Source organism: Podarcis erhardii, assembly GCF_964252035.2.
Source record: "Podarcis erhardii genome assembly, chromosome: 17".
Taxonomy (NCBI): domain Eukaryota; kingdom Metazoa; phylum Chordata; class Lepidosauria; order Squamata; family Lacertidae; genus Podarcis; species Podarcis erhardii.
The window spans coordinates 1,062,032-1,168,253 of NC_138515.1; the positions used below are offsets into that span (position 1 = coordinate 1,062,032).

At 47.3% G+C, this 106,222-nt stretch overlaps 4 protein-coding genes and 2 long non-coding RNA genes across 9 annotated transcripts; 3 read left to right on the top strand and 3 right to left on the bottom strand.

The window, feature by feature from the left end:
• The first annotated feature begins 660 nt into the window (after positions 1–660).
• On the top strand, positions 661–27,542 carry USP11 (ubiquitin specific peptidase 11). Its single transcript, XM_081844585.1, has 21 exons — positions 661–1,166; positions 5,863–5,972; positions 6,398–6,528; positions 8,605–8,722; positions 9,263–9,408; positions 10,346–10,407; positions 11,617–11,716; positions 12,598–12,771; positions 12,861–13,019; positions 14,025–14,249; positions 14,747–14,830; positions 15,006–15,100; positions 16,657–16,863; positions 18,694–18,791; positions 18,890–19,243; positions 20,094–20,164; positions 20,396–20,508; positions 21,314–21,463; positions 22,810–22,925; positions 25,020–25,108; positions 25,988–27,542. Exons 1-21 carry the CDS (start codon positions 676–678, stop codon positions 26,165–26,167), a joined length of 3,273 nt encoding a protein of 1,090 aa, XP_081700711.1. The 5' UTR covers positions 661–675; the 3' UTR covers positions 26,168–27,542.
• Positions 15,692–16,650, bottom strand: LOC309332030. The gene is made up of 2 exons (XR_014152044.1): positions 16,271–16,650; positions 15,692–16,236 (listed from the first exon to the last, which is right to left on the bottom strand). It is a non-coding gene; the product is annotated as an uncharacterized lncRNA (long non-coding RNA).
• Positions 27,543–28,598: 1,056 nt separating the features above from the next.
• LOC309332017 (ER membrane protein complex subunit 3-like) lies at positions 28,599–54,736 on the bottom strand. Of its 4 annotated transcripts, none has more exons than XM_081844666.1 (8): positions 54,440–54,732; positions 34,947–35,004; positions 33,861–33,954; positions 32,569–32,673; positions 30,817–30,898; positions 30,592–30,671; positions 30,044–30,129; positions 28,599–29,116 (listed from the first exon to the last, which is right to left on the bottom strand). In XM_081844666.1, the coding sequence occupies exons 1-8, from the start codon at positions 54,595–54,597 to the stop codon at positions 29,006–29,008; spliced, it is 774 nt and encodes a 257-aa protein (XP_081700792.1). In that variant the 5' UTR covers positions 54,598–54,732; the 3' UTR covers positions 28,599–29,005. The 4 variants fall into 4 exon arrangements, with proteins under 4 accessions (XP_081700792.1, XP_081700793.1, XP_081700795.1 ...); XM_081844667.1 differs by lacking the exon at positions 54,440–54,732 and adding an exon at positions 54,094–54,421 and having other exon boundaries at positions 34,947–35,000; XM_081844669.1 differs by lacking the exon at positions 54,440–54,732 and adding an exon at positions 54,094–54,421.
• A 445-nt stretch (positions 54,737–55,181) lies between these two features.
• On the top strand, positions 55,182–61,351 carry UXT (ubiquitously expressed prefoldin like chaperone). The gene is made up of 7 exons (XM_081844677.1): positions 55,182–55,211; positions 55,248–55,349; positions 55,469–55,550; positions 55,727–55,794; positions 59,669–59,776; positions 60,352–60,415; positions 60,978–61,351. The coding sequence occupies exons 2-7, from the start codon at positions 55,270–55,272 to the stop codon at positions 61,041–61,043; spliced, it is 468 nt and encodes a 155-aa protein (XP_081700803.1). The 5' UTR covers positions 55,182–55,211; positions 55,248–55,269; the 3' UTR covers positions 61,044–61,351.
• Positions 61,352–64,043: 2,692 nt separating this feature from the next.
• Positions 64,044–84,476, top strand: ELK1 (ETS transcription factor ELK1). Its single transcript, XM_081844636.1, has 6 exons — positions 64,044–64,439; positions 69,123–69,331; positions 70,987–71,415; positions 73,910–74,320; positions 75,500–75,601; positions 83,602–84,476. The coding sequence occupies exons 1-6, from the start codon at positions 64,394–64,396 to the stop codon at positions 83,698–83,700; spliced, it is 1,296 nt and encodes a 431-aa protein (XP_081700762.1). The 5' UTR covers positions 64,044–64,393; the 3' UTR covers positions 83,701–84,476.
• A 7,146-nt stretch (positions 84,477–91,622) lies between these two features.
• Positions 91,623–103,672, bottom strand: LOC309332026. The gene is made up of 4 exons (XR_014152037.1): positions 103,081–103,672; positions 96,122–102,708; positions 92,075–96,022; positions 91,623–92,029 (listed from the first exon to the last, which is right to left on the bottom strand). It is a non-coding gene; the product is annotated as an uncharacterized lncRNA (long non-coding RNA).
• Between the last annotated feature and the right edge of the window lie 2,550 nt (positions 103,673–106,222).

Below are 106,222 nucleotides of genomic sequence, written 5' to 3' on the forward strand. Positions count from 1 at the left end.
AGTAATTGAGCAAACTGGCACGCTGATTTTCTATGAATTTTATAGATTTTAGTCCCTTTTGACAATTGGAAATAAATTGATATATTGTAGCGAAGAAGAAGGTGAAGAAGACATGCCCCCCCCCTTCCGTAACAAGTTCAAGCTATGGTTTTCCCAGTAGTGATGTATGGAAGTGAGAGCTGGACCATAAAGAAGGCTGATCACCAAAGAATTGATGCTTTTGAATTATGGTGCTGGAGGAGACTCTTGAGAGTCCCATGGACTGCAAGAAGATCAAATCTCTCCATTCTGAAGGAAATCAGCCCTGAGTGCTCACTGGAAGGACAGATCCTGAAGCTGAGGCTCCAATACTTTGGCCACCTCATGAGAAGAGAAGACTCCCTGGAAAAGACCTTGATGTTGAGAAAGATGGAGGGCACAAGGAGAAGGGGACGACAGAGGACGAGATGGTTGGATAGTGTTCTCGAAGCTACCAGCATGAGTTTGACCAAACTGCGGGAGGCAGTGGAAGACAGGAGGGCCTGGCGTGCTCTGGTCCAGGGGGTCACGAAGAGGCGGACACGACTAAACGACTAAACAGATGAGGACCTAAGGTTTGGAAAGGGGAAAAAAAATCACACATGCCACTCTCAAGATGGCGTCTCTGTCCGCCCCGCACATTTACCAGCACCAAAGATGGTTGACTTCAGACGGGCTAGCGCAGGGAACATGCCCTCAACAAACATGGCAGCAAAAGCTTCCGCTCTGAGACACGGGCCTGGTTTTGCGGAAGAGAATGCATCGCGTCCCCTTTACTTTCTCTCTGACGGCACCCGGCATACGGAGAAAAAGAGGCCGCGTCCCTTTTCGGCTAGAGACGGGGCAGCCAAGAGGCCGGGCCCGAGTCCCCGCCCGCTCGTCCCGGACGCCGCCCTCAAGATGGCGCCGGCCCGCCTCCCCTTCCCCGCCACACCTCTCGGGGCCGGCGGAAGCGGGGGGGCGGGGCGGCGGGAGCCGGGCGCCTCCTCGACGGGCTTCCGGGCGGGAGGCGCGATGGCTGCGGAGCGGGGGCTGCCGGCGGCGGCGGCGGCGGCGCTGCCGGGGCTGGAGGCCCAGAGGCGGCAGGTGGAGGGCGAGGGGCCCGAGCAGCCCGGGAGGGAGCGCCCGCTGCGCGCCGGAGAGAAGTGGTGAGCGGGGCGGGGCGGAGGCTCCTCGCGAGGAGACCCCTCCGGGAACCGGCGCCGAGTCCCCTCCCTCGGACGGGGGTCGCGAGCTCCTTCCTCGGAATCCCCCCGCCGGCTCCTCGGGGCGGGACGGGGCGTCGCGGAGCATTTCCTCTCCCTGGAAGCCCGCGGGATTTACTCCCTTCAGAGGCGCTGCTTCGGCTCCCTGAGCCTCCGATGGAAGCAAAAGCCTCAAGTTCTTCGGGAGCACATTTCTCATACTGCTGACATGTTCACTTCCGGAATGAAAATGCTATTCCCCTTTTTCCTTTTGGGACGCAATGGCTGCTCTGAATCAACTTGGCATCTTCTTGCGTTTGGTTGTTTAATTCATTTTCTTCTGTTCCTTCCTGTGTCTTGGGTAGACACTCCAACTACATCAGTGGATTTCGTGAATGCGACCCACTCTTCCTACATGTTTTTTTTCTCTTAAAAAAAAAGAATTCGTGGTTCTAAACTCTTTGCCAAAATATGTGTGCTTTGCTGTAGCATTCAAATATTTCTAAACAACTATGTGATTGAAAACCAGTCACCTCCCTCCCCCCCTTTGTTTTTTCTTGTGTAGCAGGATTATTGAGGTGACCTTGGTGATCCCCACCCCAAGAAAAGACTTCTGTGTCTGTGTCAGAAAGAATTTCAATAGGTACTTAGCATGGAGTTACTGTTGGAGAGAGCTGCTCCTGCCCCCCCCCCCCAGCACTGAGTTGTTGTTTTTAAGGGCTACCTTAGTTTTGGAGGTGGGTGATCCCCCATAGACGTGCTGTGGGCTTGGTTCCAAAGCTTTCTTACATCCCCTCCGCCCTCTTAGTGGCTTCATCCAAGTGCAGTGAAGTTTCGGTTTCTCAGCTGCCCCACCTACAAGGCCAGCCTCATTTGGTAGCAGCCCCTGTCTCTCTTGCATGAGTGCTTGGCGGTCTTCTGTATCCTTGTGTGGCTTTATCTTCTGTGGAATGAGTTTTAGTTTCACTCTCCATAAACTGGCAAACTTCCTGTTTTTGTCACTGAACCTAGACTCCCTGTGTCAGCTGCACCTACTTTTCTCCTAGATAGGGTTTAGATAAATCTTACCTCTCCAACCTGTTTTGTGCCAACTAACATGCAGTTGTGTCTTGGGGAAGACAATTGGGGAACCACAGCCCCAGTAGTGAAACAAACCACCTCCGTTGTCACAGAGCAGAAAGGCAGAGCTTCCTCATTTCATTGCAGGGGGTTGTAGAGGATCTTCAGGTCCCTTCAAACTCTACAGTTCCATGAGGTGCGTAGTCCGATCTCACGCTCCTTTACTTGGAAGCCAGTCATCCCACTGAGTTCAAAAGAGCTTGTTTCCTAGTAAATGTGTGCATAGGATTGCAGCGTAAATGAGATAAGTTTGGTAATAAGTGTGGGATAAGTAAGTCGGTTCACATTGCATACCAGCTTCAAGCTTCTGGTCCATTGGTTTTTGACCAGTGTGCTGTGGCACCCTGGGGTGACATGAGGAACATTCAGAGGAGCCCGGGGGGGGGGGCATCCTTTCTTTAACTTGCAGCCCATATCTTCCTGCATTATTTTTCTCTCTGAGGAACATTCGGGGGAGTCGACACCTTTAACTTGCAGCCCATTATCTTCCTGAAATAAAACAATGGCAAAAAAGTGGGGAAACATTTTTGCCTGACTGTTGATCTTCTTAAAATCTCCCCCTCCCTACACACAAACAAGAATCCTCCTCAGCTTCAGTAACGATAACAGTTCCTTAGTTTTACACGTTTGCTTGGGTTCTCATTGACACTTGTATTCCCCCTTGCACATGTTTAAAAGTGGCTCCAAAAGGGGGCAGGGCAGAACGGGGAAGTCCCCACTTAATGCACGTTCTGTAATGGAACCCCAGGGTAAGTGGCTTCCACAGGGGAGCTGCAGAAAGAATGTGGTTGGTCGAGGGAGCTGTGGACCCCACAAGGTTGAAAACCACTGTTCTAGTCCTTGTTTTTAAAGCTCTCTACGCCTCTCCTGTGCCCTTCATTCTGCACAGGCTCCCCTGCTGTTTCTCCCCTCTGCTCCTGCTCACACAATGGGCTGAGACAAGAAAGCTGCTGCAGTTACTGCTTCCACAGATCCAGTTTGGCCCCCCATTTAATTTCCTCCCCATGACTCACTAGTGGGAGGAGCCAGCCTTGCATGGCAGTGAATGAGTGTCATGATCAATATGTAGCTCCCTGGGAAGCTGGTGCAGACTCTCACGCAGGAAGGGTGGGGGTTGAATTGCTTTCAACAAGCTGTTCTGCCCTTTCCTTCCTAAGATTTGTCCCACTGAGGGATTCCCCAGCCACTGGTTTCCCCAGCCTGAGAAGAACTTAGAACTTTTCCCTAGCATTAAAAATGTTTCCCAGCCAATTAATGGTCTTCATTGATCCTGAGTTAGAACTAGTCTGGGCCTGAAATTGTGAGCAAAGGAAAGAGAGACCATATATTAGACTTGGCAGGCTTTTTAGCTACATAGAACTCTTTGCTGGGCTGATGTCTGTCTAACTAAAAGGCATGCTTTCATTTCATGTGTTGCTTCTCCTTGCGGGTCAAAGCCTTGAGGAATTTCAAGGATGCTGGCTTTATCAGATGGTGTCGCTCCCAGGTTCTCAGTGGGACTGTGCCATTGGATGCTGAGCCAGCGTAACACCTGCAAGCTGTGATCCTTGCCTTTGGATTCCCCCTCCTCAGCCCTTCCCATTCCTCCTGGCCCCATAGAGCTTGCCTGGATGGAGGAACCACCCAGGGCTGAGCTCAGTCGGTGAGAGTGTGCCATTGGATGTAGGGAAGAGGAGAGGGGGGTCTTCCCCTTACCCCACCTGCTTTCCTTAATGTCCAGAGACCCCTGCACAGTCACAAAAGGACGGAAGCTGAGCATTCTGTACTTGAGCTTGCATTAATGTCCAAGGCAATATTACGAGGAAGGGGTCCAAACCTTGATGCTGCTGCTAGAACAAAGTTTCCTCCGTGAAAAGGGTGGAAACTTCGAGGTGGTCTGCTTACGACGCACCAAATATGTATTTAAGATGGTGCCGACCCCTTTTATGGCCCTGTGGTTTGTGTTGAGCCGCCAGAGATGTGACTGGAAGATCAGGCGGAGGCTCCGCTGCCGTCAGGTTGCTCCTTGCCATCGTGCGACTGGTGTTAAGGTGACAGCCTGTTTCCTTCTCTGGACTTCTTAATATAGTGCCCCAGGGCAATAGGAGAGGGAACTGTTTTTCAGGATGGGACACATATTTCATGGTCTGAGCTGACCCTATGGTGGTATAAAGGGGTAATATAAAATCAACCACCTTGGGGGTGGAATGCAGGTTTTTCTGCCCATGGAAATCCAGGCTGTTGACTAAGAAGGAAGGAGATTATGGGCAGGGATCTTGGTTTACTGCCAAGCAGAAAATTAAAACTGACTTTCGTAGACAATCCACATCTGCAAGTTGAATGCAAGAATAAATTATGCAAATAATTGAGGCTACGTGATTTAATCCATTTAATAGAAAGACTCTTACTTCGAACGTCCCAAGTATTTCTTATATATTGCACAATACTCTGCGTGTCTAAGGAGGAAGTCCTGCTGAGTTCAGTGGGGCTTATTCCCAGGTAGGTGAGTGTTGGATTACAGTCTAATTCTTACACAGTGAGCCTGCAAAATGGGATGAGGAAATGTGTGCCCTCTGGGTCTTGGCTGGGTTAAAATTCCAGTTTTTGCAGGGCATTGGCTATGCTGGTCAGGGTGATGGCAGCTGATGTCTGGAGGGACCGCCGTTCCCCTGCCCCTGGTGTGAGGAATGGTCATTTCTATCCAGTAGTTGCAAATTGTAGCATTGGGGTTGAGACTGAATGGCAGGGGCTTGCCTGGTAAATTCTTGGCTAACTTGATATTTGAACCAGGAGCAACTGGAAGGGGTTCTTGTATTCTGTGGGGCTGCAAGTGAGGGCCTTTCCTTCTAATGATGTGGCAATTCACAATTTAATAAGCAAAAGTTACCTTGTGTATTCTTTCGCATTGCAACAAAGCACATAGATTGAAGTGTGGGTAATATGTGTGTATATATATATATATATATATATATATATATATATATATATATATTTAAGTTAAGCCATAGTTTGGTTCAAGGTGTTTACTTAACTAAATATTTTTAGATGATGGGCCTAGAAATAACTTTCTTAGGCACACCTGTTTGCTTTCAGTCGAAGCTGTGACTGTGTTGCCCATCTTTACTGCCATAGTCTAGGGAAGTGGAGGAGAGGAGGACTTTGGATATTAACAGACCTGGGCGAGCTGGTACTGGGTCTGTGACAGGAAGCTGCAAAGAGCGGTTGCAGCTGAAGGGAGCCATGACCTGCCTCCTTATCTGAGCCTTTGGATGGTGTGATCGTTACCTTTTTAAAGCTTATCTCTGTGGTCAAGAGGACTAGAAATTTGCTATTTCAATCAAAATAGTGGGAATTCTCAGTTGTCTGGACTGATAAGCTGCAAGCAGATGTATGCAGTATTTGGCACAGTTGCAAGGCCTTGGATTGAGACCTTAGCTTTCCTTGTGGAGGAGGCATCCTTCCTGACCCTGTTTGGGCTGGAGGATGGAGGGAGACTTGCCTGCTTATGTTTATGCACACGGGTGTGGTTCTGGATTTGAACTTGCTGTTTCTTTGCCCACAGGTATTTGCTGGAGAATCATTGGTACAAACAGTGGAGAGCATACGTGGAATCTGGAGATCAAAACTCCATCTCTTTCCCTGGACGGATCAACAATGCTGAGCTCTTTGAAGGTACAGCTTCCTCTGTCCTATTATTTTATTTTGAGATTCTTTCCTTCTTCCCTTGACATACATTCCCAGGGCAGCACGGCTAGATGAAAACCAGCACTATGTCATTTTTACCCCCATCCTCCAAGGAGCCCAGAATGTCATTCATTTTATCCAGACAACAACCCTGTGGGGTAGAGGGGCTAAGATGTAGCAACAGATCCAAAGATGCCCAGTCAGCTGTTCATCTGGCTTTCCATCCCAGAGCTGGCTCCTTGATGCAGTTGCTGTATCATGGAAGGGGAAATGTCTTGGAAGTTGAGAAATAGCTTTCCTGTCTTACAGCAGGGAGTTCTGCTGATGAAGGTCCTGTGCCAGCCTTTCTCCTTCTCCACAGACAGACGGCCCTGTTGGATTTCAAGCCCTTTTCCTTCCTTCCATCCTCCCAGATACAGAGTCGTACCGGTTGAAGGATAGACTGGTGGAGCATGAGGAATACGTTCTGGTGCCAGAGGAGGTCTGGAACAAGCTGGTGACCTGGTATGGCCTTGAGCATGACCAGCCAGCCATTGAACGCAAGGTGAGAAGTTTGTAGCTTAGAGAACATGGACTGTTGAGGAATCTGTGCTCCTGATATTGGGATTCACAGCTGCCATCACATCCCTGAGCAATTGGTTGTGTGTTGGATTCCTACAACGTCTGGGTGGCCACAGGTTGTCCCCTCCCCCCCCCGAGCTTCAGCACTGGCATATTCTGCTGTGACAAACGGAGAGGAGGAGAGATGGAACTTTTGAGAATGAGGTAGAGAATTGGGAGGAGGAGAGGCTCCCCCCCCCGCGCCCCATTCAAACCTGATGTGCATATTGTGTGTGAGAGAGGTTATCTATCTAGAAGCCAGTTTCCTCCATACTGGCTGGGACTTCCCTTGGTTCTCAGTGGAGAGAGGGCTGCCCAAGAGCCTTGGTGGTTCAGCAACTGGCAGAGTCCCCACGCCAAAGGTATCCTTGAGGTCAGCCTTTATTTTCACCTGTGCAGCCAAGTGCTTTCCATTCACTCTTATGCAGAAAAGTCCCTGGAGACCCTCTTTGAGGTTAATGGACCCTCAGCCCTTGGAAACTGATGTCTGGCCCCCTCTGTCTGGCATCTCCACCCTTAGCTGAGGTTGCTCCCAATGCAGAAGCTCTCATTCTTTGCCTGCTTTGCAGCCATTGTAATGGCCAGCACTTGCCAGGATGTAAGAACAGGCCATTTAGCTTAGGTTATAGACAGTGCTCTTTTTCTGGGGGGATGCAGGAGTATGCATACCCCTAAACATTTTGTGAATCCAAGTTTGGCCTCATTGAGGGGCAGTATTTCAATATGAGTAGGAAAATGAGAAAACCCCTGAACATTTATTTAGAGGGGGGGGGGAGCACTGGTTATAGAGTACAGTGGTACCTCAGGTTAAGAACTGAATTTGTTCTGGAGGTCCGTTCTTAACCTGAGGTTCCACTTTAGCTAATGGGGTCTCCCGCTGCCGCTGCACGATTTCTGTTCTCATCCTGAAGCAAAGTTCTTAACCCGAGATAATATTTCTGGATTAGCGGAGTCTGTAACCTGAAGCATCTGTAACCTGAGGCGTCTGTAACCCGAGGTACCACTGTACCAAGAGTGTGACAGGAATGTGAGGAGAGGCTGCAGGACTTCCTGTGTGAAACTCCTCTCCTCATGTCAGTGACAGCAGCTGTCTTGTGTGGAAGAAGAAGAATTTTAACTGGAAGTGTGCTTTATCATTGATCCCCAGCGCAGTGCCTGCAGGTGCACATGGGCCTGCAGAGGCTTGCCCCGGCACCCGGAAGGTCCCATGCCCTCCCCTTGCTGGAACTAGACCCAGAGGGAGCCTTTGGCCAGCTGGTGGCTTTTTGCAAGCCTAACTCTGGCCCAGGGGCAAGGGTGTTTCCCGCACGCAGTGCTCATGTCACTTCTGGTGCTTTGCAGGTGCCCCAATGGGCGCCAAAAGGTTGGCAACCCCTGGGCAGCATAGGTTCCTTCGGCGTCCTTCATAAACGTTCTCTCAGAAATTTTTACCATGTCCCTGCAATCTAGGCCAGCGGCCCTGTTTCTCAGGGGGCGCTGAAAAGATTGGCGGGCCTGTTGAGGTCATGGCTGGAGAGAGACTAACTGGACACAGCCCCCTCTGGAGCCATTCCTGCTCTCTGGTGGAGTCCAGTACCCTAGCAAGTGCTCTGCTTGTTCCCTTTTGGTGCACAGTGGGCGCTCTCTCTCTCTCTCTCTCCGGACCTTAGCTCCCCTTGCTTTAAAGGCTGCAGTCCTGTGCTTACCTCAGCTCAGATTGCGGGGCAGTATCACCTCTGAGCAAAAAGGCACATGGAGTTGGGCTGTGAAGTTTTATTGAGCTTTTAGCAGAAACTCCCTGCACAGTTTCAGTCTTTTGCCCCACAGCCATGAGAACTAGAAACTCACTGTGGAGACACGTGCTTTTCCTGTCGTAGAGTCCAACAGAACAACGTATTCCACGTTGCTCAGAAATACTGATGTTCCTCAAGGATCCCTTGGTGTTGGCAGAGAAGAAATGCATTGCTTCAGGTTCCCCCCACCCCCGTTAATGGTACACGGTCTCTTACTGACGGATGCAGTTCTGATTCTTCCTTCTCAGGTGGTGGATCTTTCCAGCATGCAGAAAGTGGAGGTTTACCTGGTGGAACTTTACCTTTGCCAGCACAGTGACATGGACAACCCAGTCACTGCCCAGTTTAGCCGAATGGACGTTATCGGTAAGGACCCAGATGGTGGAGACAAGACTGGCTGTGAGGAGAAGGAATAAGGCCCAGGATTCTCACAGAGGGACCATTTCTCCTTTGGTCACGTACAGTGCTTTTCCCCCTAAAAAAATGTTTAGGGGTATACTCATTTTCACTCAAGAAAATCCATTTTGTGGTTCAAATTGGGAAAAATTAATACATTAAATTGGACAAAAGTACCAAGAGCATGCATTACCTCATTCCACAGCTGACAGCTCACAGTAACGTCCACATTGCCATGAGGTGCTAGATTCCAACTCCTGCTTCACACATTAAACGCTCGCTTCCCTCTGAAACTCAGGAAACACCATGACAGGAAATGAGGCTGCCATCGGGGTGGCAACAGAACTGATGATTCACCGTGCTAGAGAAGAAACTAAAAAATTTAATTTTTAGTTTCTTCTCCTGTTAGATTCACAAAATGTTTAGGGGTATGTACCTCCAGAAAAAAAGCACTGGTCATATATCTATTTTAAACATAAATAAATAAAACAACCTCTTTCCCTCACCTAGAAACGGTGCTGAAGGAAGCACGACGCCAGTTTTCCGTTCCAGCAGAGGCTGAGACAAGATTGTGGGTGAAAAACTCAGATGGCTCATGTGAGCGGCTACGGAACTTGCAGATGACGGTGTTGGATGCCTGCCTCAGTTCAGGGCAGGTAACGCTCCTATCGCCAGGGTCTGGGGCTACTTTGCGGGCAGAAGATCTCAGGATCCATCCCTGGCGTGTCCATTCAAAGCAGGTGTGAGGAAACTCTGCCCAGATGTTGCTGAACCAGAACTGCCACCAGCCACTGCCAGGAGGGCCAAGAGGGATGGGCATTGCAGTTCAGCAAGATCTGGAGGGCCAACGGTTTTCCACACCTGAGTCCAAGGGTTTGAGTTGGCCTTGGAGAGCTACGGCCAGTTGGCCTAGTCTGCTCTGAGCTCACTGGTCCGCTTGGGCTAGAGGGAAAAGTAGCCTGGTGGGATAGGAAGGATGGGTTCATGTCCTCTTGGGGTCCCCAGTGTGGAGCCTCTGTGTGAGGCTTTGACACCATAATGAGGAGCATTTGTCTTTAAGCTCACCCTTCCAGAATCTCTAGCCAGTTCCCCTCCTGCACAAGCCACAGGCTAGCCTGACCTGGACTTGGATCCTGGGTTGTCTGCTAATAAAGAACAGAGAAGAGTCCATCGCATAAGCTTGATTTAAAACCAGCCCATACCCTCTTGCTGTTCCTGCCATTAAAAACCCAACAACACAAAACTGGGAGGAGTGATGGAGGGAGGTGAGGCTGAGGGGGCAAAAAAAGAAGAATCAGTTGCACCTCTCCCTCACTGCCCCATTTCCTTTTTTTAAAAACAAAGTGTGCTGGAGTTAGTTAAACAGTTTTAAAGTGTATACGAGTGTGTTGAGATGCTTTGCCACCAGTTGGCCTTTTCCAGGCCCATCTGTTTTGGACTGAAGGAATGGCAGCTTCTATTATGAGCCCCTCGGAGACGCTTGTCCAGATACATGGCAGTTAATCCAGCCCTTCCTTCCTTCCTTCCTTCCTTCCTTCCTTCCTTCCTTTGTCCCTTCTCCCCTCCCCCTGCTGGCACCTGCACTCCTGCCAGGTGGTGGTAATGGAGACCAGGAGTAAGGACGGCACTTGGCCCAGCTCTAGACCACATATCATGTGAGTACCTGCATGTGGTGTTTGCACAGCTCCAAAGTGGGGCACCTGGCTTTCCTCAGCGCTTTCAGAGTCTGCCTCCCTGCCTGAGAGGCTGCTGCGTCTCAGGAGCAGATTGAGCCTGAACTGTGGGAGGCTGCAGGTGCTGCTGTTCTCTGGCAGGTAGTCGGGTGTCATGGATGTCGAGGAATGGTGGGAGGAACCAGCTGAAGAGCCCCCAAGGGAAGAAGGCTCATAGCCCAGAGATTTGTGGTGGGACGACAATGCGTGGTCAGAGGAAGAAGACTGGGAAGAGGAGGTGGTGGAAGCTGAAGGGGTAACAGGTCTTAGTGAACAGGGAGAGTCTGTGGCAGAGAGCAGTCCAGACTCGGAGGCAGAGCAGAGTCCAGCTGGTGAAGAATCCAGGGGGTCTCAAAATTTCTTTGTGTACACAACTACAGCAGCGCCCTTGGTGTCTGCACAGAAATGGAAAGGGGGCACGACACCAACAAAGGAAGAATGGCAGATGAAATTGGCAGAATATATAGAAATAAGAGATCAGGATGAAAGAATTTTTAAGGAAGATTGGAAAAGATATTTGGAAAAATATATAAACATATTAAAATGTTAACAGCATTAGAATAAATTCAGCAGTAAGAAATATATTGATACAAAATTGGAAAAATGAGAATGGGGGTGGCGGCGGCGGAATAGAATATGTAGTAGAAAAGAAAATGAACTACAGATGGGGGTGGGAGGGAAATCAGCGATAAATGTATGTTTTGTATTTGGACTTAAAGTTATCTGTTTAAAGTTGTAAAAAAATGAAAATGATAAAAAAGTAATAAAAAGGAACCTGGGGGGGGTCTCCTCCTCCTGGTGCAGCCCCTCCCCCTGGTGTCCCAGAACCAGAAGAGGCATGAAGAGGGTGGAGGAGAGGTTGGCTTCACGCCGGCACAGTTTCCAATTGCTTGGGGGAAATCCTGGAGAGGAGGGGGCTTAGGCAGCTGTGAGAGGTGGGGACCTTTTGTCTCAGTATTGGCTTCATGCAGGCAAAACCTACTGGAGATGCGCTGCTGTGCTCCTTAGGCCTGACACTCCTGTGCCAAATGTGTTTTTGCAATTAAAGAGTTAACTGCAACTTGTGCTGTGGGATTCACTGCGGTCTGGCTCCTGACCCTGGGCCTCATCCTCCCGCTGCCCTTCTTCACAGTCTCCCTCTTCCCCCCCCAGGAAGAACTCCCTTGAGGACGAGGAACTCTATCAGGGCCAGCCTGGCGTCTGCGGTCTCACCAACCTAGGCAACACCTGCTTCATGAACTCTGCTTTGCAGGTATGAGGCGCAGGCTGTGGCAGGTGCAGAGCTGAGAGCCAGGACAGTGTAGCTGGTTAAGTGGGTGGACTAGGGCCAGGGAGACCCGGGTTCAAATTCCCCACTCGACCGTGGCACTCGCCAGGTGGTCTTGGACCAGTCATTGTCTCTTTAACGCCTAACCCACCTCACTCCGGTTGCTGTGGGAATAAAAATGGAGGCTGGTGGGGAGAAGAGCAGCAGACTCTGCCTTGAGCTCCTTGTAGGACATGAGCACAGTAAATAAAAATGGAGGCTGGGGGGGGGGCTGTTGCTTTTAGGCTGAGCCCCTTGGCCAAAAGGAGGGTTTTGCTTGAGCTCTCTAGCAGGGTGCACTGTTGCAGTTCTCTGTCTGCCCACTAGTGGGGAGTAAAATAGCAAAACTTGCTGTCTGCTGGAAAGACTTGAAGCAGTTCTCCAGTTATTATTGCTATTACCATTTATTAAATTTGTCTACTGCCCTACACTGGGAGATCTCGGGTTAGGTGTTGGTGGGTCAATGGGTGGGAACTAGATCCTCCTAAGGCAGAGAAGCCAAGTGGTCGTCTTCTTTCTGCAGGCCCCCCCCCCAACTGGTGAGCCGCTTAATATTGTGTCCTTACCACGTGCTCTCTGAGCTGCTTGAGGAGCCGCCAGGAAGCAAAGGGGCAAAGAACTGCCAGGATAAATATCCTGGCTTGGGGGAATGAGTCTTCTGTGCAGGTCTCAGTGCATACTTGGAAGTTTATTTTCGCTCTCTTGTACCTAAAGACTTTCTTGGAATACACAAGCAGCTGAGGTTCTTAGGATATGCAAGACCTGTTCCATTCTGGAATTGCTGAGCTCCTCCTTCTATGGACTATGGTCCTCTTTCTCTCTCTCAGTGTCTCAGCAATGTGCCCCCTCTTACTGAGTATTTCCTCAACAACCGCTACCTGGACGAGCTGAACTTCAACAACCCCCTGGGCATGAAGGGTGAGATTGCAGAGGCCTACGCTGACCTCATCAAGCAGCAGTGGTCCGGCCACCACCGCTCCATCGTGCCTCGCATGTTCAAGGTGAGCTTCCTTTTCCTCACCATTGCGCTTTCTCTTGCCATCTTCCTTGGGGCTCAAGGCCACCCTCTTGGTGTTCCTCTTCCCTGCAGACCAAAGTAGGCCATTTTGCCTCCCAGTTCCTTGGCTACCAGCAGCACGACTCCCAGGAGCTGCTCTCCTTTCTGCTTGATGGGCTGCATGAGGACCTCAACCGGGTCAAGAAGAAAGAGTACATAGAGCTGAAGGATGCAGCAGGGAGGCCAGACGAGGTGAGCAGGGTGTACAGGCCCCGGCAGCGTTGGGGATTTCAACTCTGGGGCCCAGCCACTTTTGCGTTGTTTTTTTAAATGAATGCGGCACATTGGGAGTAAACCTGGGCAAACTCGCAACCTTCTCAGTTGTGATTTCCATGCTCTTTGTGTGTTGCTTCCATAGGAAGTTCAGTTATGTGCTGAGTCTTTGGTAGTCTTGATCCTCAGTGTAGCCTCACGGAGCAGGTCACTAGCTCCCTGTAACATGCAGTGGAAAACAGAGGTGCTGACTCGGCCAAAGCTTTTTCACTGGCGAATGATGGAATTTGGAGGCTGTTTGAGGCAGTGCCCTGAGCAGGGATGGGGAGCCTGTGGTCCTTGAGATTTCTGGTGGACAGCAATTCCTGAGCCATTGATCACACGGACAGTGGCTGATGGGACTTGGGGGTCTGACAGTAACTGGGAGGCCGCAGGTCCCCTACTGCTGCCATAGAAGGTGGGATGCAGGAAATACTCTGTCACTGTATGTTCAATTCAGTTCATAATCTTAATGAATTTCTGGAGCCTTCTACCACTGTACAATATCTCAGGTGACGGCACATCCCACCTTCGCCTCCACAGCCGGCAAAGAGGAGCTTAGCTTTGCTCTTGGGCTTCCAAGCCTACCGAGAGGAGTGAGGCAAGAGGGAAGCTGGAGGAGAGCTCTGTCCTTGAGGGGGTTTGCAGGAGGTTTCTGTGCTTTGCAGGCAGCTCAGTGCAGTTTCTAAGGCAGCCTTCCTCCCTCTGGATGCTTGGCCTGCAATCCCATCCGCCCTGACCAGCACAGAGCTGTAGCCCCAAACCCCTGGAGGGCAGCAGTAGGACAAAGGTCTCGACTGCCAGCCTTGCGTCCTAGAAACTGATTTATCAGCTAGGCTTGTGTCTGGGTTTTGGGTGTATGTATTTTGGAACCCCTTGGCAGTGACGTGCCCCTTGCTAGAGGGAAGCCCTGTCCTTCCTTCAGCTCTTCCTTCTCCCTCCCAGGAAGTAGCGGAGGAAGCGTGGCGGAACCACAAGCGCCGCAACCACTCCATCATTGTCGACATCTTCCACGGGCTCTTCAAGTCGACGCTGGTGTGCCCCGAATGTGGCAAGGTTTCGGTGACCTTTGATCCCTTCTGCTACCTCAGTGCTCCCCTGCCCATCAGCAAGGACCGGGTGATGGAGGTTTTCTTTGTGTCCATGGACCCCAACAAGAAACCCGAACAGGTAAGCAACTAGTCAGGGAAGGTGCCTGGCAAGACGAGCAGGGCTTCTGCATGAAACAGGATTGAGTCGCTGGGATTTGCAGTAAGGACCAGAAAGCCAATGCCTTGCTTGCCTGCCTGGAGTCTGGTTCAGTCCCCAGCACCTTCAGGTGGGGCTTCAAATGTCTCCTGTTTGCAACCCTGGAGAGCTGCTGGCAGTGCTGAGCTAGAGGGAACCAATGGTGTGATTTGGTACCCAGCAGTTTCCTGTATATACTCTTCCTGCCTGGGGACAATGAACAAGGGTGCACCACAGAGGCGGGGCAGGGCTTGCTCATATCTGGCAGTGAGCTGAAGGGAGCCTTGGGAGAGCCATGGGAGGTGGGCCCCAAGGAGACAGCGTGGGCTGGAGACAGGTCACCTCACGGCAACTTGTCTTGGGTTTGGGCTTCTGGCTTTGTTCCAGGCAGACTCTCAACACTAAGTTGAACTTCCTCTTTTCCTTTCTTTTCTTTACAGCACAGACTGATTGTCCCAAAGGCCGGGAAAGTGCTAGATCTCTGCCTCACCCTCTCCAAGCATACAGAGGTGCCTGCTGAGCGGGTGAGTTTGGGGGCAGAGAGAAAAACATCTGATTTTTTAAATCAGTAATTTTAGTGCATATGTTAAGTAAACTGTTTAGAGATTTTGATTGAATCTGGTTAAATAAATAATCAATAAAGAGTTCCCTTAGTTCCTTCTTCACTCTCTGGTGACTCGGTGTGTCTCTCTTTCTCAGATGATGGTGGCTGACGTGTTCAGCCACCGCTTCTACAAGATCTACCAGATGGAAGAATCCCTCAGCTGCATCCTGGACCGGGACGACATCTTCATGTGAGTGTGCAAGCAGGGGGGCTGCAGCGGAGGAGGGTTGGAGTAGATCCATTGGAGAAGGAAGATGCCTAGGTCTGCAAGAAGGTGTATCTAAAGAAGTGTGCATGCACACAAAAGCTTACACCCAGAACAAACTTAGTTGGTCTCTGTCAGGGAACTGACGTCAGAGCGAGAGGCGGAGGCAGGGCTCCAGAGCGATGCCGGAGAGGGGACCAGCAGGGGGGAAGGAATTCAGCGTAACACCAATAGAGAAGAGAGGGAGATGGAGGAATTGGTGACAGGGCTCCAAGACCCTTTACCCGAGACTAGCGGAGAGAGCGCTGGCACGCCCCTGCCTTCCCCTTACTTGCGCAGACGCGTTCCGCGCAGGGAACATAGGAGGAGACTTGGCGTCAAACAGCTTTTATGCTGGAAGAGGTTCAAGAAACGCCCACTGACGGATTCTGCAAGTGACTAACAGGTCACGGAGGGCGAGCTCTGACCCTAAGCATGGTTGAGCAGGCAATCTAACTAAACCGAAGGCAATTTACGCACAAGTAACCCCCTCACAACCATTACAGTCTCTGAGGTGCTACTGGACAATTTTATTTATTTATTTATTTATTTTGACTGTGTCAGACCAACACGGCTACCTACCTGAATCTGCAAGAATGGGTTTGTCTTGGCTGCACCTGAAGACCAGCAGGGAGGAGCTCTCTTTGAGGAGGGGGCATCTTTGCAGTACCTCTGTGGAACCTGATGTTGGCCAGAGTTGGAGAAATGGGCTCATGTGTACAAAGAGCGCCGTATGGAAGGCATCTAGGAGTTAGTGAGATAATTGAAACTGGCCCTAGAAATAGCATATCTGGGCAGGGACAGAAGTGGCTCTTTGTAGCATACAGCCAGCTACAGAATGCTGCATTGCCCTTGGGGTCCTTTCCAACGCTGCAATTCTGTTATTCTTTCTGCCTGCTGCTGAAATGTATCTGGAGGCCTGGCGGGGCCTGCCCTCTGGATATTTATTAGATTTCTTACCCACCCTTTACTGTAATGCCCCAAGGTGTGTTAGAACAATGAAATATACCACTGTAAAATGAAACAAAGAACAGTTACGAACATAAAACAAGAAAAGTGTAGAAAGAAAAATGGTTCCATATCTATATATACACACACACACACACACACACACACACACACACAATGCCAAAACAATTCTGTTTATAGAACTGGTTAAAAATAGCTCCAATGCAGACTCAGCCTGGAAGAAAGATCTCCACTTCAATAACAATAACACCACACCCATTTACACCGCACCCATCTGGCTGGGTCTCCCCAGCCACTTTGGGCGGCTTACAGCATATCTAAAACACTTGTTGAAAGAGGGAGGTCTTGTGGGTGCCAAAAAGACAACGGAGGCGGCACCTGTCTAATATGTCAAGGGTGGGGGCAGGCGCCACCACACTCAAAGCCTTACTCCAACTTCCTGGTAATATGCATGTCTCTTCTTTCGGGGGAGGGCAAGGGGGGCATTGCTTGTTTCCCGCCCCCTCTGGATCTTTGTCTCCTTCTCCCTCCAGATACGAGGTATCTGTGTCCACACTGGAGGATCCGTCCACGGCAGATGCAGTGGTGCTCCCCGTGTACCTCCGCGAGCGCACCCAGGGCCGCGACTACAGCAACACCTACTATGGGGTGGTTCTCTTTGGTCACCCGCTCCTGGTGTCTGTGCCCCGGGACCAGCTCTCCTGGGACTCACTCTATCAGCTCTTGCTGCACCGGCTCTCGTGAGTTCCTGGCAGCAGCCTTGGCCCTCCAATTCCTCCCAGACCAAGTGCCCTTCCTGCTTTTGCCTGCCTTGCTTTGAGGGGACAGAAGTGCCTTGCCTAGGGCCTGCCTTGTAGGATGTGCCTGCAGCCCAAAGGCAGTGGGGAGACTTAGAGTTTTGCCCTAGGTTATTTTTCCTTTGTTTTCCTTTTTGCATCAGGTAGGCCAGTAGTCTTCAACTTTTGTCTAGACCTGAGACCCACATATGTATTTGGGGACCTTGGGAATGTTTGTGTTGTGTTTTGTATGGTGCTGGTGCAGCTCACCTGTGGTCAGGCTGCTGTCCACTCCTGGATCCCAACTTTCAAGTTGAAGGCCAGAAGGTGAGATCCAGGTGGTTCAGTGTCCATCTCTTGATTTTACTCCATATTGGAGGGCCAGCAGCTTGTGTGTCTGAACAGTCTCGTATTTTATAAACCTTGAAGGGGACATGGAACCCTTGGTTCTGGTGGCCTCATTCATGCTTGATGGTAGGCCTCAAAATGATGTTTCTGCGCATGGGTCAACCAGCCCTGGGTGACTTTCACAGACAAGATCACACAGTGAGCATTCAAAGCTGAGGATGCATTTGAACCTCAATCCCCCATTGTCCCCTGCAAGTAAATGGCTCCTTCTATCCCACAGGTTTGTGGGATGGGAATCTCCTTTCCTTACTCCAAGCTGCTTTCCCCTTGGGGCTGTACAGTTTCCTAGGAATTCCTTGCTGGGGTCTGCTCCCTTTCTGGTACTTTTCCATATCTGAAGCATATCTGCCTTCCCCTATGCTGTGCTTCCTCCTACCTCACCCCTTTTTTTCTGTACGTCCCTCAAGATCGACATCTTTGGCAGGGCACTTCCTGAACGGCTTCAGCCGCACTTTGTGGTTTGCAGCACAGAATTCAGTAGAAACAAAGGAACATGGGGAACGGCCTTACCCTCAGCTGGACCACTGGTCTGTCTTGCTTGGTATTGTCAGCACTGGCTGGCAGCAGCTCTCCAGGGGTTCAGGCAGGGCTCTTCTCAGCCCTCCCTGGAGATGCCAGGGGTTGGATCTGGGGACGCTCCTGCATGCCCCTAAAAACTGCTTTGGGTTCAGCAATCCAGGTTCTCTTCTTGTGTGCGAGAAGATATAAAAGTCTAGCTGGGTTGTTGGTTCCAGTTTGAGTTTGAACTCCCCATTCAGGCCCTTCCAAAGCAGGGAGGCCACTCCCTCTAGGTCTGCTGCTTGCAGGGAGAGAAATCTTCACAGGGAGCTGTGTTTGCAGTTATGGCAGATGGAAGAACTGCCCTGGGGCTGGCAGGTGTGTTGTATTGGACTTGCCTGCCATCTCCCTGCAGCAGCCTTGGGCTTGCTGCTGCACTTGGCAGTGCAGGGCACCATAGTTGCACCCTGTTGGTCTCCAGATGCTCAGAGGGATATTCCTATTACCAAAAAGCGAGAAGCGTTCAGTGCATGATCTGGGGCACTTTGCCTCCGAGGGGGAGGGGGGAGATGTGGCCCATTCATGCTCAAACGCTCTGCTCTCTATTAAACCTGGTAAACCTTGGTTCATGCCTGAAGCAAAAACCTTACGGAATCTTCTTTTAACATTATTTTTCTGCAAAGTAGCTTTGCCCCTGCTCTCCCTCCAGCCCTCTGCCTCTCCCAGTTGACAAGCATGTCTCTTGCTTTCTTCACTCGAATCTTCATCCAGCAGTGCCCTTCATTACACAGTGCTGCCACAGGGGGGAGCTGTGGAGCTTGCCCATGACAGTGGTTCCCCTAGTGGCCAAGGGTGTGACTTGCTTCCTCCCCCCCCCCCTTTTGGCAGCCGCTACGTGACACGACCAGACTCTGAGGAAGAGGAGGATCCGAGTGAGGAGGATGAGGAGGACCTCTACAACAAGAGGCCCAATGGGCTGAGTGAAGGTGAGGGGTTGGTGTGAGGGCAGAGTGTTGATGGGGTGGGGCTGGCCAGGTTTTTAATTTGGCCGCTGCCTGTCCTTTCCTCTCCAAATGCACAACAGGGGAGGACGAGGAGGAGGAAGAGACGACGGCAGAAGGCTCCACGAGCCAGGAGCCCAGCTCGGAGGCGGAGGAAAACCCCTCGGACGCCTCTGTGGGGGAGGAAGGGGCTGGCGTGGAGGGGAGGCCCAGCCCCAGCCCCAGCCCCAGCCCCAGCCCCAGCCCTGCTCCTCAGCAGCCCCCTCAGTCCCCCCAGACACCCTCTTCCAGCCCCAGCCCCCCGACGGCCAACCAGGCCAAACGCAAATGCTGCCAGAAGCGCCGCAAGCTGCTCTTCACCCTCCAGGCCGTCAATTCCAACGGGACCAGCGACCGGACGGCTGCCCAGGACGAGGGCAGCACCGTCTCCTTCAACTGTGAGTCTTCCCTCTGGCTCCTGGTCCATGCAAGCTCCCAATATTGGGGGGTGGGAGAGTCTCTGGGATTCCCTTGTGGTTGTTGCAGCAACAGGTGGGGGTGGGGAGGCCCTCCTCGGAGCCTTTCTCCCAGCCTGGCTGCACACGTGTCCGTGGGCTATTCCAGCCCCCTTCTCTGAAATTCTCAGGTTCACCTTTTTTGTTTAATGGCCTCCAGCTCAGATATGCAAACACTCATCTACTGGAATGTTGATTAAGGCTTGTGTCCCGGGTCAGTCCTAACCAGAATGAACACAATTCGCTTAGGTCCACTAATTTTGGTGGTCCTGTCAGTTGCTGAAATGTGCAGGGGGGGGGGAGTGCTGCTGCTGCCCTCAGGTCCTGCCTGGGGTCTCCCCCTGTGAGAACAGGATGCCAGACCAGGGGGGGCCTTGGCCTGATCTCTCAGGGCTCTGGTGCTCTTAAGGATACACCTTCTGGTCAGTGAGTGTCAAGGCTCTGTGTAGGGTCTTAATGGCTGCATTGCTGGAGTAATTGCAGCCACCAGTGACATGTGCCCTGCAAAAGATTACCTGGAAGGGAAGGTGGCCCTTTGGCTAGAAACCCTTTTCTGCTCCAGTGGCAAAATTCCTCATTGTTTGGCCCCTTTCCTTCTGACGCACTGCCCTCTGGATACTTCTGTGGGGGGTGGGACTGTAGTGGGTGTGGCAGTGGTGACTGGAGAGCAGCAGGATTAGTCCTGTTCAGGGTCCTTCTAGCCTGGTGTTTCATGAATGACTTCCCCCTGCACTGCCTTGAGAGATGCTCTGGGTTCCTGCCACTTTAACCACAGTTTCTCCCCTTGGCACAGCCCAACCGTACATTGCCATGGACTGGGACTCCAACATGAGGAAACGCTACTACAATGAGGCGGAGGCGGAGGTGAGGGCGAGGCATTTTCCTGCCCCCAGTCGTCCTCCTTTCTCTTTCCCTTGCCCTCCTCCAGCTCAGCCACAGGGACCTGGCAGACCTCCGGTGGGTTCTGGACTCCCAGTTCCTGCCAGCCTGGTTCTCATGGTCAGGGGCAACAGGCAAAAAACTAGAGGGTGATGGGCACCCCCTCCCCACTTCCGCTCACCTCTCCCCCCCCCCCCACTGTGTGTGCACTGCCAGGGCTACATCAAGCACGACTGCATGGACTTCACGCCAAGGAAGAATCCAGTGAGGCTGCAGGAGTGCCTCGAACTCTTCACCACCGTGGAGACCCTGGAGGAGGAGAATCCCTGGTGAGAGCCCTGGTGGGTTGGGTGGGGCTCTTGCTTCCAGAGGCAGAAAGGAAGGGAAGGAGCTACCGGTGGAGCAGAGTCGAATCCTGGAGGCAGCTGGCTCTGACCTTCCAGTCGTGGGTTGGCAAAGCTGCAGCGCCTCAGATTCTCTTATGGCTCAAACTGTTCAGGCCTGGTATTGCTTGCTGTGCAGATGGCCCCATTCGACTCTGGCCTGGTAGTGGCAGCCAAGGGGCCTTACAGCTGGAACCTTCTTGCCTAGCCTGACTGGAGAGCCTTCGGGGGATCTTGAGAAGGAGGGAGTCTCCCCCCATGCAATGTGACCCCGTGCACTTTTGTTATGTAAGAGGAGAAGACAACCCCCCACCCCTCCGCACACACAGGATGTGCATAGGTTTCATCATGGGCAACATGCCTTCATGTGCAGCGGGCATCAATGGCAGAGTCATCTGGTCCATCACAGCTGATGACACCAGACTTCCAGACTTCTCACTTCAAAGAGATGATGAACCATGGAGCTGGTGGGTAAATATGCCAGTCTCTTTGCAGATCCTCCTGATGACCCTCTTTTTCACCTAGTGTTTGGCTAGGCATTTTTCAGTTTTCAGAATTGGTGTGTGTTGCAGGATTTTGGGTGCCCTGACCAAATCATTTTCATGTTTGTTCTCCTACCCCCAACCCAGATACCCGTCTCAGGATTCCTCCTTTGTATCTTAAGATGGGTTGCCTGCTAGTCCTCATGCAAACACCTGTGGCTTTTCTGCTGTTCTGAGTGCTGTGCTCACCCCCAGCTCCTCTCGTGCAGGTACTGCCCCACCTGCAAGAAGCACCAGTTGGCCACCAAGAAGCTGGACTTGTGGTCGCTGCCAGAGATCCTGATCATCCACCTCAAGCGCTTTTCCTACACCAAGTTCTCCAGGGAGAAGCTCGACACCCTGGTGGAGTTCCCTGTCCAGTAAGCCACTTGGTCCAAATCATTAGACAATTTGTAGGGATGAGAAGAGACACGGGGGCAGCTTATTTTGGGTGGCTCATGCCTCTGAAATCATTCCACTGGGGAGAAATCTTTCAGAGGAAACAGGCATGCTTGTTAAATTTTCAGGATTCCACGGGCCAAAGAGTTACCTCCTCCTTTCGAACCCAGTATCAACAAAGGTTTTTCAGAAGGCATGTTGACTTCCCACTGGAGCTGGCTTATGCAGCTTGCAGGGAGCACTTCCCCAGTTCTGAAGATACCTGATAAAATGGAGCACATTTGCTTTTTTGAAAAATGACTTTAATGCAGGACTGGGGAACTTGTGGCCCTCCGGGCACTGTGGGCTCTCAACACCCATCAGCCCAAGCAGGGTGGCCCAAAGGTGGAGATGATGAGAGTCAAGAGTCCAGCATGGGTTCCCCCCATGTCTGACTTCAGGGCACCCAGAGGGCACTCTAGAATTGTGTGGTGCTTGGGAGCCTGAGCCAGCCTGGCATTTGTTTCTTTGTGGCATTTATAGATCACTTGATCACTAGCATGTCTAAGCATTCCTCCTACACCAACCCAACTGGTAGAAGACATTTGTTTTTACTAGCGTGCTCGGAGGTTAGTCGTCTGCATTTTCCTGCTTTACGGAAAGCAAAGGGTTTCTCTCCCACCACAACCTGCTGGGAAACAGAGGTTAGAAGTCACTTGTTGGCATCCGTCTGTCTCAAGAGACAATGGAATGGGCAGTCAAACCACTGTGTTAGCAACACCAAAGTGACCTCTCTGGGGCACACGCCTGGGCAGCCAGTGTGGAAGTTCTGGGTTGCCCAGAGACAAGACCTGCCCCCTTTTGGCCTCCAAAGGAAGCAGAACAATACATTTGTCCCTAGCTTGCCTGCAGGAGTTGCCGGAAGAAGGCGTTCAAGGTGCCATTTGGCCATCTGCAGGACTCCACTCAAAAAATTTGTGGGGTTTACTCCTTAGCCTTTTCTTCTCCCTCTTAGCAGTCTAGTAAAAACAACTGAAAGCTAGCAACTTTCTGTGGGCTGATTCACAAGACTGTCCTCAGCTGTCGGCAGGAAGTAACGGGCCTTACGGGGGGGGGGGGAGAATTTCTGAGCGGGTGTTTGTGTTTCAAGGTGTTCTTGAAAACACTTCAGGAAAGTGCAGCCTTAAACCCCAGAAGTTAGCATGATGCTTAGGAGTATGCTTAGGAATAGGGTGGCTGTGACTTTTGATGCCAGTGCTGGTTCTGCCCCAAAACTATGTGAGGGTGTTGCTGAGGGGATCCCCCTCTGGCCCTAGAAAACAGCAGCATTATCATCTCTGTCCTGTAGGGATCTCGATTTCTCAGAGTTCGTCATCAAGCCACAGAAAGACACTGACCCCACACTGTACAAATATGACCTCATCGCCGTGTCGAACCACTACGGGGGTCTCCGAGATGGGCACTGTATGTATTATTTTGGGGCTGTGTATGTATTCCTTTTGTGTTGAAGGGAATGAATGCAAGGTGGGGAAGAGACACTTGGAGTTGAAATGAAATGGTTAACAGCAAAATTAGAGCCTGCTTTGTTGGGCAGCCGAAGACTTAGGACTTATCCTTCCTACAAAGTGAAAATGCACAATAGGTAAATCTGAGATCTAATGGGTGGCTTTCCAGTAATTCTGTCCGCGCAAGCATTTCAGCTTGCCAGATGGAATGATCCCTTCCCTCCTCCCCGTGTGCTGTTCTGGCGAGTTCTCTCAATTTCCACATACCCCCAGAGCCAATTTCAGGGGGAGCTCAGAGAGGGGAGAGGGAAGGAAAGCCCCATTGTGGAAGTCCCTGGGCAGCACTTCTGCTGACCGGGGCTTATTAGGTGAATCCCACCCCATGTAGTACCATACTTTTGCATGTATAAGACGACCCCTATTTCTTTTGAACCTCAAACTAAGAAATTAAGAATTAGCTCAGCTTTTGGGGGGCAATTGCCCTCAAAGCTGTTGAGATAATTTTGACTGCAACCCCCATTCTCCTGGCGGTGGCACTGAAGGGACATTGTGCTTCACTGCTGGAGAACCTGAAGTCTCCCTAGGCAGCCGTTGGCACTCGGTTTCTTTCTCCAGGGCACACACGCCAAGCAAAGGAGAAGAGCGGGCCCCAGACGCACTTGCCTTTCAGTGCTCCAGTTGCTGTCCGTAACTTAGCGTGGTTTGCAGCGCAGCCCATGACCCGGCACATATGTGTGTGCATGTGAGAAAGAGCGGCATGTGTGGAAGCATTCTCTGGCGGCTGCAGGAAGATCAAGGAAATACCATATTTTTCCATGTATAAGATGACCCCCAATTTTTGACTAACAAAATTTAGCAAAAAACATCATCTTAAACACAGAAAAATACGGTAAACTGAATTTAAATCTGTATTGTTATTATCACCATCTTGTAATACTTACATGATACCCTCTAGTTACAAAGAACCCCTCCCGGGGTTGGGGGGTTCACATCAAACAGTAGAATAATAAAACTCAGCATTAAAAACTGTACAAACCAACAGAGCAGAGAACATTTGCGGAGTCAGTAGAAGCAACTAAATGAAACCAGCATTGGTGACATGCTGTACAGATACAACAGAGTAGATGCTTTAATTAAATGAGACATGGGGTGAAACTCCTTGAGGAAGGGGGTAACCTCAGCTTGTTGTGACATCCGCAGTTTGTGTCAGTTCAATTAGTCTTAGCCATAGTTAGTGAAAACCAGCCAACTTCAAACCATGGTTTATGAAGCCAGTTTGTTTTCTGTAACCATAGTTATGATTAAGTTCAGTTTAGGACATCACACTGAACTCTGGCTAATTAGGACAGAAACTGAAGTGTCTTGCAGCTCCCCTGCCAAAAACACGAGCCCACGGCCTGCTGTGACCTATCAGGATGCTAAACCATTCTTTAGCACTGCAGGTGAATGTGGCCTGTGTGTCTGTGCGAGAGCTATTTCTTTTTGGGGGGAACAAAACAGTAAGGAACAGAAATGACCATGAGAACAGTCTAGAAATGAACAATTCATTGTTGCAGAATTTCACATGGGGAGTAAACAGCTGCTATTAGAAAAGGCTAAGTGCAAACAAATGTTGGCTATTGGTAGATGAAAGAGGGGCGGGTAGGAAGTGGTGTTCCTGAGGGGAGGGGAAAAGCTCAGTGCGGAATGAAAATCCCTTCTCCAGCTGTTAAGACCTCACCAGCCCTTTTGTAGTTTCAGAGATCTTAGTGGACACTAGTTCAGCTTAGAACTTGCTCGGTTCCGCTTTAAATGCAAACTGAGGCCCTGCTGATGGATGCCTCAGCTAGCAGCAGAGGAGCAGTGCAGGTGGCCCACCCCGCAGATTCCCTCCCCAGAGGACTGGCCCGATTCTTTTCTCTTCAAATGGGAGGAAGGTTCCACAAATGGAGGACCCAAGTGCTTAGGTAGTGGCTGACAGGTGATGTGATTGTGAAGCACCTGAAGGGGCACAGTGGGTGTCAGAAGGCAAAGCAGCACTTTGGTGAGTCTGACTGGTCTTTGTGCCCTCTAGACACGACCTTTGCTCGGAACAAAGACAGCGGAACGTGGTTCTACTTTGATGACAGCAGTGTCTCTGCAGTTTCCAAAGTCCAGATTGAGGTGAGTCAGGCAGGACAGCCCTGGATGGGCTCAGCTTCTTGGCACTTGCTGGCAGGTGTCTTGGATGGCAATGCCATCCCACCCTCTTGGCTGGCAGGCTGGCAAAATCTCCCTCTCGATGGCCTGTGCATCTCTTTACAAAAACACCTCCATCGCATCTCAGCAAGGCATGTCTCTAAGCAGACTGGGCTTTTCATTTGCAAGGAAGAAGCAGAACTTGGTTGTCCTCCAGTCTCTTTTCTCAAGCAGACTGATACTAATCCCTCTTTCCTGCTTTAGAAGCCCCCTGGTGTTATCCTGAACAAGTTGAGGGGTGCAGTGGGGGCAGGAAGGAGGTCTTGGCACTGCGGTCTGTCTGCTTCATTGGTCTTTCCATGGACTAAGAATGGAGGGTCAGGAACTTGAATCTCTCACGTTGGCACTCTGCCCTGCCTCCAGTGAGATCAGGGTAGCAGTTATGCAGCCCTCAAGCAATGGATCTCGAGATCTGACTGCTCTCCTTCCCCCCTCCAACCCAACAATATCCTCACAACTCTGAGAATGACTTGCTCTATCAGCTTCATGGCCTGGAGATGTGGGGCAAGGAGAACTCAAACACAAACCCCCCTTCTTGGTTATGTGATCTACTCTACCCCATTGGTTCTTTGTGAACTGAGTTTCCTGTAGTGCAAGTTGCTTTGATCCTCTTTGAAAAAGCGGCACAGGACATTTTAACTCAACGGTGTGGACCTTTGCATGTTTCCTGACTCTCCCTCGCCCCATCCTATGCCACTTGAACTCCCCCTGTGACCCCCCCTTCCCCTGATCTGCATTTCAGGCTCCTAAGCATCTCTTTTGCCCTCACCTGTTGCCTCTTACGCTTCTTTTCTCCCCCAACAGTCCAAAGCTGCCTATGTGCTCTTCTACCAGCGCCAGGACAAAATCCGGCACCCTGTCCTCCTTGCTGCGCCCACGAGTGCCGCAGGTTCCAGAGACCAGGACGGCGGCGGCGGCAGTGGGGCCTGCTGCGAGCCCCACCCCAGAGAGCAAGCCAGTAGGGACTTTATGGATGTGGACTGACCTTGACCCCCACCCTCCCTCCTCCATCTGCAGCCGGGGAGGGCAGCTGCATGCCCTGCCTCTTCCCTTCCTCAGACTGAAGCTAGCAGTGGATTCTCCAAGGGCAGCAGCTCTTTACTCAGGCTATGGAATAGGGGGGAGGGGGAATGGAGCCCCTCTGCTGTGCCCCAAAGCGCAGGGCCCTTTGCTTTGCACATAGTTCCCCTGCTCTGAAGGGGGTGTTTTGGTGTGTGTGTGTGTGTGTGTGTGTGTGTGTGTGTGTGTGTGTCTGTCTGTGTGTGTCTGTCTGTCTCCTGCCCCCTTGACAGGGCCACTGTCTTGCACCAGCATTTTTATAAGATGCGAAGGGGGAGGGGGGAAGTGTCCCTCTTCTCCATCTCACATGGCGGAGGGGATGTGTGCATCGTTTGTGTGATCCCTTGTGGGTGCTGCCCCCTCCCCTTTTACTCTCTAGCATCAGGGGGAGTTGCCCTTATTCTGCTGCTCCTGGTTTTAGGGCCTCTGCTCTAGACAGTCCTGTAGGACTTTGCAAAGGTATTCAAACCCCGCTGTGGTTCTGCAGCTGGTTGGGACACTTCCCCCACCCCAAAAAACCCCTCCCATTGGTCACTGGCTGGATAAACAGACCCTTGTTTTCTCCCCCCTCACCTCCCAAGTGCCTCCTCTTTCCCTCAACGAGAGCAATAATTCCAGCCATTGCCCCACCGCCGTCTTCCTCTCACAGCCAACGGCTCCCCTTGACCTGCATTTCATGGACCTCCTTCTCTGACAGCCGGCTGCTTCTAAAGCCCCTCTCTAGCTACAGGGGTGGTGGTCGAGCTGCTGGGCTGAGGTGCCACTTCAGAGTCTAGCAGCAAAGCCTGTGGCAAGGCCACGGAGGGGTTGGGGGCCTGCACCGTGTCACAGCTGCTGCTGCTGCTGCTGCCACCACACACCCCCCCCGGCAGAGGAGGAGTGTCTCCAACACCCACCGCCACCAGCACTGAATGCCCCCTTCCTTCTCTGCCCTGGCACATGGTGCCTGGGGTGGTGCGCCTGCCATGGGCCCACAGAAGTGCATGGAAGTTCTCTCCCCTCTGCCAAGTGTCTCTGCCAAGTGTCTCTGGTGCCACTGCTGCTGCTTCCAGGCTCAGGGATTGCACTGGCTTGTAAATAGGTTTCTGTGTGCAATGTTTGGGGAGAGCAGGGACAGGACACCCGCGGAGGCAGGGTTGGCCTGCAGAAGCACATCGGGTATTTTCTTAAGGAGTTTGGGAAGTATATTCCTTCACTTGACTCTGGGGGCTTCTTTCTTTTCTTTTGAAGGTGTTTTTTTTCCAGAAGAAAATATTTTTGGCATGTTGCAAAACTTGTACATAAAGTAACTTCTTTCAAATGGCATGTGGCCTCCTTTTGCCCCCATTTCCCTCTTGAGTGCTCCATTCCTCTCTTTGGATCCAGGACTCTTCCACGAACAAGGCAAGCCAACTGGATGCCCCCCAACACCCCCATGGCCTTATAGGACTTTGTAATCCCAGCAACATCTGGAGGGCACCGTGTTGGTGACTTCTACGCTGCTTCAGATTGTGATGCAGTCGTGGTAGTGCTTTGACTCACTTCCAGCCTCTTCAGGCACTGGCATCTCCAGCCTCAAGCTGCCACTGCATGTCCCATCATAGTTATACCCACGTGTGGGAGCAGAGAGAATTCATGGTGCCACTCGTGGGGACTTCTCTTGCAAATGTTCCTGGCCATTGTAGCAAGCCAGAAGAGAGCGGTAGACGTGCACTTCCTTCTGCTGCTTTTGCCCTCTGCTCTGCAGAGGGATGGGTAAGGAAAACCAATGTCTGGTAGCGAGATGCCACACCAGTGAATTCAAATCTGGTCAGCAGCAGCAGGGAGGTGCACGCTTCCCTGGTAGCCTTCAAGCTGTTCCATGCTCTTTGGTGCTGGATAGCTTAGAAGAAGACCTCTGGGGAGGAAGACAGTTGGCAAGCTTCAATGATACATTTACCCCTAAGTAGAGGAGGATCGTGTTCTCCAAACTATCGGTATCTGCCAGCCAGGACAGAGGCAACCACAACATGACTCTTCCAACTTCTGGACAGCAACCTCCAATGTGGTGGCCAGCTTGCGCTGTGGAGGCCATGATTCTCTTTCGGAAGGAGGAAAGAACTCGACTGGATGGGCAGAGTACACCCCGCATTGCAGGATGGGATTCAACTTGGGTGCTTGGAGAGGCTGGAGGTGGAGGCCTTTGACAGTGCTAAGTAGCCTGTTCAACTTGGCAGAAGCATTACTGGAGTTCTCAGTTAATACATTGTGTGCCCCCCTGCTCAAAACTGGTGCCTTATATTTCAAGTTACACTGGCCCTGAGCTTCCACTCAGTCCTCCCTTTGTCTGGCCTGCCCCTGGTGGCTGGAGACTGCAAATAAGGAGAGTAAAGCAGGGTTTGTTGCAGCTACCTTGCTTTTAATAGCCAAACTTGTACACACACTTGGGACTGGCATCCCATAAAGCTGTCTGCCACACTGGGCTTCTCTCTCTGCAAGCAGAACAAGAAAAGGAGCTTTTTGACATTAACTTGCTGGCTCCAGCTACACCTGCAAGACTTCAGGCACCCAGAGCCAATTCCACAGAGGCTATTTGCCCACTCCTCTGACTGAAGGGGGGTGGGTCATGATACAGACTTCAAGCTCTCTTCTGCAATCTTCCTGCCTCTAAGATGAAAAGCCGTTCCACACTGATTATGCAGGGAGGGTCAGCCTCTTCCACCTCCCAAGGAGGTGAAAGGGTCTCTTGCGCACACACATTTGTCCCATAGGACAGAAGTAGTCTGCAGCAGTCACAGGATGGGATCAATCGGGCCCAGGCAGCCCTGCCAGCTTGAGGTCCTGTGACATCAACTGCTCTTCCACATCCTGCAGAGCCCAGTGGTGAGAAACCAACTCCAAAGCTTCCCACTCGGCCTGGATGGAGAAAAAAAGTCTGTCAGCCTTGAGCAGCGTATCGCTGCAGAAACTCACACATACAAGCTCTGCATCAAGCTGCAATTGAAGGGTGGGATCCAGCAGCACCAAGACCATTGTTCCGTCAGTGTAAGGACTTCTGGTTGTGCAACGGAATGTTCTCCCATGTGCCACTTAAATCTGGTCCATATGGTTCCTCCAGCCCTCTGGGATACTTTTGGGGGGGAGGGGGAGAGAGAAGGAAGTCCCATTGCACAAACAGAAATTATTGTGCTGAACAGGATGTGTGTGGCTGTGTGTGCAAACACCAGTGCCATCAGAGATGTTTGCTAGGTGACAGCCCTGGCAAGCACAAAGCTCTAAGCTTCAAAATGAGCAGCGCTGACTGTTCCCGAGATGTTTGTATGGCCCTTAACTTCCAAAGGGTTCCCATGCTCACTCACAATAGTTTTACAATGATCCCATAGGAAAGGTCAGCACTGTCTCCTTGTTGGGGGTGGGGGGAGGATAGCTGAGAGGGTTCTCCTAAGACCACCCAAGGAGGCCATGGCAATGATTTAAGGTAGGAGGGGAAACTGGCTCACATCATCTCTGACCAACTGCCGTGCTGTCTGGGGCCCGATGGGAGTTGCAAGTTCAACCATATGTTGAGCCCCCCTCCTGTCATTTCTTTAAAAAGATATTGTCTAGCGCACATATTGGGCCACAGCACAAGCTCTTGGGATATGCGGGGCTGCCTACGCCCACAAGTCTCACTGTGGCACAGCAGAGACCCTGCACATGCACAGCAGCTGGAGTGGCACAGCTGTCGCCCTGCAGATAAGATGCCATCCAGCCAATTAGTCTTGCATTAAATGGACTGCATCTAATCTTATCAGCTACGTGGTCTCACCTAAGTGAAGCCATTGAAACAAACTAGGGCAGTACCTTGAAAGCCTTGTTGGGATCAGGTGGGGTGGGGACAGCTGGGCTGAGGAACTGGTCCTGCAGGAGCAGCTGGTTCTGCTCTGCAGCTGTGGAGAGAACATCAGGGAAGCTTGTGAGGGAGGCATGTAAACATTGCAAGTTGACAACAAGGCAAAAGATAACTGTCAGCTACTAACAGTCTGGCTGCCTTTGATTAGGTGTAAACTCTCAGCAGAAATGGGTTTTTTTTTACACTTGTTCCTCTGCATTGACCTATAGAGCAATAGTGGAGTTGCAAAGAGTAGTCCAAGTGCAGGAGTGAGGGGCTGTACAGAGCAAGTTCCAACATGTGACCGCTACAACCCTGAGAGGTTGGGCGTTGCCCCCCATGGTTTCAAACTGGTTCCCCAAAGTATCAGACCACTTCATGCAGCCGTCAAAGTAGTCTCTAGTTCATGAAAGCTCGTGCCGCAATAAGCACTCAAACATCCACCCTCCACGTTGCAATCTGAAGAGGTCCATCCCACGTAAGACACCAACCCCACCTTTAAGCCCAAGCTGCCTCTCACCAGTCTCCTCTCCCAGGATGAGGCTGTACACTCGGCGGAGGCCAAAAACGTTGAGGAAGTACCAGGAGGCCGAACTCACCCTGGGAAGTGAAAACATCTCTCAGTGACTCTCTCAGGGAGCCTTCCTGGCCCCCAGTCCCCCAGGGTGGGAAGCCAGGCCAGAGGCCATCCCCACCCCAAACCCATGGAAGGGCTGGCTGGGCCTGGGGGCAGGCAGGTGCTTACCAAGAGGGGTCCAAGGAAGGCAGGCTAATTCCACGCTGCAGCATGGGCTTGAACCGCAGGGTCAGGGGGAAGGGAACCTTGGCTGGGAGGGAAGGAGGGAGGGAGAGGTGTTAGAGCTGGACCCGCCTACCCCAAGCTCTAGGGCTGCTGCCCCGCCACCCTCCTCCTCAGTGATGTACAACTCCCAGCTGTCTTGTGCATAGTGCCACCCTCCGGATCAGCTCAGATCCCAAGCTAAAGCCCCCGCTTGCAAGCAAAGAAGCAACTTAAGGGGCCTACAATCCCTTCTTACCAAATCTTCTCATGCAGGTCACAGAATCCCAGTAAATTACTGGGCTGGGTGGGTGGCAGGGAGGGAAAGAAGTTGAGAGGGGTGATCACTTTCCTAAGAGTTTGGGGCAGAGGGCAGATTTGGATGGGGGCCTTCCTGATTCATAACTACACCTAATTTAGCTAGAGGCAACCTGCCCTCAGCCCAAGCTCTCTGGTCTGGAATAAAAGGACGACTAGGGGTGGTGGTCTGCTTTACAGGCAAGCTGAGCCAAAGGCTATGAAACACACTGGAAGAGTGCATCTTTGTGGCACAGGCAAACTCCGGCCCTCCAGATGTTTGGGACTACAGTTCCCATCATCCCTGACCACTGGTCCTGTTAGCTAGGGATGGTGGGAATTGTAGTTCCAAACATCTGGAGGGCCGGAGGTTGCCAATGCCTGCCTTAAATGATCTCTTTAAATATTGTTATTTTAAAATATTTCTATACTGCTCTTCCTAGCAAAACAAAAACAAAACAGCAGCAGATTTAGAAACAAAATACAGTGGTACCTAGGTTTACAAACTTAATCCATTCCGGAAGTCCGTTCTTAAACTGAAACTGTTCTTAAAACAAGGTGCACTTTCCCTAATGAGGCCTCCCTCCGCCGGTGCCCTTCCACCGTTCAGATTCCATTCTTACACCAAGGTAAAGTTCTCAAACCAAGACACTATTTCCGGTTTTGCGGAGTTTGTAAACCAAATCATTGTTAAACTGGACTGTTCTTAAACTGAGGTACCACTGTAATCAAATAGCACATACAGCAATACTAAAATTGTCCACCAGGGGGAGGGGCCCCCTGTTGCCCTGCAGGAGCTATTGGGCTCCCTGTTAGAATTCCTGCTCCAAGATTGCAGTCATGGGATTTTTGTCTATCACATGATGGTGTATGTTTTGACTGCACAGAGTGGGAAGTGACGGAGACAGGATGTTTGTGTTACTGTGTTCCGTGAAGTGGGACTATTGTCCTTTGTTCTTTTTCTCTTTGCTGTCTGATGCTAGAGAGAGAGGGAGCCATGTTGTAGTGCTCTGTGTGTGTTTATATGTAAATAAAGTAGATTAGCCAAAGTGCTGAGTTGCAAGCTGTGAAGACTCTGCAGATCCCTAAGTGTGCCAGTGTCTGTTGGCATCAGTCGCTGTGATGTTCGGGCTGAAGAAAGCTTTTGAAGCTCCCAAACGACTGACCAGGAGGGAGGGAACATGCCAGTTGGGCATGTGTCTCTGCCAGGGTCCTACTCGAGTGTAGGATGAGCTCCTGACACTCCCAACTCCCATCAATCCTAGCCAGCGTGGCCAGCTGTGAGGGATGATGGGAACTGTAGTCCAGCAACCAGCTAGAGGGCCACCGTTTCCCTTCATCCTCTGCTGCACAAGGAATGGGTCTCCACGAGGGCACCGCCCTGCAGCTTTCAGGCCTGTGTTAAATCCCTGCATCACTCACTGGCCACAAAGCCAGAGAAGGCCCAATTGATCCAGCCTCCAACTAGGATCATGGGCAGGACATGGACCAAGTTGGCCTTCATCATCTCCATAACCAGGCTGGGATCTGCAAGAGAGAGAGAGGGAGAGAGGTGTGTGTCAAACAGGGATTCCACAAGGACACATGGAAACCACAGAAGAAAGTGCCAGGAACAAAATTTGGTTTTATGTGAATATCAGCATCTTACAAAAACAAAAACAAAAGCAAGTTCTAGCTCCTTGGGGTTTGTGGGCGTGTGGGGACGTATGATAGCTGCAGAAATCTCAAACACAAGCAGGGGTCTACTCAAACAAAATGTCCAAAATAAGGGAAGGGTGCTTAAATAGCATAATTTATATACAGACCACAGAATCCAACTGCTCGTTTTCTTGCAGATTTTGCACCATGTTGGTCCAGAATAAACTTGAGCACAGAGCGCTCACAGCCCTGCCTTAAAAAACTGGTTTGTTTGTTGGTTTGATATCCCGAGGCAGCCAATGTCTGTTAAATTGAGCTGGTGACTCTGGAGGGCAAATCAGGTTCTGTCCAGAGGCACTAGTCCCAGGACACACAGAACCAGGCCCCCTCATGGTTGGCAGCTCATCTCCCCCCCTTATTCCGCTGCTGCCACCAAAGCCTCACCTGCCAATTGTAGGGTCCAGGGTGGTTTATAATGGAGAACAAAGTGCTTGGTTCCTGAGCCATTTAGGGCTTTTTATGCTAGTACTAACACCTTGAATTGGGTCCAGTGCAGGAGCATCTTCAGAACCAGTGCCACATGGTGCCCCCACTTACCAACCTAGCAGCCGCATTCTGCACTAGCTGCAGCCTCTGGGCCGCCTTCGAGGGCTGTTTCACACATAGGCTGTGATGGTAGTCCAGATGGGCAGTCAGCTGAGGTGAGGCTATCATGGCCCATGAGAGGCTGTAGCTGGCAGGTTGCCCAAAGCTGGGCTGAAGGCACATAGTCACAGAAGCCACCCGAGACTCCTGTGGCAAGTTGGAATCCCAGAGTATTCCCACAGTACAAAGCTGCTCCTTCAAGGGGAGTCCCACCACTCCAAGAAGAAGGCGGGACACAGAAGGAACCCACTCACAGGACCTCCACCTTATCAGCTTCAGCTTATTGGGCCCCATCAAGTCTATCACTGCTTCCAGGCAGCAGTCCCACGGTTGGACAGCAGCACTGATTGAGCAAGCGGGATGGGGGGGGGGGTGAGACAGCAGAACCCTTCCACTGCCCCTTGTACTCCCATGCCCGTTCCCATGGTTACCTGTCAGCAGGTTTCTGGGCTGCACTTTACGCTTCGTTTGGCGGAAGAAGCCACTTTCAGGGTTATTGAAGTGATGCTTACGCATGAGGAAGCCCTGGGGAAAGAGGAAGGGCCTCAGAAATCCAGATGAGCTGAAGGTGTTTTCAACAAGGAAGATTATCATTGCATTTGAGATGGTTGAAGGGCTTCATATGCATTATTTTTGACCGCCTTACATCTTCAACCAGGGAAAAGGAACCCGTGGCCTCCAATGCTGGACTAACTCCTCTCATCCCTGACTGCTAGGACCCAAGGGAGCTGGGAGGGCAGTGGCGGCAGCATCTACAGGTTCCCCAATAGGACCTTAGGATGGCCTCATGTCACATACTAAATTCATGGAAGAGGAAAGATTTGAACCAGGGCATCCAGTTTCTTATGTTAATGCTATCCATATGTGCTCGGAAGTTAAATAAATAAGTTAAATCTTCAGTGGGGCTTCCTTCCAGGTAAAAGCACACAGGTGCGAAGTCTTGGTCACCTGCCTTTTTGAGGGTGCCATTCCCGGCTTTGGAGCAGGATGGATGAAGGCAGGAGACGTTCAAAGGCCTGCCCTTCAATATATTTACATTGCGAAGATGTATTTAAAAAACCCCATTTGTTATAGTTATGGTCTCAAGCAGTGATACAGGCATTCTTGAGAAATAGCCACATGGCAGGGATGCTCCCAACCCCTCCCCAAAGAAGCTCCCTTGTGCTCTTCCCCTCCTTTTCAAGAATGACAAGACAGAATTACAAAGGAAATTCAGAGAGGGGGATAAAGTTTCACTTCTGCTATTCAAACCCTCATATCAGTTCTTTTTAGGCCAGCAGCCTAAGTAAAACAAAAACCCCTCTGACTTGCATCAATCAAGTGGTTCCAGTATTAATCCAGAACCACTGTGGAGAATAGATCACATTTGGGCCACAAGCCAAAGGAGGTTGTGTGTGGACCATGAAATTTCCTAGCTTTATGTCTGTACCCTAGCTGAGGCCTGTCCCTCGAGGCCTCTCACTGTGCAAGGAGGCAAGTGGCTTTTCAGAAGCGGCTGCACCCCCACTCTCCCTTACCTGATGAGTTAGGAAGCGTCCATTTTCTCTCAGGAGGCGACTACGAGCCAGAATCTGCCTGACAGACAAAGAACACTCAACTTAGCTGTAGGCCCAACAGAATTTGCAAACAAAAGTAATGGGATCAGATCATTAAACCAAATGCGGCAGTAAAAGACTGGCCCGCTCACATCTACTCATGCACTCCACATGACTACATACAAACAGCTGCTTGCAGCAATATGTTCAGGGGTGCGAACAAAGCAGTTGTGCAATTCTGGAATTCCACACTTAAGAACACAGTATGATTTGGACACATTTCACAGGACCTGTCATCTATGCATCTGATTTCAATATTGTGAACCACTTTGAGAAATTGTATTCATTTATTGCATTCCTATCCCACCTGTTCTCCAAGGAGCTCCATGGTTCCGTTCCCCTCATTTAATCCCTACAACAACCCTGTGAGGTAGGTCAGGCTGAGAGGCAGGGACTGGCCCAAGGTCACCCAGGGAGCTTCATGGCTGAGCGAGGATTTGAGGCCTGGTCTCCCAGGTTCTAGTCCGACACTCGAACCACTGCATCACACCAGCTCTCCTTATGGTTAAAGTTAAATACTGCAAGGAAGGACTTCCGGAGGCGGCGCCATCGGCAATGGCGGACTCCTTCAGAGTAAGAAGGGGAAGCTCCGCAGAAATCGGGTCTGCTCGCTACAGCGAAGCGGGGACCCTTTCAAAAACCGCAGGCGGGTGAAGCCTGCGACCGTGGGACTCGGCGGGCACCTTTGCGCTCCCCCCATTTTGTGAAAGGGCTCGGAAAAAAGCCCCGGAACAGGACGGGGTGTGTGACGCGGTGCTGAGAGGCAATCGCTACTTCTGCGGAGTGAAGCTGCACAGCTGATGCTGGAGAGCGCTTACCTTTCTTCCTTTGAAAATTCGGCTTTAAACTACAACCCATGAGTAAGAACTTGATAAAAACGGGGAGATCAAAGGATGTGTTTCCTTTGTTCAACACAAGAACTTGAATTTGGCTCTGAAGCTGGAAGACGCAAAAGGGAAGTCCGTCTTCCGATTTTGTAGATAAGATCAAAGCAAAGACTTTGGAAGCTAAGATCCGTGAAAAGCGGAGATACAAGGGCTTAATTCCAACATCTGCTGAAAGAACCCCCCTTAAAGGTGGGGGGGGGGGAGAAGAAATTTGTCATTTAAAGGAAAAAAGGGAGGAATTTAAGACCACTGCTCAATCCCTGCTAGCGGACTGCCAGAAACAGTAAGGAAAGCCCTGCACCGTTTATTGCTACATTACATGGTTACTCTGCTTTTGAACTGAAAACTTGGAGAGACTCTCTCTGTAACTGTTGCCTTTGACTGAAAGATACTATTGCATATAGAAGCAATCCATTTTAAAGTGAACATTGTTGCCAAGCTCCCCTAGAGGAGGACTGTGTTATAACTGGGGTTTTTCCACTGCAGCTGGCTAAGAAACTTTTCTCATAAAAAAAATCTGACTGTGAGAGTGACCTTGAGGGAGATAAAGTAATGGATCAACTTCAACCTCAGGATAAACCTCCAAGAGTAAAAACTAGACAGCAGCAGCGAAGACAATCAATTGTAGCCCCTCCAGTTACAGAAAAGGAAGAAACTGGGCAATCTGGGGCAAAAGGTGGGGGCTCTGATGAGACACTTAATGCATCATTAGACAAAATTTTTGGAGCTTTGGAAAAATTGTCAGCTAAGATTGATTTAAATACCACAACTATCAGCTCAAATACACAGGCCATTGACAGGTTGCTGCAGGAATCTAAATTGACAAGAAGGATTGCAGAGGAAGCTAAAGAAAAGGCACAGGAAGTAGAGGGAAAGATTCAGCCAATTAATAGACAACTAGAAGAGCACAAGACGCAATGGTCCTTATTTGAACTTAGAGATAAACAGGCCAACCTAAGAATTAGAGCGGTCCCAGAATTGGAAGAAGATAACTTGAGTGAATTTTTGACACAGGAATTTGAAGAATTCTGGGGCCTGGACCAAGACAAGGATTTTAAGATAGTGACGGCCTTTAGATTTGGCAAAGGCGGTAAAGGAAAAAAGAACAAAGTAAGAGATTGTTTGATTACACTTAGATCTAAGGAAGAGAGAGACAAAATTCTGAGTTTGCACTACAAGAAATCACTGGAGATAGAGGACTCCAGGATTGAGATTTATAGAGATATTCCGAAACACCTTTTGGACCTTAGGGCCAAATACGCAGATTTGGTGTACTTGCTAAGAAGAAACAGTATCATTTTCAGGTGGGAGTTCCCCCAGGGTTTGTCTTTTACTTACAAAGGGCAAAAGGTGAGAATCCAATCAGAGGAGGATAAAGAGAGATTTCTGAAAGACCACGAGGAACATTTACGAAAAGAGTCAGAGGAAGGAGAACCGAAGATACCAAAGCCTGGGCCTTTGGACACAGCAAAGTTACCACCGGGTTTGGATAACTTAGAGAAAGTGAGACCACCAACAGACCAAGAACAGTTACTGGGCGCAGTTGGAGGAACAGAATAATTATACAATGTCTCTGCAGGTACTAAGTTGGAACATTAGAGGGCTGAACTCCCCTGATAAGAGGAAGAAAATTTTTCATTTGTTAAAAAAGGAGAAATTGGACTTGATTTGTTTGCAAGAAACCCACGTGATCAGAACACATAGAAAAGTTTTAATTAACAAAAGATTAGGTCAAGAATTTATTTCATCTGACAAAGTTAAAAAGAGAGGAGTCGTGATTTATGCAAAAGAAAGTCTGTTACCTAAATTTGTTTTTAAAGATGACCAAGGAAGATTTGTGGCAATTGAGATACAATTTCAAGGAGAGAAGTTTTTGATTGTAGGGATTTATGCACCAAATGAGGGGAAGTCAGAATTTTTTAAGAAACTGCATGAGACACTGTTGGACTTTATGGATTACAACATCATTATGCTCGGAGATATGAATGGAGTGGTTTCGACAAATATGGATAAATCAGAAAGACAAGTGATAACTAAAGATGGAAGACTACCGAAAACTTTTTTCGAATTGACAGACAATATGGACTTGATTGACACTTGGAGAACTAAGAACCCTCTAGGTAGAGAGGGAACTTTCTTTTCTGAAGCCCAAAAGACATGGACAAGAATTGACCAAATCTGGATTACTAGAGGACTGGCACCCAAGATTCGAAGGGTGGAAATCTGCCCAAAAACTTGCTCCGACCACAACCCTGTGAAAATGGAAATGAAAGTAACATCGGCTGGCTCCTTTAGATGGAGGATGAATGACACCTTATTTAGAGATCAGGAAATTATTAAGAAGGCCCAAAAAATTATGAGAGACTATTTTGAGATAAATTTGAAGACTTCTGTGGAAAAAAGAGTAATTTGGGACGCTAGCAAAGCCGTAATGAGAGGATTCTTGATCCAGCAAAATGCAATAAAAAAGAGAACTCAAGAGGAGAAAAAAGAAAAGATTCTGGGGAAAATAAGAGAAGGAGAGAGGAAAAATAGATCCAAACCGAAGTCACAAGAGATCTTAAGAGAAATCAAGTTACATCAAGTACAATATATGAAAATGATAAACCAAGAGATAGAATGGAAAATTAAACAGATGAGACAAAAGACCTTTGATTCAGCGAACAAATGCGGGAAGCTGCTAGCGTGGCAGTTGAAGAAGAGACAAAAATTAAACACTGTTACTAATCTTGAAGTTGATGGAAAGAGCATACAGAATGCACAGGAGATAAGAGATTATTTTCAGAGATATTTTAAACAACTTTATACACAAGGGCCTCAGAATGAGACTGAAATTGACCAATTTTTGAAAGTCAATGGACTGCAAAAAAATCTCTCAAGAAAATAAATTGCTTTTGAATTACAAAATAACAGAACAAGAGGTTGAAGGTGCCATTCAGAACATGCAACTGGGCAAGTCACCAGGACCTGATGGACTAACCTCCAAATATTATAGAACTTTGAAAGACTATTTAATTCAACCACTAAGGGAGGTTTGTAATGAAATTATGGAGGGGATAAAAGCGCCAGAGTCGTGGCAAGAAGCATATATCACACTTATACCAAAAAATGAGACTGAGAAGACACAACTTAAGAACTACTGTCCCATATCCCTTTTAAATGTGGATTACAAAATTTTTGCAGATATTTTGGCCAAGAGATTGAAAAAAGTATTAGCTGAAATGATACATAAAGATCAGGCTGGCTTTCTCCCTGGTAGACACCTATCTGACAACATGAGGAATATAATTAATATTCTAGAAAAGTTACAAGTGAATATCAATACAGAAGCAGTTTTGATATTTGTAGATGCGGAGAAAGCCTTCGACAACATCTCTTGGAGTTTTATGAAGAAAAATCTTCAGGGGATGGGGGTAGGACAAAACTTTGAAAATGGTATAGGTGCGATTTATTCTGAGCAAAAGGCTAAACTGATAGTTAATAATCTGGTGACAGAGGAGTTTAGGATTGAGAAAGGGACACGACAAGGCTGCCCAATTTCCCCATTACTTTTTATCTCAGTCCTGGAAGTTTTGCTTAACATGATAAGAAGGGACCGCTTGATACAGGGTATTCAGGTCGGAGTTAAACATTACAAACTTAAAGCCTTTGCAGATGACCTCGGTTTGACATTACAGGAGCCAATAGCTAGTACTAAGAGAGCATTAGAACTAATCCAGGACTTTGGTCAAGTGGCAGGATTTAAGTTAAACAAGACAAAAACTAAGGTTTTGGAAAAAAAATCTGAACTCGATCGAAAGAGAAAGGTTTCAGAAGGAGACAGATTTAACATTGGTAAAGAAGGTAAAATACCTGGGGGTGAATATTACTTCTAAGAATGTTAATTTATTTAAAGACAATTATGAAAAATGCTGGTCAGAAGTGAAAAAAGATTTGGAAATTTGGACAAACTTGAAGCTTTCCTTGCTAGGCCGAATTGCTGTTATTAAGATGAATGTACTGCCGAGAATGCTGTTTTTGTTTCAATCGTTGCAAATTATTGACAAGATGGATTGTTTAAAGAGGTGGCAAAGATATCTCCAGATTTGTCTGGCAGGGCAAAAAGCCCAGAATAAAATTTAAGATACTTACGGATACTAAAGATAGAGGGGGATTTGCCCTGTCAGACTTGAGACTTTATTATGAATCAGCAGCTTTTTGCTGGTTGAAGGAATGGCTACTTCTTGAAAACACAGACATCTTAGATCTTGAAGGTTATGATAATGCATTTGGATGGCATGCATATTTGTGGTATGGCAAGGTTAAAGTACATAAGGCTTTCAAAAACCATATTGTCAGGAAAGCATTGTTCAACGTATGGTCGAGATATAAAGATTTTTTGGAAAGTAAAACCCCAAGGTGGCTCTCACCTATGGAAGCGAAAGCTTTGAAAAAACTTAATATGGAGACTAAATGGCCAAAGTATTGGGAAATTTTGGAAGAGGAAAGTGATAAATTGAAATTGCAGAGTTATGAGAAGCTCAAAGACAAGGTGCGAGACTGGCTACATTATTTTCAAATAAGAGAGGTTTACAACCAAGATAAAAAAGTGGGTTTCCAGGTGGAAAAATCAAAGTTAGAGACAGAATTGTTAGAACCCAATGCTAAGATATTGTCAAGAATGTATAATTTGCTGTTGAAATGGAATACTGAGGAAGAAACCCTGAACAAAAGGGCAAAACACACATATACAAAAATAATAATTTTTTAAAATTGTCCAAACTTAGACCAACTACCATAAGTTTGTTCTGGTATAAGCAAAAGTCACCAGACCCTTATATATAGTGGGAGGTAAATGTGTATGGTAAACCTGTTGACGACTGTTAACGACTGCAATTAGTCCTACAGGAAAAAGCAAGGAATAGTATGCAGATGACCAAAAATAGCTTTAGCATGTGCAATGAGACAAGAATCCAATATCTCTATTCAGACCAGGGCTCCCCATAGTTTTCAGTTTGGTTTCAAGTCTATTTCTGAAATTCTTTTGGAATAAGACAGCTGCTTTGAGATCTCATATTGAATGTCCTACTGGTTTCTCTGTCTTGTGATTCCTGATGTCAGATTTATGTCCATTTATCCTTTGGCGTAGGGTTTGGCCTGTCTGTCCAATATAGAGAGCTGAAGGGCACTGCTGGCATTTGATGGCATACACAATGTTAGAAGATGAGCAATTAAATAGGGCTGAGATGGTATGTTTGATGTTCTTGGGGCCAGTAATGGTGTTGTCCGAGTGTATGTGGCAGCAAAGTTGGCATCTGGGTTTACTGCAGTCTCTGGTACCAGTGTCCATGTTAAGTCTGGTTGTTGTATTATTGTGGGTGAGGAGTTGTTTAAGATTGGGTGGCTGTCTGTAGGCGATGAAAGGTCTTCCTCCCAGAGCTTGAGAAAGTGAACTGTCGTTGTTTAGGAGAGGTTGTAAATATCTGATGATGTGCTGAACTGTTTTAACTTGGGAGCTGTATGTGATGACTAGAGGTGTTCTGTTATTTTTTTGGTCTGTCTTGCAGCAAGTTCTCTCTGGGTATCAGTCTGGCTTTGTTGATCTGTTGTTTAACTTCATGGGACAGATATTTTAGTTCCAAAAAGGTTTGCTGTAGATCTCTTAGGTAAGAATCCCTGTCTGTAGAGTTGGAACAGATGCGGCTGTAATGTGTTGCTGTTGTTGTTCAGTCGTTTAGTTGTGTCCAACTCTTCGTGACCCGATGGACCAGAGCACGCCAGGCACTCCTGTCTTCCACTGCCTTCCTTCTCCCTCCTACAGCTGTAATGTAGAGCCTGGCTATATATATTTTTATACTGTTTCATTTCAAGTGGAGTCGCTGGTTCCCACGCCTCAGGATATGCGAGGAGGAAGGAAAAACACATATTGGGGAGATTACAGGTAAGTCATAGAATCATAGAGTTGGAAGAGACCACAGGGGGTTGGACTCGATGGCCCTTCTGGTCTCTTCCAACTCTATGATTCTATGATTCTATGATTCTATGACAAGGGCCATGGAGTCCAACCCCCTGCCAAGCAGGAAACACCATCAGAGCACTCCTGACATATGGTTGTCAAGCCTCTGCTTAAAGACCTCCAAAGAAGGAGACTCCACCACACTCCTTGGCAGCAAATTCCACTGTCAAACAGCTCTTACTGTCAGGAAGTTCTTCCTAATGTTTAGGTGGAATCTTTTTTCTTGTAATGGAACCATTGCTCCGTGTCCGCTTCTCTGGAGCAGCAGAAAACAACCTTTCTCCCTCCTCTATGTGACATCCTTTTATATATTTGAACATGGCTATCATATCACCCCTTAACCTCCTCTTCTCCAGGCTAAACATGCCCAGCTCCCTTAGCCGTTCCTCATAAGGCATCGTTTCCAGGCCTTTGACCATTTTGGTTGCCCTCCTCTGGACACGTTCCAGTTTGTCAGTGTCCTTCTTGAACTGTGGTGCCCAGAACTGGACACAGTACTCCAGGTGAGGTCTGACCAGAGCAGAATACAGTGGCACTATTACTTCCCTTGATCTAGATGCTATACTCCTATTGATGCAGCCCAGAATTGCATTGGCTTTTTTAGCTGCCGCGTCACACTGTTGGCTCATGTCAAGTTTGTGGTCAACCAAGACTCCTAGATCCTTTTCACATGTACTGCTCTCAAGCCAGGTGTCACCCATCATGTATTTGTGCCTCTCATTTTTTTTTGCCCAAGTGCAATACTTTACATTTCTCCCTGTTAAAATTCATCTTGTTTTGGCCCAGTTCTCTAATCTGTCAAGGTCGTTTTGAAGTGTGATCCTGTCCTCTGGGGTGTTAGCCATCCCTCCCAGTTTGGTGTCATCTGCAAATTTGATCAGGATGCCCTTGAGTCCATCATCCAAGTCGTTGATAAAGATGTTGAATAAGACCGGGCCCAAGACAGAACCCTGTGGCACCCCACTAGTCACTCTTCTCCAGGATGAAGAGGAACCATTGATGAGCACCCTTTGGGTTCGGTCAGTCAGCCAGTTACAAATCCACTGAGTGGTAGCATAGTCAAGACCACATTTTACCAGCTTCTTTACAAGAATATCATGGGGCACCTTGTCAAATGCCTTGCTGAAATCAAGGTAGGCTACATCCAATGCGTTCCCTTCATCTACCAGGCTTGTAATTCTGTCAAAAAACAAGATCAGGTTCGTCTGACATGACTTATTTTTCAGAAATCCATGCTGACTATTGGTGATCACAGCATTCCTTTCTAGGTGCTCACAGACTGTGTGCTTAATGATCTGCTCCAGAATCTTCCCTGGTATTGATGTCAGACTGACTGGGCGGTAATTATTTGGGTCCTCTCTTTTTCCCTTTTTGAAAATAGGGACAACATTTGCCCTCCTCCAGTCTGCCGGGACTTCACCTGTTCTCCAGGAATTCTCAAAGATGACTGCCAGTGGTTCTGAGATCACATCTGCCAGTTCTTTTAATACTCTTGGATGCAGTTCATCTGGCCCTGGAGACTTGAATACATCTAAACTAGCCAAGTATTCTTGTACTATCTCCTTAGTTATTATGGGCTGTGTTTCCTCTGCTGAATCATTTGCACCAAATTCTTCAGGTCGGGCATTGTTTTCTTTATCGGAGAAGACTGAGGCAAAGAAGGCATTGAGGAGTTCAGCCCTTTCTGTGTCCCCTGTTTGCATTTCACCATCTTTTCCTCTGAGTGACCCCACTGTTTCTTTCTTCTTCCTTTTGCTACGAACATACCCATAAAAGCCTTTTTTGTTGCTTTTAACCTCTCTAGCAAGCCTGAGTTCATTCTGTGCTTTAGCTTTTCTGACTTTGTGTCTACACGTACTGGCTATTTGTTTGAATTCCTCTTTGGTAGTTTCCCCCCTTTTCCATTTTTTGTACACATCCTTTTTTAATCTTAACTCAGTTAAAAGTTCTTTAGATAGCCACCCTGGCTTCTTTAGGCACCTTCCATGTTTCCGTCTCATTGGTATTGCCTGAAGTTGTGCTTTTACTATCTCCCTCTTAACAAACTCCCAGCCATCATGAACTCCCTTTCCTTTTAGTATTACTGCCCATGGGATCTCACCCAGCACTTCCCTAAGTTTTATGAAGTCGGCTTTCTTAAAGTCAAGAAATTGAGTCCTAGTATGCTTGGCTGCTCCTTTCCGCTGTATAGTAAACTTCAGAAGAGCATGATCACTCGCACCTAATGATCCTTCCACTTCTACCCCACTAACCAGGTCATCAACATTGGTTAGGACCAGATCTAAAATGGCTGTTCCTTTTGTTGCTTCTCCCACTTTCTGGACAATGAAGTTGTCTGCAAGGCCAGTGAGGAATCTGTTTGACCTTATGCTCTTGGCTGAGTTTGACATCCAACAAATATCCGGGTAATTGAAGTCCCCCATTACTACTATCTCCCTTCCTTTTGCATGCTTGGCCATCTGTTCCAGGAAGGCATCATCTATGTCCTCCGTTTGGCTTGGGGATCTATAGTAAACTCCCATAATGAGGTCACTTGTTATTCTTCTCTCCCTTAATTTTGACCCAAATGCTCTCACTTTGGCTTTGAGGTTCTAAATCTTGGATCTCTTCACAGGTATACACATCCCTGACATATAACGCCACTCCTTCTCCTTTCTTGTCTGGTCTGTTTCTCTGAAATAGATTGTATCCCTCCATTATTACATTCCAATCGTGGGACTTATCCTATGCCTATTATGTCATATCTAGTTTGCTGTACCAAGAGCTCAAGCTCATCTTGTTTATTTCCCATGCTTTGCGCATTAGTGTACAGACATTAAAGTCCATTAATCATTCCCCCGTGTCTCTTATTTAAGGATTTTTTCCTCCCACCACTAGGTCTGTGTGCTGTTTGCTCCATTTGGTCTATGACATTTGGATGATCATCTTCATCAATTGATAGACTCCTACCTTCAGGAGCACTGTCTCCCTCCCCCACATTAGTCAGTTTAAAGCCCTCCTGATGAGGTTTCTGAGATTTTTGGCAAAAACATTCTTTTTTTTTTTAAAATAATTTTTTTATTGATTTTCATAAAACAAAAAACACACAAATAAACAAACAGTACATGACTTCCCCATGCCTCCCCTTCACTGCACCCCTGTTTCAAAAATTTTTTTTAGCAATTCTTCATTCCTTTTCAAAATTTGATTTCCCTCCAAATTTTCTTAACTTAAATATTTACAGCTATAGTTCTCTGTTTCTTAACCCTTAACATTTTATCAGTCCGAAACTTTACAACAGTTCTTAAGATATAATTTAAATTTTTTCCAGTCCTCTTCCACTGTCTCCCTCCTCTGATCACGGATTCTGCCGGTCATCTCTGCCAGTCCCATAAATTCAGTCACCTTCGTCTGCCATTCTTCCAGAGTAGGTAATTCTTGCATCTTCCAATACTTTGCCAGGAGAATTCTTGCTGCTGTAGTTGCGTACATAAAAAAGGTCTTATCTTTCTTTGGTACCAGTTGGCCGACCATGCCCAAGAGAAAAGCCTCCGGTTTCTTTGCAAATGTCCATTTAAGGACTTTCTTAATTTCGTTATAGATCATTTCCCAGTAGGCTTTAACCTTTGGGCAGGTCCACCAAAGATGATAAAAAGTTCCTTCGCAATTGTTACATTTCCAGCATTTATTACTGGGCAAATGATATATCTTTGCAAGCTTGACTGGAGTCATGTACCATCTATAGATCATTTTCATTATGTTTTCTTTCAAGGCACTACATGCCGTAAATTTAAGGCCTGTGGTCCATAACTGTTCCCAGTCAGCAAACATAATATCATGACCAATATCTTGTGCCCATTTAATCATAGCTGATTTAACTGTTTCATCCTGTGTATTCCATTTCAGCAACAAGTTATACATTTTAGACAAGTTCTTAGTATTGGTCTCTAGCAATTCTGTTTCCAATTTTGACCTCTCTTTCTGAAAACCTAGTTTCTTGTCCTGCTTAAAAGTCTCATTTATCTGATAATAATGTAACCAATCTCGAACTTTGGATTTTAATTTCTCAAAGCTCTGTAATTTAACTTCTTCACCGTCATATTCTATAATTTCACTGTATTTTGGCCAATTCGAGTCCATGTTAAGTTTTTTTACCGCTCTAGCTTCCATTGGTGACAACCATCTGGGTGTTTTATTTTCCAACAAATCCTTATATCGATTCCAAACATTATATAAAGCTTTCCTGACAATATGATTTTTAAAGCCTTTGTAGATCTTAACCTTGTCATACCATAAGTATGCATGCCAGCCAAAATTGTTATCATACCCTTCCAAGTCTAAAATATCTGTGTCTTCAAGAAGTAGCCATTGCTTCAACCAGCAAAAAGCTGCTGCTTCATAATAGAGTCTTAAGTCCGGCAGCGCAAAACCCCCCCTATCTTTTGCATCAGTTAAAATCTTAAATTTTATTCTGGGTTTTTTGCCCTGCCAGACAAATTTGGATATATCTTTCTGCCACTTCTTGAAACAATCCATCTTGTCTATAATTTGCAATGTCTGAAACAAAAACAACAATCTCGGCAATACATTCATCTTAATAACAGCAATTCGGCCTAACAAGGATAATCTCAGTCTAGACCATATGTCAAAATCTTTCTTCACTTCCAACCAACATTTCTCATAATTGTCTTTAAACAAATTCATATTTTTAGATGTTAGATTCACCCCTAGATATTTCACCTTTTTTGTTATCTCCAAGCCAGTTTCTCTTTGAAAACTATCTTTTTCCCCCATCGTTAGATTTTTTTCCAGTACCTTTGTCTTTTGTTTGTTTAATTTAAAACCAGCCACCTGACCAAATATTTCAATTAATTCTAAAACTCTTTTTGTGCTGACTTCTGGTTGTTGTAAAGTCAAAACTAGGTCATCTGCAAATGCTCTTAACTTATATTGTTTAGCTCCGAGGTGTATTCCTTCAACCAGCTGGTCCCTTCTAATCATATTCAACAACACCTCCAGGACCGATATAAACAATAGAGGGGATATTGGGCAACCCTGTCGTGTCCCTTTTTCTATTGGAATTTCATCCATGACTACACCATTCACAATTAATTTAGCTTTTTGCTCTGAATATATTGCACCTATACCGTTTTCAAAGTTTTGGCCTACCCCCATCCCATGGAGATTCCTCTTCATAAAACTCCAAGAGATATTGTCAAAGGCTTTCTCCGCGTCTACGAAAATTAAGACTGCTTTTCTATTTATATCAGTCTCCAGTAGTTCCAAAATATCTATAATATTCCTTACATTATCTGACATATGTTTCCCTGGGAGAAAGCCTGTTTGATCTTTATGAATCTCCTCTAACAACACTTTTTTAAATCTTTTTGCTAAAATGTCTGCAAAAATTTTATAATCCACATTTAAGAGTGATATAGGGCGGTAGTTCTTGACTTGATGTTTCTCAGTTTCTGTCTTCGGTATAAGTGAGATGAATGCTTCTTTCCACGATTCGGGAGCCTTTTTCCCCTCCAAAATTTGGTTACACACTTCTTTCAATGGTTGTATTAACCATTCCTTCATTGCTTTGTAATATCTCGCCGTCAGTCCATCTGGTCCTGGTGATTTTCCTAATTGCATATTCTGGATGGCACCCTCAATTTCCTGATTCGTAATTTTTTCATTTAAACTCCTCTTATTTTTTTCCGAGATCTTTGATAGTCCATATTTTTTAATAAATTCTTCTATCTCTTGTTCATCTTTCGGCCCTTGTGCATATAATTTCTTAAAGAAACTTTGAAAACAATTACTAATTTCATTTGGTTTATTTATAAATTTTCCCTCTACTTCAAGGGACGTCACAGTGTTCAGCTTTTGTCTCTTTTTCAATTGCCATGACAGCAATTTCCCACATTTGTCAGCTGATTCAAAAGTTTTTTGCCTCATTTGTTTTATTTTCCATTCTATTTCTTGATTCATCAGTTCCATGTATTGGGTCTGGTAGTATTTTATTTCTCTTAAAATCTCCTGAGATTTTGGTTTTGACCTCAGTTTCTTCTCTCCTTCTTTCATCTGATTCCAAATTTTTTCTTTCTTCTCATTCTGTTGTTTCCTTTTTATCGAATTTTGTTGAATTAGAAAACCACGCATGACAGCCTTACTTGCGTCCCATATTATTCTTCTTTCCAGGTCTGTTCCTAAATTTATTTCAAAGTAATCTTTCAGAGTCTTTTGGGCCTTTTTTACAATTGCTTCATCTCTAAAAAGGGTGTCATTCATTCTCCATCTAAAAGTTCCAGCTGTTGTCAATTTCATTTCCATCTTTACTGCATTATGATCAGAGCAAGTTTTTGGGCAGATTTCTGTATTTTTAACCCTTGGTGCCAGATTACTAGAAATCCATATTTGGTCAATCCTGGTCCATGTCATTTTTGCTTCAGAGAAGAAGGTCCCCTCTCTTTCCAGAGGGTTCCTTGTTCTCCAAATGTCAATCAAGTCCATTGTGTCAGTCAGTTCAAAAAAAGTCTTTGGAAGTCTCCCATCCTTAGAGATTACTTGTCTTTGAGCTTTATCCATGTTTGTGGAGACAACTCCATTCATATCGCCCATCATTATAATTTTATAGTCCATAAAATCGGTTAATGTCTCATGCAGCTTCTTGAAAAACTCAGCCTTCCCCTCATTAGGTGCATAAATACCTACAATCAAAATTTTTTCTCCTTGCATTTGAATTTCCACTGCCAGAAATCTTCCTTGTTCATCCTTAAAAATCATTTTTGGTTCCCATTTTTCCTTAACATAGATCACCACTCCTCTTTTCTTAACTTTATCTGAGGAAATAAATTCCAGTCCTAATCTTTTATTTGTCAAAAGTTTTCTATGTATTCTGGCAATATGAGTTTCTTGCAAGCATATTATGTCTAATTGCTCTTTCTTTAATATATGAAACACTTGAGTCCTTTTTCGGGGATGGTTAAGACCATTGCAGTTCCAACTCAGAAGTTGCAGAGACATATTTGTTACTGGGTGTCTTTTCCACCAACCGCTCCAAGTTCTTGTTCCTGATCAGTCGGTGCTGGAGTCAGTCCAAATGATAGATTTGCAATATCCGGTATTTCCCTCTCACTCACGGTTCCTTTCTGAAAGTCCTCAAAATTTCTCTCCAGAAAATGTTCCTTATCTTGGATTGTTTTTATTTTAATTTTCTTCCCTTTAAAGTTAAAGGACAACCCTTGTGGGAACTCCCATCTGAATGGAGTGTTGTTTTGTTTCAGCAAATCCACTAAGTCTTTAAATTGAGTCCTCACCTCCAAAAAATATTTAGGGATATCTTTGTAAATCTGTATTTGAGAATTCTTAATAATCAGTGCCTTCTGGAAATGTAGGTTCAGTATTTTATCTCTTTCTTCCTTGGATCTTAAAGTGATTAAACAATCCCTTGGTTTCTTGCCTTGCTTCCTGCCAATCCGGAAGGTTGTAGTTATTACAAATTCATCTTCTTCTCCTTCTAATTCATCAGTCCAAAATTCTTGAAATTTGTCTGTGAGAAATTCCCCAAGGTTGCCCTCTTCCTCCTCTGGTACCAGTCTCAATTTCAGATTCTTGCCTTTCCTCTCCAGTTCCATAAGAGCTAAGGTTGCATCATGTTCATGTACCTTCTTTACAATAGGTACAAATTTTCCCTTGACTTCCTCGGCAGTAATTTTAGCAGTCTCAGCTATTTTCCTTGTTTCCGTACTTTCTTGTATTAAACGATTTATAGACTCTGTGTTAGACGATATTGTCGTTGTGTTCAGGTCCAATCTTGTTGTTAATTCTGTCAATTTCTTAGAATTCTCTGTGGATTGCTTAGTGAGTAGTTCTAAAGATTGATTTATTTTGAGCAGTGCCTGTGTCATAGAATCCATTGATGCTGTTGTTACTTTTTCTTGTCCAGCTGCTCCTCCTGATATAGAGCTTCTTTTCTGAGCCTGCTTTTGAGCTTGCTTTGTTTTACTTCTTGTTGATATTTCATCCAGTGGCGTGCTCATAACTCAAGGTCGTTCCCACAGGAAAGTTACAAGTGGAAAATCCCAGTTCTTGCCTCAGTATTGCAGTCTCTCTTTTAATCCTCTAGAGGGGGAAATTGTATCCAAGCAGGAATAACAAAGAAACAGGGAAGCAAGTAGCCATACAATGTCCCAAAGGAAATAAAATCCAACCCAAAGTCCTACTTTGTTGCCATTTAAAAATCTGGGTCTGCCAAGTAAAGTCCCGTTATTATGTTTTAAATATAGTCTTACTTTGTATCCGTAGTCCTCTCTTTTTGACAGTTCGTTTCTAGGCGCTCACCGCTCAGGCAGCCTGATCAAAGGTATCGGCAGCGGAGAGTTTCCCGTTCACAGCTTACTTCTTCTAGCGGGTTAAATTGAGCCAATTTTTCCTTCCCCCCTACTCCCGCTCCGTGGGGGGAAGGTCTTTTCAATGTCGGGGTTTAGCAAAGTTCAAATAAAACGTTCCCTTTAAATACAGCTAGCTCTTTTCATTGCTGCGTTAATCGTGCAGTTCCGGGAGGCTGACTTCCTTAATTTTGCCTTTCCCGTTTTCAGCCGAATCTTCTTAAAAATAGTCCTTTTCAAATATTTTGTAATTCCTACTCACAGGTTTTGTTGCCAATCGGTAATTTTCAGGAAGGAATCGGCGCTCTCCGTCAATGGCGACGCGGCTTCGCTCCACAAGCTGGGTTACGATCCTCAGCACCGCACTCACACCCGATGCCGCTCCGGAGCCTTTAAAAAGGCTCCTTCGTAATACCGGGGGGTGCAAAGGTGCCCACCGAATCTCCTTGTTCACAGGCTTCAGCGCCTGTGATTTTAGGGGTCCCCCGCTCGCCGTAGCGGGTCAGACCCGAACTTGTGGAGCAGTCCTGCCTCGGAGCTCAAGGCAAAGACCGCCATTAAGACGCTGGCGCCGACCGTTGTGCGGTGCAGCCCATTGCTTGCCAGAAGTCCATCTTCAAGAAACTGCAGTCCGTGATCTAAGAATCCAAACCGTTCCTGTTTACACCATTTGCGAAGCCAGCTGTTCACTTCCACTATTTTTCCCTCTCTCCCTGGGCCACGTCGTTCAACTGGGAGGACAGATGAGATGACAATTTGTGCATTTAATTGCTTCAATTTCCTGCCCAGAGCCTCGTAGTCTCTTTTGATCTTCTGGAGGCTATTGCTTGCAGTGTCATTGGTTCCCACATGAACCAAGAGGAAGGGGTATTTGTCAGTGGGTTTTATGATTCCTTGCAGTCGTTCAGTTACATCTTGGATCTTAGCCCCGGGGAGACAGCACACTTCCCGAGACATCTTGTCAGGCCCACAGATCACTGCTTCTGTTCCCCTCAGTAGGGAATCCCCTATCACCACTACACGCCTCCTCTTAGGTTTGGTTGGGGTTCTTCCGTGAGCTGTCCGTTCCAAGGTTGCCTGCACATTCCCTGAGGACTGACTTTGCTGCTCGTCTTCATATACTTGATCGACTGTAATGAGGGAGAGATCCTCAAATGGAGTCTGCTCTTCGTCTTCCATGCTAGGGGAGAGGACCTCAAAGCGATTGTGTATTTCTAAACAATCAGAGCGAACCCTGGGCCTCCTACTTCTTTGAGCCATGTTTCTCCATATATCTGGCTCCTGTGTTGGTGAACTAGCCTCCTTCTCAGGGGAGTCCCCTGTCTCCTCCTTGGTGGAGACGGTGTGCTCTGTTGCTTCCAAGAAGAGCTCCAGCTCTCTAATTCTTTGGAGCGTAGCTACACGTTCCTCCAGTTGCTGGACTTTGTCTTTTAAGAGGGCAATCAACATGCAATTGCTGCAGGTAAAGCTGCCTGCAACCTTTGGCAAGATGGCAAACATTGCACAGGAACCGCAGGCGACTGCAGCTGTTCCCTCCCCCTCCATCTTGAGAACGTGTCGTTGGGGGTGGCTACAGCGGTCCTCCATCATAAAAAGCGTGAAGACAGGACAAATAACTCCCCCCCAAAAAAACCTAGGTCTCCCCCAACAAACGTTTGAGACCAGCTCCCCTAAATCTAAAAGATGGATCAAACTGCCGCTGCCCTGCAAGCTCTGATAAGCTCCTCCCACAGCTAATCACCTGCCTCAACAGAAACCCTGCCCCCTCTGACCTTTGCACAGGGAGAGCAGCTAATCAGCCACAAAGAAACACACACACAAGAAAACCCTTTTTGTTCCTTCTTCAGCTGCTGCCCTGCAAGTGTTTGTTAGACAAAAGCAGCTTGCTAGAATGTTGACGTTTTCGTGATAGTACAAAAGCATGAGCACATATGTAGATGGCTGAGTGTTTGAGAGTCCCATACTGCCCACCCTGGTGCTAAGGATCACTCTTTTGTTTATGATTGCAGGGACGGTGATGCTGGGGGTAATGCTTGGTGGGCAAAAGGATTCTGACGTTATCGATAAAGATCGGGGGTTCCCAGATCCTGCCGTTAACAATTGACAGCTATTGTACAAGGGGAAAGGAAGGATTTGTGAATGAGCTATTGACATTTCTGAATGGTGTATCTGCTTTTTATGAATGACCCATTCAATAAAGAGTGTTTTAGTTTATGGATTCATGTAGTTCTTTGTAGACCCAGGAGGTGGTGCTGAGGACCTGTCAAAGTCGTCGAGGCGGTTAGACAGAGCGTGTTCATTTGACAATCCTAGGTACCAACATTATTATTTTACTTAAGTTACGTTTTATCATTCAAGGATTAGGTCCAGTTGCAGACGACTCTGGGGTTGCGGCGCTCATCTCACTTTACTAGCCGAGGGAGCTGGCGTTTGTCTGCAGACAGTTTTTCCAGGTCATGTGGCCAGCATGACTAAGCCGCTTCTGGCAAACCAGAGCAGTGCATGGAAACGCAGTTTACCTATTTATCTACTTGCACTTGACGTGCTTTTGAACTGCTAGGTGGGCAGGAGCAGGGACCGAGCAACGGGAGCTCACCCCATCGCAGGGATTTGAACTGACGACCTGCCGATCGGCAAGCCCTAGGCTCTGTGGTTTAGACCACAGCGCCACCCACATCCCTTAAGGATATAGTAGTAGTAGCATATAGTTACATGGAGTGGAGACATGCACAAATGAGAGATATAGTATTAATTTCCCTTTCCCTGTTCCATTCTACATCATCTGCTTCTCCTTGGGGGTTAGTGGCCAGCAGGTATTTGCAGCAGTCCTGGAACACCTCCACAACAAAGCCTGTCTAGCGGCCTCTTTCCTCTTCGTCAGAAAACCTAAGGCCCATGGGCCACAAGGGGGTCATTTAACTGGCCCACAAGCCGCCCCGAACCAAGCCACCTGCTTGGCGAGTCCCCGTGCTGCGCTAAATCGGCGCAGCGCGGTGCAAAGACTTACGTCCACGGTGCCAGAAATCACGTCACGCAGATGCTGGAAATTGCGGGTGCACGCACTCACACGTGCACGCAATTCGGCCCGCAGAGGTATCTCCGATGAAGTGAACCGGACCAGACTAGGTAAACTTTGCCAACCCCTGGGTTAAAGCATCCCTGCTCCAGAATGCTTTTGGAGGGAGGCAGGGTTTCAATATTTTAAGCAGCTGTGCTTTTTCATTATTTGGCACCTTGTTCTCACAACCTTCTGGAAGCCTGCGAGCTGGACATGAACACACAGTACTCTGTCCACCTGTGATCGGGGTGGAGGAAGCGGTGGGGCGGTGGGGGCGAACTGTCCTGGGTGTCTTCGCTGAGGGAGGGGACATTTGGCAGTTGTTGGTGGGCAGTGTGCCCAATGTCCACCATTGGTGGCTCACTCCGCCCCAGGCTGCAAGGCGCGTGTGCAACTCCATGCACCTGAGTGGCTATCCCGTGCCCAGGAGGGCACCCGCCACACCACGCCCCCCCCTTGGGAGTGTGCCTGCCCTTGTGGCTACGATACATGGACAGCCCAGCAGCACAACGGGTCAGGGTGTCTGGGTGTTAACTGGAAGGGGCGGTTGTGGGCAGGATTCCTGCACTGCAGGGGGCTGGACTAGATGACCCTTGATGTCCCTTCCAGCTCTACAATTCTATGATTCTATTATTGGAGGAAGATGGCATATGGAAGGTTGTCATTTATTATGGTGGTTTGTCCTTTTTTATTCCAAGTGTGCATATTTTTCTGGATTGTCAGCAAGGTGCTGTTACACTTGATTGTAGCAGAAACACTATTTTAAACTTACCAATACATAAAGAAAGCAAACATGCAGGCTGCAAAGTGTCACAGGACTCTTGGTCATGTGTAGCTTAAGGTTACCAGACGTCCCGATCCCGGGCACAGTCCCCGGACTTACAAATCAGTCCATCTATTTAGTTGAAAAGTGTCCAGATTCGTTGAAAGAAATCTGGTGACCTTAGTGTAGCTCAGACTTCTGTGAAACTTAAAAGCGAAGACGTGCGCGCGCGCCCAGAAACCCCCATCCCGGGAAACAGGAAGACGTCCCTTTCGCGTCCTCTTCCCTGACTCCACCTTCAGGGGCCTGGCATGTGGGCGTGGCCTCCCGCAGCCCCGCCCCCACATCCGCTCACGTGTCCTGCCGTTGCTCGAGCCAGCCCAGCGCGCGCTCGCCGCGCAGCAGGCCCGCTATGCGCAGGCGCAGAACCCCTATGGCGAGCGCGATCCAAGCCACGGGCAGCAGAACCCAGAAGCGGATGGAGCCGTCCAGACGCAGCTCCGGAGCCGCCATGGCGCCTGAGAGAAGAGGCTCCTGGGGCCGGAAACGCACAAATAGGGCGCCGGAAGTGGCGCCATTGACTCAACGCCGACTTCCGGTCGCCTTTCTCTCGCGCCCGCCACGGTTTCCAGCTTTGTGGCGAGATGGAGATGTGTCTCTATGTAGACGCTCCGGAGAAAGCGGGTCGGAGGTTGACCCTGCGGAAACGACGTCATTTCCTGCACCGTATTTGCGGGCTCAGAACACAGTTTTGTTTACCAAAAGAAACGTCTCTTGAATTACGTAGACGGGCGAGCAGTTTCTAACGAGAGGAATCCTTTTTTGGGCCTAAAAGAGGCACGTTTTCTTTCAGTTACAAGATTCCCCCTCTGAAGGGAACCCGGATGTAGCAGCCGGAAGTTGCCTTCCGCACCTGCGCAGTCTGCGCCCCGCCTGCGAGCGCGCGAGCGCCATAGAGTCTGCCGAGCAGAGCGCCCCCGCGCCTGGCCCTCCCTCGGGTCCCGGCCATGAGCTGAGAGACGCGCCGGGCGAGGGGCGGGCGGGGCTGGGGGGCGGAGCGCCCCGCGTCTCCTGGTCTCCGCGGGAGGAAGGCGGGCGGAGTTGCCGCGCTTGGCGGTGGCGCCGATCTCCCCCCCCCCCCCTTGCAGGCTGTGGCGTCGAAGCTCCCGCGGGCAGCTGGCCGGGATGCCGGGCGAGCGGCAGGGGCAGGAGAAGGTGCTTCAGTACGAGGCCTTCGTCAGCGAGGTTCTGCAGAGGGATCTCCGGTGAGTGTCTCCTTCCCGGGCGCCTCTCACGCCACCTCCGGCTGTGAGATAGAGCCCCTCGGTTTCTTTGCTCCGCTTTCTGCTCGTGCTTCCAGACCGTTGTTGGTGTTTCTCCCCAGGAAGGTTCTGGAGCAGCGGGATCAGGTCTATGAAAAGATGGCTCAGTACCTGCAGCTCAAGAATATTATTGAGCGGTTGCAGGTAATTAAAAACTTCTTTAAGTTGTTTACAGCACTTTACAGAGAAAGATCTGCAGCAGTGTTCTGCGGGGGTTTAGATGTAGGAGACAGCAGGGTATTGCGTGTTACTTACTATAACAGCTGTTTTACTCCAGAGAGCAGAGATCGATCTGTAAACGTTTCTTCCTTTTCTCCCAGGAGACAGGAAACCAGGAGCTGACAACTCAAGTGGATCTAGGCTGCAATTTCTATGTCAATGCAGAAGTGTGAGTAGCACAAAGACAGAGCTCATCTGTATGCATTTTCACATGTATTCTTGCCCCATGACTTCCTGTCTGCTCCAGTGACAGGAGAGACCTGTCTTTGATATAAAAAGTAAGGATTATGCCTAGGGCTGGGTGATATATAAATATATTGTCCAAAACTGGTTTGAAATCCATACTGTGATAACTGTTTCATAACTTTTGACCTGGCAATATATCGTGAATCATGGTGTGTCCGCTATGCAAAAATCACAGGGGTGTGTGTGTGTGTGTGAAGCCAGCCAGTGCTTCTCTTGATTTCTGCAGCCCCTGTTAACTCTTAACGGCTCAGCTCTCCCCTGCCTCCTGCATTGGGCGGTGAATCACAAGAACAGGCGCCGGCAAAAATCACAATGTGGGAAAAACCTGAAGTCAGGCAGTTCCTCTACATAACTCCATCCTTGTTTCAGTTACAGATAGGTAGCCGTGTTGGTCTGCCATGGTCAAAACAAAATAAAAAAAATTCCTTCCAGTAGCACCTTAAAGACCAACTGAGTTAGTTCTAGGTATGAGCTTTCGTGTGCATGCACACTTCTTCAGATACACTGAAACAGCGGTGACTTCTGTTTCAGTGTATCTGAAGAAGTGTGCATGCACACGAAAGCTCATACCTAGAACTAACTCAGTTGGTCTTTAAGGTGCTACTGGAAGGAATTTTTTTTATTTTGTTTTATCCTTGTTTCAGATATCATGATATATTGCTGATATATCATGATGCTGAAAACCAGATACTGCCTGGCCCTATTTATGGCAGGGATGGGGAGCCATAAATAGGGATTTTCCAGGCCTCTTTGTTTATTGCATTTGTATACCACCCTTCATCCGTCGCTCTCAGAACAGTTCACAACATAAAAACACAATATACATAATAAAAACATGAACAAAACAAACCAATAATTCCGCTTCCCCCATCCCCTCCCACAACGTATTTAAATGGGTATTGGATGTTAAATCAGCCAAGGCCTGGTTGAAGAGGAATGTTTTCACCTGGCTCCTAAAGGTGCATAATGAAGATATCAGCTGAACCTCCCTGGGGAGAGCATTCCACAAATGGGGAGCCACTGCAGAGGAGGCCCTGTTCTCATGTTGTCACCCCCTGGACCTCACGTGGAGGAGGAAAACAAAGAAGGGCCTCCGAAGATGATCTCAGGGTCCATCTGTCCTAAGGATTCTCCCCAGACCACACCCATCACCTGACTTTCACACTGTCCTTAAGTGGTTTTGCCATGTGAAATATTTATTTCAGTTGTGCAACTACAGTATAAACTACTATACAAAAAGAAGAATTGCATCTAATGTTTTGCCTATGGAATCACCCACGGTTGGCATGTGCCCCACAAGGGAATGTACCATATTTTTTGCTCCATAAGGTGCACCCGAACATAAGACGCACCTAGTTGTAGAGGAGGAGAACAAGGGAAAAAAAATTCTCTCCTTCTCTGCTCAGCGCCTCTCCAGCAAAGCGGGAGGAGAAATGGAAAGGGCTCTGTTTCTCCTGCCGCTTCGCTGAACGGGCGCTGCGCAGCTTTCCCTCTCGGTGCAGCACCCCTTCAGCGAAGCGGCAGGAGAAGCAGAGCCCCTTCCACTTCTCCCCCCGCTTCGCTGAAGGGGCGCTGACCAGAGAGGAATGCTGCGCAGCACCTCTCCAGCGACGCAAAGCCAGGAGAGCAAGAGGGATCTATCCCTCTTGCTCTCCTGGCTTCAGCGCAAGCAATGCAAAGCCTCCTGAGCACAGCGGGAGGCTCCCGCTGTGCTTAGGAGGCTTTGGGCGGCTATCCCTGAAGCCAGGAGAGCAAGAGGGATCGGTGTGCACCGATCCCTCTTGCTCTCCTGGCTTCAGCAAAAGCTGCGCAGCCTGCATTTGCTCCATAAGACGCACACACATTTCCCCTTACTTTTTAGGAGGGGAAAAGGGTGTCTTATAGAGCGAAAAATACGGTAGTTCTCAGTTGAAAAAGGTTCTGCACATCTCCTTCATGGCATCCTTGCGTGTAAGGAAAGTGTGACACTAGGATCCTAAAAGTTGAGAAAGGGCAGAAGGCCAGTTAATCCAACTCCCTCTAACAAAGCAGGCATCTCTGGATAATCCTACTCAATCCAGATTATGTGCCACAATCAGAAAGCAGATGTGTTGTGTATGTGTATGATGTTTTTCAAGCTTCAGATGCCTCAGGCAGGCAGACAAATTGTGCTTCTTGCTGAGGGAAGCTGAGGAATCTACTATGGAGGGGAAAGTAGATAGCTTTCCTCATTATTGGAACATCTGTCAGTCATTGAAGGCATATTTTACCTTTGCCACAAGCTAACCAGATAACCCAGCATCTTTCAGTCTCAGTCTCCCATCGGCAGCATGGGGATAGTAACACGGCCTGCTTTTCAGAGTTATTGTAAGATTTAGTGGAACAAGCTGTGTGAAATACTTTGGACACTTTCACTGCTCTATAAATGTTATTCATGAGAATGTGAGTAGCAGTTTAAGGAGGATTTCAGCTAACTGAATCAGGCTGGGCTAACTGGATCAGGCAGTGGTGTGTGGTACCAAACAGTGAAAAAGTTCCTGAAGTCCTGTAAATGCCATCTTGGTAGTCAAGATAACAACAGGATTAATGGTTGGACTATGCAGAATTAGATAAATTAACAGGAATGATTTGAAACCTGCAGGACCAGAAATTCTCAGAAGACTGGAATAAATTTACGAACTATTTGAAAAGCAGTTGTGATGAACAGATTATGCTAGTAGGTTTGCAAGAAGTTTTGTAAGGGGAATTATTTGAAATATTGCAAGAAAGACAATGAGGAGAAATATTAGTTAAGGATAATTAAAGGTAATATGAAATTAAATGCATAATAAGTGATAAAAACGGGAAATAATCAGAGGTGTTGACGGAAGTCTAAAAATATTGTATAAGATGAGAAGTTATGTTGTATGACTGTTGGAATTGATATGTTAAAAATGAATAAAAACGTGTGTGTGTGTGTGTGTGTGTGTGTGTGTGTGTATATATATATATATATATATATATATATATATTTGCTTTCGTAGATTTTCACGGGTACAGGAATGCAGGTTTTGGTGTCCTCGGGTGTCTTCCCGTGTAAAAGTTGGGGTGTCTAGGCGACGTTTCGACGAGGTCTCACTCGTCGCATATATATATATATATATATATGAATGAGATGGTTATTTGCTGCAAGAATATGTACCTATCTGCTTGCTTAGAAATTTTGATTTAGCTAGTCAGGAGACTAGCTGCCTGCCTGTCCGCTACTTCCTTTTCTGAGAGATGGGAAGGGGCCTCTAAATTAGGGGTGAGTTAATTGGGCTGTTGAGGCCAGCTAACATAGCTTGCATTTTGTATATTAGCCTCTTGTGGACAAATTATGAGGAGGGCTTGCCATTTTCACTTTTTTCTAATAAAGCACTAGAATTGATCACTCTAGCATTTTTGGTGGCCCTGCCTCAAACCACTCACACAGAGACTCCTTTGGGCTTGTGGATCAGGACAAGTGGAAAAGGGAGATCGGCTCAATCTGTGCAGAAGAAACTAGGAAGTTAAAAGCCAGGTCTTTCAGGGAGGAATGGCAGGGTAGCTGCTGTAGCTCAGGCTCAACCTTTGCAAGGCCAAACACCTCTCTACCCAGCTGGTATAAGTATTTTGCCCTTGGGAAAACAGTTGTTTTCTCTTTCAAGAAAAAAATAACATTCATTAAACATAATCGTTAATTTCACCATGCACCCAATATCCCATATTTTTAGTAATCCATTCTTCCAAAGTAAGTGTTCCCATTTATACTCAGTGGTATAAATTCATGCCATTTTAAATACCTTTTCTTCCTGCAGGCCTGATGCCTCCACCATATTTGTAGCACTGGGTTATGGGTTCTTTGTGGAGTTGACTCTTCCTGAGGCGCTTGCCTTCATTGAGAAGAAGAACAAGCTACTAACAGAGTGAGTAGAAGGAATTCAGTTGTCCCACTGTGCCCCCCATGCTATCCAAGGAATCTTAGTTGGCAGGCCTCACAAGAGCACTCTTCAATAGCTTAGGGTGACGATCTCTTGCAACCAATTATCTGGCTAATGCAAGCAGACCATGCTTTGGGAATGCAGATGGCAGGAGCCCCCCAAAGCAATGAGAAGAGCCAGAAAAGCACAGGTGAGATCTCTTAGATGGAAACAAGCAAACTCTGCCCTCTCTCTCCTTGTGCCACTTAGTCTGGAGCAGGTTTGTTTGAAAGTAAAGTTCCACTGTGTTCAGTGGGCTCAGGCAAATTCCTCCCGGTATAGCATGTTGCCCTAATTTGTGAATGGTCCAAGAGTCTTTAGATCAGGCTTCTTCAACCTCGGCCCTCCAGATGTTTTGAGACTACAATTCCCATCATCCCGACCACTGGTCCTGCTAGCTAAGGATCATGGGAGTTGTAGGCCAAAAACATCTGGAGTGCTGAGGTTGAGGAAGCCTGCTTTAGAGTTTCAGGCTGCATCCACCCTCCTTCCTTACCCACAATTTCTTCTGTCTCCAACAGACTCAGTGAAGCCCTTACCAAAGACTCTGCCAAGATCAAAGCCAATATTCGGATGGTTTTAGAGGTAATGATGGGTGTTCCTTGCTCCAAGCAGACAGATTCCTATTGGGCAGGAATCCAGCAGGGGAAGGAGGAAAGCAGCAGAAAGTTGTGGCCTCCTTTTCCTTGGAGTGCTGCCTATGGTGTGGGAAGCATGTTTACTTCTGGTGCATAGGACTGGCTGGTGGCGCTGGGATCTAAACCACTGATCGGAAGGTCGGCAGTTCAAATTTGCGCAACAGGGTGAGCTCCCTTTGCTCTCCCAGCTCCTGCCAATCTAGCAGTTTGAAAGAATACCAGCATGAGTAGATAAATGGGTACCACTGCTGTGGGTAGGTAAACGGCATTTCCATGTGCTCTGGCACCTGCTGTGGTGTTCTGCTGTGCCAGAAGCAGTTAGTCATGCTAGCCACATGACTTGGAAAGCTGTCTGTGGGCAAATGCCAGCTCCCTCAGCCTGAAAAGCAAGATGTGCTGCACCCCATAGCACTTAACTTATGGTGCAGTATGAAAGAGATGCTCTAGGAAATCAGTAGACCATCCTAGGCTCAGACTGTCTTTCTCCCACTCCCAACTCCTCTCTGCAGGGCTTGCATGAACTCCAAGGTCTCCAAGATTTGCCTGAGGAGACCAGAAGGGACATCTTCCTTTAGGCACCAGCCCTTCCTAGAGGGGACGTTTTCAATATGATATGCTGGAAGAAGAGTTAGTCTCTTGGGCATTTTGGTGGTGGCAGCAGGAACTGCGTTTGTAACTGAGGAAACCCTTATGAGTTGGGTAGGGTGAATGTACTTACAGGGACAGCAGATTGGAGAGTTTGAGAGAAAACAGTTTCTCTTGGGGTGGTTGATTTCACTGCTCCAAATATTCAACCCTTCTCTGCCTCTGTTTCCCCAGGAACTGTGTCTTAGTATAAATTCATCTCAATTTGCAAAAGTAATAAATAAAGATGATTATTTCAGTTGGTTGTCTTTTTGCCCCATTCTTCCACACACCTTCCCATTGGTTTGCGTCTCCGCTCCTCCACATGCAGCTGCTGGGTGACCTTGGGCCAGTCACACTTCTCTGAAGTCTCTCAGCCCCACTCACTTCACAGAGTGTTTGTTGTGGAGGAGGAAGGGAAAGGAGAATGTTAGCCGCTTTGAGACTTCTTCGGGTAGCGATAAAGCGGGATATCAAATCCAAACCCTTCTTCTGTCATTTAGTCTTGGAGAACATTGGCCCATATTTGTTTTTACCTTGCTGAGTATTAAACCACCGAAAGGCAATTGTGAGGAGAAAGTGGGTATGCTCAGGGAGATTGTCCACTGACAGGAGGCCCCACCTCAATAAATTAGTTTCCAAACAAGGATAGCTTTCACTTTTCTATTATTCTGTTCAAAAACTGATACCTTTTCATGTTGACAGAAATTTTCAGCATTGCAGAAATTCTGCTTTGTAAGTGACATTTTCCTTAGAAGCCAAATCAAATGGATTGAAGCTCTGGAGTTTTTTCCTCACTAGTGGAGGAAATGTGTCCCCTCCCTGCATGGATCCAGCTGGTTTACAATTTAATTGACAAGCTATTGTAAACAATTCTATCCCTTGTTTTGAGATTTCAGCAGTATTAAAGCCATTACATTTCTGAGCTTTTCCATACTACAGTATAAGTAAATTCAAAAATCATTACTGTTATTTGCCTTGTTTTGAACTTTGTAGATGGTACTGTTGTTTTGTGAAAGTTAAAAAAAAAAAAAAAGCAGTGGACAATCTAGGGTACTAAGACTTGCAAATGTCTGACCCCTTGAATTAGCAGTACACTTGATGCCCCCAAGCCACTTGACAACCACAGTGCTGACGGAAAGTCCAAATGGCATTCCAACGCTAAGCATCTGATATGAGAAAATATATGTTGGGTAGATCTTCATTTGGACTGTGTCCCTGAGTTACCACTAGAGGTTCAGGTTTGTGGCTCTATGCCTAAAGAAAACCAAATCAAAGATTATTATGTTTTATCCCGAACAGACAGGCAACCTTTTAGTGTGTGCTTATTTTATACTGGACATTTAACTAGCTGCCATCTTCCTTCCTTACTGTATTTTTATGGTTTTGTTTGGTAAGCCACTCTGAAAGCAATGGCTGAAGAGTAGCTAATAAAAGGTTTTGCATACACATTTAATGCCAGCATGGTGTATAATAAGACTGCTATAATTTAGAACCTAATCATTGGGGAGGGGTTGAAGTTGGGATGGATACCAAAACTTGCCACCATTGCCATAAACTAAAACATGGTAAGAAGCAAGTAAATAATATTTCTAAGCTTACTTCCCAGGTTGTTGTGTGATTATTAAGTGGGGTAAAAAAGGGAGCTGGATTCCCTCTAAATGAGGTTTTACAGCCTAATTCCTATGCTTTAAATTTGACTGCCTAGGATTGGATTTTGAAACTTTGTTCATCCCCACGATGGGGTGAGTGTCCGTTGCTTGGTCCATGCTCTTCCCAACCTAGCAGTTTGAAAGCATGAAGTGCAAGTAGGTAAATAGGCACCGTTCCGGCGGGAAGGTAAACGGTGTTTCTGTGCACTGCTCTGGTTCGCCAGAAGCGGCTTAGTTATGCTGGCCACATGACCTGGAAAAACTCCGGCTCCCTCAGCCAGCAAAGCGAGATGAGTGCCACAACCCCAGAGTCGTCTGCGACTGGAGCTAATGGGTCCTTTTACCTTCATATCCTGTCCTACCCATTAAAACCTGTCCTACACCAACAACATGCTGACAACCTCTGTCCTAAACCCTGATGTGTGTGGACTCTAGCTTTTCAGTGGTTAAAGAAATATCCTTTGCAATTGCTGTGGGCCACTCATCTCTCTGTCTTTGATATATTTCATGGGAAACAGATCGATTGTGCATGTCTATTCAGAAGTAAAGACTTCCACTCGGGTGTAGATATGATTGCAGCCTAAGCCCTAAATCTGAGCACTTGACACACATGAGCTTGGTTATCCTGACAACAATCCTGCCAGGTAGGCGGCTGATCCTTGGATGGAGCAGTTTGCCAGCACCACCGGAGTCTGGCGAGGATGCACCTGCCATCTCAGCCTGGTTTCCATAGCCATCGGGGCCCTGGGCAGCCTTGGGCGGCGGACCCCCGGCGGAGGCAGAGAGGTTCCCATGGCAGCAACCTCCTTCACTTCCTCTCGACGCCCCGCACCCCGCGCGCGCCTCCGCCTGCATCCCCTCCCTCCGTTGCCGCGGCAACCGCGGGGGCGCGCAAGGATGGCGAGGGGGCGAGCAGGTGGTGGGCTGGCAGTTGTGCCAGGCAGCCCCCTCGCAACGTGGGGGCAGGAGGAGGCCAAGGGGCGGCCCCGCACTGGCAGGACAAGCCCCCGCCCGCCCCCCGCGCCCTGCTCAGACCCGGCTGGGCCCGGCGCCCCGGGGCCCCGCGCCTCTCTCTCCTCCTCGGTCCTGGCGCAGAGACCCAGGAGCAGTGGGCCCGGATCCCTCTCGGCTGGCAGAAGAGGACCCAGGAGTCCTGGCGCTCGCTCTCGCTCTCCCCCTCCAGTCCCCTCCCCGGGTCCAGATCCTTCCCTGCTGAACTGGGAGAGGACCCAGGAGTCCCGGCGCCCTCGCTTAACTCCTCCCCTCCCCAGTTAGGACCCGGGAGATCTGGCACCTCCGGGCTCCCGCCCAGGAGTCCGGCCGGAACCTCTCTCCCCTCCCCCGCCCCGCGCCGCCGGGAAAGGACCCAGGCGTCCGGGCGCCAGCTCCGCCTCCGTGCTTTGCATGTGACGGCGCCGTCAACGCTGCCTCCCGGACGAGGGACCCGGCCTGCGCGGCTCGGTCGGAGGCAGGAAGAAGAAGAAGAAGAAGAAGAAGAAGAAGAAGAAGAAGAGCGGGGCCGCCGCCTCCCCCCCCCAGCCCCCCGGGGAGAGAGGGACCCGCGCGTCCCGCGGGGGCCAGAAGCAACTTGGAGCCCGCCGGCAGCCTCGCCCGGGACGCGGGTGGAGGGGAGAGGCGCCGCGCAGCCCATGGAGCCTCCCGGGTCGGGCGCGGCGGCTGCCGCCTTGCTGACGGGTGAGTAGCCGGGGATGGAGGGCGACCCCGCCCGGACGACGCTGCCTCCTTTCTGCCTGGGGGGCACCGGGGGGCAGAGCCCTTTGGCCCCGCCAGGCCGCCTGCCCGGGGACCCCAGCACCGCCTTCGCCCCATTGGCAGCTGGCTGTCCCCACCGGGCAGCAGCCGCGGCGCCCAGAGCGGAGTCTCCCTCGGACGGAGTTGCAGTCCCGGGATCTCCGGCCAAAAGCCGCTCCGCTGCTGGTCTGCCCACCTGGCTCTTCAGGTCTCCTGCGCTGCGAACGCCGAGAGACTCTTCCCAGCCTCTACCTGCCCTCGAGATCACCACCTGCCCCCCATCTCTCCGCCCCCTGCCGCCTCCGCACGCGGCATTAACTGCCGGATTACGGAGTGTTTGATGGGGTTTTGTATTAAATCCAGCACCAGAAAATCCTTTCTTTAGGCCAAATCCAAAGATTCAAGGGGGGGGGGGGGATGGAGCAGCAGGAGAGGAGCCAAATCAGCCTTCTTTGCCTGTCCATCCCTGCAGCTCCTCTTCCTGATCCGGTGCAGGCCCTTCTTTCCCCAGAGTCAGATGGGGGGTGGGGGTTGTCTCCCAGGAGGAAAGGTAAACCAGAGGCTAACAGAGGACCCTTCCCTGTGGCAATTGGGGGGTTGTCAGCTGAAGCAAGGGAGGGGTGAGTCTGGAGCTGATGGGGATGCAAAGGGGAGCTAAGAGAGGAAGGAGGCCCATCCCAGGGGGGTCCAGGATTCAGGCTTGCACTTAGCCAGGCCACAGCAAGACTGCTGTCCAGACTGTGTGATTCTGAGCATGTGCAGAGTTACCTTTCATTTAACACTGAATAACCACAACTGCTCCTCACATATCTAGTAGTGGGATGTGACCAAAAAATAATAATACCTCACCACCATTTGCTTCCATTTTAGAAATTAATCACTCTTTGAGGGCCACCAATAGCATATGAGGCAGGAACAGCTGGAGATTAAAGTCTAGGGGACACAAGTGAATAGTCCCTTCCATTTTCTGATTACTGTCTGGTGGTTGTGCACTCTGTATTCTGCCAAAGGAAGTTGTTATTCCAGCTTCTCCCTCCCGTGCATGGATCCTGCCTCTAGTGCATGTCCTGGGCATGTATCAATCCCAGCCATGAAGGAGAGTGTCCTTCCCTTGCACTTGGAACAGATCCACCTGTCTCTTGTTATACTGGGCTCTGGCACAGCCTGCACAGCCTCCGAGAGCCCCTCTGCCCACGGCTCCTCATGCATGCACATGTAAAAGGTAAAGGACCCCTGGACAGTTAAATCTAGTCAGACCTGACTATGGGGTGCAGCGCTCATCTTGCTTCAGGCCGAGCTGTCCACAGACAGCTTTCCAGGTCATGTGGCCAGCATGACTAAGCCGCTTCTGGCGAACCAGAGCAGCGCACGGAAACACCATTTACCTTCCCGCCGCACCGGTACCTATTTATCTACTTGCACTGTCGTGCTTTCGAACTGCTAGGTTGGCAGGAGCTGGGACAGAGCAACGGGAACTCACTCAATTGCGGGGATTCGAACCACCAAATTTGTGGGTGGCGCTGTGGTTTAGAGTTTAGACCACAGCGCCACCCATGGCCCATATATGACAACGGTAATGCCTGAATTAAGACATTCACCTCAGTACTGATTCCTTTTGGATGTATATAGAGAAATGGGAACTGCCATAGTTAAATATCTCTGCCCTTTACTCTCTTGCTGCCCTTATTCCTGGAAGTCCCTCCAAGGAATGCCTATGTAGGCCATACTATATATATATATACTACTGTCCATGGAGGCACAGGACCATTCTGTGTCCAGGGCAGCTGTCTACCAGCTCCATCTGGTACGCCGGCTGAGACCCTCCCTGCCTCTGCCTTGTCTCGCCAAAGTGGTACATGCTCTGGTTATCTCTCGCTTACTGCAGTGTGCTCTACGTAGGGCTACCTTTGAAAATGACTTGGAAACTACAACTAATTCAGAATGCGGCAGCTAGACTGGTGACTGGGAGCAGCTGCTGGGACCATATAGCACCAGTCCTAAAGGATCTCCACTGGCCCCCAGTACATTTCCAAGCACAATTCAAAGTGTTGGTGCTGACCTTTAAAGTCCTGAACAGTGTTGGCCCTGTAGACCTGAAGGAGCGTCTCCACCCCCATCCCTCAGCTGAGACACTGAGGTCCTCCTCTGAGGGCCTCACTGCAAGAAGCAAAGTTACAGGGAACCAGCCAGAGGGCCTTCTCAGTAGTGGCGCCCACCCTGTGGAACGCCCTCCCGTCAGATGTCAAGGAGATAACTACACAACCTTTAGAAAACACTTGAAGGGGAGCTTTTAATGTTTGATGTTTTAATGTTTTTATATATGCTGGATGCCGCCCAGAGTGGCTGGGGCAACCCAGTAAGATGGACAGCGTACAAACAAACAAACAAACAAATATCAGTGCTTTTTTTTCAGTGGGGACGCAGGGGCATGCATACCCCTAAACATTTCGTGAATCTTTGTACTTTTGTCCATTTACTATGTTTATTTTTCCTGATTTGAACTATAAAATGGTGATCTTCTTGAGTCAAAATGAGAGTACCCCTAAACATATAATTTTTTTATAGAAAAAAGCACTGATTACTATTACTACTACTTTGTCATTCCTATTTCTTCTTTCAAATTTACCTTTAAAACACACCTTTCTGTGAAGCACTTGCCATAGGCTCTCAGTTCTCACCCCCTACAGAAACTCCATTGCATTCTTCCTTGTCAGCTCTGCTTCCTTTCCTGGTGTCAATTGGAAGCTGCTCAGTGCAGAGACCTGCCTTTTTTGTTTATGTTCCACTGTAAAGCATGGTGTACATTGGTGCCCCATTCATCCATCCTGTCTCTTCTGGGATGTTGTGCTCCTTACTCAGGTAGAAATCTGATTTCCTCAGCCTCTTTGTATAAGAACTGTCTATTGTTATTTAAGAAAATCCTGATTTTAGACTTATGTATATATGACAAGCTTGGAGAATGACAACCTCCTGTATTGTATTTCATAGGTCTGCTGGCACACATGCATCAAGTTTTGCTTTAGGGCAGTTTGAACAACTCCTGGGGCTGATATCAAGAGGGGACATGTGCAAGTTGCAGTGAATTTACTGGCACACTTTATTTCCAAGGCTAGTTTGTAAATGCTCTTGTTTTGTGTCTGTGCATGTGTGTGAAAGAGAGAAGTATTTAAAGATCTATTATAGTAGCTGTTTTAGCAGTTGGGGTGTTTAGGTGTAAGGGCTGGAGCTGAGAGGTAGAACAGATGCTTTGCAAAACATCCAAGGTCCCTGGCATCTCCAGGTGGGATCATGGACTCGGAAGAGCTGCTTTTAGTCAGCGTCAACAATACTGATGATCTGCTTTGGTCGCAGGCAGCTTTCTGTGTTCCTGTGCATTGTATACCAGAATGATGTCTGCTCTGTTGCAATCTATTGTTTTGGTATAACAGGTTTATCCCAGAACAAGGTGTAATCATTATTCTCAAGAAGTGGGCTGGAACTAAATTTGGAGCAAGAACTGATAAGTTTTTACTGCATACTCAGTTGGCAGCAGTGCTTTTTTTTTCTGGGGGAACGTGGGGTTACGCATACCCCTAAACATTTTGTGAATCTAAGTTTGGCCTCATTGAGGGGCAATATTTCAATATGAGTAGGAAAATGAGAAAACCCCTAAACATTTTTTTTTAGAAAAAAAGCACTGGTTGGTGGCAAATGATTTATGCAAATTGTTTTGTGCCTGGATAAGGCAGAGCAGTCAGCGATTATGTTTTCAACTGTTATCTTTGCGTCTTCTACAAGCGCATGTAGAATATTATTAGGAACAGTTATGGGCAAATGATCACTGCACATCTTCCAGTGGCAAGCAAATAGCCTGAGACATATAATCAATTACCACCATAGAACTTGTGACATAAACTTAACCCTGTAAGGAAGAAGCACATGCACAACTTGGCAGCCGGTGTTTCCAACTGTCACTAGTGGTAACTTGACTGCTGTGTAGTGAGTTTCTTGCAGCCTCCCTAATTTGCTGGTCCCAAAAGGATACAGTCAACAAAATGATGGAAAAGGTACCACTGCATCTGGTTTCTTGCTGCATCTGTTGTGTTTTGTGCTGTGCTTGTACAGTGGGTTGAATTGTCATCAAATGGTCCCCTGGACGACTGTAGATCAACAGGTGATCTGCAAAGGTGGAGTGTAACTCTGAGTGGCCCAGGCAAGTGACAGGAACATGTGTAGAATCAGGCCCACACAGCTGCCTGCTCCTCAGCGCAGTAAAGCTGAGGCAACATCAAGCAACACATAAAGGGACTTTTTGGGGCTGGATCACTTCAGGATCCGAATGAGGGAATGACATCATTGCTCCCCAAGGAGGAAAGGGAGGCACCTCCTTGCATACAGAATTCTAGCATGTAAAGCAGCATTTAGCCTGACCTTTCCTCTGATATGCTGCTTTTCTGTGAAGGGAATTGTTCCCTCCTGGACCCAGGAGCATTTAGATAGGTGCTTTCCTAACCTGTCATTCAGGAAAAGCTGCACTGCTTGATTCTCCTGACGGTATAAACTGCCCCGACCCCCAAGGGAACAGGAACACATCATAAACAGCACCCTTGACCTGGCTGCCTCTCTGTCTCCCTTTGTCCCCTCTAGTCATGGATCCCTCCGTCACCCTGTGGCAATTCCTCCTGCAGCTGCTGGAGCAGCAGAGCAACGGACATCTCATCGCATGGACATCCAACGACGGAGAGTTCAAGTTAGTTGATGCTGAGGAAGTCGCACGGCTCTGGGGGCTGCGGAAGAACAAGACCAACATGAACTACGACAAGCTGAGTCGGGCCCTGCGCTACTACTATGACAAGGTGGGAGTCTGCAGTCTGGCTTCCCAGCATCTCCCTTGCAGAAGACCAAGGACTCCTAGATTAACCCCATCCCTGCCTTGCTTTCCCCTTCAGATCAGACTTTTCAGGATCAGTTACCTGTGAAGGAGAATGCACTGGAAAGTTAAAAAGGGTATTTGGGGTGAGGTGTGTGTGCAGTCTTTGCATATTTATCAAAAGAGAAGGATTGGTGGGCAAGGCCATCAAAAGTAGTGTTCAGCATTATGAGAATCACACATTCAACCCCTGCCCCCCACCCCATCACTCCCTCTCTCTTTAAAGCACATGCCTAGCCCTTATTTGTGCAATGAGAAGCTTGAGAGTGTGTGAAATCTCGGAAGGCTGAGTGTTGGCTGTGTAAGGGTGAAGACAGAGCAGGGCTGATCTGGAAGCATCCTGGCTATGGTCCATACAAATGCTCCCCACTTCCCCAAGTGGCAAGAAGTTCCAGGGACAGCACACCACCACACAGGGTATTTTACCTTTGGAAGAGACAGCACTGGAAACCTATGACATTTGTGTAATATTTGTTTTTGTTTACAAATGTATAGATGAATCATTAGTGGAGGCCAAGAGCACCCAGTTAATCCACCACCTGATATCAGATCTCCAGAGAGATCTCCCATAAGGTGTCTTCTGCTTCTCTGCTTCTATCTCTGCCCTTGGATTAAGCCCCACGGAATACAGTGGGACTTTGCTTTTACGTTAACTTGTACAGGATTTCTTTGTGGGTGTCTCAGAACTACTGTTTCTTTATACCCACACATACACCTGTAACCAAGTCTGATGACTTTTACTTTCAAGCAATATCAAAACCATATCTCTGTGACTAACTCCCTTAAAGGCACATCTAGGGACTCTTAGCTTTCATCAGGTGGATTGCTGGTTGTCCGTTGACCATAACTGTATTTCTTACCTACCCAGGGCTGGGGGTTGTGGGTGTTTGTGCGTGTGTGACTCTGTTTCTGCAAAGCAGCCGGGACATCATCTACACAGCTCCACTCACAGGAGTCGTTCTGCAATGTAAAAAAATAATAATCAATTTTTCTCTTTAATAAAATGAAGAAATCTACAAAGGTATGCTGTTGCCAGGGGTGAAGAACCTGCTGTGAATTCTCTTCAAATATCTATCTTCACTTTTACAACAACAACGGTGAGGGAGGGGGCAGAGCTTGTCTCTCTCCACAAAAATAATAAATCATGCCATACAAGAAAATATTTACAAATGACATAATTAACGCTGGTCAGAGTATTAATCTTTTCTTGGTGCAGAATTTGAGTTTTATTGTGGCACGTAATTTTCATGTACAAAGCATACAGTATGCCTGGTCTTGGCTGTGTGGTTTCAGCAGCAAGCAGAGGCAGCTCAGGTGCCAGCCTGGCATTCAGGTATGCCGCAAGTCAGGGGTGGCCACTGCTGTGTTTTCCAGATGTGGTTGGACTCCAACTCTCATCAGCTCCCATGAGCACTGGGAAAGTTCAGGGTTGATGGAAATTGTAGCCTAGCAAGTCTAGAACACACCAGACTCCCTTTCTGGAAGATACCATTGACGGAGCCTCTGTGAGATGCATGGCAGATGTAGTTTGATCACTGTACCCTGTGCTGTGCTAATTTTGCCGCCCTCTGTTCCTTCCAGAATATCATCCGTAAAGTCAGTGGGCAGAAATTCGTCTACAAATTTGTCTCTTACCCGGAGCTTTCAAGCATGGAGGGAGTAAAGGATGAGGGAGGAGCCAAAAGGCCTGAGCAGGTGCAGAGTGAAGCAAAAGGGGGCGAGGGGTCTTTTGGGGCCCCCAAAGCCCTGCGTGGAGCTGGGGGTGCCCCACGCAGCAGCCGGAATGAGTATATGCGCTCTGGGCTCTACTCCACTTTCACCATTCAGTCGCTGCAGGCTCCTTCGCCCGCTGGACGGGTCTCCCGCCAGGAGACAGAGCTCTTGCCCACAGTGCCACCCCCTGCTGCTGCTGCCCCTGAACCACCACCCCCCTCCTTGGCCACAGTGGACAATCCGCCTCAGCTGCACATCAGGATTGAGGAGCCAGAGGAGTCTCAGGAGCCCCTGCAGGTAAGTCACAAAAGTGGTGGAAGGTTTTGCTTTTTCAGAGCCGCAAGCGACTCCAGGTAGTGCATTCCACTTTGCTGGAAGGACAGGACTTTGGTTCCAAAGGGATAGATGGCTGGAGGTTCTATATATTTCAAAAGAAGGCCTGTTCTTTGAGTTTTCCTCCTAATTTGTTTGTAGGCAGAGTAGTTGGCAAAAGAGTGAGTATTCTTTTGGGTTTATTTGCTAGAAGTTGGGTGACGCTGTGTCAAAGCAAGTATTATCCCACACTTTGCAGTGCCTTTCCGCCATTCACTTCCCTCATAGCAAAAAGGCCAAGCTTTATTGTGTAAGACCTCCCAATCCATTATAACTGTGCAGAATTATTTGACGGTACAGTATGTGATTGAATCCCACCAGAAAACAGCAACTGACTGGAAGCAGGCTGATGATAAGTGAACAAGACTGGAGAAGAGACAATGCTGGCCTCAGCTTTTGGCGGCCCTGCAGCAAGATCCCCTGATTGGACGCACCTCCTCCTTCCCGTGGTCACAGCTGTCCATCTCCTTGCTCTCTCCCCCTGGGCCCAATTTGGGCCTGGAGGTAGAAGCTCTTGCTGTCACTGCTCTCGAACTCAGACAGGGATGTTGAACAGGCAGCAGCAGCAGCAATAAAGAAGGCCGGTGGTGGCTCACATAGCTGGCCCTGAGAAGAGGAGGTGCACAGAAGACACACCCATTCACCATGTCCTTCCTGCTGGAAGTTCTGCCCATCCTCATGTCTCATTTTCATCCTTGGTAGACATTATTAGAGGTGCCGACACCATTTGCTAGTCTTGCCTCTTAGCAGCAGCCTGACATAAAACAAGTGAAGCTTTTCACATCAAGCCTGGGAAGCTTCTCCATCCCATCTTATGCTTGTCAGTCTGCATCTGAAAGCATAAATCCCGCCATTCTCCACAAATTTGCATTTGGGTGGTTGTTGTTGTTTTTTGCAAAGGCTGTGGTTCCAGAACCCCACACACTTGGCAGTAGATTTTGCGCTGTGCACACTTGGGATGGGAACACCTTGACTTTGTGTCTTTTTATATATCATGCTGGTCGGAGCTTAGTTTGCAGGTGCATGAAGTTTCTGATATGAAGATGAACTGATATGCAGTTAATTATTATTATTATTTATTGAATTTATATACCACCCTATACCCAGAGGTCTCAGGATGGTTCACAGAAAAGTGAAGGCCCCATTAAGCAGTGTGTTATAATTTACTCTTCATTAACATACCACCCACAATTTCTGTGGCTTTCCTTTCACAGTGCCCAAGTGCATTGAGGTACAGTGAGTGGAATGCTTTACAAAAAACAAAAAAATCTGTCAGCAAGTGGAAGTATTTCTTTTGTGAAACGCTGTACTTAAGGCAGCAGCGGAGCAAGCCAATTAGGCGCCTGGGGCGGCGTGTGTGCCCTGTGCCCAGGGGTGGGACCAGCTGCCTGCAGGACAGGGCAATCTGGGGCAGGCCTCCAAGGAGTCTGCCTGCCTCCTCCCACTCAGCTGCCCTACAGCTGAGGGGGAGGCAGTGGGCAGACTGTTTGGTGGACCGCCCCCCCCTTCCTCTGCCCCTGACTTTTAGGACTTGCTGGAAAGGGAGTGGGAGCTGGGGAGGTTTGTGTCGGCAAGAGCAGGAGAACATAAAGCAGAAACCAGGGATCAGGTAAGCAGGTGTGACTCAGCAGCATGGACTGGGGGCCACAATGCATTCAGGAAACAGCAAATGGATGGAATAGAAGAGGTCTCAAACAGGCATCCGCAGGGATACCGGCAGAGCATGAGGCACAGTAAAGGAAGTATTAGAAAAAAAAGTTGGTAACAGCCATATATGTCTGGTAGGATTCCTTTTTCTGAGACCATCTGTTTCTGAATGTTGGGTGTATTGCTGGGGATGCCCTTCATTTTCCTGCCCTTCTTGTTAGTGTCCAACAGGCCTTTGTGAAGGAACGAGAATGTGAGATTGGTCAGGCCTTTAGCTCTGACCTCCCCAAGACAGCTCTTGTGAGGCCTGAAGTCCAGGGGTTGTGGTCAACGTAGACTTAAGGTGAACATTCCATCAGGGCCAGTGTTTCTCCTTGTGTAGCAGAATGCTCTCCCCTCTCCCTAAATATGTTCTGGGGTTTCTCCCAATCCCTCTGGAGCAGATTTGGGGATGGCACAGGTTGAGGCTGGGGGGCGGGGAATCCCGCTAATCCTTTTGCTAGGGCAAGAATTTGGTTGAACGCCAACAAGAAAGTAGAGTAAATGAATGGGTCCCAGGTGAGCAAAGCTAAAAGCAGAGCAGGATTGAGGAAGGATTCCTGAAAGCAAGGTTAGGGGTTAAGTGAAGCTGGGGAGGGCAGTAGCAAATTCATAATTTATTTCATAAAATGTACATATTCCTTGATGGGGGGGAACCCCAACCCTCTCTTTGCATGAGAGACTACCTGACTGATTCTTCCCTTCCTTCTATTTATTTTTCCTGTCCATCCAGGTCATAGTGGAGCCCAGCCCATTGGATCCTCCCCCCCTTGATGAGAAGGTTCTGGTGAAGGTGGAAGAGAACCTTGACCTTGATGGGGAAGCAGCTGCTCTGCTGGTCTTAATGGAGGCTGGAGTCAAGGAGGAGACCTTGCCTTCAGAGAAGGCCTCTTTGGAGAAGGTGTCCTTGGAGGCTGAGCTGCCAGAGGAGGGGCGTGGTCTACTGAAAGAGGAAGCTCCGTCCCCCAGACCAGCAACCGTGTCTCTTGAGGGACAGCCCCAAAAGGGCAAGAAGCCCAAAGTCCTGGAGCTACCTTCACTGCCAACCCAGGAGAAAGTGAATGCCACTGTGAACAGTCTCTTGGCACCTGGAGGGGCAGGGAGTACGCTGACCCCAACCACGGTCATTTCTTCTCATGCACTGGTGAGACCATGTTTCTCAGTTGGCCCCGTTGGGACCGGACTTCATTCGTTTCCCAGAAAACTGGGGGGTAGAACTAGGGTATCTTTTCCAAAATTGTTTTTGTCAGGGAGGATGTGCCTGATTTGAATGGGATGCTTAACATTCCGCCTGGATGGCAAATGTGACTTCTGCTTTGTACAACCAACCAACCAACCAACAGATATGCACATGGCTCAGTAAGGCAGGAATTGGCAAGTGGGGCTCCAGAGCCGAAATCTGGCCCATCAAGTGGCACTTTGGTTACCAACCCAGAGAGTTTTGTGCAGCAAAGGGATTTGCTGGCAGTTTGTTTTATGGCATTGGGGAAGGGTGTTCTCACCCACCACCCACTGTCCCAACCTCAAGTTGTGAACTGCGCCAGTTGGATCATCAGGTGCAAAGGAGGTTGCCTTTTCGCTTCACACAACAAGCTAACTCTGCCAAAATTGTCTCTTCTGAGTGGCAGCCAAAGGTGCAGGTCAGGAGCCCTTTGCCACTGGTAACGTTAAGTACAAATAGCTCCAAAAAGCAACACATATGAAGAAGAATGGCCTCATAAAATTGCACCCACTTCCTATAGCCTCGTTGTCCTCAGCTACTACCTAGAACCCTGTGCTGCAGGAGAAGGCAGAATGTGCTCTTTTGTCTTTAAATGGCAATAATAAGAATAAGAATAAGAAGAATTTATTTATACCCCACCCATCTAGCTGAGTTTCCCCAGCCACTCTGGGCGGCTCCCAATCAAGTGCTAAAAACAATACAGCATTAAATATTAAAAACTTCCCTTCAGATTTCTTTTAAAAATAGGATAGCTGCTTATTTCCTTGACATCTGATGGGAGGGCGTTCCACAGGGCAGGCACCACCACCGAGAAGGCCCTCTGCCTGGTTCCCTGTAACCTCACTTCTTGCAATGAGGGAACCGCCAGAAGGCCCTCGGCGCTGCAGAACGATGGGGGTGGAGACAGCTCCTTCAGACGCTCCTGCCTCTTACCTTTCGCTGTGCCAAAATCTAATCCATTAGTCCTGCTCTCGGCCTTCTCAGAGCCAGACACAGAAAACAGGCCAATGGAACTGGACTAGGATTCTTAAAGGAGTGCTGTTTTCTCTCTGCCCCCAACCATTTCGTGTTCTGGTTGTGACGTCCTGATTTTCTTTGCAGACCCCAGTGCTGCTCACTCCGAGTTCCTTGCCACCCACCATCCATTTCTGGAGCACACTCAGCCCTATCGCACCCCGCAGCCCTGCCAAGCTCTCCTTCCAGGTATGATGTAAGATCCTAGGTCTTACAGAAGGACTGAGGTGGGGGGTGAGGGTGGAAGATTATGGGTAGAGCCAGAGAGACAATCAGGTTTGTTTGGAGAGTCTGGTGCTTGGTTACAAAGGGAATATAAAAAGCTGTGTGTTTTCTTGCACATCTGGAATCCTCCTGTGCAAGTGCAAATTCTGGTATCCAGCATGCATTTGACCACTTGTGTGTATATGCTCCTTCCTTCCTTCCTTGTTTGTAATCCTCATAGTTGGGACAAAATTTGAAATGTGCAAGTGGTGTCTGAAGACCAAATGGCTCACCTGAGTGCTAATGTGCAATATGTGGTTCCCAAGCATTGCAGAAGATCATTGGTTTTCCGGAGGGATAGCTTTGCCATGCAGATTTGACCCACTCCACCTCCCTTGACTAGAGCACCTGCTGCTGCTGCTGCTGCTGCTGCTGCTGCTGCTGCTGCGGAACTTCAACTGGCCACCAGTTTCCCTGTAAAGTGTGCCACATCCCACCTGCTCTGCTGCCGCCATTGCTGCTACTCGGGGGGGGGGGGAGAAGGTCCCTCTTTCCTTCCCTCTTCCCAAGGTTCCCTTAGTGTCAAGGAGCTGTCAGTGAGTCAGATCAACCACAGGGCAGCACACACATGGAAGGCATGAAATGCCATTAGCTCTGCATTAACAGAAAATAATGCCACAGCAGAGTCCTTTGGTTCGCCTGACTCCAGAGCTGAGACATTGCTGAAACTGACCCCACCCTTCCCTCTCTAGCCTCGTACTCTGGTTCCCTCCTAAGCAGACAAAGGCTGCGTCAAGGGGGAGAGCTCAGGGCCTCAGCAACCTGCAGGACTCTTCTCGAACCGGGTGTCAGAGGGGGAGGAGAGGCAGCAGGACTGGGATTGTCCCATTGCTGTGTGGCAAGGGCAGCCTCTGACTCCCCTCTGTCTGAGTCTGTGCTCCCACTGTGACTGACCTTTCATCGCTCAGCCCCCTTGCTTCTGGCACCTCCCAGCTTGTCCCTTCCACAGGCTGCCCTTCAGTGTCCGGGATCTAAGTCATCGTCTTCTGTGCCCTCCCTGGGGGCTCTTGGGTGGGCGGCTCCCACCACTCTTCCTCATCCAGCCAGTCCTGACTGATGGGTATTGACATAAGAACAGGGTGAAACTTTATACCACCTCTGGGGATTTACAACTGGCTGTGCTCTGCTTTGATTCATCCCCACCCCCATAAATATTGTGCCTCATTCAGTAGGTAGAAGCTTTTGTGATTGGTCTGGGCAGAAATAATGTGCTGTCCTGTCCTTCATCTTTCATTAAAAAATAGCCTACTTGTTCATTTATTTTTGTTAGGGGGAAATGCCTTTGCAGTCATTCATATGGGTGCCGTGGTGCACATTTAGAATTTAAGGGAGAAAACAAAAAGGCAAAAGTTTGTAAGAGCCCCACAATGTGTGGAGATGACCTTTCTTTGAGGTTTTTATACAGCTTAATTGCTGAAGGGTTGGGCGGGTTCTGAAAAGGAGTGGAAGTCTGACGCTATGCACACATTGCCAACTTAAAAGGCAGAAAGGGCACAGAATGTGGGGAATCCCTGGAATGAGCTACCCCCATCCTCAGACGATTCAAACATCGTTCTCCACCTGCCGCTGTCTCTTTCCCCTGCCCAATCTCCCCAATCTGAGCCCTCTTCCTCTGATACCTCCCCTCCCTCCTCCTCGGAGGTCGGATACCCCATAAACTCTTCTTCATCATCCGTGGTGCCAAATTGCTCCTCCCAGAATCTCTCTAATGGTTTCGGCTTCCTTGGGAACCTGCGGTGAAACTCCTCCAGCAGATACTCATCCCTGATCCCTCCTTCAGAAACCCACATGTTTTCCGACTCAGGCTCCCCCTCCCAAGCTACCAAATATTCATATTCCACCTGCCTCCCCCTCCCCCTTGAATCCAGAATTTCCGCTGCTTGACCGCTGAGTTCCCTCTCCTCCACCTGTGGGTGAGTGGGGACCTCTCTCTCTCGCCCCGGAAACTCCCTCCCTTCCCGGTATGGTGAGAGTAAAGACCTGTGAAACACCAGATGCAGTTTCATGTTGGTCGGCAAGTTGAGCCTAAAGGCTACAGGATTCACCTGCTGTGTTACCTCGAAAGGTCCCAATCGCCTTGGCCGTAGTTTTTTACAACCTCCTTTGAACGGTAGTCCTTTGGTTGACAACCACACCCGGTCCCCAACCCTTATGGTCTCCCCTTTTCTGCGGTGCTTGTCTGCCTGCCTCTTGTACGCTTCCTTGGCCCTCTCCAGGTTCATCTCAAGCTGTTGGTGTAAGGCCTCCATTTCTTCCACAAATTCCTCTGCCACAGGCACACTCCACCTCTCCTCCCCCTCCCCTGGGAAGGCCCTGGGGTGACACCCGTAATTGGCCATGAACGGACTCATCCCCGTGGACACATGCTCAGCGTTATTGTAAGCAAATTCGGCCAGCGCTAGTTTTTCCACCCAGTCGTTCTCCCTCTCCCCGACGTAGCAGCGTAGGTACTGCTGGAGAATGCTATTGGCCCTTTCTGCTTGTCCGTTGGTTTCCGGGTGTCGGGCCGTCGAGAAACTCACCTCTACTTGGAGCAAGCTCATGAGCTTCCTCCAGAATCTGGAAGTGAATTGCCTTCCTCTATCGGACAAAACCCTCAAGGGGGCGCCATGCAATCGAAAGACGTGATCTACAAACAGCCTAGCTGTTTCCTCTGCTGTGACTGCATGCAAGCAAGCAATGAAATGGCACATCTTGGTTAACAAGTCAACTACCACCATGACGGCTGTTTTTACCCTGGACTTAGGCAAATCGGTCATAAAATCTGTGGATACCACCTCCCATGGTCTTCCCGGAATGGGCAAGGGTTCTAGTAACCCCGCGGGCGCTGCTTTCTCCCCCTTAGCCCGCTGGCAGTGGTCGCAACCCCGTACGTACTCCCGCACATCTTCCCTCACTCTTGGCCACCAGAACTGCCTGGTGACAAGCAACATGGTTTTGTGTTGACCAAAATGCCCCGCCGTGGGGTTGTCATGTAGTTGTTTGAGTACTCTCCTCCTCAAATCCCCCTCTGGTATGTACAATGCTCCCCTGTAATACAATGCTCCTTCTCTTTCCTCAAAACCCCCCTGATTTTCTCCTGCGTCCCGGAGCTCCCTGATCTTTGTTTGGGCGTACTCGTCATTCCTCGTCAACCCTGCTAGTTCTCGTTTCCCGACCAATACTCCCCCACACACCCACTGGTCCTCGGGTATGACATGTCGTACTTCCGGCGCTCCCTCTCCTTCCGGCGCTCCCTCTCCTTCCAAGTACTCTGGTTTCCGGGAGAGGGCGTCTGCTCGGACGTTTTCCTCTCCCGGTACGTACCGAATCTCAAAAGAGAACTTGGAGAACTCCTGAGCCCACCGCATCTGTCTCTGGTTGAGAACGCTTCGTAAATTGCAAGCAGTTCCTGGTCATACACCGTGTAGTTCTGTTCTGACTTGCTCAGCTTCCTCGAGAAAAAGGCGCACGGTCTCCAGTCGGACTGGTTTCCCGGCTGGAGCAGTATGGCCCCCACCGCTCTGTCTGACGCGTCTGTCTCCAGCCTCATTGGCTTCTGCAGATCCACGTGCAAGAGCTGCTCTTCCGAAGCGAACACTCTTTTTAGTCTTTCAAAGGATTGCTGTGCCTCTTCCGTCCACACGAACTTCTTCTTGCTACTGAGACAATCGGTGATGGGTGCAGTTAAGTGCGCGAAGTTCTTGATGAACTTCCTATAGAAATTCGCAAACCCCAGGAACCTCTGCACGTCCTTCCGGTTCTTGGGGGTCTTCCATTCTAGCACCGCCTGCACCTTGCTTGGGTCCATGGCTAAGCCCTTGTCTGACAACCTGTAACCCAGGAACTCGACCTCTCGGGCATGGAATTGGCACTTCTCCAGTTTCACCCACAACTGGTGCTCCTGCAGCCTCTTTAGCACTTCTCTGACGTCTTAAACATGCTGTTCCTCGTTCTCCGAGTAGATTAGCACATCATCTAGAAAGGCCATGCAATTCTTGTACAGTAGGGACCCCAACACGTGATGCATGAACGATTGAAAACAGGCGGAGCCCGATTGTAATCCGAAGGGCATAACTAGGTACTCAAAAGACCCCAGGGGGGTGAACATGGTGGTCTTCCATTCATCCCCTTCCCTTATCCTAATCAAATTGTACGCCCCTCGAAGGTCCAACTTGGTAAAAATCTTTCCCTTCCTTACCCTGGTCAAAATGTCATCAATTCTGGGCATTGGGAAGGTCACCGGCTCCAATACCAAGTTTAACCCCCTATAATCCACAATTAATCTGGGCTCTTTGGAGTCTCTTTTGTCCACAAACAACACTGGACTGCCCCCCACCGCCCTCGATTCTCTTATGAAACCCCTCTTCAGGTTCTTGTCAATAAACTTCCGTAACTCCTGCATTTCTCTGTCCGACATGGCATACAGCTTACCCACTTGCAGCTGAGCCCCTGGAAGTAGGTTGATTTGACAGTCAAAGGACCTATGGGGGGGTAGTCTATCCGCCTCCTTCTCACTGAAGACTTCTTCCAAATCAGCGTATTGCGGCGGCACCCTCGTCCTTTCCTCTGCCCCCATCCCTGCCACCCTGGCTACGGCCATCCTCGGGATCTCCCCCCCGTGGCAATGTTCCAAGCAGTGAGCTGACCCAAAGGCTACTGTCCGCTGGTGCCATGCCACTACTGGATCATGCAGTGCCAGCCAGCTCATCCCCAGTATGATTGGCGGCCCTGCTAGTGTGGCTACGTGAAATGCAATTGTCTCAGTGTGTCTGGAGACCCTCATCTTCATGGGAGGAGTCTGGTGGGTCACTTCTCCCCCCAGGAGTTCTCTCCCATCAATGGTCGTTACTTGCAAGGGGTGCTCTAAAGGCACCAGGTGGAGCTGGTGCTCTAGTGCAAAGTCCTTGCTAAAGAAGTTGCAAGAGCTGCCTGAATCCAGCAGCGCCTTCACCTTAATTGGGTGTCTGTTGGGGAGCTCTAGCACCACCTCTATGGCTATGGCTGCCCGGGGGGGGGGTCTGGTCTGGGCACTCTTTCTGGTTGCTCGCCTGGCTGCTGTGCCCGCTGATCGGCAGCCAAGCGCTGGCTTTTCCCTGCTCTTTATTCCCCTCCTCCTCACTGCCAGCTGCCCCCACCATTCCTTGCCATGCCTTTCTCTGAGGGCAGACCCTGGCAAAATGTCCAGGCTGTTGGCAGAGAAAACACTTCCTGGTCATTTTCCCCTCCTTTTTGCGCACCTCGCTGGAGTTTGAAACCCCGCGCGCGCGCGCCCCTCCAATCTCCATTGGCTCCGCTGGCTGGGAAGGTTGCTCCGGCATTTCAGGAATGCGGTTGCCATGCCAACACTCGGCTCTCCCTTCCCGCTTCTCCAGAGCGCGCGCCTCTTGGCGTACTCTAACAGCAAGCGCCATTTTAGTTAGCTGATCTATCGATTGCGGGCGGGGCGAGCGGGAAAGTCCGTCCTTTACCGAAGGGGCTAAGCCTTCCTCAAATAGCATCTGCACTGGTTGCGAACCCAGTTCCCACCCAAGTTTGTGGATAAGCATTGCAAACTGCGACCAGTACTCTCTAACTGATTGGCTCCCTTGTTTGCACGCCATCAGTTCCCTGCGCGTCACGCTCTGCTCCACTTCACTGGAAAACATGTGGTCCATCGCGCTAAAAAATTTCCTCAGGTCCTTTAAGGCAGCATTGTCCGAGGCCATCAAGGGTCTGACCCATTCCCTTGCACCGTCTTGAAGATGCATTATCACATAGGCCACCCTCGCCCCATCGTCCACGAAGTCATCATACTGCAGGTCCAGCGCATACTGCACCTCCGTCTTAAATGCATTATAATCCCTGGGATTGCCCCCAAACTTATGCACCAGTCCCGGTACCTTCCTTGCGATGGGGGTGGGTTTCCCCTGGGCATCCTGCGACCGCCTTTCATCTAGCCGCGCTGCTAGTAGAGCCAGCTGCTGTTCCAAATCTCTGTTTCTCTCCTCCAGAGTTGGTCCTCCCCTGGCTCCCTCTCCGGCGCCTGCTCCTCCGGTCTGACTCATGATGCTGCCTCTTGTGCCCTGTGCACAAACAACATCAAGGACTGGTGGATTGCTGTAATGGTGGTTGGGGTTGCTTGTGCGTAACCCGCAAACTGCTGCAAGCTGAGTTGTTTGGTTAAAACTTTCCCCCCGGCTGGACAGCCTCTACTCCGTGGCTGTCTCAATCATTGGCAGAATCTGTCAGTGGGCGTTTCCTGAACTTTTTCCAACATAAAAGTTCTTTGACACCAAGTCTCCGCCTAGCCTCCCTGCGCGGAAGCTTTCTGCGCAGAGTGGGCGTCCCAAGCGGAGGCTCTGTGCTCTCCCCACTGGTCTCGCTAGAACAGTCTCGGAGCCCTCCCTCCGAAGCTCCCTCAGCCTCCCCTTTCTTCCTAGCGTCACGCCTATCTCCTTCCCCAGCGGAAGCTCCCCCTCTCTCCTTGCTGGTTCCCTCTCCAGCGTCATTGGGGAGCCTTACCTCCACCCTTGGCTCTGATGGCAGTTCCCTGACATCCACCTCCCCCCCAGGGCCCTCCTCACCCCCGGCCGGTTTTAACCAAACAACTCAGCTTGCAGCAGTTTGCGGGTTACGCACAAGCAACCCCAACCCCCATTACAGGCAGGTTTTCTGCTTTGTTTCAAAACACATTTGCACCCCCTTGCATGTGTCAGGATGGTTGGATACATTCCAAAGTCGCCCACTGTCCACACTATAGACATTTTCAAATCTGAAGTTCCTTTGGGGGGCAGTGCATCAAAATGCAGTGTTTCTCAAGAAATTACAGGATAGATGTGAATTGTGGCTAACATGGTATCTACGGTACATGGCTTCACAAACAAAAATAACCGAATGTTTAATTTGGGGGATGCATGTGAAATATGCCCTAGCATTGGGCAAGAATTGAGGGACATGGGGGAGACGGATATGGCATCTGAGGGACAGTGCATGAAACCTGATGTGTCTCTGCTGTGGTGCATAGAATGAAAGCTTTCGGTGGGGGCGGGGGGGCGGGGAGGATATCTCATCTCGCCAGTTCTTTGCTCCAGGTAAGCTCTGCATACACATGCAGCCACTTTCTTCTGGTGGAGCTTCAATAGGGATTGATGGGTGAAACTGTCAATTTTAGTTGCTAATTTTTCCACATTTCCACATCAGTCTGTGATTTTGTATTAGAATTTATTAAAATTCATCAACATTTCAGTGTGAATTTCTTCTAATATACAGCTGTTTGTAGGAAATTTTGCTAAATGCACACATTTTTGCAAAGTAGTGTTCCCTAATGCAAAGCATTTTTGTATGTTATCTTCACTATTATACACATTTTCATAACACTTTACCCTAGTGTATCTGTTGTTGCACACATTACAAGGCTACAGAATAGCCTTGAAAAATTTGGAGAGGTGTAAATTTCAAAGGGAAATTTTGTGTGCAAATTAGGTAGATTCACCTGTAAAAGTGAACTGAATTGAATTTTTACCCCATTTCCAGGCATCTGCAGCCCTCTGTGTGTGTGTGGGGGGGGGTTTTGTGTGTGTGTGTGGGGGGGAGATTTGGAGCAGAGGAGAGTTGCACTTCTCTGCTTTTGTGGTCAAAATTGTCCCATCCCCCTCAAAGCCCAGGAAAAGCTGTCTTTGACTTTAGTTATAAGTTACAGATAGGTAGCCGTGTTGGTCTGCCATAGTCAAAGCAAAATAAAAAAATTCCTTCCAGTAGCACCTTAAAGACCAACTAAGTTAGTTCTTGGTATGAGCTTTCGGGTGCATGCACGAAAGTGTGCATGCACGAAGTGTGCATGCACACGAAAGCTCATACCAAGAACTAACTTAGTTGGTCTTTAAGGTGCTACTGGAAGGAATTTTTTTATTTTGCTTTAGTTATAAATGTATGCAGATCTTAATTCCCTCCCCCTCTCTCTTCAGTTTCCCAGCAATTCCAGCTCCCAAGTTCACATCCCCTCTCTCAGCGTGGATGGACTCTCCACCCCTGTAGTCCTCTCTCCCGGACCCCAGAAGCCATAGCTTTTCTGCTCAGCATCGCTGAGTCCTGTACTCCTGCCAAAGAGCTGGTTTGAGTTTCTTTCCAAGCAGTTGGGATTACTTCTCTGGATGGACAACTGTGTGTCTCTTCACTGGCCGGAGGATCCCTTTGGTGAGCCAAGGACTAATTAGCTGCTTGAAGGATGGAAATGGTGTAGCAAACAGATCTCATCCAATTGCCTCAAACAGGCCAGGATGTTCCTCTGAAACTAAACGGTGTCTCCCTAACACCAAGAAGTTGTTGTGCTGCACCTACCTGCTTCTGAAAAGCTTCATGTGACCCTCAAATACCTCTCTGGGGGCAAAGAGGTTATAACCTCAGTTATTTGCCGCCCGCCGCCCCAGTTAAGGGGTTGCCCATATCTACCTTTAGTATAGCAGCTTGGGCTGTCCTTCGTATTCTCTTTCTTGCTATTCAGTCTCATAATGGAGATGAGTTGAGGTGATGGTCCAAGTTCAAGAAGGCGACCTATCTCCTGACATCCTACAAGGTAAATCAACTATCTCATCTCATCAGCTCCCTCTCTCCTTGTTCAGGAGAGCCTTGGTTCAAAGGTAGAAAGGTATAGACCCTGCCAGCAATGTTTGTTTTGGTTGTATGCAGGGGGGCAGAAGCAGCACCAACCATATTTGTGTTGATTGTGTGTTGATTTCAACTATGGATGATCAAGGTGTCGGTGTGCAAGCTATTTTTGGGCCAGAAGAGTTTCAGCCATGTTTGTGGCTGGATGCAAGTAAGGATGTCAAGGTTAACCACATCTGTTATGGCTGAAAGGAGAAGAGGAAGCACAGTTGGTCATGTTTCTTCAGACTTCACGAAAGATGGTTTTGGCACAGAGTGTTATTTAATTGGCTTGGCATGGCAAAGGAAAATGCATTGGATGTGTTTGCTGGTCAGCACCGGAGGAGGAGGCACTGCTAGTCATGTTCAGTTTTGCCAGAAAAGGTAGCAGTGTCAGCCATGATAATTCTGGCTAAGCAATGTTGTCCATGAGTCCTTTGGCTCAGTGAGGTGGAAGATGTTTCTGGTGTTTCTTTTGGATATGTTAGACATTCCATTTGACATCACAACTGCAGCTGAGGAAGTCCTGTTTTTGTTTTATTCTACATGCACCTCAGTACTGATGCACCTAAAGGTCAAAGGTCACCAGTTCGTCAATGTGGAGACCAGAGAATGGAAGTCCCACCGACTTTACAGAATGGTTTCCTTAATTTATTTGCTGACGACAAAGGTCACCACAGAAATGACCGAGCGAGAAGTCTTAATCCTTTCAACTTGGGAGTCGGTCTTAATGGCTTCATTTCTTTCTTCAGTGGAGAAATATCAGATGTTGACCATCTTCTGGGGAAGTTTAACTTGCTGACTGGTCACTAAAGAGAAAGTCCTCAAATACCTGCTCACTTACTTCCAGCTCTCAAGTCACCCTGGAAGCCGCAGTGACAAATTCCCACGTTAGAGGGTATCCTGGTCATTTCCTGCAACCCAAACAAGGGGGCAGGGGAGGGGGAGGCTTTCTATGGAAACAGTGAAAAGGAAGTTAAGCCTCTTTCTGCAGCTTCCCACTTCCTTCCAGTTACATCAAAAGGGAATTTGTGACTCTTTACAAAAGGGCTGTGTCTTTTCATAAGGTGAGTTTTTAACTTGGGTCCTCAAATCGTGAAAACTCCATCCCTTCTGCTTTGAGGTTTTTGTGGGGATTCCTCAGAACTATTTGTTAATGAAGCAGAAAAGATGCTGTTTCAGAAATATCATATGATTCCTAATCAGAACTCCTGGCGCCTTCTATTTTTTCACAGAGTATATATCACAGTTTTATCTATTATCAAAAAAGTCATACTGAGAGAATAGTAGATGGTTTAAAGCTATGTTTATCTTTTTATCCGTCCATTTTTTATATCTATTTTTTAAGGTGGGGGTGGGAGATCAAGATTTATTTTAAAGCAAGTGGGAAAGAGAAGCGCTTGGCTCTCCAGTTGTGTTTGGTTTTTAAGTGGACAGAAGACTATGGGACATGTTTTCAGGGCCATGGTTTTCAGATTGTTCCCAGAACGTTCCCTCAGTTAGAAGTTCAGCAACGATGGATAGGCTGCTCTGTGAGACAACATGTCTACCATTACTGAGATTCCCCCAACTTCAGCAACAGGGAAACATTGAGCATTGATTTAGGGGAGCCCAGGGAGGCTGTCCAGAGCCCTGGATACATGCATTCAGGGACTTGGTAGCAGATGCTCAGCAGCTCCTCCGTGACAAGGAGGGAAGGGTTGACTGAATGGAGAGGATAGTTGACTATGCCAAGCTGTACACCTGGGTCACACAGGATGTGGGGATGAAGAGTGACTTCATTGAAATCTCTCTCTCTCTCTCTCTCTCTCTGGTATCTGAGGGCCAAACTAGAGCAACGGCATGAAATCCATGGGGAAGAATTCTGTGTCACGCATTTCTGCTTGCCAGGTGGAATAGCTACTCCTCTCCTCCCCCTTGGGGGTGTTCTGGGGGTTCTCCTGACCCTCCAGAGCACATTTGGGGAAGGCTGGGTGTGGGGGGGAGGGAGAAGGTCCCTTTGCACTAGCGGGAGCCCTTGCAGTGCCTTTTGCTATGGTGACAGGTTAGTTGACTACAGGCCCATGTATTTAAACATGGAAATGACCCCATGCCACTTTGAAACTGGGGCTGGGGAGGAGCTGACAAAGGGAGAAGGTCTTCTGCATGAGGCACATGAAACCCTCCCTGACTCACAGCTTACCACCCCACAGTTTGTTCTGCATGGTTTTTCCACCAGCAGGGATCCCATATGGAAAGTGAGTTTAGCTGCGAGAAAACTATGGAAAGGGTGGGGTAAGAGGTTATCGCCCCCACCCATCTGTCCCTCTTGCAGTTTGAAAACACACACCTGCTGCATTTGTGTCCAGTTTGGCCCTGATTCGCTTACACCCAGTTGTAACTTTAGAAGTAATTAAGATGCATAGGCTTCATTCCTTTGGCTCTTTTTGGCCGATGATGCTAAATGCACTCTTGCTACCACAAGTTATGAAGCCAGAGGAAGCCAAGAGGGAGTAGAGATTGGATGATAGAGACAAGAGGTGGCCGAAGAGCATTTTAAGTGGCAGATTTTCTGTGCTTTAAAAGAAATATGTGGTTAATTTTAATCATCCCTTTGTGTAGCATTTAATAGTAATAATGATTATACTTTTTTGCACTTCCATATTGCCTCCCATTGGGAGAAATCTTAAGTGCTTTACAAGGGGTGGTTTACAGATTTATTTAATAAATTAGGTCCTTTGTGTAAACAGCAATCTGCAACTCAATCAGGTACAAACCATGAGTGTTAACTATGAACAAATCATGTGTGATTTGTGTATAAAGTAAGGTGTGCTTTAGCGCAAACTGTGAGTACACCATCATAAGCCATGAGTTACACGATGGCAAAACAGGTGGGAACGAGAATACATTGTGGCTGAGCCCAGTGCATCCAAGTGGCAGATGGAAGGATAAACCATTGGCAACACGCAGGCAAGGGAAGAGTGAACAATGGCAAGACATTGTGTAACCCTCTAATACATCATGTGTAAGTATTTGTAAACCATGAACTTGTAACGTAATTTCATCAGTAACCTGTGGTTTAGCTTTAGCCATCCAACATGCAAACCGCAGGTAAGCCATGAGTAAACATTCAGTAAAATGCAAATATTGTTTCATATAAACTAAGTGAAATATGGTTACACTTTGAGTACACCATATGCAAACAGTGAGGAGATCAAGTAAGCCATGACTGACTGATATGGTCAAGCCATGTGAGAGCCTGCACAATGCTTAGAACCATTTGAGCCGGGCTTTCTCCAATCGCTGGCTCTCCACATGGAGCCTCTCTCTCATGCAGGTGCCATTGGGCTTGTCCCAGTTTTCTTGAGAGCACCCAGCAAAGTAGCTTTATCAACCTTTTGCCTAGGACAAATGGCCTCTTTGGCGCTCTCCATCCTGAAGCCTGTGTCTTCAGGGTTAATTGCTTGAAAGTCCCCGGAGGACTTAGGAGGGCGCAGCTCCGAAGGAGTCAAAGGAACGGCCTGCAGTCCTAGGGTGGTGTTTTGCTCCCCCTCCTCCCTTCACCATGTGCAGCTTTCGATAACTTTTTGTGCTGGAGTAAAACAACTTTTGTAGCCATACATTAGTGCTGACCCATGTGACAAAGGGATCCTCGTGTGGAGGCATGTTCAAGAGGTGACTGCAAAAGGACCATGGAACACGATACTGCAGCAAATAACATACACTGCATATATTTTCCTTCTTAAGTTCAGTTATCTTGTAAACTGAGAGTAATTCTGCAAGATCAGTGGATCTGAATTATTTTGTAAGCCAAAACAATCAGAAAATACTTTAGCATTTGGGGTTGCTTAATTTTAATTTTTATATTTTTGAAATCATTTCTATTTGATTTTACAAATATGAAATTATAACAATCCAAATACATATCCATATATTGAAATTACTCTGAATCTTGCGACTTCTCCCCACTCCCTCTATTTTCAACATTTACAACTTCTTCCATACTCTAAATTTTATATCAATCCATATTATCCAAAGTACTTATTACATTACAAGTGGAATTAAAATCCTGTGAATGTTTCCATCTGCTTACAGTGGTCTCCTAGATAACTTATAAAATTTTCCCATTCTTTAAAAAAAAAAAGTTCTCTTGGTTCCTGGGTTTTCCAGTCAGCTTTGCCATTTCGGCATCAGCTTAGCTTGCCATTCTTCTCTGGTAAGGACTTTGTCTTCTTTCCATCTCTGGGATAGTAACATCCGAGCGGCTGTTGTCGCATACATAAAAAGGATTTTCTGCTCCTTTGGGATGTCAGTACCTATAATTTCTAATAAGAAAGCTTCTGTTTTTTTTAACAAAGGTATTTTAAACATTTTTTTTATTTCATTATATATCATCTCCCAGAAGGCTTTTATTACCTTACAAGTCCACCACATATGATAAAAGTACCTTCTTTTTCTTTACATTGCCAGCAGGTATTTGTACTTGTCCTATACATTTTTGCTAACTTACTAGGAGTCAAATACCACCGGTACATCATTTTCATATAATTTTATTTCAAACATGCCGTAAATTTCAAGTTTGTTTTCCATAACCTTTTCCAATATGCCATCTAAATATTATGTCCCAAATCCTTTGCCCAGTGTATCATTACTGACTTGACCTGTTCATCTTTTGTATGCCATTCTAAGAGCAAACTGTACATTTTCGACAATAAGTTGGGATTATTTTCTTTTTTTTTTTAATAATATTTATTGAACATTTTCAAATATAACAGAAAAAATAAAAAATAAAAATAAAACATCCATTTTATAACCTTATTTTCATTGATATCCTTTCAGGACTTTCCCGCCCCACCCCCTTTTGTATTCCGATTCCTTCAAATAGATTCAACAAGTTCTTACCCCAAATTTTAAACTTATTATGATTAACTCAATGTTAAAAATGTTTTTCCATCCCCTAAAATCAACCCCGCTCCCTTCCACGAGTTCCCCTCTTTAATATGCAGAACAGGTTAAAATAAAAAAGATAGAAAAAAGAATAAAGTATAGTTTAACACCCTTTGGATTCCAATATCCCCCCCCCTTTCCCGGTTGCGTTCCCCAGTGTCCATCCCTGCTGTCATCCTGGAGATCCCACATCTAGGCCGAAATCCTTCACAAGTCCACTTTGCCGTCTTTTTAAAAGTCTTTGCCGCCTTTTTGGTCATCTTTAATTTTGAACGTCCAATCTTGAAAAAAAAACTATCTCAAAAAGGCCCATTTTTTCCATCCAAATCTCTATATTCAAGAGCAAAAACTCCAATTTTGTTTCTTTAGACCTTTCAAATCTGGATGTCCCAAATGTTCCCACTTCCAACTTTATCCAATTCTTATTGTTCATGTTGTTCTTATTATTCTCTCTCCTCACTTTCCTCTAGTTTCATTTCCTGCTCCCCTGCAAAAATGTTCTAATTCCAAAAGCTTCTAAATCCTCTACAGAGGCTTTGTTATTCAGGAACAAAACTTTACGTCAAGTCCCTTCCATTCTTCAACAGATAAATCCATTGTCTCCTTTAGTGTAGAGACCTCTGTAGACAAAATAGTATTCCATTTCTGCAGTTTCCCAGGAGATAAGAAGTCCTGTTCAAATTCCATACCAGCAATACTTGTAGTGTCCCACATCCCCTCTAGAGGGATTATAGTAACTCAGTTTCCTTCCAGATCACACCCAACAGTCAAAGTAACTTGTTATTCTTTATTTTAAACAATTAATATCCAATTTGTAATGAATATAACCGGCAAAGTCCTCGTAACAAAGTTCTCTTTTTATTCTTCAACTTTGACAGCTCCTTTGACAGCTGTCAAAGCCTCTGTTGCTCCTCTCCCGGCGCTCTCGCGGATCGCTCCCGGTTCACGGGGGGGTTGCCTTTTAGCTCACATTTTACTTTTCTCCTCCAGCCCAATCTTATAGTTTTCCATCGTGAAATTAGTAACTTTATCAAAATAAGGTAGCACTCGATCTTAGTTGTCAAATCCTTTGCTTTAATTCCTCTACAACCGGGGGGAGACTGACTTCCTTTTTGCACCTCCCCCGCTCGCTCCGAATTTAAATTTTTTCCCCTTTTTAAGTCCAGTTTCCAATTACTCACGGGTTATTCTTTTTGATCCAAATTTTCAATGGAAGAAGTCAGCACTCTCCGCCGAATGGCATGTGGCTTCGCTTGGCAGGGGAAGCGGAGGACTCATAGCACCACACACCCCCCGGCACCCGCTCCGCAGCCTTTAAAAAGGCTCCTTCGCGGGTCGGGGTGGCGCAAACAGTGCCCGCCGAGTCACCATGCCCATGGGTTTCAGCGCCCATGGTTTTTGAGGGTCCCCGCGTCGCCGGCGTGGTAGGACCCAGCCCCTGCCGAGCTGGCTCCCTCCGGAGCTCGGAGGGAGTCCGCCATTCGGCGATGGCGCCAACCCGGAAGTCCTAAGTTGGGATTATTTTCTAATAGATCTTTTTGAAATCTTGCTATCTCACAATTAAAACCTTTCTTATTGTCTTTTAAAAATATCATTTAGTTGGTGAAACTCTAACCAATCCATTAATAAATCCCTTATCTCCTCATAGTCTTTTAGTTTCACTTGGTGTTCTACTTTGGTTAACAGCTCTCTATATGTCAGCCAATTACTTAGAATCATAGAATCATAGAATCATAGAGTTGGAAGAGACCACAAGGGCCATCGAGTCCAAGCCCCTGCCAAGCAGGAAACACCATCAGAGCACTCCTGACATATGGTTGTCAAGCCTCTGCTCCTTCTTCTCCAAAGAAGGAGACTCCACCACACTCCTTGGCATCAAATTCCACTGTCGAACAGCTCTTACTGTCAGGAAGTTCTTCCTAATGTTTACGTGGAATCTTTTTTCTTGTAGTTTGGAACCATTGCTCCGTGTCCGCTTCTCTGGAGCAGCAGAAAACAACCTTTCTCCCTCCCCTATGTGACATCCTTTTATATATTTGAACATGGCTATCATATCACCCCTTAACCTCCTCTTCTCCAGGCTAAACATGCCCAGCTCCCTTAGCCGTTCTTCATAAGGCATCGTTTCCAGGCCTTTGACCATTTTGGTTGCACTCCTCTGGACACGTTCCAGTTTGTCAGTGTCCTTCTTGAACTGTGGTGCCCAGAACTGGACACAGTACTCCAGGTGAGGTCTGACCAGAGCAGAATACAGTGGCACTATTACTTCCCTTGATCTAGATGCTATACTCCTATTGATGCAGCCCAGCATTTTACAGACCGCATTTTACCAGCTTCTTTACAAGAATATCATGGGGCACCTTGTCAAATGCCTTGCTGGAATCAAGGTAGGCTACATCCACTGCGTTCCCTTCTCATATTCAGTTTTTTTCTGAGATATTGCTTCTAAAGGGGAGAGCCACCAAGGTGGTTTTTTTGTTCTAATAAGTTTTTATATTTTCCCCATACCATAAAAAATTATTTTCTTATTAAATGATTCTGAAAATCTTTGTGTACCTTTGCTTTTTCATACCATAAATATGCATGCCATCCAAATCTATTATCATGTCCTTCTAAATCTAAAATATCTGCATTTTTCAATGTTATCCATTCCTGGATCCAGCAAATTCAGGATGCCTTATAGTAGAATTTTTAATCTGGTAAGGCGAAAGCATCTGTTAGCAATTTATATTTTATCCTTGGTTTCTTCCCCTGCCAAATAAATCTAGAAATATCTTTTTGCCATTCCTTGAAGTGTCCTGCACTGCCGATCACCAGTATTGACTGAAATAAAAATAACATTATTGGCAATACATTCATTTTTATCACTGATATTCTTCCCCAAAAAGATAAATTCATCCTACCTCAAATCTCTCTTTGTTTCTTTCAAAGTACTTTTAAAAGACATCTGAAGGCAGCCCTGTTTAGGGAAGTTTTTAATGTTTAATGCTGTATTTTGTTTTTAATATTTGATTGGGACCCTCCCAGAGTGGCTGGGGAAACCCAGCCAGATGGGTGGGGTGTTAATAAATTATTATTATTATTATTATTATTATTATTATTATTATTATTATTAAATTTATGCCCTGTTTTTTCCTTAACTGCCATGCTAGTAATTTACCTGGCTTATTGGCATATTCAAAAATTTGCTGTTTCCTCCTTTTTATTTTGCACTCTATTTCCAGATTTATTATAATTGAATATTATGTTTGTAGCATCTTTATTGTTTGTTTTATTGACTTCCCCCAGTTTTGTAACCAACTCAATTCCTCCAATACTTCTTTCTTTTCTCCTTCTCTAATTTTTTTCTTATAGGCATTTTGTTGGATAAAGAATCCTCTCTACAGCTTTACTAGCATCCCAGACCATCTTTCTACCTGTTTCTTAATTTAAATTTAGCTCAAAATAATCCCTTGGGGCTTTTTCTGCTTTTTGTAAGATGTTCTGGTTATCTAGAAGTCCCTCATTTAATCTCCATCTACACGGGGTATTTTTCTCTCCCTTTAATTCAAGTATTATTAAATTATGGTTCAAAAGTGTTCTTGGTTGTGTATCTACCTTTTAGGCCTGTATCAATAATTCTCTCGAGAGCCATACTGAGTCAATTCTTCCACTGCACTGGTGTGATTCTGAAAAAAATGTGAATTCCCTATCCAGTGGATGTTTAAATCTCCAAATATCTATCAAACCAAAATTCTCCACCATTTTTAAAAAGGTTGTGGGTAGTCTCCCTTCCTTTGTTTCTGTTTTTCTTATTGTTCTGTCCATCTCTAGGGAGACTACCCCATTTGTATCTCCCATTAAAATTATCTTCTGGTCCATATATTCCAACATATTATCTTCTAACATTTTTTTTTAAAATTCTGACTTTCTCTCATTCGGTGCATATATTCTAATTAAGATTATTTTCTCGCTTTGTGATGTTATTTGTACTGCAATCATTCTTCTCTTCACATCCTTAAATAATTGTTTTGGCTCCAGTTTCGGTTTTACATATGATACCATTTTCTTTCTCTTATCTGAGTTACAAATTCCAATTCAATTATTTTATTTATCAAGACTCTTCTATGTTTTTTAGCTACATGAGTGTCTTTTAAGTAAATTATATCAAAATTATGTTTTTGCAACACATGTTCTATCTTTTTCCTTTTGCCTTACCATTAAGGCCATTTACATTCCAAGTTAATACTTTTAAATCTACCATTCTGATTTGTTTTAAAATTTTATTATTTCTAGTTATCTAATTACGAGTCTTGTTGCTTTTCTACCTCTTCTTGTCTTCGCTCCCCTTCGCCTTCTTTCAAGGGCTTCACTTCTCCTAATTCTTTTTTATACTTTCTCCAAAATTTCTGGACCTCTGATATGTCTCTGTACCTTTGTTTCTTACCCTTATATGTAAAGCAAACTCCTTCTGGGAATTTCCATCTATATGGAATTTGATTACTTTTCAGAGCATATGTCAGAAATTTGTAATTAGCTAGTTTTTAAAGTAATCCAATAGGTATCTCCTTCAGGATGATTGAATTCTGTTCTCCTATTTGTAATCTTTTTTGATAATTTGTAATCTTTTTTGATAATTCATTTTTAATATTGTATCCTTTATTACACATGAATTAAAAATTACTAGGCAATCTCCTGGCAATCAAGCATAACTTGATTTAACTCTGAAGGCTCTGTGTATCGAATTTCCCACCAATTCTTCCTGAATCCCTGTCCATTCTGACAGCTCCTTAATTAATTTGGAATTCAGGCATGGCCAAACTTGGCCCTCCAACTGTTTTGGGACTATAATTCCCATCACCCCTGCCCACTGGTCCTGTTAGCTAGGGATGATGGGAGTTGTAGTCCCAAAACAGCTGGAGGGCCAAGTTTGGCCATGCTTGATTTAGATCCTATATCCTCCTCTCATCTGGAATTCCCCAGAAGCACATTTCCAATACTGCTATTGCATCCCAAGCTGATTCCTGCAAGGCCCTCGCTTCTGCAAAACCCCCCTCAATTTCTCTTGATCTTTTATCCAGTCTTTTCCCTCTGCCTGTGCTTTCTTTGTCTTTTCTTTTAAACTTTGTGTGTTAGTTTTAAGCTCCTGTACTGATATTCCCAAATCTGTCATCTTATTTGTCAATTCTTTAATTTGTCCTGTCAAGTCTAGTACAAATTTTGTATTCTGACCCAGTTGACCCCACAATGTTTTTGCATTCTCCCTCATTTCCTTTCTTAAATCCATAATCATTTCTGCAATATCAGTTTTTGGTTCTAATTCCTGGGCGGAACCCCTTCTCCCCTGTCCTGGAGTTGCCACTGAGGCTCCTGTTGGAATGGGGGGGTGGTTTGCCACCATATCTAAATATTTATAATTCTATGGTTTATTTTTATTAATTAACATAATCTGTCCCAATTTTATCACAAGTTTTATCGGATGCACTTTTTTCTGTCTGCTAGGTGTCACACTTTCTCTTTTAGACAGAGAAAACAAAAAAAATCCAGAGGCAATTACAACTTCCCACCAACAGATGTCCTCCTCCCTCCCCTTCCCTCCCCTCCCCTTCTATCTCCCCCTGTTTAAAAACACTTCTTCTGTTTTGCTGAGTGTCCTCAAAACAAAGTTCTGCTCACCCAAAGGGAAAGGTTATTTATAGTCTTTCCTGTCATTCTCTGTAACGAAATACACAGGGGGAATGGAAGAAAGCCTGGAAAATGGCTTTACTCTCTGAGCTTTTCTTAATCCAACCAAACAACACCTTAAAAGGCAAATTCAATCCCCCCCAACAAGAAAAGGGAAACGGTACCCTTCACTCAGGAATCAAATCCAATGTTAAACTCGCAGGATAAAAATAAAAATAAAAAATGATAAAACCAGAGAGCCAGGAATCCAGTTTCCAGAGGAATATTTCTTCAGCTTCTTAAAGCCCAATCCAGGAGTGTTCCCAGGCTTTTTTTTAGTTTGTTCCCCATAGGCCCAAATCAATCAAGATAATGATAATGAAGAAGAAATATATTTTAAAAATTGAATTATAATAGCGAAGATTCCATTTTTTTGGCAGGTCAGGTTACAAGATGTGTATTGGATATCTTATAATTAATGTCTAAAACGATGATCGAGCCAAGTCATTCAATATTATTCACAATTCCCTAGCAGAGAGATCAAATTCAGTGTCTCAACTTTTTTGCTAAAATAAATACATAAATCCAAATTTAATGTCTCCAGTTCAATGCCTCAACTTTCAAAGTAAAAAAGTAATTTTTTTAAAAAAAAAGAAATTAAAAATTGTTTAGCAAGATTTCAACTCCCAAAATTGACCTGGGTGCTCAGTTCCCCAAGAAGGTTACTAATTTCTAAATAACACAAAGGAATGGTTTTACCTTCAAACCACTGCAAGATAAATTTAAAAAATATGGGGGGGGGAGGTGGACTTGAAACCAAGTTCCCTATCTAATCTTCTTAATTAATCAATCCTTTAGCACTTAATCATTAGCAGGAAAAAAAGAAATAAAAGTCAAAACCCATAAAAAATAAAAGTAAAAACTGACCTTATAAAATAATATTAAATAAGGTCAAAGTCAAGTCCTCTATCCAAATTTTCTTAACTATTTAATCTTTTGGTAGTATTAGTGGGAGAAAAGAAGTGAAAGTCAAAGAGAGATCCACTTACACTTGTAGAATGTTCCCATGCAGAGTAAAGGAAGCCATGGCTGGACTTCCTTTTTAACACCCTATCGCTTTGCCAAATCAATCCAATTTTTCCAGGTATTCCAAATAATCCAGAAGTTTTTTATCTTACAGTTTTTGGGAAAGAACAAAACAAATTCCTTCCAGTAGCACCTTAAAGACCAACTAAGTCAGTTCTTGGTATGAGCTTTCGTGTGCATGCACACTTCTTCAGATACATGTTTTTGGGAAAGGTAAGCGCTATTGGCTGGAGCTTGAGGCTTTTCTTCGCTGGAGCCTTTGTCCGGCGGCTCGAACTCACCCCCTCCCCTTTTCAGAGCAGCGGGGGAGCGCAAGAGACCTCACGTCTTGGGCAGCAGGACCCCGAAGAGCCTCCTATGAATCATTTTAGGTTTTTTTAAGGGGTACGCATCGTCTTTGCACTTCCCCTAACCCCGAGCCTGTCAGAGAGAGCAGGCTCCTGCTCCGTCCACTATTCTGCAGCACCCAGAAGTGGGAGTGCTTAATTTTTAAAGGGCAATGTTCTAATTGGGAGTAATTTTGTTTTTATCAAGAGTCTTGTACACATTGCAGCTTGATCCCTTGTGGAGTTCAGTGTGCTTAAAAGTGTGCCCATTGAGTTCAATGGGCTTTCTTGCAGCATTCTTCACAGGATTGGGCTGCTGGTGCACATTTGAGGGAAACTCTGCTGAGTCACCAGGTTGGAATCCTCTCATGCCAACATCATGGTGAAATTGAGGAGTAATCAGACGTGTGGGTGCAAGCTCTCAAAGCAGAAATAACTTGAAGCAGCAGTTTCACTCAACTGTATTTGGTACCATTATATGCCCTTCCTGACTTGATAGAATCCTGAGAGAAAGAAATCATAAGCTGTATGAGGAGGTAGTGGAGTTATCACATAGTATGAATTAAAAGCTGATGATTTTCTAGGGTTCCAGCCTTTTCCCATGCTTGGGCTGCATATGCCATACATTTAAAGCACATAGCTTTCCCTAAAATAAACCTTGGAACTGTACTTTGTTAAGGGTGCTGGGAACTGTAGCTCTGTGAGGGGTAAACTACACTTCCTGGTATTATTTGGGGAGAGTAAGGTACTTTAAATACACAGTGTGTGTGTGTGGCCCTACCCTCCCTTGCTTATTCCCAACTCTTTCTCCAGCCTTGTATGCTGAGCAGCTCTTGCACTTCCTGAGACTAGAGCTCCACTGGTGGATGAGAAAAGAAGGAGTTTTCTGATGCACTGCCCCCCTTTTATTGGGGAGTCAGGAAGAAGCAAGAACCAGAACCAGTGCTTTCCCCCCTGGGTACGCATACCCCTAAACATTTTGGGAATCTAACGGGAGAAGAAAAAAAAAGTTCCGCTGCTACCCCTGAATGGCGGCCCCATTTCCTGGCACGGTGTTTCCTGAGCCTTAGATGGAAGCGAGCGTTTAATGTGTGAGGTAGGAGTTGGAATCTAGCATAGTGATGGTCAGTTTCGTTGTTACCACCTCTGATGGCGGCTTCATTTCCTTTCCCGGTGATTTTCTTGAGATAAAATAAGAGAACCCCTACCTTAACATTTTTTTAGAACCACATTGTTTCCTTTCTTCACCTCAGCTGAGGCCCAACCCTTCCATGTATTGCCTCCTTTACGTCTCCCAAACCAACTGATCCCTTTATGTTTCATTGACATTTGAATAAAGCAACAATGGGGTACCAGGGAGTGGCTGTTATTATATAGAGAAACTAGGTAAAATCTCTGTATAATAGGCATGACGGGCAGAAGGTGGAAATTGCAGACCTTTCTCCAACCTTACCAGCTTCAATTTGCTAAGTGAAGAAGCTGGTTTAACTTCACTGGTAATTACAATATTGTATAAAGCTGCTAATAAACAAATATAATAACTGTCAAATTTCAAAGCTAAGTCTGTTGGCCAGTGTGTCTGTTGAGACAGGGCCAAGCAGAAAAGTCAAGTTAAAGCAAAACAGAGTCACAGTGGGTAAAACCTTTTTGGTTGTGACTAATAAACTGAACTGAACTTAACAGTCTTGTGGCTTACAATATTGCCATACAAGCTTTTAAAGACAAGTCATGAAATCAAATGGCATCTAATGAAGTGAGTTTTAGTCAATGAAATTTTGCGCTGCACTAAATCTCTCATGGTGTTAAGGTGCCAAGAGACTTTTTGCAAAGCTTTGTTGAGGATGTAAGATCACATCTTGACCACGTCTAAATGAATAGCCTCTGGATGTGGCCATACAGTAACGTGTGCCCAAGAGAAGGGAATGTGGTGTCTTCCTCTTTTTAAAAGGCTTGCCCCAGTTCTCCCTGAGCCTCACATCACATTCAGACCAGGCTATGGGGAAGGGACTTGTACCACTGATTCCAAAATAATGTCATCTAAAATATAGCAAGGGAACTTGCTGCAGTAACTAACAATTGTCCGTGGAAAGAAGTGACTTTTTTTTTTGCCTTCCTCGCTTGAACATGCTTCTGTTTGTATTTGAGGACTTGTCAATTTTGTTGGGTCTGTGCTGTTCAGGATTTCTCTTTTTATCTCAGTGGCACTTTGAGTCCTACAGAGTGCCAATGTGGCAGGGACTGGTTGAGACACATGGGAAGACCCAGGCAAAATCCAGGGATTCAGCACTTTGGTCTGAAGTAGATAATCTGCTGGGATCCTGCAACATGCTGAAGTAGATGTACTGCAGTTTCCCCCTTCCTGATCTTCTTCATTGTTGACCTGGTCTGGTGCCCTGAGCCAGGGGTGATGGGGATCTGTTCCTCTCTGGTTACCTCTGCACTGGGGCTTGGATCCTGTTTTATTTTTTATGATGACTCTCTCTGGGATCCTTCCCTGTAAATAAATTTATTTTTCAACAAAACTCTTTCATTGCTGACTCTTTTTTCCTGACTGTTTCCAGATCCTTTAGTCTCTTGGAAGCCTCTTTCTCCCTTGGGCTACTTAATGTAAACCACACAAAATGTCACTCTTTGTGGGAGTAGTGGCACCTGCCTCAATAACCCAAAGCCATGTTACTCTGGAAGTGTACCCCAGTGCACATGCTCTGTATCAGGGGCCCGGGGGCGGGGGAGACTCATTCTGGACTGGGATACTGCCTGCAGCTAATGGCTCCTGGACAGCAGTGTCCCTCTCTACAACTTAATTTATTGAATAGAATTGATAAATTTCTCTGTGTCTGCCCCCCCCACGTGCAAATCCTCTCAGTTCTCTGCAGTCATTTCCCAGATAGCCTCAGCCTGTGCTAATATTGCTAAAAAGTGGGGGGGGGATGTCAACGGAAGAAGGTGATAAAGGGTTCCCTTTCTGCCCCCTTTCTCTGATGCAAACCATGCCTTCTTGATATCTCTCTTATGCCAAGTTGCTGTGTAATGTGTAGTTTGTCCCTGTCGGGAGAGGAGTTATGAGGACTTTCTAGCTGTGGTTTTGCAGCTGATTCTTCAGCCAGGCATGGAGAGCAGAGGGAAACTATAGGCAACAAAGACACACACACTGTTTATCACATGGGACGCAGAGCTGTCACTACAGTTGCTCCTACCTTAGTCCACGTGAGTGTGACACAGCAATCAGGGCAACGGAGGAACCATGGGGTGGAAGTCTATCAGGGCTGCCCCATGACATTCTGCTATGGGAAGCCAAACAGCAAATGGCTTTCCCTTCTACAAGACATAGGAGTATCCAGGGCTGGCCAAGCTAGTTTGGAGCTGAAGGCAGAAAATTTCCTTTCCCACCCCAGTAGTAAAAATACAAAAAGAATTCATTAAATAACTAACCATTTGCTGCCATTGCCTGACACTCAAAATCAGCTGCCTGAGGCAGCTGCCTCAGCTTGCCTACTGATAGGGCTGACCTTGAGTGGCTGTCTTGTACACATGCCTGGAGTGACGTGGCAGTAGCAGTTAGAGATAGGCAGGTTTGTTAATTTCAGTTCTCTCGGTTTCCCATTTTTCTAATCTTAAATCCAGTTTCCTACATTTCTGCTGCAAGTTGAGCATAAGAAAAACAATACAACATCCTCGTGATAATTCATCAGCATACTACACACATTTTTGTCTGCCATTTTGACTAATGTACACCTTTTTGGAAGCAATTTCCCCTAATATACATTTAATTTTTTTTTCACTAATATGTTCTTTTAATGCACACTTTACTGTAATATGTGCATTTTTGTAAATGCATTGCTTGGAGAATTACAAAATCTGGGTAACTGAATTCTGAAGGATACCTATTTTGGGTTACATATTGTTTTGGAGAGTGTGGATTCAATAGGTTTGTCTTCAAACAGAATCATTTCTTCCCCATCCCCAAGAGCAAAAGCTCCTCAGAGTAGAACATGTAAAGGAGGGTGGTTGCTTCCTCCTCCTCCTCTGCCTCCGTCTAGTTGGCTGAAGCCAGCAGGGCAGGAATGACCAAGATGGAACCACTGAGTAGCTGAGTAGTTCCTAAAACAACTGACTTTGGGCCAGTCTAGAAAGTGTTAATTCAATTTATTTCTGTGTTGCTTTTCCACAGTGAGCTATGCCCAAAGCAGCTCTTTCTGCTTCTTCCTTAGCAAAAAGCTAAATATGCAGAATTGAAAAACAAAACACCTATGCTAAATGTGGCTGCATCTCACTGATTAACAGAATGTTGCTTCATTTTTTGTGAATCTCTATAACTTTGACCATTACACATTTCTTTCATGCCTTAATACACCTTGACTCAAGTATATATGCGCAATGATCTAGGAGCTTTCTCCCATTCTGTGTATTTTCTTTGGCCAGAGTCTCTTCTCCCCCACACCCCCAAAAGGCCGAAGTTGGTGAGTTTGAACCCAGAGAGACGTGGCATAGTTCAGACAAACTGCTGCTCCTAAATTGCATCCAGCTCCCTATCTTGGCCACCTTGTCTGAGAGGCCTTTGCTTCTCCTCATGACCATGGTGGCCTTGAGGAGCAGAAACCATCTACAGTAACTCTTGAACAACCTTCATCTATTGCAAAGGAAAAAATAGTCATGCTGTGTTCCCCCCCACCACCTCAAAACCTAAAATTTCTTTCTCTCTTGAGAAGGGTTCCCTTTATATAATTGAGATGACACCTGAGGCAAGAAGCAGCCCTTAACCAGCCTTGCTAAAGTTTCTTTCTCAGGGCCTAACTGACTCACATTATCAGCACCTGGAGAGCTCCCTACAGCACCCCAAGAAAAGCTGCTTCAGGAAGGGGTGATTGGAAGCGGAGAAACGATGAGGTGGAAGAGAGTGCCTGGGCAGGTACATAATGTGTGTCCTCAGTAGTGTTGCCAACCCAAAACACACACACACACACACACACACACACACACACACACGTAAAGCCAGTCTCACTGGATTTTCTGCTTTTGGACCCGTTTCCAGGAAGACACTGAGTGAGGCCTACCCACCCTCCTGTGCTTTTAGATGTGCATCTAGCATGAGTTTTTGTAGCAGGATTCACTCCAATATGTCAAAAACTATTGGGCACTGCTTCTCCCCCCCAAAAAACCCCTTGGGCTTTGCTGTTGGACTCACTGTATTTTTTTATTTTGAGATTTAGCAGCCCTAACACTCAGCCTGGATCGACCCGCAGTTGCTGCACTCATTTCCCCCACTTTGAAGTTTTAAACTATTGTGTTCTCCTCATATTCACTGGAGGAAAGTAAGTCCTGTTGATTTCAAGTTTGCTCAGGTGGACTTGTGAAATTTATTGGTAGGCAGAAGTGCAGTTCAGTCGGGCTCCAGAATTTCAGAGGGATACATGGAGCCCTTCAGATTAACACACACTCCAGATGGCGCTCCCCATGCTCAGGGGAGCCACAGGTCTGGCCACAGAGGATAGAGGCTAGCTGTCCAGAGCTGCACTCGGCATGTGCTTCCTGCTGCAGAGCACCACCCTAGAGGCCTACTGAGGTACATACAGTCATAAGACCCTACCCTAAGAACTAGCCATGGGTGGTCCCAGGACTGAGGAATACTATTCCCTCTCCCAGTTGCTACCACCTGCTGTAAAACATGGCACCTGCATGGGCAGCACCCTTAAAGGGGTGAGGCGGGACTCTTGCCCTCCCTAGTCATCTCTCTTCAAAATGCCCTTCTAGTAACTGCTGACTGGGGAGGGTGCCGTGTTGAGAGGGTGGCTCCATCCCACACTGGTTTCAAACACTGTTGGGAATATCCATTGACTAGGGTCGCCATATATACCAGAAATTTTCGGTAATGTCTGGAGTGTGTGGGCTAAATTGGAGCCCGGGGGGAATTTTCAATTAATAGTAAATGTCCGTGATTTAGTTTTTTCCCCCTGATGGAAGCGGAAGTGCTGTGCAGTGGTCGCTTCCTTGTTGCCTCCTAGATGGCGAGTTCAGAAGTGCGCTTGCCATGCCACTGTCTGATTGCCCCAAAAGCCCAACAACAACAACATTTTGGAGCAACTGTGTCTGGATTTGTACCTCTTGAAATATGGCAATCCTGCCATTGACAGCACTTACATCTATCCATTGGTTTGTGTTGTTCATTTTTAAAAAATGTATGAGCTTATGGTATGTATGCCAAAGGCAGGAAACCCATCACATAAAAAATATACCCTTTCATGTGTTAAAGCAACTTTGCTGTTGTTATTCTGGGGTTTGAGATGTCACTGCTACCAATGCTCTTAAAATATCCTACTTTTTATTTACAGTTAATTAGTCCTCTAGGGTTGTCAATTCTCATTTGGGGCAAGGCTCCTGTGCCTTTAAGCTGTGCAACCACCAGAAATTCAGTTAACGAATCTCCTTCTGGAGCTGGGCATGTTTAGCCTGGAGAAGAGGAAGTTAAGGGGTGATATGATAGCCATGTTCAAATATATAAAAGGATGTCACATAGAGGAGGGAGAAAGGTTGTTTTCTGCTGCTCCAGAGAAGCGGACACGGAGCAATGGTTCCAAACTACAAGAAAGAAGATTCCACCTAAACATTAGGAAGAACTTCCTGACAGTAAGAGCTGTTTGACAGTGGAATTTGCTGCCAAGGAGTGTGGTGGAGTCTCCTTCTTTGGAGGTCTTTAAGCAGAGGCTTGACAACCATATGTCAGGAGTGCTCTGATGGTGTTTCCTGCTTGGCAGGGGGTTGGACTCGATGGCCCTTGTGGTCTCTTCCAACTCTTCTATGATTCTATGATGATTCTATGACTGCAGGAGTCTTCACTTGCTGAACTTCTGTTTCTGAACTTCAACTGGCCAGGCAGCTGTTCAAACCTAAGCGGAGAAGCCTGCCAGCAAATAGCAGAAAAGTTGGTAATCTTGGGCCTCATGAGTGGGTGAAACCCTCGCTCCTCCTCTTCCTTTCTCCCAAGCACTCATTAGCTGTTTGCTTTAAAAGTAGCACCGATTTGTGGTTTCCATAGCCATTCTCTTTGTTCCTTAATGCACGCTGATCTATTTCTGGCTGACTGCAGTGTTGGCGGGATGTGGGGGTGGAAGCCAAATTTGGCTGCCAAGATAAAGGCCTCTACTCTCCTGGGGCTCTCCTTCATTCCAGCACACCACCCCCTGGCCACCCCCAAGCTCCACAGTCTACTCTATCTAAAATCTTCAGTGAAGGAGATCTTCAGAGAGGTGGGGTAGCACCGTGGGGAAGAGGCTCATTCAAATCTCATTGCATACCCTCCAAGTCTCCCTATTTCCCAGGGACAGTCCCAGAATTATGAAAGCCACCCTGGCTTCTGATCTGATCCTGTAACGTTCCTATTTCCCCTGCCAGCACTAGCGCTTGTCTTGAGCAGCAGTGGTCTCTCCATGGCTGCTGACCACTGCTGGCCTCCTCCCTTGGCCTCCTCCCTTGGGCAGCTTGTAGCAGCTGCTGGAGTGATGATGAATAACACGGGGGGCGGGGGGGGGCTTCCTGAGATGACATCTCATTGGCTGCTTAGGGATTACTTGTAAGGAGACTCCAGCTACAAGTTCAGACATCTTTCATGAGTGATTTGCCTCTGTCCCGGATGGAACCACTGGATGGAAAAGGAGATGGTGAAAAAGGCAGAGGAACATGCCCAAGGATTAAGACATTCTGGGAGATGATTTATAATGAAATGAAAAAGGTATTTAAATATACCTTTCTGAAGAAACCAGAGGCCTTTCTCCTGGGCATGGTCGGCCAATTGGTGCCAAAGAAGGACAGAACTTTCTTTATGTATGCAACAACAGCAGCAAGAATACTCATCGCGAAGTATTGGAAGAATGGCAGATGAAGTTGATGGACTATATGGAACTGGCGGAAATGACTGGCAGAATCCGAGACCAGGGAGAAGAGTCGGTGGAAGAAGACTGGAAAAAGTTTAAAGATTATTTACAGAAATATTGTAAAATTAATGAATGTTAGAAAAGTGATGGAATGAAGTTATATGGCTTTAGCAGAAATGTTATAAGGAATTAGGTACAGACAGATTGTAAATGTATTAAAGGGAAAAAACAAGGTTAGAATATGTTAAGATAAATTATAGGACAGAAAACGGAGGAAGATGGAAAGGAATTGCTGAAACAATTAACAGAAGTGGAATACAAAAAGGGAGGTGTGAGGAGGTCGCTGAAACAAGTGAACGGAAGTTATGATATCGAAATTATTGGATGTGTTTTTAAATTGTTTTTGTTTTGTTTGGTTGATTCAATGTTTTAGGGTTTGGGTGGTGTGGTGTTTTTGTTTTTGTTTTTGTTTTTGTTTTTGTTTTTGTTTTTGTATTGTATTGTATTGTCTTGTATAATTCTTTTTTTTTCTTTTGTAATCTTTAAACTGTTAATAAATATTATTTAAAAAAAACAAAAGAAAAAGGCAGAGGAAAAGGTGTGGCCCTTCCCTTTGCAGCTGTGGCCCCCTCCCACCAGCTTCAGCCACTTGGCATGAACCCACAAACAGCGTCTCTGCAAAGAGAAAGGAGCCCTCAACAGAAAAAGCCCTCCTTCTCTACCATAGCCTGTGCCACACCAACACCTGTGCCCAGGACTCATTCCATGCCCACTGTGAATGAAACACTTCCAGTCATCCGTATTTTTGAACATCAGGTGCCCTGGCCTCCGGATGACCCAGCTGCCATCCACTCAGGAGGTGGCTTTAGGTTGAGGTGGGGAACCTTCAGCCTTGAGCCAAATACGGCCATTCTGCCCATGGGGCTTTCTTTGGCCCTTTGACTCTGGCCAGTGCACACCTGCTCCCTAGGCCATGCTGTCCCTCATTGGCCCCACTCACTGTTCAACAGGAGTGCTTGGGGCTGGCTTGGAATGTGTGCTTGGACTCACATCATGCCTCTCATTTGTCTGGATGGATCCATGGGATTGGGCAGTTGGGGTTGCTGTACAAGCCTCCAACTTCTGCAAGATACATTTGAAGTGCCTGGCTTCCTCCAAAGAATCATGGGAACTGTAGTTTACTCTGCATGGAGCTGCAATACCCAGAACCCTTAGCAAACTACAGCTCCCAGGATTCCTTGGGTAAGCCATGTGCTAAACGTATGGGGTGGAACACGGCTGACTATATAAAGGTAAAAGCCGCATCTGTTGACCCGTTCATTTTTGCCTTTGGTTGCACCCACTTTTCTTCCCCCCCCCCACTAAGGGTGCCTCCATTTCTGCTACATTTGCTATCAGCAGGCAAGGCACGGCAAGCAGAGCATTCCACTTTCTGACGGGCTCAATAGCATTGGCATTTCTCTCTGGAAAGTGAGCACCATGTTCAGCCCCCAGGACCTCTTGCTGGCCCTCCTGCCACAGAACACACAGCTTCTACTAGAAAAGGAATTTGGCTCATTAATGCAGACCACACTGTGAAATTCATCCTGCCTGCCCCCACCCACCTTCTGAGTTTGATCCTCATCCTTATCCTCTATGGGGCTGCCAGGTCACATTCCTGCAGTGGCAGCTGAGAACAGAACTGGCAGAGTTCAATCCCTGCCCAGCAGCTCTTATAGCAGGGATGGTGGCAAGGGGGGCATGTGGCCCTTTCAGATGCTGCTGGGCTCCAGCCCCCACCAGCCCCAAGCAGCGTGGTCAATGGTCAGCGAATCATGGGAGTTGGGACAACACCTAGAGGGCCACAGGTGCCCCATTTCTGCCTCACACAGGTGACAGGGTATGACTCTCCCTTCTGTCTTTGGTCCACAATTACCCAGCCCCCCAAATCTCCTCCTTTGTCTGGAGATTTCCTTCCTGGCCACAGGACATAGCTCCTCCTCTCCTGGGCCATGAGTGTGACTGCACCACAATCTTCTTTCTCCTTGGCTCAGAAGCACCCCATTGCCCCCAAGATTGAGGGGCCCCAGCATGCATTGCATGTGCATGACATC

What these genes read in the sequence shown, in the direction of transcription:
- UXT (XM_081844677.1), top strand. Translation starts at nt 55,270, where the DNA reads ATGCCGGGCGAGCGGCAGGGGCAGGAGAAGGTGCTTCAGTACGAGGCC. An exon ending in AAGAACAAGCTACTAACAGA is followed by an intron (nt 59,777 to 60,351) that starts GTGAGTAGAAGG and finishes TGTCTCCAACAG; the next exon opens with ACTCAGTGAAGCCCTTACCA. An exon ending in ATATTCGGATGGTTTTAGAG is followed by an intron (nt 60,416 to 60,977) that starts GTAATGATGGGT and finishes TCCTCTCTGCAG; the next exon opens with GGCTTGCATGAACTCCAAGG.
- LOC309332017 (XM_081844666.1), bottom strand. Translation starts at nt 54,597, where the DNA reads ATGGCGGCTCCGGAGCTGCGTCTGGACGGCTCCATCCGCTTCTGGGTT. An exon ending in CTCGAGCAACGGCAGGACAC is followed by an intron (nt 35,005 to 54,439) that starts GTGAGCGGATGT and finishes TTTGTCTGTCAG; the next exon opens with GCAGATTCTGGCTCGTAGTC. An exon ending in GACGCTTCCTAACTCATCAG is followed by an intron (nt 33,955 to 34,946) that starts GTAAGGGAGAGT and finishes CTCTTTCCCCAG; the next exon opens with GGCTTCCTCATGCGTAAGCA.
- ELK1 (XM_081844636.1), top strand. Translation starts at nt 64,394, where the DNA reads ATGGAGCCTCCCGGGTCGGGCGCGGCGGCTGCCGCCTTGCTGACGG. An exon ending in GGCTGCCGCCTTGCTGACGG is followed by an intron (nt 64,440 to 69,122) that starts GTGAGTAGCCGG and finishes TGTCCCCTCTAG; the next exon opens with TCATGGATCCCTCCGTCACC. An exon ending in CTGCCAAGCTCTCCTTCCAG is followed by an intron (nt 75,602 to 83,601) that starts GTATGATGTAAG and finishes CTCTCTCTTCAG; the next exon opens with TTTCCCAGCAATTCCAGCTC.
- USP11 (XM_081844585.1), top strand. Translation starts at nt 676, where the DNA reads ATGGTTGACTTCAGACGGGCTAGCGCAGGGAACATGCCCTCAACAAAC. An exon ending in AGCCAGCCATTGAACGCAAG is followed by an intron (nt 6,529 to 8,604) that starts GTGAGAAGTTTG and finishes CTTCCTTCTCAG; the next exon opens with GTGGTGGATCTTTCCAGCAT. An exon ending in GACCGGGACGACATCTTCAT is followed by an intron (nt 15,101 to 16,656) that starts GTGAGTGTGCAA and finishes TTCTCCCTCCAG; the next exon opens with ATACGAGGTATCTGTGTCCA.